Source organism: Meles meles, chromosome 5, assembly GCF_922984935.1.
Source record: "Meles meles chromosome 5, mMelMel3.1 paternal haplotype, whole genome shotgun sequence".
NCBI lineage: Eukaryota > Metazoa > Chordata > Mammalia > Carnivora > Mustelidae > Meles > Meles meles.
In genome coordinates, this window is record NC_060070.1 from 79,604,408 (window position 1) to 79,748,586 (window position 144,179).

The 144,179-nt window shown below is 36.1% G+C and overlaps 2 protein-coding genes and 1 pseudogene across 3 annotated transcripts; 1 reads left to right on the plus strand and 2 right to left on the minus strand.

The window, feature by feature from the left end:
* Nucleotides 1-26,050: 26,050 nt before the first annotated feature.
* LOC123942825 lies at nt 26,051-26,253 on the minus strand (annotated as a pseudogene).
* A 28,546-nt stretch (nt 26,254-54,799) lies between these two features.
* SERINC1 (serine incorporator 1) lies at nt 54,800-93,712 on the plus strand. Its single transcript, XM_046005672.1, has 10 exons — nt 54,800-54,943; nt 73,637-73,798; nt 77,255-77,424; nt 85,095-85,174; nt 85,410-85,547; nt 87,250-87,419; nt 87,527-87,617; nt 89,759-89,903; nt 90,012-90,242; nt 92,113-93,712. Exons 1-10 carry the CDS (start codon nt 54,905-54,907, stop codon nt 92,246-92,248), a joined length of 1,362 nt encoding a protein of 453 aa, XP_045861628.1. The 5' UTR covers nt 54,800-54,904; the 3' UTR covers nt 92,249-93,712.
* A 4,894-nt stretch (nt 93,713-98,606) lies between these two features.
* HSF2 (heat shock transcription factor 2) lies at nt 98,607-131,754 on the minus strand. 2 transcript variants are annotated; one of them, XM_046006603.1, is made up of 13 exons: nt 131,568-131,754; nt 117,868-117,976; nt 117,607-117,734; nt 116,632-116,756; nt 114,585-114,660; nt 111,166-111,227; nt 110,168-110,255; nt 108,460-108,608; nt 107,831-108,070; nt 107,131-107,236; nt 102,854-102,907; nt 100,042-100,126; nt 98,607-99,616 (listed from the first exon to the last, which is right to left on the minus strand). In XM_046006603.1, exons 1-13 carry the CDS (start codon nt 131,658-131,660, stop codon nt 99,324-99,326), a joined length of 1,608 nt encoding a protein of 535 aa, XP_045862559.1. In that variant the 5' UTR covers nt 131,661-131,754; the 3' UTR covers nt 98,607-99,323. The 2 variants fall into 2 exon arrangements, with proteins under 2 accessions (XP_045862559.1, XP_045862560.1); XM_046006604.1 differs by lacking the exon at nt 102,854-102,907.
* Nucleotides 131,755-144,179: the final 12,425 nt, after the last annotated feature.

Sequence of the window (144,179 nt, forward strand, 5' to 3'; positions counted from 1 at the left end):
TCTGATTTCCCTTATTTCCCAAATTCCCCCCAAACAAGTGAATCAATCTCTCTTCTGGGTTCCCCACAGCATTTGGATCATAATTGTTAGAGTGCTCACCAAAAAGAGATTTTTTATTTTCTATCTATATATGCCTATTTCAGTGAATAGAACAAAGAAGGAGCATAATAAATATTTGCTCAACAAATGAATGGATGGTTTTTTTATCTTCTGGTTTGCCAAGATCCTCCACTGTAGAGCCCCATCTAGTCACCTGCAATTTGCTGTTGATTTTATTTTAAATCTTTAAAAGGAAAATTACTTTTCCAAAACAACTATGTAAGCAATTATCTGAAGTCATTAACAGAATGTTCCTTTGAATTAATTAATTAATTTCAGAGGTCATTTAGAAGTCTGGTATTCAATGTCTAATTTGTTGATATTTTTGGCGGTCTACCTTTGTGTGAATATCTGTATAAGAAAGAGAATTAACCAGTTAATTAAAAAGTTGATCTTTTTATAGTATAAGTTACATACTTATCTCACCCAGAATAGTGGACAGAGACCTTTATTAAAGTGTGTTTTCCAACACACTGTGTGACATTTGACAGATAATCCTACTGCTCAGTCATCTTTCCATTGTAAGATAAAGATAATTCTTGCCCATCACACAGATTTCTTGAAAATCACAGTTTATTGAGTTACGAACACTCGTCAAATGTTAGCATTATGAGTATTTTTTATACCTACTATACATATTGGTAGTTTTAGTGAGTACCAGTGATTTGTGTACTCTATGATATATTTAATATTATATCTCTACCAACCTTCACAATGTCTGAGCAAAATAGAAACCTAATTAACATATATTTAAATAACTGCCTTTCAAAGAAAATCACTGAGACAACAACTGGAAAATTCAGAAGTCTTTGCTTCATAGCTGGACTTAATACTTTTTTCTGTCACTGTTGGGGCTAATCTCTTACTTTCACCAGAAAGAAACAAGTAATTTGTAGTCATACCGGTCTAATGTAATAGTCCTTGTGTCTAGTTCAAATTCCAGCCCAGGTAAATCCCAACACAGTGGTATAGAGTTTTAAACTGGTAAATTTAAGGAATCTATGACATGCTATGTTCTGAATTTTTTTTTGAGAAGTACAGATTCTCAGTCATTCCTGCTGACCTATAAATGTAAATGTCTACCAGAATACTGAAATACACTGATAATTTGTTTTACCTAAATTAGAAGTGTTACTTTTCTCCACCTAAATGAGGAGTACCTGTGTCACTTTGCTCTAGTCTTGTGAGCTGTGAAGAGCACCAAGCTCAAGCTGGTCTGCCAGCTGCTTTGAAAATAGGGGGGCGCCTGTATGGCTCCGACAGTTAACCATCCGACTCTTGATTTGGGATCAGGTCATGGTCTCAGGATCGTGAGACTGATCTTGGCACTGGGACGGATTCTTCACTGGGTGGGCGTGGAAACTGCTTAGGATTTTCTTTCTCCCGCACCCTCCACCCCCTCCTACCTCCCTCTAAAAAAACCCAACAAACAAACAAAAAAATGAAGTAGCAGGTTAGTACAGCTATAATTTTGGCAATGGCAGTGGAAATAGGGCTACACACCAAGGAAGAATCATCCTACTATGTACTATTTTTCTCACTCCTGAAATTTCACCTTGATTTTGCTTTACATTCATAGTTAATTCTCTTTGGAAGAAACTGTAAATTAGATTCCGTATAAATTCAACACATTGATTCATTTTGCATAGGTTTATTAAGTTTTTACTATGTGACAAAATGGCAATGTGCTAGGTCTGGTTACCGAAAGAAAGATAAAGGCTTCACTGTAAACTCAGGGGTTCATACTTGTGAACAGGTTGTGCCCTAAGGGAACAAGAGGTAAAAAAAAAAAAAAAAAATCTCGAGAGAGAGAGAGAGAGAGAGAGAGAGAGAGAGAGAGAGAGAAAAGATCAGGGAAGTCTTTCAGAAAAGGTGGCATTGAACAATCCTACGAGATGACCATGCTGCTGAGTTAAGGTATGTCTAAAGTAAGGGAACTGCACACACTTAAGACCCAGCAATATTAACCTGTTTTGTGAATTGTGAAACCTTGAGTAATTTAGTATTCTTGGAAGGAAAAGAAAAAAAGAAGACTGTTTAGAGATGGTGAGCAGAGTACAGGGCATTCAAGATAGCCAGAGGATATGTGTAGAGGTAGTCGGGGCAGATGGAAAAGGGCGCCATATACTGTGCTATTACCCTGGAGATGATAGACGGCCTCCTAGGAGCTTGAAATGCAGGCTCACAGTGACTGTAGCAATCAGGACTGAATCAGAGTAATTTGAGTGGGGATGGTTTAATATAAGGAATTACTAACTATAATACGGGTTACTAACTATAATACCCAGGGATTAGCTAGTAAGAAGTAAAAAGAGCTCTAGAGAATATAGAAATAGCAGCTATAAGAAGCAGCTACTACCTCTCAGGATGAGATAGAGCCCAAGGAAAAGCCCACGTCTCCTCACAAAGACTCCAATCCAGACCTTGCTGGAGAGGGCACGGAAGTGGCTCACTGAATGCAGGGAGGATGCTGTGATGCTGCACTGCTGGAACCTGCTGGAAATATAACCATTAGGGTGCTGGTGAAAACTATTCACAGGGAGATGACTCACTGGAGGGCTCTGCTATAAAACTGCCTGAAGGTGGAGATGCTGAGGAAGCCGCCAGCTGCTGGACTCTGCGGCCGGATGTGAATAGCAAAGCTGGCCATCGGAGAGGCTGCCTGGACTGGAAAAGTCCGGTGCTGCCAAAGCCACACGCGCTGCCCGAGCCAGACAAAAGAAAAGCACTGGAGCTAGAAAGGAGAGCCCCTTCCTCCTTAAATGTCTTTCCAGCACCCTCTAGTGACAAAGCTAAATGTTGTGCTACCTGCAAAGAAAATATTTCGTTGGCCCATCTCCATTTTCACGCCGCAGGTGAAAAGGGTGAATTTAGAGTGAGAGAAAGCAGTGGAGACAGCACAGAACCAACAAGATTTTGTATCAAGAATGCACAAAAGACTTGGCAACGGGTGCTACCTGTAGAACCGGCAGGGAAGGCAGAGGCTAAATGGAGTATTGGTGAACCACTGTTGAAGTATTCGGATCCACCAGATCTTTCCATCACCCTCTGCAGCAGGCTGAATGTCTTCCTTCAACCCAGCAGGAAGACCAGAGTTTTATTCTTTGAAGACAAACAGAAGGTCTTTGGGCTGGGACATGCCAGGCACAGTATGAAAATTAAGTGAAAAATTGAATACAGGCATATTGAATGCTGAATGCTGAATGTTGAGACTGCTGTGTTTTCCTTCCTGCCTTCCAGAAGCTGGCTCAATGTTGACAAGTTTTAGTTCACACCCTTAAAATGAGAAGAATGAAAAAATAAGTCTAGTAGGACATCTGAGGACGCTTCTATCATGAAGGATAGAGACAAAAACAATAATTGGAAAGAAGACCTTAAGAGGGAGAAGAAAACAAAAAAAAAAAAAAAAAGAAAGAAAGAAAGAGAGAAAAAAGAAAAGGAGAGAAAAGAAAAGAAATAAAAAGGGGGAGGGAGCTCAAATAGTCTCAGAGAAGTCAGAAACATTCCAAGACTTTCTTGCAATAAAAAGAACATTTAGTGGGATCCCTGGGTGGTTCAGTTGGTTAAGCATCAACCTTGGGCTCAGGTCATGATCCCAGGGTCCTGGGATCGAGTCCCACATTGGGCTTCTTGCTCATTGGGCTTCTTGCTCATTGGGCTTCTTGCTCATTGGGAAGCCTGCTTCTTCCCTCTGCCTGCTGATCCCCCTGCCTGTACTCTGTCTCTCTGTGACAAATAAAGAAATAAAATCTTTTAAAAAAAACAAAAAAACATTTGGGAAACAAAGAACATGATAAAAAGTAGGATGGCAGAGATGAAAAACCCAACAGTAGTGATGAAAGATTATGTCAAGGAAGTGATCCAGAAATTGGAGTACAAAGATAAAGCGATGGGAAATGACAGAAAGATGAGAAAATAAGAAGACTGTTCAGGAGGCAAAATATTTGCATCATGGATGTTTCAAAAAGGGAAATCAGGTAAACAGTAGCCAACAAATCACCAATAAAATAATTTTTAAAACTTTCTCAGTACTGAGAAACATGACTTCCCCAATTAAAAGGGTCCGCTAAGTGATAGGGAAAAACTAAGGCCCATAAGTGCAATTTCAGGATAACAAGATAAATTTCAAGAGAAAAAAAGAACTATAGTATGTCATGCAAAAATAAGGAATAATACTGATATCTAAAAGGGAGTGGAGAAGGACTTTCAAAGTTAAGAAGAAATAATTATTTCAGTATGGAAATTGATGCCTAGCCTTCTAGTGTTATGTTAAAATGAAGATATTTTCATGTATGCAAATTCTTAAAATTGTATTTACTGTGCCATGCAGCTTTTCTCAGGAAATACTAGAAGGTGTACTCCAATAAAACAAGGCAGTAAAAAATAAAAATGAAAAGAAGAGATCAAGAAAACAGGACACTTGGGGCACCTGGATGGTCAGTCGTTTAAGCCACTGTCTTCAGCTCAAGTCATGATCCTGGGGTCCTGGGACGGAGACCCCCATTGGGCTCCAATCCCACATCAGTCTCCCTGCTCACCGGGCACCTGCTTCTCCTTCTCTTCCCTGCTCGTGCTCTCTCTCTCTCTTGCTGTCTTTATCTTGCTCTCTCCAATAAACAAAAAGAGGACACTTAAATCAGAAGAAAAGCAAGGGAATTCTCAGCTTGGCAAGGAAGAGAAATTCCTGGCCAAGTGTTTTGCAGTATTCCTAAAAAGGATGGAGGTCTTCAAATGGCCGACTCCATAAAAAAAGTAATTGGAACCGATGAATTACCTAAGAATGATCTTGGGGAAATGGCACTAAAAAGTTATTGTGAAAAGTTAACAAAAGTTTAAATGAAATCAACCTAATGAAAAATCAAGGCTATTATTTTCAAGAAAAATAAAAGCATAAAAGGAGATGTAACTTCAGTAAATTCTTAAATGCTCAACTATAAATATTGATACAGTTATAATAATGTCAGCAATTAATTATATCTAAACAAAACTTTCAATGTAACTTTATTTTGAGAAGTAGGGAGGGAAAGCAGAGGAGATGTAAGGGTCTGGGAGGATTAATTGTTTTCTTCCCATCAATGTCTCCTAGCTGGACTAAGAATCAAATTGGCATAAGACGGATTAACAGGAGAAAATCAAGGTCAGTTTTGCATGTATGGGAAATCCACACAGACATAAAATTCCAAAGACAGTCAAGCAAAATGAGGTACATATGTCATCCTGAACTAAGGAGAATGGGGTAGAGGTCTGGGACTTCAAAGGTAAGGAATGCAATTCATAGGGCAATAAGAAGAAGAGTAGATGTTTGATAATTAGATTTTTTGTCCCACTGTACGGATAGGTCACTCAAATAAAATTTATCTCTGGTAATAACTTGTATTCTGGAAAAGGCTCCCAATTTAGATTCTCCCATTTGGGTAGGGGAGGAACAAAAGTTTCTCTTGAGCCCTCAGGGTCTTGATTGCCTTCAACTCAAAATAGTCCACAGGCCAAAGTGGTATATTTTGGGGTGGCCAGGCCTTGGCTCCTGCAGAATTTTGAGGGAGCTAAATCCTCAACGACCATATTAGGAATCCAATAGATAATATCTAAAATTGAATAATCTTAATATAAGAGTATAAGCATTTTATTCAGAAATACAGATATGTATGAAGAGGGAATCTCTAAAGGAGTAAAAAATGACTGCTTCTGGGGAATGAAATCCGAGAAGAGTTTGACAGAAAATTATAATATTTTGTTAAATATTTTTGACTTATAAACTGTGTGTATATATTATTTTTTCAAAAATTACATTAGCCTATAAAGGAAAAAAGAATATATTATTTAAGAATATTCTCATATTCATACTCACCAAACAAATGTGTCCTAAGAATTTATTGTGTTCCCAGCTCAATGTTCTGCACTGGTGATAAAATGGAATAAGAGAGAGTCCCTAATATCAAGGAGCTGACAAGTTTAGACAGGCTAGAAGGGTGGTGAGAGAAACATGAAACAAAGAAATTAGAGGACATTACCATCAGTGCTAATTGTCGGGTATGATTGGTAGCATGGAGAATTTAATTATCTAAGAGAAATACAAAAAATATTTCTTGGAAATATTTATTTTCCACTTAAAACAGATTACTATATCATCTCATTAATAATAATAACAGCCGCTTTTTTTTTCTTTTTTATGGTCTCATATGTACGAGATACTCATACTAAGTCTTTTACCTATACCTTTTGACCCACTCCTAATTATAATGGAGCAAATCTTATTAGCCTCATTTTACAGATGAGCTGAATCACAGTAACTTTAAGAATAGAAGAGATTCACATCTGTGCTGATGGCTAGCACATGATTCAGACTCAAAGGGAGGGAATGAACTAAATTATCTTCTTGGCTTACTTCAAGTACTATGATTTTACAGTGTATTTTTTTCTGTGGTTTAAAGTTGAGAAAGTGGAAAGTCACTGCTGTGAGTGACTTATCAGAAGCACACAATTGTATTGAAATGGACCTGTGTGCTAGAACATGGAGATGTCGTTGTCCTTTAAAACTCATTGTTAACTATTTAACTATATATATATCAATAGTTACCTAAGAAAGTATTTTTTTTCTCTCTAAGTAAATTCCTTAAAATTTCCATGTGAATGAATTCAAAGTGCAATCAAAATATGCTTAAGTGTTCTTTTGTAACTCCCAAAATGCTAATATTGTTAATTGTACTCTAATATATTCTGAATAATATAATTTAAACTCTAGCTACTTAACTCCATTTTTCTATCAATTTAATCTTTGTTCACTTGCCATATTTGTGTCTTTTTATAATGTAAAATAAAAGACGAAAACTGAATAATACATAAAGTGCTTCATTCTATTTTGTATTCATTCTACCATCCTATTATTGAAACATTTGAATAGTCTCCACGGATGACCCGTATAACTATCACAATACTGTATTCTAAATTGAAATGAAATAATAATGTTTGTGTCTTTTCCTCCTATTATTCTCTAGGTATACTTTCTATCTTGATGTCAGATGACCATTCTAAAAAGAGTAGGATGACATTTCATATTTGCTAAAAGATTTCTTTGTTTATGTTTCAGAAATGCTCGGAAATGTGAGCTCAGCTGTTGAAAGTCTATATATTGTTGAGCAAATTATAGAAGCTTTTAAAATCCTTCTCACAAAAGCCTCTTAAGAGGTTATTTTCATGTTTAAAATGCACTGTGGATTTCTTTTTTGGCCAGAAAATGAGTTGAGAGTTGTCTGTAAGCTACTGTAATTCCCAGCCATGTTTTCAATTAATCAGCATCATGACAAAACAGGTCTGTTGAAATTAAATTACCTTTGTTCTTCCTTTACCACACACTTCCAAATCTGGGAGGAAAGAGACCCAATAAACTACCAGCAACCAGGTTCCTATTCTCTGAAATATGAATGGTAAATAAAATGTTCTAAAGTTACACAGAGATTTTTTTCATGGATTTGGCTTCATTATTCACTGATCTAAAGCTGACCTGTATGAATTAAGTGGTAAATAAAAAATGATACCAGGCAGCTCTTATCATCCCTCCTGTCCCTTCCTCTGTGTGGTGCTTATTCTGAGCCCTTGTTGACACATGCAACTTTCTACCTCACATTGTGCAGTGTCTCGTCTCCCTACTACAATATAACATGTTAAGAAAGCCACCTTTTCTTATGAAACTTCTTATCCCCACTGTACCTACCTCCGGTTTTGTACATATTTAGCACTCAATACATTATTTTTATTAGTGCTTTTAAAAAATATGATTAAAGAGTATTTGAAGTATACACTAAAGCAAAAAAAGGAAAAAGAAAAAAGAAATCAAATGAACACAGTTTCTTCCTCTAAACATACAGAGATGTTTTAAAATATTCCTCCCCTTACTTTTTTCCTGTTTGTGGTCATTTTTATATAGTTATAAGCATGATATTTACTTAATTTACACATAAAGTTAGACAGTGAAGATGAACAGGCTCCATGTTATTTTAAAATCATAGAACAGTTCAATAGCTACATAATATTTCACCTAGGGGGTATTAAAACATATTAATTATTCCACATTCTTTTGCTGTAAGACATAAAGGTTGTTGCAAACTAAACTGAATCTCTAAACCCTCAGTGTTTCTGAAACACATCATTTTGAAGACAGAAGTCTGGCTAGTGATCTGGTGATAAGATCACATCTTAAACTGTAGGTTTTAGGATGACCTGTATCCAACTAAGGGATCCCTTTGTTAGCCACAGCTCTGAAGTATGACATACTGGGGTCATCAGACATTATTGGCAATTTTGTTCTCCTACTTTTCTACATTGGCCACTCAAAAAACTGACCTTCTCAAGAAGTGAAAATTGTTTGCAGCTTCTAGCAGCTGAGGACCTTGTTTCCAGTGGACACTAAGCTATCCCATATTTATGCTTCTAATTAGAATGCTTCCATTAGGGGTGCCTGAGTGGCTCAGTCAGTTAAGCATGTGCCTTTGGCTTGGGTCATGATCCTAGCATTTTGGAATCCAGTTCTGCATATGGCTCCCTGCTCAGTGAGAAGTCTGCTTCTCCCTCTCTCTTTCTGCCTCTCCCCACTACTCATGCTCTGTCTCTCTCTCTCTCTCTCTCTCTCTCTCAAATAAATAAAACCTTTAAAAAAAAAAAAAAAAGAATGCTTCTGTTAAAGAGAAATGAACCTTTAACCTGAGAAGACTCCTATTCCTGGGACTTCAACACACATTAACAAGACCTCTAAACTCTATTCATGGACCTCCCAGGACAATCTCTCTGGGCTTCACCTCCTACCCCACACTTAATCCCTATAACTACTCTGTTGTCCCAGATGCCAGTCTCTGCTCTATACTTATAGTCACCTCTGTTTGGTCCTTTTAAAGCTGGTGGTCCATTCAAATATATATTTAAATATAAAATAATATAAATTTATACATATGTATGTACAAATTTATATTATTTTATATTTAAGGAAAGAGTGGGAAACCTCTACAAAGTTCTACTGTGGACCCTCCCTTTTCTGGCGTATTCCATTTCTACAGCCAGGCCCAGGTCTCACAAGCCCCTTCCAGATTAGAGTTCTGCACCACCCTCTTGCTCAAGGGAAAAAAATCAGTATCTGATTTTTTGGAAGATTATTTTCACATTTTATATGTTTGTAGGTTTTACTTAATATGCTATGTTTAGACCTGAATATTTGGCCTGAATATTTTTAAGGTTTATAAAAATTTATTGATATATTTTCTTTAGAGCCAAGTTAAGAGCTTTTCTCAGAGTGATATCTCTAATGAGGGATAGAGCAAGGGCTTAAATGTACATGTGTTTTAATTCCCAAGCCTATGTGCTTAACTTCTTACATTTGCCTCTCCTATGACTACACAGTCCAACTATCCTGAAAAAAAAAAAAAAACAACAGGTAGCAGTTAAAAACAGAACTAATAAGAGTATAAAACAAGGAAGAAGACATCATCTTGCAAGGTTTGTGGACTTCTTAACCACACAACCTATGGTTGGCATACAGGCCATTACTGGATAAATGAAAAATAATAAGTAGTGTAAAATCCTGGGGTCAAAATTTGAGAGTTGTCATTTTAATAATTAACTACATAATGGACCCAACATGTTACACTTTATTAATAAAGAACTAATACAAAACAAAAGCAAATATTGGTTGAATGAGTTGTTATTATAGAAAAGGAACCCATAATTGGATGTTTTTTAGGGGAGAAAGAAAATAGAAATAGCCAGTGATTTACGAAGAATATCTAAACACCAAAATTTTAGATTGTGTACTTGTAACCAAATTGCTTAGAGAGTTAGTGTCTGATGAGTGAAACTCTCACCTAAAGTCCCTGAAAATAAAAATTAATTTACAAAGACCAAACAGGTTTCACAGACATAGATTAACTAAAAACAGATTTCCATGACAAGATTAAACAAAACAAAAATTCCAGGCCATGTATGAAGAAACAAAGAAAGAAACAAAAGGAGACAGAAACAAACTGAGGTCTGACTGAGCCTTTCAAATTTAGAGAGCAAAAGGAACTTATTTAAAGTATTCTACAAATTACACCTGAAGTGTAAGAGAAAAGTTGATCATTATGAATCCATTACAGAAACTATGAAAGTTATGGAGGAAGTCACATGTGTGCTGAAGGGAGAAGATACCATTAATCTGGAGAAAATATGAATGAACATGCATTGGTCCTCTTTTTTTTCTTTTTGGCCTTCTTTCTATTAATCCCACATATATAGAAATAATATCAGTATTTCTAGTTGCCAGCTACCTCTCTGAATCTTTCCCTTAATTAAAAAGTGGCTATCATAATATCAAGCAGAGTTGCTGTGGTGATTAGCAGTGATCTGTATAGAGAGATATTTTAAAAACCTGGAGATAGATTAGATTATCAACGAATATTATTGTTATTGTTATAATTAACAAAAAAATACTTAGATTCTTTGGAAAGAAACCAGATCACAGGCGAAATTCATATACAATTATTCTATTATCCATGAATATTGTTGATGTTGTTAACAGAAAAGAATCAGATCAGCTCATAAGTGAAATTCATATATATTGGGAGTTGGAAGAGTGAGAAGGTGAATGGGCAGAAGATTGTAAAATACAAGAAATGATAAGAATAAAAGGAGGATAGAGAAGATGGTAGATAGAAGAGATAAGAATTAGGAAGCCCAGTTTACTCAACTAAAGATACAGAGAAAGAAGTTAAGAAGTAAGCATTAGAAGGTTTGAGGGTCATACAATATGGCTGAGATAAGGTTTCAAGTTATACCAATTGAGAAACAGTAAGAGAAAGAGGTGGTAGATGTATGAGAAAGGAAGCAGGAGTCAGACATTATCTTAATATGATCAGGTAATGTTTTCCTGAGTTAGTTTTTGGCTGTAAATTGTTCTTGTTACTTGAGTAATCAAATTCAAAACAAGCTCCCCTTAAGATACAGTTGTTCTGGGGCGCCTGGGTGGCTCAGTGGGTTGGGCCGCTGCCTTCGGCTCAGGTCATGGTCTCGGGGTCCTGGGATCGGGCCCCGCATCGGGCTCTCTGCTCAGCAACGAGCCTGCTTCTCTCTCTCTCTCTCTCTGCCTGCCTGTCTACTTGTGATCTCTCTCTCTGTCAAATAAATAAATAAAATCTTTAAAAAAAAAAAAAAAAAAAGATACAGTTGTTCTTCCAAGAATTTTAAAACACAAGCATGAAAATTCTACAAATAAAACAGTACATGAAGTCTCTTATGCTCTGAAAGTTAAAATACATTGTAATGTAAAAGAATAAACTATTTTTGTTCCCTTAGTTATTTTATACCCACGATTTAGATCAGAAATCAGTCTTGATGGTAGAAATTTAAAAATTAAAGAAGAAATTCTACTTCTAACTATAATAGAGAAATTGATGCTGGACTTGCCCTCCCACAATAAACAAATAGAAAACATAGTAAAATATATAAAACAATGGTCTACAGACATTGGCCAACAAGCAGTACAAGACTATGATCCCTTTAAAGGAGACAATTGAGGTTAGCTTTACAACATCCTTGCTATCTCTGTAGAGGCCTTTTCTAGACTACATATTGGGAAGAAGGACCTGCACACAACATGATGATTTCCCTGGTTATGAAGACAGAGACTGGAATTTGGATTGACCGAGGCAGCTATGCTGAATAATAGAAATCTGACCAAAATTTTCTCTCTAAATTTCAAGTTGGCCAGAATATGTAGTCTCCATATAGCTAATCTTCCTTTAAAACCATAAGTATTATTCTATTCACTCTCCGTATATGAAAGGGAAAGAGAAAAAAAGTAGTAGATTCAGTGTAACCACTATCAAAATCTCAATGGATATTTTTGAAGAAATAGATTTATTCCAAAATTTAAATAGAATCTCAAAAAACCCTGAAGAGTCGAACAATTTTGAAAAAGAAGAACATAGGACTCATATCTCCTTATTTCAAAACTTACTACAAAGCTACAATAATCAAAACAATGTGGTATTACTATAAAGACATACAGATAGGCCACTGAAATAGAATAAAGAACTAAGAAGTAAGCCCTAGCATATATGGCCAAATTATCTTTGACAAGAATGTCAAGACTATTCACTGGGTTAGGGTCTTTTCAACAAATGGTGCTGAGAAAGCTGGATATCCACATGCCAAAAATGAAGTTGCACCCTTACCTTACTCCTTACTCCATATGCAAAAATTAAGTCAAAATTGATCAAAGACCTAGAAGTAAGGGGTGCCTGGCTGGTTCAGTTAGTAGAGCATGCAACTCTTGAAGAAACTGACCCATACATCAATAATTTCAATGTAATATAACAAGTGCCGTGATAACGTATGAGTAGAGTGCCAGGAAAGTAAACTAAAAAGGCACTTGGATCCGCCTGAAATTTAGGAAAGGTGTCTTGGAATTGATGCCTGACCTCAGTCACCATGGATGCATACGACATAGCTGGGAATATTAAATTGCTTTGGTAATAAATGGCATTGAACAGAGAATTTTTGAAAGGTAGGAAACTGCATGATAAATGTGGAAAATGCAAATAGTTCAGCACAAGGGTGGAGAGAGGAGATTAACATGTCATATCTGGCCTATGATGGACCTTAACAGCCTTGCTAGTGTGGTGCCTTGTGCATTGATCTAGGGCTGGTATAAGAAATGTTGTTCCTTCAGTTCCTCCAGTCTTTAGTTCTCAGTTTCAAATGGTTCTTCCCCAGAGACGCCCTGACAACCTCTGATTAAAGCAGAGCCTTACTCCCTCAATTTCTCTGATGAAATCTCCCTGAACATACTTGGGCAGTTAGTTCTTCTCACTGATAGGTGCTAAAAGACCTGCATATGCTACTCTAAAAGATTGTATTAAAAGAAGAGTATCTGTTTATTTTCTTTTATCTCCTTCTATATTGTGAACTCTTGAAGTAGGGCTGGTAACACAGGCCTGCAGGTCAAATCCAGCCCACTGCCTGTTTTCTACAGCCAACACACTAAGAATGGTTTTCATATTTTTTAATGGTTGGGAAAAAAACTCAAAAGAAGAATATTTCATGATATGCAGATTATATAAAATTCAAATTTCCATATCCATAAAGTTTTATTGGAATACAACCATGTTCTTTCATTTTTTTATGGCTGTTTTGTGCAACAGCAGAGTTGAGTAGTTGTGACAGGAACTGTGTAATCCTTTATAAAATAAAAGTAGTTATTTGAAAATCTTTTATTCCCTGCAAGTGACAACTGTTGATGCTTACTGACTTCAAAAAGGTCAGAAATCAAAAACTAAATATAAAAGACATTTTTTTGTATTTTATTAATTGGTTTTCAAAATAAGCTGTTATGCCTCAAATCCAGAGGTTTATCATGAAATGATAATTCTGTGAATGGAAAACAATTTAGCATTGTGTGTAGGATTGAATTTTTGATGATTTAGTTAACCTCCATTTAAAGTCCTTACTTTTTCTTCACAAAGAAGAATGTGAATTTATAAGAAACTGCATAAATACCAATTAAAAGATTAAAATACTTTACAGTTGGATTAGCTCTATAAGCATACCAGGAGAGAAAGAATTGCTTGAAAACTTTACCATTTACTCTTGCAAAGGCCTGAGTCACAGAAGCATAGAATAAATGTGATACAAAGCCTGAAGAAAACTACTCTTTAAAGCAGGATTTCTTATCTTGGTATCCATAGAAAGAAGGTTGGAAAGACCCAGAATCTGTCTTAAGTCCATGAAATATGATAAAAACTTACATTGCAGCTTTAAACATCTGTTATGTATGCCAGTTTTGTGAACCTGACTCTTCACTTTATCATTCTACTGAATTTTGTTAAAGGTAGCTTGTTTTTCCAAGTGTGTTTTAAATATTTTTATGAGCACCTTAAGGTTTTATGGAACTTTATCAGTGGGACTTCTTTGAGGCCCGAGTTTAAAGATTATACGTCCATAGAGGATTTGAGTTTGCTACTGAGGCCAAACCTGCATATAATCGCATATATAGTTTAGAATCATTTACATTAAAAATGGTAATGTGGGGAGGGAGACAAACCATAAGAGACTCTTAATCTCAGGAAACAAACTGAGGGTTGCTGGAGGGAGGGGGTAGGATGGATAGGGTAGCTGGGGGATGGACATTGGGGAGGGCATGTGCTATGGTGAGTGCTGTGAATTGTGTAGGACTGATGACTCATAGACCAGCACCCCTGAAGCAAATAATACATTATATGTTAATTTAAAAAATGGTAGTGCAATCTTATGGAAGTAAATGAAAATTTTCAGAGATAAGAGAGTAGACTTGCTGTTTGGACATTAACATTTGCATTCTTCCAATTTTCCTTAAAACACCAAGCCCTCTTGTTCTTTCATTTTCCATTTTTTTATGGAAACATAGAAATCAAGAAATATTTCTCTATTATAAGGAAAATAACAGTCCATGTGATAAGCAACAACCGAAGCTTAGACCCAGTGTGTTATGATTATTGAAGACAGTGGTTGATGGAAGAGATAAAGCATGCTTTGTCCAAATAGGCAGCCAGCACACAGCTCCAGCTAACTATCACCAGATGGAAGTACTAGCTTGGGTTGTCCAGACAGTCCAGTTTTCCAGGAAAAGCTGAAAACACATTTCATGTGTAATCCCCCAATTTTAAAATTGGATACATTTCCAAATATTTGAAAGGCCAAATTATTATGGTTATTATTATTATTATTTATATTAAGCGTTTTCTTTTAATTCCAGTATAGTTAACATACAGTGTTATATTAATTTCAGGTGAACAGTATAGTGATTCAATAATTCTACACATTACTCAGTGCTCATCATGAAAAGTGTACTCATTAATTCCTGCCACCTATTTCACCCATTCTGGTAACCATAAGTTTATTCTTTAGAGTTAAGAGTATGTTTCTTGGTTTCTCTCTCTCTCTCTCTTTTTCTTTGTTCATTTATTTTGTTTCTAAAATTCCACACATAGGGTAAATCGTATGGTATTTGTCTTTCTCTGACTGACTTATTTTGCTTAGCATTATATTCTCTCGCTCCATCCATGTTGTTACAAATGGCATTTGTACAATGGCATTTCATTTTTTATGGCTGAATAATATTTTATTGCATATATGCCACACTTTTTTTTTTTTTTAAAGATTTTATTTATTTATTTGACATAGAGAGATCACAAGTAGGCAGAGAGGCAGGCAGAGAGAGAGAGAGAGAGAGAAGCAGGCTCCCTGCCAAGCAGAGAGCCCGATGCGGGACTCGATCCCAGGACCCTGAGATCATGACCTGAGCCGAAGGCAGTGGCTTAACCCACTGAGCCACCCAGGCGCCCACGTTCTTTATCCTGCATCTATCATTGGACGCTTGGGCTACTTCTGCAATTTGGCTATTGTAAATAATGCTAGGAAAACAGAGGTACATATATAACATTTGAACTAGTGTTTTTGAATTTGGGGGGTAAATACCTAGTAGTGTGATTACTCAGTCGTAGAGTAGTTCCATTTTTTACTTTTCGAGGAACCTCCATATTACCTTCCACAGTAGCTGCACAGGTTTGCATTCCCACCAACAGTGCAAGAGGGTTGTTTTTTCTAAACATACTTGCCAACACCTGTTGTTTCTTGTGTTTCTGATTTTAGCCATTCTGACAGGTGGGAGGTGATGTTTCATTGTGGTTTTGATTTGAATTTCCCTGATGATGAGCGACCTTGAGCGTCTTATCAGGTGGTATTTCTTGGCCAGCTGTGTCTTCTTTGGAGAAATGTCTGTTCATATCTTCTGTCCTTTTTGATTGGATTATTTGTGTTTTTTTTTTTTTTTTTTTTTTTTTTTTTTTTTTAAAGATTTTATTTATTTATTTGACAGAGAGAGATCACAAGCAGGCAGAGAGGCAGGCAGAGAGAGAGAGGAGGAAGCAGGCTCCCCGCGGAGCAGAGAGCCCGATGCGGGGCTCGATCCCAGGACCCTGAGATCATGACCTGAGCCAAAGGCAGTGGCTTAATCCACTGAGCCACCCAGGCGCCCCGGATTATTTGTGTTTTGGGTGTTGAGTTGTATAAGTTCTTTATATATTTGGATACTAGCCCTTTATCAGATATGTCATTTACAAAAATCTTCTTACATTTAGTATATTGTCTTCTAGTTTTATTGTTTCCTTTGCTGGGCAGAAGCTTTTTATTATTATTAACTACCTATAGGCAAATTTGGCCTATGGAGTCACTAATTTCCAATCTCTGATAGAGAGTGACAAGAGGACAAAGAGAGAAACTTGAGAACAGAAAGGAATGAAAAAGAAAAAGAAAAAGAAAATTCCACTAAGAAGATAGGAGGACTGGGGAGTAACTTATCCCAGAGAAAAAGAAAATTTCAAGAAGACTCTAATCTGATCTGATTATTTCAAGGCATTGATGCTTTCCTATTTCTCAAAAATGCACAAAATAAAATGTATCTTATATTGCTTGAAGTAAAGATATAATCCTGAAGTGCTAGTTTGTTAGGATACCACTATAATTTTAAAGAGATTAAGATATGCCCTGAAAAGTGTCAGCAATGCAAATCTTTACACATTTCTAAACCAAGACATTTATTACCTTTATGTAAAATGTCCTTCAGTGGATAAAATATGTAATTATGTAATATCAAAACATGAGAGTTGTGAAAAATACTATATAACATGGCAAATATTTAGTTTTTAAAATTTTTTAAAAATTCAGTTTAATCAACATATACTATATTATTAGTTTCAGAGGTACAGTTTAGTGATTCATCAGTTGCAAACAACACCCAGTGCTCATTACTTCAAGTTCCCTCCTTAATACCCATCACCCAATTACCTCATCTCCTCACTCACCTCCCCTCCAGCCACCCTCAGTTTGCTTCCTATGGTTAAGAGTCTCTTATGATTTGCCTTCCTCTCTGTTTTCATATTACTTTCTTTATTCTTCTCTTTCCCTACGTTCATCTATAGTACAATCGTTGGAAGTGTGCCAAAGTCATTTTTCATGCTATGGGAAATAACTCTCTGTGCATCCATGTGTCTCTAACAAACATACTAAAATTAGACATAAAATGCATTCAGAGAAACTAACATCAACTCTTAAGGAATCTTAAATGAAGAGTAGCATTGTTTGTTTCAATTGCTGGACACTGATCACTTAATGGTTTGAAAACTATTTGTCATAGAAAATAAAACAGTGCTTCATTAGACTCAGATGTATTCCAAGTTGTCAAGGCCCATACTCCTTAAGACAAGGTGAACTTCATAGTTAAATGAATGATTTTTTCAAAAGGGAAATGCATTTAATAGATGGTAAAGATTTAAAAATAAGGAATTACCCATATTATTAAAGATTTTAAAGCCAGGATGCCCAAGACCAAAAGACTTGACATGCATTGACCTCAGAAAAGAAACTAATTATTCATTGCTGCAAAGTCTACTACAAAAGACAATAAATATAGGTCCAGCCCAGTGAATTAGGAATGAAAAAATGCTTTTAAATATATCCCTCATTGGCATCTTTCCAAAGAATATGAATAGTTAAAATAGGTATTTTAACCCTTAGAAAATAGTTGAATAGCTGCCATAAAAGTTATTGGAATTAACTCATTCTCATTAATGGAAACTATAATGTAGTTGGATGTTTGGCTAAACAGAAATCCTTTTGGATTTGTTTTGGTCTTTCCATATTTTTTTAAAGATTTATTTATTTATTTTAGAGAGAGAGAGCATAGGTAAGCAGGAGTGGGGTGTGCAGAGGGAAAGGGAGAAGCAGACTTCCTCCTGAGCAGAGAGCCCAGAGCAATCCCTTGATATCATGGCCTGAACAGAAACCAAGAGTCCGATGCTCAACTGCCTGAGCCACCCAGGAACCCCAGTCTTCCCATATTCTTTTCCTCTCATCTATACTTGTTTCATATTGCAGTCCCTGTTTTCTTTTTCTTTTTTTTTTTTTCTTAAAGATTTTATTTATTTATTTGACAGACAGAGATCACAGGTAGGCAGAGAGGCAGCCAGAGAGAGAGGAAGGGAAGCAGACTCCCCGCTGAGCAGAGAGCCAGATGCAGCGCTCAATCCCAGGACCCTGGGATCATGACCTGAGCCAAAAGCAGAGGCTTTAACCCACTGAGCCACCCAGGCGCCCCTGCAGTCCCTGTTTTCTTTGGAAAATTGTCCTTCCTCAAACCTGGTCTGGTAAGTGGGCTACTAAAAAAAATCACAGTGCCTCATCTTCATGACCTAAGATGTGGCTTTGTGACCAAGGCCTAACCAACCAGAGTTGTCCACTGCTCTATTATGGGAGTTAGGAGAGGAATAGGCACAACTATAGGTATTATTTAATCTGCCTTGTAACAGCCCCAAATAAACAAGTTCTCTCTTTCTTTTGGGGTACTTAACTGAACTGATAAATTCCTTTTGAAGGAAGCTTATGGTAGTAGAAGAGAATGAAGCTATAATCATAAAGGAAAAAAGATTAAGTGATGGAAAAGAGAATATCCTGAAGACTTTATTTAAATCCCTGGATCCAGTCGTCTTGAAGTACAAGATAAATTTCCTTATTTCCTTAAGCCAGTTTGAATTGGGTTTTAAGAAACAGAAACATTTATGTAAATTATTAACATCAAACACCAACTATCCATAATAATAGTAGCATTTGGATAAATTTACAAGTAATACATAAGCCTCTTATGAGGCATAATTTTTACTTCCTCTGTGACTTTTGAACTTCTACAAGAGTTGCTATACAAAAATTTCAGACCCACAACCCCTGCCTGATCCTTTTAAAGAAGATATGTAATTAGCTATGAAAAATTACTGAAAATTTCTTTAACAGAAAAGAAACCAGGATCTACATAATTCATGAACTGCAGAATTCATCTCCAAAAAGTCTGGAATTTGCTTTGTTTAGTACATAAAGAAAATATTTTTGGTACTTATTTCATAGCAAATAAATTTCCCTATATCTAAGAAAGTATAATATCTATTTATTTTATAAAAATTGTACATATCTAAGAGTCCATGCATGTGACAAGGGGTAAATTTTTAATTCTCTATAGCAACCAGAATAATTCTAGAGATAATCTCATATAGCATTTTTGTGTGTGAACTCCCAGCTACATAGTTTGAAACTAGCAATGTGCAAAAAGACTCAAAGTTATTTCTTGTGCTATATAAACTACTGCATACAAATATTTACAGAAAATTTACAGAAAAGAGCTAAGATAGAGAGGCAATCTCCTGTTTCCTTCCTCATTATTACAATTCTATTTCATTAACATTTATTGAACACCTAGTATGCCCTGGATAGTGAATATTAAAAATGAACAAGAGAGGCGCCTGAGTGGGCTCAGTTAGTTAATTGTCTGCCTTTGGCTCAGGTCATGATCCCAGGGTCCTGGGGCTGAGCCCCACGTCAGGCTCCCTGTTTGGGAGCTGGGGGGCCTGCTTCTCCCTCTTCCTCTGCAGCTCTCTCTGCTTGTGCTCTCTCTCTCTAATAAATAAAATCTTTCAAAATACTTACATACATACATAAATACGAACATGATATAACGTCTGCTGCCTAGAAATACAAAGCCTGTTGAGGAATTTTCTTCCATTATTCCTAATCTCATTGGGTGGGTTATTAAGGCAAGAGTTTTTTCTATCATGGACCAATCTGGGCACTGTCTCAATAAATACATCATAAAACTGATCTATTCATAGAAGCATAGTTGGAAGGATTAGTTTTGTGTTGTTTTATTTCTGTGGTGCAAAGCTAAGTCTCATTCTCTTAGTTGTATTGTTTCATCCCACTTACCCACTCTCATCAAAACCACCCTGACTAAAAGTGTTAAAAAAAACTTTAAAAACTGGGTGCAGGGTATAGATGAACTTTCTACATTATCTCTGCAACTTTTTGATGAATCTAAAACTATTCTAAAATTTTTTAAGTTTATTTTTAAAAAACTAAATGTGAAGATAATGAGCATTTTATGTAGGTATTTTCAATACATTTTGCCAACAATTATCAATCAATAGTCCAAGAATCACAGGACACTGAAAAACCATATGAAACGCTAACACTATTATCTTCTGTATTAACTATTTTCCTGAAATGAAAATAGAATTGAGGTTTATTTTAGAGGTAATTTTTTTTGACCATTCCTTTTCAATACATGTTTTTGAGCCAGAAGAACCAAAACACATTAAAGAAGCTTAGTGGAATTTAGGAATCCTCTGCCAATGTTTCCCAAAGGAAGCATCATCGAGATTTTGGTTGGGACAATTCTCTGTAGTACAACAATGTCCCATGAATTAAAGAATAATTAATATTTTGGCTCCCGCTCTGTAGCACTCTTTAGTTATTGTGACAATTAAAACAAATCCAAATATTTCCAAATGCCTTCTGGAAGGAAGTACCATCTGGCACCACTAGACTAATCTCTGTTTTTAGAAAGGGTAAAATAGAAATCCAGAGAAGTCATATAGGCTTGATTGAGGGTGACAAAATGAGTGAAGTTCAAAATGGCAGGCAGGCTTTTCTTAAACGATATTCCTAAGCTACATGAGTGTTTTTTAATGCTATAGCATTCCTTTCAAGTTTTCTGAATTTTTGATGTTTAGACTCAGTGTGAACTAAACCAAATTTTCAAACAAGAAAACTCAAGGCCTGTATGGAGTTGGATTTAGTAACTGATTTTGAATTACTAATAATTTTTTTTTATTTTGTTCTCTATTAACGCGAACATATGCTTCATGACTCTGAAGGACAACTTAAGAAAATAGTTAAAAATTAAAAGCAAGCAATAAAGCAAACAGTAAGGACAGGAAAGATCCTATTCCTTTCCAGCAGAGCCACAGTAGATAAATGACTGCAAGAACAGGATTAATGGGAATAACGTGCACCCTGGCTATGGATCCAAGAAAAGAATCCTATATGCCTAGAATAAAGAGAACAGACAGGAAGGTCAAAGTCAAGTCGGCAAATATTAGACTGGATAGACCACCTTTTATGTAGAGATAATTAAGGAAATTTAAGGCTGAAGGACAAGAGAAAGGAAACATAAACCTGAATCTCAGAAAAAGGACAAGCTGGCAAATTTTGTATTCTAATGATGGAGAAATACATTCTAGAAAAATTATTGGGGTTCTTAGTCTCATGTAAAATAACAAAGCAGAACTTCAGGCTAAATATTCCATTTATGAAACACCACCAATATCAAAGTTACAGGATAATGAACATTTACATGCTAGAAAGCATAGCATTGAAGTATACATAAAATCTAATAGAAATGTGAAGAAATTGAGAAAAATAACCCCACAGTTTTCCATGTAAGATTTTAATACATCTCATAATTTGACAGCGCAAAAGGATTTATTTTTTATTTTTAGAGATATTAATTAATTAATTAAAATTTATTTTAATTTTGGAGAGCCTAATTAATGAGGTTAGATATACAAATAGATAACTTATCATAGGAAATATATCCTTTTCAAGAATGCATGAAACAAAAAGTAATTAACTACTGAGACACAAATTTCAATTTTTCCGGAGTAGAAATGACAAAAGCCATATTCTCTGACTACAATGTAATAAAAAGATAATTTAATGATAATAACTTCAACCAAAAGGCTTATCTTTATGGAAAATGAAAAACATGTCCTAAAAAGTTGTTGGGTTAAAAGAAAACCAAAGCTACCAAAGCTTTTAAAATGTATAAGATATGTCAAAGCTTTAAGTAGACAAATGCATAACTTTTTATACATCAATTATTATTAATATAGAAAAATAAAAAGAACGAGCACTTCAAAATAAAACATAAAGTGTTAGAACAATGAAAATAATAAAAGTCAAACTAGAAACTGAAAGAAAAAGATAGTTTGATCTATAAAAGCAAAACCTTGATCTGTTAGGGGGTAAAATTATTTTGAAAAAATGTCTCTGAAATCCCTTATTCTAGACCAGGAATTAGTGGAAAAGAAATATAAATACATTTCTGGAAAAGTTACTGAGGCTGTCTTTAGTCTCATAGTATTTCTGGGTGCTCAATGGTAATTCTGATTTGGAGTCCAGAGGTGGTCCTAGGTCAGAGATCCCATAGAAAAAGCACACTTCCTGGCAAGCTCACAGCTTCCCTATGACCTGGATTCTATTTGCTTTTCCTCTTTCAGAGTTTTTGTCCCATGAGCATTACACATGAACAACTGGGGATTCTCCCAGTATGCTTATAACTGGTATTTCTTAAACCCAAGCACTACTTTCTGTGTTTAGCATAAGTAGAACACTATTTATTTGGGTCTCCAAGACCAAGCTAGAATCAGTGTCCTTCTCACTGAGTTCCTGAGCCTCCAGCTCACTGCTCTGGTGGCCCTCTGCTGCCCCCTATTGGTTTTAAGCAATACTCTATCAGGCACTGGATACAAATGGCTTAAAACCTCAGAATAACTTCTAACTTCAGAAATAACCTATGTAAACCAATACAGTTAGTAGGTCTTAGCTTTTAGCAGTGTAATAAAATGACGTTTTTTGTTAATCATAATCCTCACACATAAGTAAAGCAAATTTGCCTTCCGTAAAAGCACAATATTTATTTTTACCAACTAGATTCAGAAATTAACTTCAGCTCAAAGCTTTCTTGATTAACTTTAGTTTTCCAGATTAAAACCATCAAGATATACATATAATGAATTTTCCCAATAATTCAGTGATTCTTTACATTTCTGAGTTTTGAACAGATTTGAAATCAGATGAAAATTATATCCCAAAAGGCAGCTATCAGGTCACCATGATATAATTCCATGATTCATTTTCAAGAAAAGACTTTTTGCACCAGCTTGGGAAAGTGCTGTCCTGACCAAGGCCACCATACTTCTTCTAGGGGCCTACATCAATAACTGATTTATTTCAGGACATAAAGGCCCCACTCAACTCTAAAATGTCATTCTGACTCCAGAGGTTCCCCATGAAGTCAGTTGAGGCTACAGGCAGGCCTGCATCACAGCACAATTTCTCCCTCTGCCTATTCCTGTTTCCTCCTCATCCCTGCTGCAGGTATCAATCCCAAAAGTACTATTTAATAAATATCCTAATGCTAAACTTCATCTCAGAGTTTTCCTGGGGAACCTGCTATGTCAGAACTATATTCAAGCCTGCATAAAGCAGCATTTTCCCCTTCTCAGGGGAATTATTCAAAAGCTACAAGAAGTCTTTTCTCCCTTTCACTCTGTAAAAAATATTTATCTATTCCTTTCATCTCTTTTCTCTTGAGGCAGTCAAGGCCAGTGAAACCCATAGGGCCAAGGAGACTGTTGAGGCTGTGAAGCAGGAAGAGCAGAGGAGGTAATCAACTGAGTCAATAGTTTGATTACATATAGAAGGAATGAGCAAATAAGTAAATGATTTAAAAATAATGGAAAACCACATTTTTCACTATTAGAAAAAGGCATTATAAGTATGGAAAAGCCAAAAGCCCAAATCAGCCAAATTCAACAATATTGTATTGGAATTGGAATTATCACTGTGAATACATGGTATTGATTATATAGATGTAGATCTAGAAATAGATACAAATGCTTGTATGTAAGCATAGATGGATGATTGGATGGATAGATGGATAGATAGATGATAGATAATAGATAAACAGACAGATAGATGGATGGATGGATATTTCCTCTACCTGACGGGAAAGCTTAGAAGCCACTGCATACCAAAAGCAGCAAATAGAAGTAGTGGTCAGATTTTGGTTTCTAAATAGCATTTTCCACTATATAGAATGAGAAATCCTTGGGAAAATAAAATAATAACATGAACCTGGAGATCTTGTGCCAGAAAGTAAGAAAGAGCTGAAAAGAAAATGATAGGAAATCATTATTGTTTGAATAACAGGATATTTACATAATTTCAAAATATCTCCCTTCAAAATACTTCTAATTACAAAAAGAATAGAGAAACTTGGCAGATACCACTTAAAGAAGAGATAAAAGTTATCATCACCAATAATGGAACAAATTGATATCATATGCTTATTAACGTAGTACAATAAGAACACAGCTTTACTTCTATAATATTCCTCAAAATACATAAGCTGAATGTAATCATATGGAACATCAGATAAATCCAAAGATGAGAGGTATTCAACACTTTAACTGGACTGGCATGCTTCAAAAAATAACAAGGTGATGGGAAAAAAGGAAAACCTGAGGACTGGTTCCAGATAATAAACAGACAGGACAACTAAATGCAACATGTAATCCTTCATTGGATCCTGGACCAGATTTTTTAAAAATCTACTTATCTATCGAATTATCATAATTAGATAGGTAGATAGGTAGATATAGGTAGGTAAATAGATGGATAGATAGATAGATACTGCTGAAACATAGAAGATAAAACTAAAAAATGAACCAGTGAAAGGGAAATAAATTTAAAATTAATGAAGACAATATAGAAGATGAAGAGGGTGGGATCAAGCAACTATGATTGGAACCTTCAAAGAAAAAGCTAAAATAATGAAATAGAACAAATAGTTAATCACATAATTTGTAAAAATATTACAGTTGTTACTCTAGAATGAACACAATAATTACTTAATTGAGACTGAGTTTAGGGGGACTAAAATGACTGCAGGACTTTTCATTATCTGAAATTATCTGAAATATGACCCAAAATGATGAAACCAGATTCCAGGTTTCTTCCATTGCCACAGGAAGAAGTAGCATCATGACTTAGAAAAGATAGTGGTAGACAAAAATAAATTGCTTTATTTCTAAATTTATATTTATCTATCAGTTACATTTTTATCTGTGTCTATGAATATATTCTGTCTAGAAGAGAACCATAAACTGGCACTACAGGTTGCTGCTGGGGAAAGAAATTTGTTGGAGATCTGGAGTGGAAGAGAGGCTTAATTTTGGTGACCAACTTTGCTGCCACACAAAAAAGAGGAAAGGCAAGAAAGATCCAGCCTGCTCGAGCGCACTCATTTTTAATTCACGATAAGGAAGACATCAACGGATCCCAGTTAAGGATTCTATCTTCAGGCACATCTCAGTCTGCTGAGGATTTTTTTCACCACCCTCATGTCAGAAACCTGAACTTGATCTCCCATTTTAACACTGCCTTTGATGTTTCTGCTGTTAACTAGCCATCCTCTACTCTCTTCCCGCTTTGACTTGGAAGTCTGTTAACCCTCTTTTGTTTCTTAATTTGTTTCTTGTTTGCTATGTGAACTTCCCTTGGATCCTAATTTCTGTATTCCAGTTACATACTACTGATTTTATCCTGAATCTTAATCATTCCAGAGAATTTAATGTTGTTTTATTGCGGCTACTTCTGCCTTTTACCTGGATGATGATAATACTTTGACAAATTAGTTTGTTCTAATATTTTAACCCAAGCCCCTCAAATAAATACTTCATGGATGGCTATCTGTTCTATTTATAAAATAAGATTTTAATTTTCCTTTGGGAAATAAATTCAGTGTATGGATTCTTACTTAGAACCCTTATTTATATCCCATGTAATAGATTAATCCAGTTTTCCCACTTTGTCTCATTTTATTCTCAATGGAAATATAAGCCACCCAGTTACCATGTTCTGAAAAAGAGTATATTTGAACAGTGTTTCCCCAAGCATAACCCATGATATGTGATATGTTAATTGTTTTGTTTTGTCTCAGGAGACAGAAAGTCCCGCGGTTATATAAATTAAACACTGGCTTAGTAGGCTTATCACAGGATTTCTCAAAACCTGTAAAAGTAATATGTGCTGTGAATCTCTAACAGAGAAAACACTTATTTGAAAAAGATCTCTTTACTTTGGTCCCCTTTTACTTCAGAATTTTCCTTTCTTCTATTTTTCTTATAGAGTTGTGATGAGGATTAAAGCAGTCAGTACATGTAAATGCTCATAGAGTTGTGATGTAAATACTTGATGGGGATTAAATGAGTCAATACATGTAAATACTTATAACAGCATGCATATAGTACAAGTTTTGGATTATAACTGTTATTATTATTATTATTATTGATGGTGATGATGATGGTAAGAGTCATGTAGCAACTAGGCAATTATTTTTCCTATCCTGGAAATAAATGTGCCTTCAATTAGCAATAATCGCGCCTCGGATAAACCTCATTGGCTACGATACTGCCACTGCGCAAAGCTTATAAATGTGCCTTCAAATTGAACATGAAACCAATGAACTATCTTGGCAAATGGATAAACGGTCAACTAAAATACTCTTGTTGTGTGCTCGCTTCGGCAGCACATATACTAAAATACTCTTGTTGACTTCTACTTTATAAATGGAATATCATTCAAGAATGTCAGCTCTCTTAAATTGAAACTCATGTTTTAAAAGTAAATATATATTATAAAAATATCAGAGTCAATGGAAAAAAATGCTTCTGATAATTCAAACACTGCCTAGATAGATTATTAAAAAGAAAATAAATCTGGTAATAATTTAAAACCACAATTCATGTCAAAACTAAGATTTTTAAAGTGCATTTATTCTAGAGTACTCCATTACATTGCCTTGGGCAGGACTAAACCTTACTATTGCAGAGAAACGATATGCACAATCTCTTTTAAATCCCAAGCTATTTTGCACTCCATATATTTCTCCTCTACCCCAGGACATAATCAATAACCTTATAAAATAAGTCAGGATTCTTACTCTTAAACATTCTGACCCAAGTTGCAACTGTTTCAGTGTGTAGTTTTCAAGATAAAATTTAAACACCAATACAGAATAAAACTCCTATTTGGAACTGAAGTAATAATTTAAACATAAATACATACAGAATCAATAACCTATTTTTAGAAGAGATAGTCAGCTGTTCTGCTGCCTCAGACAAAACATTGGTTACATTTATATAAAAGTAACCATAGTTATTGGCTGGCATAAATAATGCCTACACAGATCTCTCAAGCATTACAAAGCCTGCTGTTTATGACGCCTACATTCTGGCTTTACATACAGAAGGAAGGTCAAGCTGTGAAAGTCAAAAGAATTCATGACATTGTTCCACTACTAGAGCCTACAGAAGAGGGTATTATTGAAGAAGCACTAAAGAGCTCTTAAAGAATCAAAAATGAATCCATTTGCAGCTAACTGTTGGCTGCAGGCATTTATGGAAGAGGGAGTAGATGCACTAGAAAAATCTTATTTTTACTTGTAAGTAAATACCAAATTAAAAGTTCTTTGGGAGTCTGGGGAATAACAAATGACAAATTTTAAAAAATGACAAATAAGGGGGTGCCTGGGTGGCTCAGTGGGTTAAAGCCTCTGCCTTTCACTCAGGTCATGATCCTAGGGTCCTGGGATCGAGCCCCGCATCGGGCTCTCTGCTTGGCAGGGAGCCTGCTTCCTCCTCCTCTCTCTCTCTGCCTGCCTCTCTCCCTACTTGTGATCTCTATCTGTCAAATAAATAAATAAAATCTTTTAAAAAAAATGACAAATAAGATGTGCCTGTAATGATGGAATTATTTGCAATCACACTACAGGTGAGGTGTTTTATTTTTTATTCACTTACAAAATACTCACATTCAAGCTGTATCCTTTCAGTTTAAGATTTTATTTATTTATTTATCAGAAAGAGAGAGGGAGCACAAGTAGGCAGAGTGGCAGGCAGAGGCAGAGAGAGAAGCAGGCTCCCTACTGAGCAAGGAGCCCAATGCAGAACTCGATCCCAGGATCCTGGGATCATGACCTGAGCCAAAGGCAGCAACCTAACTGACTGAGCCACCCAGGCGTCCCTATCCTTTCAGTTTAATTTGTTTTTCTATTTCTTTCCTCAATGACTGAAAATATTTCATGGGTTTTGTTGTTAAAAGCAATCATATTTTCTGTAAGACTTGCTTCCATCCCTGCATCTTTTAAATTCTAATTCTCCGTGTCAGGACTGATACCATCTGGAAAAGAGGATGAATTGAATGCTGTGAACCTTGAAATTAGCAGGATATTTCTAAAAACTAAGAGGAAAAGTTTTTAAATTCTTCAAGATTTCAAGTGTGGAGGCCAAGAAAAACAAGGCTGTACTCACCTTGAGTCTAGCCCTAACATCGCCCTCCCCTCCATAAAACTGAAGGAGGCTGAGGCTGAGGCGGAAGAAAATGGAAACAGTTAAACCTAAATATCACTAACAAGAACGCTTGATAAACTCCCAATTGTCGTCATGTTAGTGCCTCATCAGAGGGAGAAACAGCCTTGATTTGATAATAAAAATCCCAACAGTCTTTTTTACCCTGATAGCCCTTCTGAACATCCCCTTTGTCCTCACCTACTGCTGAGCCAGCAGTCATGGCCCAATTATCTACTGCCAAGTCCACTCCCACTCCCACTCTGCCTTTAAAAACTCTGACTGTAATCTGGTTCAGGGTCCAAGTCCCTACTCTGCTGTGTCAGGTATACTTGGGCCCAAGCTTAAGCTTGTCAAATAAACCCTTGTGTGATTGCATCAGTGTTGGCTCCTTGGTGGTCTTTCCAACACGAAAACTTGGGCCTAACACAAGGTCTTTCTTTCTTCCTTCCTTTTTTTTTTTTTTTTTGGCAAGGTATTCCTGAACTAAAATTCATAGCATATCATATTTCTGGCTTTCTAAATCTTACAATTTGTAGCAACTTTTATTTCTGGCTTTCTAAATTAAATTCTAACACAAGCCATCAATCAAGTTTTGTTTCTGGGATAGTCACTTATCTATGCACTCATGTACAAAAGAGGTGAAATGTTTTCGGTCCCCTTCATTAGACAAGGAAATTTGAGATATTTCATTATAATATACCCCCTTATTTCTGTAACCGAGGAAGAGCAAAATCGAAAACAAAATTTTGTTTTGTGAGATAGAGATCAGTTTAATATTGTTTTACACTAAAACCCTTTTATTTACTTGAATTTGGAGGCAAGGGATAAGAAATAGGAAGGAAACTCAAAGAGATTTTCTCAATAGAATCATAGATTGCTTTTCTCTGGATTTGCTAATGTTCTAAGATTTAGTAATTGTTCATTTAGGACTATAAACATACTTGCTTGTCTTCTTTCATAGAAAATAATAATCCGTCTGGGAAAAATAAATATGATTATCAGATTTTGATATCTTGGATTATTTTCAAGAAAATAATTTTGAAAAGTCTCAGAAATTTTTAGTCTCCTAAAGAAATACTTTCACAGCAGGATCAAAAACAGGTGAGGTATGCCTGGGTGACTCAGTCAGTGAAGCATCTGCCTTCAGCTCAGGTCATGACCCGGGGGTCCTGGGATCGAATCCTGCATCAGTCTTCCTGCTCAGCCAGGAGTGTCTTTCTCCCTCTGTCTGCCATTCCCCCTGCTTTGGTGTCTCTCTCTCTCTCTCTGATAAATAAATAAATAAAATCTCTAAAAAAAAAAAAAAAAGGTGAAAAGGGACCTTAAGTAACTACTCACTGTCATCCAAATCCTTCTTCACTTATTTCCTCCTGCTATGAAATTCACCCTTAAGCTCATTCATTTATAAATATTTACTGAATGTAGGCTATGTACAAAGACATGTCCAGTACCTTCAAAGCATATAAAATAATCTATGACCTTATGGAATTTACACTATATGGGGCATTCAAGGACGGATGATTCATGGAAAGAAAACCAAAGGGAACTATCAAATTCATTTCACACCAGCAAAATAACATTCATTTAAAAACACCTCCTATGTAAAAGGCATGTTCTCATTTTACAAATATAGTAAATTGTAGAGGTATCATGTGATTAAATTTTGAGTATAGTGTTTGAGGCATGATAAAGACCACATATTATTTAAATGTGGTAGCAGTAAGGGGACCTTAAGGAAACAAACCAGATTATTCATTAAAATTTTCATGTAAATACTTTGCAAATTTATTATTTATTTTTCAATAATATTAAAATATTTTATTAAAAGATTAGGTTATTTTCCACAGACAACAATTACAAAAAATTAAGGAAAATAAAAATTCATTAATCAAAAAATGACAAACTCTACAGTTATTGCTAAAATCAGAGTACCTGTCCTAGGCCGAATAATGGTCCCTCTGAAGAAGGGCACATCCTAATATCTAGAATCTGTGAATATGTCACCTTATAAACAAAGGGGACTTTGCAGGTATAATTAAGATAAAGATGGAGGTGGGAAATTAGCCTGGATTATCCAGCTGGGCTCAATGTAATTGCAAGGGTCCTTATAAAATAAAGAGGTAGGCAGAAAAATCAGAAAGAGATATGACAACATGAGCAGAGGTCAAAGTGATAAGCAGCTATAGGCCAAAGAATGTGAGTAGCCTCTAAAGCTAGAAAAAGCAAGGAAATGGATTCTCCCCAGAACTTCCAGAAGAATGCACCTTGATTTTAGCTCAAAGAGACCCATTTTGGACTTTTGACCCACAAAACCAGAAGATAATAAATTTATGTTGCTTTAGGCCACTGGTTTGTGCTAATCTGCTATAGCAGCAATAGAAAAATAATTATAGCACCTTTAGAGCATTTGCTATGTGTAACTACACACTTAATGTATTTAATCATCCTAAGAGCTCTATAAAGTAGATACTGGAGTGACATCACCAAGGTGGTGTCACACGTCAATTTCCTCAAAAGAATAATAACTATTCAAAAACAAGATACCACTTTGACAATCCTAGAACAGGAAAATGAGACTCAAGCACCCCTTACACCATAGAGACCAAGACAGACCGCATTACAAGGGTCAGGGAAGCAGTTACATGTTAACCACACTGCCCATATGCCAGGCCAGTGCAGCACCACACGAAAATGAAAACGTCTCTTTTGAGCCTCCAGTTCTTCCCGTGGGAAAAGAGAATGCACAGGGGATAACCAGCTTTCCCCCAACATTGTGGGTTGCTTTGTGGGAGCTTGTACTCTGATCTTGCCCCAGGAGGATTGCAGGGTAATTTGCAGGACTCAATCACTGGGAATTTGACTGACAGAGCAGGGAGGATGGGCCTGTAACAACCAGCATAGAGATGTTGGCAGACTGAGTTCATACCTGCAGTGTACGAGTACTAATCCAAAAAGTAGTTTTGCTCATCTATAGAACCAAGTTGGTATACACTCGGATCAGGGAACTCAGTACAGTGCATATATGACTGGTTTGGATCATCAAACAAGAAATTTTCCTGGCCCTAGAGCCTAGTTTGCCCACACTTAGGCAAAAAGCTGAGTGACACACCACCCACTGTGGAAAGGGTCTTCTGGGCCATATCTGGCCAAAAGGACTGGGGGAACAGCTGAATGTTGTGTTAAAGAGTGGCTCTTGAGCAGAGAGGTGGACGGATAGAGCTAACTGTCCCCAATCAAAGCCAAAAATGAGCATAAAGGATCCCCCTGCTACACACAGAGGGATTAATTCATTTCCAAGGCTGAGATTGGACTCATGGCTCTTCCCAAAAAGACAGTCTATTTGGAAAACTGAGATTTTCCTGGAGTGGCCCCTCTCCTTCCTGTCCAGGCAAGAGAGCTGAGACATATTCCCTCCCACTGTGACTCTTGGCCACATCTGAATAGAATGGCTGGTGAGAACACCTAGAAACTGTGTGGCCCCCTGATGCTTGAGCTGACAGAAATGCAGCCAGAGCCAACTGTTTTCAGAGCAGAGAGTGGGCCTGTTTGGCCAGGGAACTTGGGGCACAGGTCAGCTTGAGCTAAGACAACAAAGAGCTTTACCAGCTTTAAAGCTCTTTCTCCCACTGCACCTAAGCAGAGAAACTAATTCATAGCTCCATTCATTACTGACTATGGTCTTCAGTCTGCCTAAGAAACCCAACCAGAACATTCAGGAAGCTGTGTGGGCCATTCAACAGCTCTGCTTACAGTAGCACTTAAACAGATAGCATAGCATGTGTTCTTCTCCATCTGCAGAGGAAAACCATTGGCCTCAATCTGACCAGAGTATTCAGTAAACAATCTTGTTTGATTTGGGTCCCCAAACAAAGAGCTGTGCAGGCCCAGGACCTATCTTGCTGCCCTGCAAGGGCAGAGAAATGAATCCACAGCCCCATCCACTATTGAATATAATACTCATTCCCAACCATCTGGAAAGCCTAGAGAATTCAGGCAACTTTAGAGCTCATTCTGCAGCCTCACTTTAGAACCAAGCCAGCAGTACTATCCAATTGTTCTCAGCTGGTAGCACACTGGTCCCATCCCTGACCAGATCTCAAACAGTTACCTCACCCTACAATAGCCCATAATAGCATATCTCACTGCCCAGAGACATTACCAGTCCACACTCCCAGAAATCCAAATGAGCTGACTTGTGAAGAACTGTCTCTGCCAAAGCAACCTGGTAAAACCTAGAAGGGGAACCCAATTAATCAAATGCACAGATAGCAATATAAAGAATCAAGGATCACAAAAAACTCAAGAACAAAAACAAAATAGGTAAACCACCAAAGGAAATAAACGTAGCTCTAATAACTGATCTTAAGTAGAGATGTATGAGCAGTCAGACAAAAAAATTCCAAAAAAATCCTCTTAAAGAAGTTTAGTGAACTATAAGAACACACAGACAACTAAATGAAATTGGGAAAACAATGAATGAACCAAACAAGAAGTTCAACATAAGCAATAAAAAAAAAAAAGAAAGAGGAAAAAAAACTAGAAATCCTAGTGTTGAAAAATAAAATGATTGAACTGAAGAATTCAGTAGAGTTTCAAAAGCAACTTGATCATGCATAAGAATAAATCAGTGACCTGGAATTAGGACATTAGAAATTATCCAGTCAGAAGAACAAAAGGAAAAAAGGATGAAAAGAAGTAAAGAATATCTATGAGACATATAGGACATAATGAAAAGAAACAATATTCACATTACGAGAATTCTAAAAGGGAAAGAGAAAGAGAAAAGCACAGAAAATATATTTAAAGAAATGATGGCTATAAACTGAGGATAGAAATAAATATTGTTATCCAAAAGGCCCAAAGGACTCCAAATAGGTATAACCTAAATAGGTTGCATTAATACACATTATAATTAAATTCTCAAAAGTCAATGACAAGAAAGAATTTTAAAAGCAGCAAGAGAAAAAGAGAAGTTACATATAAGGGAACTCCCACAAGACTATAAGTGGATTTCTCAAAAGAAACATTCCAGACTAGTACAGAATAGGATGACATTTTCAATATATTGAAGGGGGGAGGGGAAAGCAAGAATACTGCACCTGGGGTGCCTGTGGGCTCAGTGGGTTAAGCCTCTGACTTCGGCTCAGGTCATGGTCTCAGGGTCCTGGGATCAACTCCCGCATCAGGCTCTCTGCTCAGTGGGAGCCTGCTTCCCCCTCTACCTCTGCCTGCCTCCCTGCCTACTTGTGATCGCTCTCTCTGTCAAATAAATAAATTAAAAAGAAAGAAAGAAAGAAAGAATACTGCACCTTGCAAAGCTTTCTTTCAGAAATGAAGGAGGGATAAAATCTTTCCAGACAAACAAAAACTGAGGGAGTTCACTAGATCTGCATTACAAGAAATCTAAAGGGAATTCTTTGAGTGGAAGTAAAAAGATACTAATTAACATCATAAAAATATAAAAAGATAACCTTAAGCTCCCTGGTAATCTTAAATATATAGTCAAAATAGATTCTGTAATTTGGTAGTGGTGGCACATAATACACTTACAATTCTAGTTTAAAAAATAAACATAATAGGGGTGCATGGGTGGCTCAGTCGCTTAAGCATCTGGCTTTTGATTTTGGCTAAGATCATGATCTTAGGATTGTGATATTGAGCACATCAGGTTCTGCACTGAGCACTGCTTAAGATTTTCTCTCTCCCTTTCCCTCTGTCTCTCCCACCAGTTGAACTTGTTCTCTCTAAATAAACAAACTAACAAACCAACATAGTCAAGATAACCATTATTTATACAATATAAAAACATGTAAATTGTAACATCAAATAGCCCAAAATATGAGGGGGAGAAAAAACAAAAGTATAAAGTTTAGGGATTGTTTTGAAGTTTTTATTAGGTTAAAATAGAGTAGCATAATATTAATATGTTTTATGTTAGCCCCATAGTAACCACAAGGGATTAACCCTGTACCAATGACACAAAATAACATGATAAAGAAGTTAAACCTACCGATATCAAAAGACATCAAAACATGAAAAAAGCAGAATAAAAAACAAGAAACAATGAATCTATAAGACAACCAGAAAACAACAAAATAGCCATAGTAAGTCCTTATCTACCAATAATCACTTTAATATAAATACATGAAATTTTCTAATCAAAAGAGATATAGAATGGCTGAATGAATTAAAAAACAAACAAACAAACAAACAAACAAACCCAAGATCCAGCAATATGCTGTGTATAGGAGATACACTTTAGCTTTAAAAGCACACTGAGGGGCACCTGGGTGGCTCAGTGGGCTAAGCCTCTGCCTTTGGCTCAGGTCATAGTCTCAGGGTCCTGGGATTGAGCCCCGCATCAGGCTCTCTGTTCAGCAGGTAGCCGCTTCCCCATCTCTCCCTCTCTGCCTGCCTCTCTGCCTGCTCGTGATCTCTCTCTCTGTCAAATAAATAAATAAAAATCTTAAAAAGGAAAAAAAAAAGCACACGTATTAAAAGTTGGGGATAGAAAGTCATTCCAAGCAAATGGTAACAACAACAAAAGAGGGTTAGCTATACTTATATCAGACAAATAGACTTTAAACTAAAATATGGTATAAAGAGACAAAGAAGGTCATTATGTTATGATAAAGGGGTCAATAATAAGATATAACAATTATAAAAATGTATGTTCCCAGGATTGAAGTACCTAAATATGTAAAACAAAACTAACAGATCTAAAAGGAAAAATGAATGGTAATACAATAATAGTTGAGGATTTCAATACCCAACTCTCAACAGTAGATAGGTTGTCCAGACAGAGAATTAATAAGGAAATAGAAGATCAGAACAACACTATAGACCAAATGGAGCTAACAGACATACAGAACATTCTAGCCAACAACAACAGAATACATATTTTTTTCAAGAGCACATGGAACATTTTCTAGGAAAGACCATATGTTAGGCCACAAAACAGTCAAATTCAAAGAAGACCGAAATCATACCAAGTAGCCTATCTGACAACAATGGCAAGAAACTAGAAATTAACAGCAAGAGAAAAACCAGAAAATTCATGAATATAGAAATTATGAATAACTAATGGATCAAAGAAGAAATTAAAGGGGTTATAAAAAAAGTTTGAGACAAACAAAAATGGAAAACTAACATTTCAGAACTTATAGGATGCAGCAAAAGCAGTTCTAGGAGGGAAGTTCAAAGAAATAAGTGCCTACAACAGACGTAAAAAAGATTGTAAATAAGGCACTTAACTCTATGCTTTAAGGAACTAGAAAAAGAACAACCTGAGTCCCAAGTTAGCAGAAGAAAGGGTGGCTCGGTGGGTTGGGCCGCTGCCTTCGGCTCGGGTCATGATCTCGGGGTCCTGGGATCGAGTCCCGCATTGGGCTCTCTGCTCGGTGGCGGGCCTCCTTCCCTCTCTCTCTCTCTGCCTGCCTCTCTGTCTACTTGTGATCTCTCTCTGTCAAATAAATAAATAAAGTCTTAAAAAAAAAGAAAGAATGAAAATAAATTAAATGAAGAAAAGAAAAACAGAAAAAATTAACCAAACTAAGGGTTCTTTCTTTAAAGAGATAAATAAAATTGACAAACCCTTAGCTAGACTAACTGAGGGGGAAAAAAAGAAGGGACCTAAATCTGTAAATCTTTGAATGAAAAAGAAGACATTAAAACTGATACCACAGAAATACAAAGGATCATTAGAGGCTACCATGAACAACTATATACCAATAAACTAGAAGTCTAAAAGAAATGGAGGGGTGCCTGGGTGGCTCAGTCAGTTAAGCATCTGACTCTCGATTTCTATTTAGGTCATGATCTCGGGTCAGGAGACTGAGCCCCAGCGTTGGCTCCATGCTGGGTGAGGAATCTGCTTAAGATTCATTCCCTCTCTCTCTACCTCTGCCCTACCCCCACTCTCTCACCTCTCTCTAAAAAAGAAGGGTGGATGGATGGATGGAAGAAAGGAAGGAAGGAAGGAAGTCTAGCTTCCTTCCTTTAGTTCCTTCAATTTCTTGCATTAAAAGAAAAGAGAAGAGAAAAAATAAAAGAATTGAAAAAATGCTTAGAAACACATATCACTTACCAAGACTGAATCAGGAAGAAATTGAAAATCTGAATAGACCAACTGTACCATTTAACAAGAAATTAACACCAATCTTTTTCAAACTCTCCAAAACAACTGAAGAGAAGGGAATACTCTCAACTCATTTTATGAGGCCAGCATTATAACGATTCTAAAAGCAGAAAAGGATACTACTAGAAAATTATAGGCCAAGATACCTGATATAGATTCAAAAATTCTCAAAAAAAAATGATAGCAAATGGAATACAGTAGCACACTGAAAAGATCATTCACCATGATCAGGTGAGATTTATCTCTGGGACACAAGGATGGTTCACCATATACAAATCTATCAATGTGATATATCAGTGTGATAGAAAGAAAGAATTGATAGAAAAGAATTATATAATTATTTGACAAAATTTATAGAAAGAATTGATAGAAAGAAAAGAATCATATAATTATTTGACAAAATTTAACATCCATTCATGATTTAAAAAAAAAAAAGAAAGAACTCTTCACAAATTAGGAATAGAAGGAACATATCTCAATAGTGGCTATATATGACAAGCCCATATCTAAACTCATACTCAATAGTGAAAGGTTGAAACTTTTCTTCTAAGATCAGAAATAAGACAAGGGTGACCAATCTCACCACTCCTCTCAATATAATATTAGAAGTCCTAGCTAGAACAATCAGGCATGAAAAAGAAAATGTATCAGAATTGAAAAGAAGAAGTAAAATTACCTCTATTTGCAGATGACATGATTTTATATATGGAAAACCTGAAAACTCAACCAAAAACCTGTTAGAGCTAATCAATGAATTCAGTAATGTTACAAGATACAAAATTAGCATACAAAATTCAGTAGAAGTTCTAAACTCTGACAACAAATTTTATGAAAAAGAAGTTAAGAAACGAATCCCACTTACATCAAAAATAATAAAATACTTAAAAATAAATTTACCCAAGGAAGTAAAAGATACCACTCTGAAAACTACAAGGGACATTAATGCAAGAAATTGAAGAAGACACAAATAAATGGAAAGCTATCCCATGTTCATGGGTTGGAAGCATTAATATTGTTAAAATGTCAATTCTACCAAAAGCCATCTATAGATTCAATGTAGTAACTATTAAGATTCCAATGGCATTTAGAATTATAATTTACTGAATTAGAAAAGAACACCCTTAAAATGTCTATGGAACCACAAAAGATCCTGAATAGCCAAAGAAATCCTGAGAAAGAACAAAACAAGGCATCACACTTCCTGATTTCAAGCTATCCTATAAATCTATAGCAATTAGAACAGTACAGTTACATTGTAAAAACAGACAAATATACCAGTGGAACAGAACTGAGAACTCAGAAATAAAACCCAAGCATATGCGGTCAACTAATATTTGACAAGGAAGCCAAGAATATTCAATGGAGAAAAGACAGTCTCCTCAATAAACTGTGCCAGGATAACTGAATATTCCATGTAAAACAATGAAACTAGATCTCATCTTCACCACTCACAAAAATTAACTTTAAGTGGATTAAAGACTTAAATGTAAAACCTAAAACCATGAAGCTACTAGAAGAAAACATAGGAATAAAGCTTCTTGACATAGGTCTTGGTAATAATATTTTGGATATGACATTCAAAACACAAGCAACAAAGCAAAAAAATTAACTACATCAAACTAAAAAGCTTTATACACCAAAATAATACCATCAACAAAGTGTAAAGGCAGCCTATAGAATGGGAAAAAAATATTTGCAAACCATATATTCAAAATATATGAACAACTCATTTAACTCAGTAACAAAGAAACAAACAAAAAACAACAAAAAATAATCCAGTTAAAACATGGGCAAAGGACCTGAACAAACATTTATCCAAATAAGATATATGAAAGGCCAACAGACACATTAAAAATTATCAATACCACTAATCATAAGGAAAATGCAAACTAAAACCACAATGTGATATTACCTCATGCCTAGCAAATGGCCATCATCAAAAGGATAAGGGGTAACAAATGCTGGTGTGGAGGTGAAGAAATGGGAATCCTTGTCCAATGTTGCTGGGATTGAAAATTGGTACAGCCACTATGTAAATAGCATGGAGGATCCTCAAAAAATTTTAAAAAACGGGGATGCCTGGGTGGCTCAGTTGGTTAAGCATCTGCCTTCGGCTCAGGTCATGATCCCAGGGTCTTGGGATCAAGTTCCACATCAGGGAGCCCAATTCTCCCTCTGCCTGCTGCTCCTTCTGCTTGTACTCTCTCTCTCTCTTGCTCTGTCAAATAAATAAATAATGTCTTTAAAAAAAGAATTTAAAAAACAGAACTATGATCCAGCAATTCTACTGGGAATTCTATTCTTCTGGGAATATAGCCAAAGGAAATGAAAACAAACTCAAAAGATATCTATATGCCCATGTTGGTTGCAGCATTATTTACAATCACCAAGACATGGGAACAAACCAAGTGTCTACTGGTGGTGAATGGATAAAGAAGTTATGGTGTGTATAGACACACACACACACACACACACACACAGTGGCATATTACTGGGCCATAAAAAATGAGAAAACCCTACCATTTGCAACAACATGTATGGACCTTGAAGGCATTATGCTAAGAGACATAAATCAGGCAGAGAAAAGAGAAATACTATACATTCTTACTTACATGAAACCTAAACAAAACAAAGCAAAAAACCCATGGCCCCAAACTCATATGAATTTGTATGAGATCAGACTTGCAGTTACCAGGGACAAAGGGTTGGGATGAAGAACTGGAAGAAGTTGGTCAAAATGTACAGACTTCCAGTTATAAAATAAATCAGTCCTAGGGATGTAATGTACAACATGATGACTGTAGCTAACACCATGGTATAATATACAGGAAAGTTGTTAAGAGAGTAAGTCCTAAGAGTTCTCATCACAAAGAGAATTTTTTCTTTCTTTTGCTTCTTTCTTTTCTTTATATTGTACCTATATGAGATGATGAGTGTGAGCTGAATCTATTAAGGTAATCTTTTCACAATACATGTAAAACAAACCAACACGCTGTAGGCCTTAAACTTGTATAGTGATGTATGTCAATTATTTCTCAATAAAACTAGAAAAAAAGTAAATAGTATAATTATCCCAGTTTCACAGATGAGAGAACTAAGACAAACTGTTTAAGGAATTTGCCAAAGATGCTGAACTCTTAATCATCACTAGATTTCCTTCTGACTAAGCAAGATGATACATACACATGGATACCAAAGTACTAGCAATTGTACTATTGAAGAGTTCTACCAAAGCGTTCATAGTTTCCTTAAATTTTATTTTATACTTTGATGAGAATTTTCTAAGTTTACAATATAACAGATTTGAATGATTACTTGAATTTCATGATAAATGTAGTGACATTTGTTTATTCTTGATGACTGTATACCATTTCCAACATTTTCCATTTGTTTTGCTTCTGGAAATTTGGTGAGCTATCTGCCACTGTTTCTGTCCCACTCTCAGAACTGTACCAAGACTACCAACCCACACCATACATAAAAGATATTTGAACAACTTGAGGATAAGCAGTTTATTTAACCAACGCTGCTTGAGGGATAGTAGAGCTGTGATTGTTTAAAAATAACAAGAAATTGTTGAAGCAGTTTAATAAAGGTATCAATTTTATGTCCCAGTTTAAGTTTTAGCTCATTTCTTCATTGCAAACTTTTTCTAGAAATGAGAGAAAAATATTCTTAGCATATATAGGTATTCCTGTTTAGATACCAGGTATATTTAATCAAACATAATATAAAACACCCACAGATATACCTTCTATTAAGCCATATGCAAGTCGAGAAAGTACCTGTCAATATATTAGAAATTGCCATTTATAAGTACTTATCAGACAACATAATTTTGATTATTCCTAACAATAAGTATGTATATAACTTATTATATCTTTTTTTGATTGAACAATAAAATGTGCTCCTTCATATTTACTCTTTATAGTAAATAGTCTACATAGTACTACCTTCTCTTCAAAACAAAAAAGAAAAAAATATTATATGATGCTCTTTTTCATGGGTCTGTCTTTATTTCCAAAAGGTTTATAGAGTAATTAAAAAACCAAGTTCAATGCAGTTTTGCTCATGCAAAACTGAGAAAGACATATGTTAGTTTTATACTGCTAAATGTCAGAGATATATTTCTCAAGGAGTTAAAAGTGAATACTATACCCTTAAACTTGACATTAAGATATCTGGTGTTAATATATAAGAAAGCAACTGATTTCTGTACATTGATTTTGTATCCTGCCACATTACTGAATTGGTGTATGAGTTCTAGTAGTTTAGGGGTGGAGTCATTTGGGTTTTCCAGATAAAGTATCATGTCATCTGTGAAGAGAGAGAGTTTGACTTCTTCTTTGCCAATCTGAATACCTTTTATTTCTTTTTGTCTGATTGCTGTTGCTAGGACTTCTAGTACTATGTTGAACAACTATGGTGACAGTGGACATCCTCGTCGTGCTCCTGATCTCAAAGGGAAGGCTGTCAGCTTTTCCCCATTGAGGAATATACTCACTGTGGGCTTTTCATAGATAGATTTTATGAAGTTGAGGAATGTTCTCTCTATCCCTATACTTTGCATAGTTTTAATCAGGAATGAATGCTGTATCTTGTCAAATGCTTTTTCTGCATCAGTTGAGAGGACCATGTGGTTCTTCTCTATTCTCTTATTGATTTGTTCTATCACATTGATTGGTTGGTGAATGTTGAACCACGCTTGCATCCCATGGATTAACCCCACCTAGTCATAGTGGATAATCTTTTTAATGTATTGTTGGATCCTATTAGCTAGGATCTTGTTGAGAATCTTGGCATCTGTATTCATCAGGGATATTGGTCTGAAATTCTCCTTTTTGGTTGGGTCTTTGCTTGGTTTGGGGATCAGGGTAATGCTGGCTTCATAAAAAGAATCTGGAAGTTTTCCTTATGTTTCTGTCTTTTGAAACAGCTTTAGGAGAATAGGTATTATTTCTTCTTTGAATGTTTGATAGAATTCTCCAGGGAATCTGTCAGGTCCTGGGCTCTTGTTTTCTGGGAGGCGTTTGATCACTACTTCAATCTCATGACTAGATACTGGTCTCATCAGGTTGTCAATTTCTTCCTGATTCAGTTGTGGAAGTTTATAGGTTTCCAGGAATGTATCCATTTCATCTAGGTTGCTTAACTTATTGGTATATAACTGCTGATAATAATTTCTGATGATTATTTCTATTTCCTTGGTGTTAGTCATCATCTCTCCCTTTTCATTCATAATTTTATTAATTTGGGTACTCTCTCTTCTTTTGGATTAGTTTGGCCAATGGTTTATTGATCTTACTGATTCTTTCAAAAAAAAAGCTTCTAGTTTTGTTGATGTGTTCTAATTTATCCCTAGTTTCTATCTCATTGATCTCTGCTCTAATCTTGATTATTTTCCTTCTTGTGTGGGGGGTTGGCTTCATTTGTGTTGATTCTCCAATTCTTTAAGGTGTGTATTCTGGATTTTTCAATTTTTTTGAAGGAGGCTTGGATGGCTATGTATTTCCCTCTTGGGACCACCTTTGCCATATCCCATAGGTTTTGGACTGAAGTGTCTTCATTCTCATTGGTTTCCATGAATTGTTTAAGTTCTTCTTTGATTTCCTGGTTAATCCAAACAGTCTTAAGCAGGGTGGTATTTAGCTTCCAAGTGTTTGAATTCCTTCCAAACTTTTTCTTGTGATTGAGTTCCAGTTTCAAAGCATTGCAGTCTGAGAATATGCGGGAAGTAATCTCAATCTTTTGGTATCAGTTTAGCCCTGATTTGTGACCCAGTATGTGGTCTATTCTGGAGAAAGTTCCACGTGCACTCGAGAAGAATGAGTATTCTGTTGCTTTAGGGTGGAATGTTCTGTATATATCTATGAGGTCCATCTGGTCCAATGTGTCATTCAGTGCTCTTGTTTCTTTACTGATTTTCTGCTTGGATGATTGGTCTGTTACTGAGAGTGGCGTGTTAAGATCCCCTACTACTAATGTATTCATAGCAGTATGACTCTTTATCTTGATTAACAGTTGTCTTATGTAATTGGCTGCTCCCATATTGGGGGCATAAATATTTACAATTGTCAGATCTTCTTGGTGGATAGAACCTTTAAGAATGATGTAGTGTCCTACTTAATCTCTGACTACTAATAATGAAAAAATAGAATTGGAAATTAGATAACTGATTCCATTTACTATAGCACCAAGAACCATAAGGTACCTAGGAATAAACCTAACCAAAGAGGTAAAGGAAGAACTACAGAACACTCATGAAAGAAATTGAAGAAGACACAAAAAGATGGAAGAGCACTCCATGCTCATGGATCAGAATAAACACTGTCCAAATGTCTATACTGCCTAGTGCCATCTATACTTTCAATGTCATCCCAATCAAAATTCCACCAGCATTGTTCAAAGAGCTAGAACAAACAATCCTAAAATTTGCATGGAACCAGAAGAGACCACGAATTGCTAAGGAAATGTTGAAAAAGAAAACCAAAACTGGGGGTATCACATTGCCTGATTTCAAGCTTTACTACAAAGCTGTGATCACCCAAGACAGCGTGGTACTGGCACAAAAACAGACACATAGACCAGTGGAACAGAGTAGAGAGCCCAGATATGGACCCTCAACTCTATGGTCAAATAACCTTTGACAAAGCAGGAAAAAATATACAGAGGAAAAAAGATAGTCTCTTCAATAAATGGTGCTGGGAAAATTGGACAGCTATGTGTAGAAGAATGAAACTTGACAATTCTCTTATACCATGCATAAAGATAAACTTGAAATGGATACAAGACCTCAGTGTGAGACAGGAATCTATCAAAATCCTAGAGGAGAACATAGACAGTAACCTCTTCGACATCGGCCACAGCAATTTCTTTCAAGATATGTCTCCAAAGGCAAAGGGAACAAAAGTGAAAATGAACTTTTGGGACTTCATCAAGATTAAAATCTTCTGCACAGCAAAGGAAACAGTCAGCAAAACAAGGAGGCAACCCATGGAATGGGAGAAGATAATTGTAAATGACACTGCAGACAAAGGGCTGATATCCAAGATTGATAAAGAACTCCTTAAACTCAACACACACAAAACAGATAATCACGTCAAAAAATGGGCAGAAGACATGAACAGACACTTCTCCAAAGAAGACATACAATTGGCTAACAGACACATGAAAAAAATGCTCATCATCATTAGCCATCAGGGAGATTCAAATCTAAACCACATTGAGATACCACCTTACACCAGTTAGAATGTCCAACATCAACAAGACAGTAAACAGCAAGTGTTGGAGAGGATGTGGAGAAAGGGGGAACCCTTTTACACTGTTGGTGGGAATGCAAATTGATGCAGCCACTTTGGAAAACATTGTGGAGATTCCTTAAGAAATAAAAAATAGAGCTACCCTATGACCCTGCAATTGCACTACTGAGTATTTACCCCAAAGATACAGATGTAGTGAAAAGAGGGGCCATCTGTACCCCAGTGTTCATAGCAGCAATGGCCACAGTCGCCAAACTGTGGAAAGAACCAAGATAACCTTCAACAGACAAATGGATAAGGAAGATATGGCTCAGATATACAACGGAGTATTATGCCTCCATCAGAAAGGATGAATACCCAACTTTTGTATCAACATTGATGGGACTGGAAGAAATTATATTGTGTGAAATACATCAAGCAGAGAGAGTCAATTATCATATGGTTTCACTTACTTGTGGAGCATAAGGAATAAAACAAAAGACATGGGAGATGGAGAAGAGGAGTGAGTTGGGGGAGATTGGAGGAGGAGACGAACCATGAGAAACTGTGGACTCTGAGAAACAAACTGAGGTTTTTGGAGGGGGATGGTGGGGTGGGGTGTCTGGTGGTGGGTATTATGGAGGGCATGTATTGTATGGAGCACTGGGTGTGGTGCATAAACAATGAATTATGGAACACTGAAAAAAATAAAATTAAATTAAAACTATATATATATGATGTTAGATTACATGAAAGTAATACTTTTTATATTACTAAAAGGTTAACTTTTCCAGTTATATATTACAAAAAGAATAATACCATGTTTCTCTTACACTGCAGAATGAGAATTATCAGCTACAATCCAATTGCAATAATTATTACAGATAAGGATACAAAAAACAGAAATAGCACTACTTGCTGACAGATTGTAGGTGGATTGTGGGTTACCAGAAGCAATAAAAATTACATTTCCAGTTGAATAGCAAACTTGCTATGGAAATCTCTGAAAAATGAGTAGGTTCACTCACTGTAATCTTTTTTTAAATTTTTTTTTAATTTATTTTTTTCAGCATAACAGTATTCATTGTTTTTACACAACACCCAGTGCTCCATGCAATACGTGCCCTCCCTATTACCCACCACCTGTTCCCCCAACCTCCCACCCCCGACCCTTGAAAACCCTCAGGTTGTTTTTCAGAGTCCACAGTCTCTTATGGTTTGCCTCCCCTTCCAATTTTTTTTTTATAAACATATAATGTATTTTTATCCCCACACTCACTGTAATCTTAATCACGCAAACCAATGTTGCCGCAGCTGAATTGCTAATTTTTTTAGTTATATCTACACATGTTATTATTTATAAATGTTTTAAAATCTAAATTCTAAATGAATGCATTCTTTTATGCTCAGGAATGTTATGTTACTGGTCACATATTTTGAGATTTGTCTCTCTAAATAATGTATTTATTCATCCAACTAGCTTGATTGTTTATCACAGGCCTAACATTTTTTTTACCTGAGGATACAAAAATGCCTAAGACAGTCACTATTCTCAGGAATCCTAGTATGGTTGGGGGATGAAAGCACAACGAATAACAACAAGAGATGCCAGTAACAATATAATAAATGTAGGCATGCAAAACTGCTCAGGCCTCATAGAGAGTAGATAAATCATCATATTTAATGTTTGAGATTAGCCAAAGAAAAGAGAAGCTGTCAGGAGATTTCTTGCAGGAGCTGCAACTGAGTATTAGCTGATGAATTGGTATCAGATATATAAAAGCATTTATGAGAAATGGTGCTGGTAGAAATACATACAGAAGAAAAGACAGGAAGATTAAAAAGTTCATGGCATGCTGGGTAAACTCCACGCAATGTGGAGTGACTTAAGCATAAAATAAAATGCAAGTCACAAGCGTAGATTTCCAGTTTCAAGGTGGAAGTGGAAGTTGTCATTTTGCTTATTCTATTTCTGGAAGTCATCCAAATTGAATGAGGAGAAAGAAAAACAAAAATATGATCTCATTTTCAAAGTAAAATCAAGGGACAGCTAAATTCCAAGTGAAATTGAAGAAAAGGGTGACAAAAATTACTGGAGAAGAGATGGGGATACATTCAAGAGGAAGCAAAGAGGGGATGCCTTGGCTATAGATCCCTGAAAGAATCAGCAAAATCCACTTCTCAATGGAAAAGGGCACACTTTGATGTGAAAGACTAAATTCTTTATTTGCAATCATGAAAATCAATTGTAGACAATGGTTATAATGTTTCTCTGGGCCTAGTTTGGGTATGAAAAGCAGAGGCAGGGTTATCTGAGGATCATGAAAATAAGCTCATATATGTAGATAGGAAGCTGTTGTAGTGAAAGAAGAAAAAAACAGAAGAAAAATAAAAGAGAAACTTTTGCGGGGTGGTAGGGGATAGAAACAATCTGCACTGGCTAAGGAGAAATAAAATATAAATAAGACCCCTCATACTCTGCCCCACAAAGAAAAACCCCAGGTCAAAAGAAAATTTCAGATAGGGTGGAACATGGTGCTGGCCATTTCTCCATATGAATTTCCTTTAATTACTAAGTCCAGGACCAAATTCACCATTTAAGATGAGAAATTAAAATATTATAAGCATATAATCATATAAAAATATTATCAGGAATGATGAGAAAAGGAAGAAGAAAAACAAACAGCAGGTGATGCTCATAAACCAGAGAAACCATAATCTTAAAGAAGCAAACTGACTTCTATGAAGCAATAGATCAAAGCAAAGACTAAAAGAACTCAGTGAAGAAATGAGGAAATAACAGGAAGAGAGAAATGTTAATAGCAGAGGTGAGGCACTAAGTGGTAGAAGGTGAACAACATAAAACAAATAAAGAGTTTAAAATGGTTAGGGAGAAGAGTTTGTATGGGAGGCAGGTAAGAGAGCCAACATTAAATAGTTGGTTCTTATAGAAGAAAAATAAAATAATGGAAATAAGCAAATAATTTACAATTATAATTCAGGATAACTTTCTTGGAAAAAGAAATCTGAATTTTCCTTTAAATGGTCTCCCCATACTCCAAAGAAACTGACTTGGAATGTTCAATACCAAGATATATCCTAATGAAGTTACTGGACTTGGAATTAATAAAATAATACTTTGGAGATGAAGGTTAAAAAAATTAGGTTGCATATAAGAGGAAAAATATCAGACTGAGCTCAGGCTTCTCCTCAGAAACATTTAATTTAAATAAAAAAGACAATTGATATACACCTACAAAAAAACCCTTACAAAAGGAGAAGGTAATCCAGTAATTTTATTTCTAGGCAAACTACGATACAAATACAAAGGCAAAAACAATCTAAAACAAGGAAGAACTCAAGGAATCTTGTTTTCATCAGTTCTTTCTTGGAGAATCCACAGAGAAGAACTTCACTAACCAAAAGATAACTTAAGAAACTAAAGCAAAATACTGCAAGTGAACACTGACTATATTTTACTATAGAACAAATATTAAAATAAACATAGAGCTGATGAGGTCAGAAGAGAATATGAATGTTATAGGCCCTCGTGCCTTAGAAATAGCAAAATAACAAAAACTGAGGCAAGAGGATGAGGGAAGAAGTGTAAGAATGCTGATTGCTTCAGTTAAAACAGCAAATGATATCATTTAAAGCAAATCAAAAGAAAGTAGGAATAGTCATATAAACATCAGAGAAAGTGAATATTAAGGTATGACACAGCAGAATGAAGGAGGATTCAGTGTAATAAAAAGTTATAATTGAACAAGTTAATATAACCATAAACTTGAACATATCAAAGAAACAACTAACCACAAAGTAAATACTATGAGAAATTACAAGAAAAAAGTGATTTAAAAACTTAATTACAGTGGGAGATTCAGCAGACCCCACTTACAACTGGATTTATCTAGCAAATAAAAAATAAAGACAAAGGAAGTAAATAATAGATATAATAACCCTAATTTAATAGATTTGTGGATCTTTAAATTCCTTTAACAGACAATGTACTTTTTTCCTTTTTATGTCAGTGTAATGTTTAGAAAAACTAATCAGATGCTTGGTCACACACTGAAAAACTAAACTAATAACATAAGCCAATAACATTAGAACAGTTGTAAGCCAGTAATATTTAGAAAAGTCTTTTCTTTTCTAAATTGAGAAATTTTGGAAATTGAGAAATATCATTACTGCTGAAAACATTCATATCAAAAAGGGAATTTTAAAGGAAATCATAACTTTTATATAATGCAATGAAAGGGAGAACTTTTCATACTATAAGGAATGGAAAATATTATTCAGGGGAAAAATCTATTGCTTTAAATGTCTTCACTATTAAAATAGAATTATGAGTAATAAAAGACATATGTATTAATACTGAGAAATGTAAAATATTTGTAGAAAGGATAAATAATTGAAAAATGAAGAAATGGAGAGGAGATTGGAAACAATTTAAATAAAAAATTAAACAAAGCAGATGAGCTACATGGCACCTTCAACTTTATTCTTTAGACCAGGAATAAAAATGCACATGACTTCAGAGTAATATATATGCTTGAAGAAAATGCAACACCTGAGACATTGTGAAGCCCACCGAGCAGGGGAAATTAAATATCTTTACCTCACCTGAAGATATTTAATTATTTTTTTCTAATAATTTTGCAATTGTTTAAGTATTAGATCCATCCCCAAACCATTGTCTCCACTGTTCTTGACTACAGAGTAGATCTGCCAGGTCTAACTGTTCAGGACAGGTACCATACAGGGGTTCCTCATTTAAGTAAGCATGATTTATAGCATGCAAATTTTTATTACTAGGAACACATTTAATTGTAGTATAAATATTACTGACTCTAGTGATGAGTAATTTGTACAATTATTTTCCACTATATTCTAATGAAGTATCTTATCTATGAACTTTGTTAAAACTAATTTCAAATTGATGAAAATAAATGTCTGTCTTAACAGGGTTGATACATACTATGCTACTTCAATTTATGCAAGAGAAATATGCCAATAAATGAACATCCTTGGTGTGACTGCTCTGAAAATATTACATTATATTTAGCACTAGTTCCAAATACTTTTACAGCTTTCAGAATTTTTATATTCTCTCTATATTTTTATTTGCGCAAATATATAAATATATTTATGCAATATTATTTGTCAGTGGAGACTTCTCAAAATTAAAACTTAGTAACAACTAGTTGAGATGTACAATGTCACAGAAAAGACTTTCGGATCTAGCAATCATTTCTATAGAAAATGAGATTGAAGCAAACGAGATTTGGCTTTCAAAAGAGTTTTATTTCCAGAACCCCTAGGTAGCTCTGCTGGTTAAGTATCTACATTTGGCTCAGGTCATGATCCGAGAGTCCTGGGATTGAGTCCCACACTGAACTCCCTGATCAGAGGGGAGCCTGCTTCTCCCTCTGCCTGCCACTCTCCCTGCTTCTGCTCTCTCTCTCACTCTCTCAAATAAATAAAATCTATTTTTTAAAAAGAATTTTATTTCCTAGAAAAGAAGATGGGTAGTTATTTTATAGAAAATTAGTATTCTGGGGCACCTAGGTGGCTCAGTCAGTTAAGCACCCAACTCTTGATTTGAGTTCAGGTCATGATCTCAGGGTCCTAGGATCAAGCCCTGCATTGGGCTCATGCTCAGCACAATCTGCGTGAGATTCTCTTTCTCCCTCCCTCCCCGCTGCTCTCTCTAAATAATAAATAAATATATAAATAAATATTTTTTAAAAAAGAAATTTAGTATCCTACTGATTGAAGTTCTTAATTATTGTGAATAAAAATTTACATTTTCTATTTACTTATGAAAATGGTATTTTAATTCTAATTTTTATTATTGAGAAGTTATATACTGAATTTTAAAAAGTTTGCTTGAGAATGAAGCAACTTCTAAACTTGAGGTGGCTTGGTAACCAAACTTCAGTTTTGTTCAGGTTTGATCCAAGACTATGTTCTTCAGGGCTCTATGTGGGAATGCTGATAAGTAAATCTATCATGGTATATCCACTCCTTTTCTCAAGAATTGTTTAAAGCAGATACATATAACACAGTTCTGATCTTGAGAATGAAGAAGAATCTGATGTCAGGTGTTTAGGGCTTCTGGAAAATACTTTCCCTCCTTGAGGAAAAGAGATGTTTGGTAAGGTGTAAGGAGGGTACAGAGAATTTCTCTCTCTTTCTTTCAAAATTATCAGGCTTAAGTGCATAATTTAACCAATCCTAGAACTGTTCTGCCTCCAGGATAGATTCTAAATGGCTCCATTCTCACCTCCTCCTGAAATGGGGTATTTAGTAAGATTTTAAAAAGAAAAAAACATTCTCTTAACAAAACAATGTATGGGAGTTGTACTTTGATAAATTGTGTGAAAATTTAAAAACAGCAACAACAAAAAAAACCTCGTTTAGATGAAGTCAGGAGGCCAGCAGGGGGAGCTCTTACATCTAACACCAGTTAACCAATTGCACATCCAACAGAAGAAAGGGACCTTCCAAGTCCCTACCACAGAAAGGAAGATTTCTTCTTGGCCTGGCAACAGCTTAGTCAATGAAAAGCCGCTATACTTCAAGCTCCCAATTTACTCCAATTGACTTTAGCCTTAAAATTGTCCCTCCCAGCTACCCCTTTCCTCTACAGAACACTCAGGTTTCCCATACCTCCTCATGATTTTGCTGCAGCTTGCTTGTCCTGGATGGCAGTTCTCTGCTATTTCTGAATAAACCCTTCTTTGGCTGACAAAATAACTGGCAGTTTTATTTTCAAGATTAACAGTTAATACAAATTAAGGAAAAGGCCTGTTTTGTCTTGTTGTTATTTACTTAGCAAGACCTGAAGCCCTTACCGTATTCTACCTTCAGTTTTATTGTGGAGAAAATTAGATGGAAACATTTGACTGAGAGCCAGACACAGGGTTTCAAACATTAAGAAACTATGGGGGTGGGGGTAGATATTAAAGAAAAAGAAAACAGAAGAAAAGTCCCTGTTATCTAGGAGTAGCTAATATTTATTGAGTACTTACCAAAGCCTAACACCCTTCTGTGCACTTTGCTTGTTTCACTTAATCCACACAGCAACATTGTGAAGAAGGTACTGTTACTCTTCCATCTTACAGTTGACGAATCTGAAGCAAAAAAATGAAATTTGCCCAAGATTACACAGTTAATTTGAGGTGGAGGTAGCATTTAAGCATAGGCATCCTTACTCCAGATTTAAGCATGTCTCTAAACACTTCCTCAACTGACATTTAACCCAAGGTTGTGTCTATATGGAGATTCAATGGGAAAAGTCCATCTTCTGGACTCTGTTTGCACGAGAGAGCTCCTTTTATAAGCATAATTCTCATGTATTACTATATTAGCCAACTCTTTTGTTTTTCTCTCTTACTGAAGACTAACATTTGGTATTGCTGAACTGTGGTGCAGTGTCTAAACATGCCTGAATCAAAGTATTAGCCTAAATTATAAGAACTTAACATTTACCCTTCCTACAGTCTCTCAGATTTGATTTTTTTTTTTAAATATTTTATTTATTTGACAGAGAGAAATCACAACTAGGCAGAGAGGCAGGCAGAGAGAGGAGGAAGCAGGCTCCCCGCGGAGCAGAGAGCCCGATGTGGGGCTCGATCCCAGGACCCTGAGATCACGACCCGAGCCGAAGGCAGAGGCCTTAACCCACTGGCAAAAATAAATTAGATGAAACCAATTCAATGTCTGAAGTAAATTAGCAGGCTCAAAACCACTTTACTCTGAAATATCTAAATGATTTATACAAAGAAAATTATGTTTATTTGTTTAGTTTGTACTGGGTCATTTGGATAATTACTTCATTCCCCCCCACACTTAGATACGCATTGTACAATGTGGGATCTATCAAACTCTTGTAATGTGATTGGTCTGAATTGAGATGTGCTATAAATGTATAATATAAACTAGATTTAGAAAACTTAACAAGAGGCATTCCTGGGTGGCTCAGTCTGTTAAGCGGCTGCCTTCCGCTCAGGTCATGATCCCAGGACCCTGGGATCCAGTACTGCATTGGGCTCCCTGCTCAGGGGGAATCTGTTTCCTCTCCCTCTGCCCCTGCCCCTACCCCTGCTCTGCTCTCTTGTTCACTCTCTCTCAAATAAATAAAATCTTAAAAAAAAAAAAAAAAAAGGAAAACATGAAAAATAATGTAAAATATCTCATTAGTAATTTTTATATTAATGTCATGTTGAAATTATATTGGGTTAAGTTAGATGTATCATTAAAATATTATTAAAATTAGTTTAATCTGTTCTTTTTTCTTTTTAATGTGGCTACTAGAAAATTTTAAATTATAAAAGTGGCTTACATTACATTTCTACTGGAAAGTGATGATTTAAACATTGCCCTAATAATGTATTTAGTAAGAATTCAAAAATCTGCTAAATGCATAAATAGAAATAGTTGGCTCCTTTCTTCAGCCTAATAACATTTTTTGGTGAATGAATGCTTGATTTTAATAGTTCTTCAATATATGATAACATTAAATTTTATCAACTCCTACGTGAGGACAATAAATCCTTAACATATTTTAGCTAATTGCCCTTGAGAAGTAAAATGTTTTAGAAATGCCATTAGCATTTCTTCAAGTAGTCGTTCTAAATGATTATAAAATAGTATTTAAACACTAGAAACATTTGAATTCTCTATCCATTCATTATTTACATTGTGAATATTTGCCTTTTTCCTTAAATTTATATATGTTCTGCCTGAAATAAATATTATACTTTTGTACTCATCTACTTCATTGGTATAGACATATCTGGGTGTCATGGGAATTACTGGCTTACATGGGGCTGGGGGAGGGAAAAAAACCTGTGTGGAAAGAAAATTGTTCATAGGCTATCTTAATATTAAGGTAATAAATTAGGAGGGAGTTTTACCTTTATTATGTCTTGATTTTTATTTTTTATTTATTTATTTTTTTTTAAGATTTCTTATTTATTTATTTGACAGAGAGAGATCACAAGTAGGCAGAGAGGCAGGCAGAGAGAGTGAGAGGGAAGCAGGCTCCCCGCCGAGCAGAGAGCCCGATGCGGGACTCGATGCCAGGACCCTGAGATCATGACCTGAGCCGAAGGCAGCAGCTTAAACCACTGAGCCACCCAGGCGCCCATGTCTTGATTTTTAATTAAAAAATCAAAATATGTTTTCACTGACAAAAGCATGTATTTAATCAGGATAGGGCCTCTTGCAATTCTAAGTTTATACTGACCCCTATAGGTTATTTTGTCCTAATCTACTCCTAACTTGTTCTTATTGAACATATGCTAAAATATTTAAACATGTTTACATTTAGAATTTAATTATTTAGGATTAAAGTCATAACATAATTTTCATAGATCCTTTCTCTCCTTGTATTGTACAATATAAAATATGCATAAATTTTATTCATCCTTTAAGACAATTTATTTTGGGGGAAACTAGCTTGTATTTACTGTCTACAATAGGCCTACACTGTGTTATAATTTATAAGACCACGTGATATTATTTAATCCCAAGGTTGATATATTACTAACAAAGATTCTGAGATTCTGAGAAGTTAAGTACCTTACTAACACTATTTTCACAATGTATATTGAAAGCAGAATTTAAAATTCAGAAGAACTTGAAAGGAGGGGTGTGTAAATGACATAAGTTAAAAACTGAGTCAATGGCTTCTCCCCACTTGATAATTTTTCCAGTGTTAAGTTTTTGGGATTCATATTAAGGACTCCTGTAACTCTACAACATTTCTCTTTGGATATCTACCTCAATCCTCTATCTTTTTAAAAATGACTTATGTAGAGTCATTTTAAAAGGGAGCCAGAACAGTCATCTCAGGGGAACTGGTTTTCACATCCTGTTTCTTGAACCTTGAACTCAACCAAACGGTCAACATTCAAGAAGTCAACAAGCAGGAGAATATCCCCTTTGAAAAGACTAATAAAAGTGAACTTTTGCCTAGTGATCACTTCACCTGACCAATCAATGAGTGCAAATTCAGCCTTACTTGTCAGCACCAATGAACTCTTCTTTAAAACTATTTACCCAATCTTCCTCCTTTTTTCCTTCATGAAAATCCTGTCAACCTCCTGAAATCTGGACACTGTTTGGGATTCTACATAAATCTGTGTACCCTGAATTGCAATTCTTTGATTCCAGTTAAATGCTTTGCTTCTTGCACTGGCTTCTTGTTTTCAGGCTGACACCTTCAACTCTAAGGGCAATTTAAGTTACTTTAAATTTTGCATCTCATTACTCTTGGTTTTTAAGCTTGCATTTTCACGTGCTGAGGGGTAGCATTTCTGAGACTCCAAGTTCAACATGCCCAAACTAAACCCATTGTCTTTTACCGAATTCCATTCCTTCCTTTTTGCTGCTTATTTAATGGTCACAGTTCTAGATCCTAGGTGTTACTTCACCTTCACCCATCTAATTTTTGTAATCTTCATAAAACTGTCATTATTAATGACAAAGACTATTTCTATTTTATTTCTGTGCACCAAACTGTTCTCCCAGAATATCTTTTTATATCACTATAAAAAGAATTAGAACTTTGTGTACATTCACTGGAGATGATCATTTACCACTTAATTTGCAAAGATTCCAAATGTCCCCTGAACAGTTCATAATGTTCAGTAAAATCAATGCCATATTTAAGTCTTTATAATCAGTATGTCTTTTCACCTAATTAAAATTTTTGAACGGGCAAACTTCCTGTAACATCTTAATTGGACGAGAAATTAAAATGCGTATCAACAACAAAAAAGTGATACAAAGAACTGTTAGTACCCAAACGAATGGAAAAACCCCAATAGAACTTGTCCTAGGCAGTGGCCTGCAGGAATATCTGAGAATGTAAGTGGGACAAAAAGACGTAAAGGCGTAAAAACGAGAAGTAAGTGGACGAACTGATGAGCACCGAGAAGGCAATCCTTCAAAAGCAGTTAGAGGACAAAATCACCAACCACCACCTCAGCCTCTACTGAACCCAAATTCAAATAAACATTAAGCAATCGTGAGTTTTTCTCACATCTTTTCCTTAATGTGGCAAACTACGGTCACTGCATTAGCCGAAAACTTCCGCCCGCGGAGTTAAGAGAATTCTGCTCCGAAAGCAGCCCCAAATTCCAGGAATGCGCACGCGCAATCTCATCATGACGCCCTCCTCCACCCCACCCAACGCAGGCCTTAAAGGAAGTGACGCAGAGCTGATGGGCGGGGTAGGCTATGCGCCGGAAGTGGCTCGCAAATAGTAAATAAGGCCCGAAAGGGTGAAGAGGTACTGTCTCCATCTTGTTGCTTGCCGATGCTCTTGCGACGTTGCGGAGATGGGGAACGTCTTGGGACTGTGCTCCATGGCGAGCTGGGTAAGGAGGTTTTTAGTGACCTTCATGGTGCTAAGTGTAAGAGGCGCAGGCGACAGGAACCCGAGCCGGGCTGGATGGGTTGCATCGGTAACGTGGTACCCCACCCAACAGGGAGTGCCTTCCGTCCCCATTTTCTCCCTGTATCCCGTGGTCACGCCAATTCAGCTTTAGGGCCCTGAGTCTTGCATAGAGCTGTCAGCAGTGGCCGTGAGGAGCAGTGAGATGGAAAGTTAAACCCCGATGGGAGAAGCAAAGACAAGACAGCTGTAGTTTCCCACCCCCAATTGCCTTTCGTGAGTAGCTTTCATGAAAGCTATTCCCCATTCTTCAAGGTCCCTATTTGCTCTTTTTCCTGTGTCTGCGTAGGCCGTCTGTACGTAGGTTTTAGGCCCATTCCGTGGAGTATCCTGTCTTTTCTCGTCCTGTTCCCAGCGACCTCAGACTGCAGCACTGTCATCCCTGGAGGCATATCGGCCTCTTTGTTCTGTCGGGCGGACTCTGCAGTTAAACGCCCGCTATTTGGGACAGCCTCGTGGTAATATTTACTAATACTGTTTAGTCTTGGCTCTGTGGCTGGGTCCTCGACCTTCATGCTAGGAAGAAATTACTGTATTTCTCAAGTAATAAATGTATGTATCTGTAAAAGCTGGTCAGTTCAGTGGTGTTACAAATCTTATATCTTGATGTAAAGCATACTTCTGTAATCTGAAATTTCATGTTTAATTCGGTGTAGGTTGCATTTTAATTAGATAGTATCGTTAGAGTGATACCATTTTTCATTATAGTGGTACAGTTTCTTTATTCAGGTGGTGCAAATAAACTTCAGTTTAAGATAATCATTCCACCCCCCAACAGACAACGTATTAACATTGCAGTTACTAAAGTTATTTGTAATTTTGGGCGAGGTATTTGGGTTAAAATCATGTTTCTTTAATCCATGATTTCTAAATTCCACTTCTAACGCTTGTAGGATTTCCCAAATGATTCTCATTATATACACGAGTCAGAATTTTTATTTTACATAAATCACTTTTTTTTTTCATAAAGTTCTGATATTGCTTGAACTGTAAGTGTTAAATTTTAATAAAATAATACCTGGAGGTTAATTCAACTGAGATCATTCTCTTGATTATATTTCTTCTTGTAGTTGGGCATGGAAACCAGGTATTTTTAATCTCAGTAATAAACTGGAATATCTACTTGAGTCTGTTCAAAACAAAAGAGGCATAGCGTAATAAATGTATTACAGAATAATAAACTTTAAAACATTACTTTTGTTTTTGGGAAGTAAGAAGAATGTGTGATTTGTAAAGTCAGATTTTGGCCATTTATCAAGTAGGCATGTTCTTTGTGTATAGTAAAGACTTAAAAGGAGGAATTCGTTTTTCCAGTTTTGTTCTCCTCTCCAGAACCATGGTGAACACCTTTTTTTTCCTTCAAAAACAATTATGGTTGGGGGAAGGGGTGTAAAGGAGTTATTCATATATATTTTTTATGTTTATGTGTTTTAAATCAGAAAATCACTTTAGTGAACAACATGGAAAATTATATTCCTATTAAAATTTTTACAACTAGTTCTTCACCTTTATTGACTAGAAAACTGATAAAATTGACACTACATTTTAGTCACTGTTAATAAGTCACTATCTCTGGCAGGTAGGCTGGGTGGCAGAGGTTGATCTTAAGTGTGCTAGATTATGGTGGCCAGCCTAGGAATTGACTCTGTAGTATGTAATTTTATGTAGTATGTGATATTTCCTCCTTTCATTCTTGGTGCTTTTGTCTCTATTCATGAACCGTTCAATTTAATGTAGTTTGTTAGCAACTGGAGGGGATTTTGTCTTGCATTAAGTCCGATTTTTCAACAGTCTTAATAGTCAATATGCTTATTTAAAGGTTTTGATAAATCCAAAACTTATTCAAATTTTCAAAAGTATTCAAGTCATTAAATTAGAACAGTTAAACTGTATCTAAACAAGGCTTACTTTTTTACTCAGAATTTTTGAGACTTAATCTATTTTTGTAAGGATTTTTTTTTCTGATTTATAGAACAGCTGTAGAAAATTTCTGAGCTATGAAAAAAGCACATAAAAGAAAAAATACATATAATACTGTTGTGTATTGATTGGAGCTTTAATTTTTATTTTGAGCTTCTTTGCTAAGTGACCTAGAATTAGATTGATCATAAATCTTGGTTCATGTGGCTGTCTTTTGGATCAGTGATTACATTAACCACTTAAATATCTGGATCTCTCACCTAATCCTGGAACTACATTACCAGCAATTTATGCCTACTTCAGTGCTTTTCTCCACCCCAATATCAACAATGATACTAAGGACTAGAATTGATTTTTTTGAATGATTGGACTTTATTATTTTTTTTTGCCTAAGATACTTAGTATGCTTAAGAAGAAAGAGCTAGTGATTACTGCCTACCTATTTTGTGTCAGCTTTTGCTAGATTTTTATTTTTTAGTACAATGACTTGTTTTTGCAGAAATGATTCATAGTCACTGAACAGTCAAGCATAGCAGAGTACACCAAAAAAAAAAAAAAAAAAAAAATGCCACTACCAATAATACTCCTCTCTCAGTGTATATGTACATGTATGGATCGTAGCATGCTACACATGTATTTTTAAACAAAGCATTAAATCTAGTTTTTCTGGAATTTAATGAAAGAAAAATAAAAAAGCTGTTGAATGTTAAACATTTCTTCATGAGGAGAGTTTTCTAAAAAGATTCATCTAAGGACATGCTTCTGTAGCAGTGGTTCTCAACTGGGCACAGTTTTGCCCCCAAGGGACATTTGGCAATGTCTGCAGGGATCTTTTGCTGTCTAATTTGGGGTAAGAGGTGCTAATATCATCTAGCAAGTTAAGGCCAGAGATACTACTAAACATTTTACACTGCACAGTATGGCTCCCAGCAGCAGAGAATTTTTTGACCCAAGATATCAGTAGTGCCACTGAATTATCAGTTTGATTTATTCAGTATGCCACAGAATTTATAATTCTGCTTTATCTTCTTCAGCTGGCCAGAGCAAAAAAATGGAATGAAATCTGAGTCTTAACTGCTTTTAAAAAAGCATTTAATGAATTCTATTTTTATCTCTGCCTTTGCCTCTGTTATGGAGGCTACCTGGTGCCACCAGTTCCTGATGTGTTTGGGAATTCTCTACAAATTTTATTGCTTAACTTATTCCTTCAGTGGCTTATAATACAACTTCCTAGGCCTTAAAAGGTCAAGAAGAACAGGAGGATAAAACCAGAAGTCTTTGACCTTTTAAGTTTATTCTTAAAAAGCCCTTTGTTTTTGTTTTTATCTTACTGGGAGCATGGCTAAAATTCACATATTTAGTCTGCCATCTTTAAGCAGAATCTCTTTGTATATTATTTTTTATATGTGACCATTATGTTTTATAACCATAATAATCCTGGTTGTTTAGTTTTAGAACTAAACAAGTCATTTTTGAAGTGGTTCCTCGACCCTGTAGCATCAGCACACTGGAGACTTACTGGAAACACTAAGGCCCAGCATTCTGTTTTAATAAGCCCTCCACGTGATTCTGATACCTGCTACATATTGAGAACTACTGCGGTACACATAAGTGGTGTCAAACCTCAAAGCACTTTTAAACATGGCTTCTCCTAGTTTTGTTTTGTTTTTTAATTTAATGTTCTCTCCTAATTGACTAAATTTTATATGTTAGATTTTTGAAGAATTCATGAATGCTGAAATCTTTAAATTCTTCTGTATATAAAAATGTCTCATATTTCTGAGAGACATTAATAGTATACCCATTTCCTTCAGAATTTAATAGTGTTTTCTATGAATCCTGTTTTGTCTTAAAACACTGTGATGTCCACTCCCTCCCAACACATCTCACATGTTCTGTTGACTTGTTTACTCTGCCTGGATATCTGAAGAGTTTTTACTTCTCTTTGAAATTAACTAAGTATGTCTGGCTTTAAATCTTTTATCACTTTTTTTGTCTAGAAAATAGTTTTCTCTGGAACAAACTGGGTTAAGCGTCTGCCTTTGGCTCAGGCTGTGTTCCGCATATTGTGTCGGGCTCCTTGCTTGACAGGGAGTCTGCTTCTCCCTCTGCCTTTCCCTGGCTTGTGCTCTTTCTTGCTTTCTCTCTCTCTCAAATAAATAAAATCTTTAAAAAACAAAAAAGAAAGAAAATAGTATTCTTTTGAAAATACAGGTTCACTTCTTCATCTAAGGAAATTTTTCTTGGATTCTATCTTTGAATCTACTTTTTGTTTGTTTGTTTTAAAGATTTTATTTATTTGACAGAGCACAGGTAGGCAGAGAGGTGGGGGGGGGTGGGGGCGTGGGAGGACGAAGCAGGCTCCCTGCTGAGCAGAGAGCCTGATGCAGGGCTTGATCCCAGGACCCTGAGACCATGACCTGAACCGAAGGCATATAAATCTCATCCCCATTTTTGGCAACACCTGTTTTTTTCTCTCTCCAGAGTTCGTTCTTTCCAGAAAGGCATATAAATAGGATCATACATGATGTGGCCTTTTGAGTTGGACTTTTTTTTTTACTGAGTATAATTCATTGAGATTTATTCATGTTTTGTGTATTAGTGGTTTGTTCCTTTTTATTTTTGTGTAGTATTCCATTGCTTGGTTGTACCACAACTTACTATCCATGTATCAAGTGAAGGGAAATTCTCTTTTGCTCAGGTGAAATATCTAGCAGTGGAATTGCTGAGCAGTATGACAAGCATACATTTCACTTACAAGAAACTACCAAGCTGGTTTCCAAGATAGCAGTACCAATTTTTAATCCCAGCAGAGTTGTTAGTACTTGGTATTATGAGTTTATTTGAGTTTAGCCTTTCTAATGTGTGTGTGGTGGTATCTCATTAATGCTTTCAGTGTACATTTCTTTACTAACTGATGATATTGAGCACTTTTTCATGCACTTACCTGCCATCCATATATTTTCTTCCTTAAAATGTTCAAATAATTTACCCAGTTTTTATTCGGATTGGTTGTTTACTTAATTAAGTTTTAAAAATGCCTTATTTAGTCTCAGTACAAATCATTTATCAGCTACCTGATTCCCATATATTTTTTTCAAGTCTATGGCTTGTCTTAATTCTCTTCAAGGTGTCTTTCAAAGACCAGAAGTTCTTAATTTTGATAGAACCTAGTTTATCAATTTTCTTTATTCTGAGGGTCTTGCTTTTCATATTGTATCTAAGAAGTCTTCAGTTAATTTTGATACATGGTTTGATTGTGGCTTAAGGGTTTTTTTGAGATTTTATTTATTTTATTAGATAGCAAGTATGTGGCAGAGGGAGAAGCTGAGCAGGGAGCTTGACATGGGGCTCAATTTTAGGACCCTGGGATCATGACCTGAGCCAGAGGTAGACGCTTAACCTACTTAGCCACCTAGGCAACCCTTACGGTTCTTCTTTTAGATAGATACAATAAACCATTATTTCATTACTGTTTATTAAAGGGATTGTCCTTATATTGATTTGCTTTGGCACTTTAATCAAAAATCCTTTTATTTATGTAAGTCTATTCTGAACTTTATTATGTTCCATTTATTTGTGCCTATACTGTTGCCTAAACCCACCCTATTTTGATTAGTGGTGGTTTTTTAAAGTTAATCTTGAAAGATAGGTATTGTGTTTCTTCCAATATTGTTTTTTCAAAATTCTTTGGGCTATCTGGTTCCCTTACCTTTCCACATAAATTTTTAAAGCAACTGATTTATTTCTACCAGCCTCCTTCTGGGATTGTGATTGGAATTTGGTTGACTATAGGCAAATTTGGAAAGAATTGACATCTTAAAATATTGAGTTTTCAATTCATGAGCCCAGTGTTTCTTGCCATTTATTTAAGTCTTTGATTTGTTTCATCATTGTTTTTTAATATTTATCATTTGGGATCTAGTATATATAGCATTAGATTTATACTTTAGTATTTCTTTTTGTTTAATTTCAGTTTTCAGTTGTTTTCTGTTGGTATCCCGGATTATGATGAATGTGTGTATAATGACCTTGTATCTTGGGACCTTGTTAAACAACCTTGTACTTCTAGTAGCATTTTTAAGTTTTGGGGGATTTCCATGTAAACAGTTATTTGTGAATGGAAGAGTTTTAGTTTTCCCTTTCCTGTGTATATTCCTTTTCTTTTAATTGTTTTCTTATATGGACTAGAACCTCTAGTGTGAAGTTAAATATCTGTGATGAGAGCAGATATCCTTGCTTCGTTTTGACTCTTAGGGGAGATAGACTTTCACCATGATGGCAGCTATAGATTTCTTGTAAATACACTTTATCAAGTTGAGGATATGGTGTTTTCTTTGCAGAAAGTTTTGTTCTGTCTATCATGCATGGCTATTGAATTTTGTCAAGTGATTTTCCTGCATCAGTTGAGATGACCATAAATGGTTTTCCTTATTATGTGAATATGATGAATTGCATTGGTTGATTTTTAAAAAAATTCAGTCAACCTTAATTTTTCTCACAAACCCTACCTGGTTACAATGTAGTATCCTTTCCTTATTATTTTATTTATTTATTTATTTATTAAATTTTATTCGCCAGAGAGAGAGAGAGTGAGAGAGCAAACACACAAGCAGGGGGAGCTGCAGGCAGGGGGAGAAGCAGGCTCTTGCTGAGCAAGGACCCCTGTGGGGGGCTCCATCCCCAGGACCCTAGGACAATGACCTGAGCCAGAAGCAGATGCTTAACCAACTGAGTCATCCAGGCATCCCATATAGCTTTTATTTTTAAAGGTCTTTTTTTTTTCTTAGGGGTACCTGGGTGGCTCAGTTTCGTGTCTGACTCTTAATTCCTGTTCTGGTCATGATCTCAGTGTCGTAAGATTAAACCCCGTGTAGGTCTCTGCAGTGAGCATGGAGTCTGCTTAAGATTCTCTCTCTCCCTCTCCCCCGTCCCTCTCCCCACCCACTTGTACACTCATGCTGTCCTTCTCACTTTAAAAAAAAGGCAGGGGGTGGTTCTTTAGAGTAGTCTTAGGTTCATAGAATAATTGAGAGAAAGATAACAAAGATTTCCCCTATATCCCTGAACCTACATCCCCCACCAGAGTGATACATTTATTAAAATTAATAAACCTATAGTGACACATAATCACCCAAAGTCTGTAGTTACAGTATGGTTCCCTTTTGGTGTTGGACACTCTGGGAGTTTAGGCAAATGTATAATGACATGTAGCCACCATTATAGTAGTATACAGAATATTTTTACTCCCCTTAAAATCCTCTATGCCTTGTCTATTCATTCCTATACCTACTCCAGTCACTGATCTTACTGTCTCCACAGTTTTGCCTTTTCCAGAATTTCATACAGTCGAAGTCATACAAGTTGTAGTCTTTTCCACGTTGCCTTCTTTTAGTTAGTAATACCCATCTAAGGTTTCTTAACGTCTTTTTATGGCTTGAGAACTCCTTTGTTTTCAGCACTGAATATTGTACAATTTTTTAGATATACCACAGTTTATTTCTTCATTCACCTACTAAAGGACATTTTGATTGCTTCCAACTTTGGGCAGTTAGGAATAAAGCTACTATAAACATCCATTTGCAGGCTTTTGTATGTACATGAGTTTTAATATGTATTTCCCGTATGCATATGAAATATGTGGAACGTCCTCTCATATGCTTGTTTGCCATCTGTATAATTTGCTGAGCTGTCCGATGACCCTTTTTCTTTCCTTTTTTTTTTTTTTTTTTTATTAACATGTAATAATGTATTATTTGTTTCAGGGGTACAGGTCTGTGAATCATCTGTCTTACACCTATTCATAGCACAGAGCATCCCCAATATCTATAACCCAGCCACCCTATCTGCCTGCCTCCCCACCACCAACCCCAGCAGCCCTCAGTTTGTTTCCTGAGATTAAGAGTCTTTTTTTTTTTTTTTAAGATTTTATTTATTTATTTGACAGAGAGAGAGATCACAAGTAGGCAGAGAGGCAGGCAGAGAGAGAGGAGGAAGCAGGCTCCCTGCAGAGCAGAGAGCCCGATGCGGGACTCGATCCCAGGACCCTGAGATCATGACCTGAGCCGAAGGCAGCGGCTTAATCCACTGAGCCACCCAGGCGCCCCCGATTAAGAGTCTCTTATGGTTTGTCTCCTTCCCCAGTCCCATCTTGTTTCATTTTTCCCTCCTTTCCCCCACAACCCCCTGCCCTGCCTCTAAAATTCCTCATATAAGAGAGATCATTTGACAATTCTTTTTCTCTGATTGACTTATTTTGCTTAGCCTAATACCCTCTGTTCCATCCACATCGTTGCAAATGGCAAGATTTTGTGGTTTTTTTGTTGGGCTACATAATATTCCATTGTATACCACACACACACACACACACACACACACACACCACTTTTTCTTTATCCATTCATCTGTTGATGGACATCTAGGTTCTTTCCATAGTTTGGCTATTGTGGACATTGCTGCTATAAATATTCAGGTGCACATACTCCTTGGGATCACTATATTTGTATCTTTAGGATAAATACCCAGTAGTGTGATTGCTGGGTCATAGGGTACTTCTGTTTTCAACTTTTTGAGGAACCTCCATGCTGTTTTCCAGAGTAGCTGCCCCAGTTTGCATTCCCACCAACAGTGTAGGAGGGTTCCCCTTTCAGCACATCCTCTCCAACATCTGTTGTTCCCTGACTTGTTCATTTTAGCCATCCTGACTGGTGTGAGGTAGTATCTCATTGTGGTTTTGATTTGTATTTCCCTGGTGCCAAGTGATGTTGAGCAGTTTTACCTGTGTCTGATTGCCATTTGGATGTCTTTGCAGAAATGTCTGTTCACGTCTCTTGCCCATTTCTTAATTGGATTATTTGTTCTTTGGGTATTGAGTTTGATTAGTTCTTTATAGATTTTGGTTACCAGCCCTTTATCTGATAAATCATTTGCGAATATCTTCTCCCATTCTCTCAGCGGTCTTTTCGTTTTGTTGACTGGTTTCTTTGCTGTGGAAAAGCTTTTGATCTTGATGAAGTCCCAATAGTTCATTTTTGCCCGCACTTCCCTTGCCTTTAGCAGTGTTTCTAGGAAGAAGTTGCTGTGGCTGAAACTGAAGAGGTAGCTGCCTGTATTCTCCTCAAGGGTTTTGATGAATTCCTGTCTCACATTGAGGTCTTTCATCTATTTTGAGTCTATTTTTGTGTGTGGTGTAAGGAAATGGTCTAGTTTCATTCTTCTGCATGTGGCTATTCAATTTTCCCAACACCATTTGTTGAAGAAACTGTCTTTTTTCCATTGGACATTCTTTCTTACTTTGTTGAAGATTAGTTGACCATAGAGTTGAGGGTCTAGTTCTGGGCTCTCTGTTCTGTTCCGTTGGTCTATGTGTCTGTTTTTGGGCCGGTACTATACTGTCTTGATGATTACAACTTTGTAAAAGAGCTTGAAGTTTGGACTTGTGGTGCCACCAACTTTGACTTTCCTTTTCAACATTTCTCTGGCTATTTAGGGTCCATATATATTTTAGGATTATTTGATTTGTTCCATTTCTTTGAGAAAATTGATGGTATTTTGATAGGGATTGCATTAAATGTGTAGATTGCTTTAGGTAGCATAGACAGTTTCACAATATTTGTTCTTCTGATCCATGAGCATGGAACATTTTTCCATTTCTTTGTGTCTTCCTCAGTTTTTTTCATGAATACTTCATAGTTTTCTGAGTACAGATTCTTTGCCTCTTTGGTAGGTTTATCCTAGATATCTTACGGTTTTGGGTACAGTTGTAAATGGGAGCGACTCCTTAATTTCTCTTTCTTCTGTCATGCTGTTGGGGTATAGAAATAAAACTGATTTCTTTGCATTGATTTTATATCTTGACACATTACTGAATTCTTGGATGAGTTCTAGCAGTTTTTGGAGTGGATTCTTTTGGGTTTTCCACATAAAGTATATCATCTGCAAAGAGTGAGTGTTTGACTCCTTTTTTGCCGATTTGGATGCCTTTAATTTCTTTCTTTTGTCTGATTGCTGAGGCTAGGACTTCTTGTACTGTGTTGAATAGCAGTGGTGATAGTGGACATACCTGATGTGTTCCTGACCTTAGGGGAAAAGCTCAGTTTTTCCCCATAAAGAATGATATTTGCTGTGGGTTTTTCAGAGATGGCTTTGATGATATTGAGGTATGTACTCTCTATGCTTACATTTTGAAGAGTTTTGATCTAGGAAGGATGCTATATATTGTCACATGCTTTTTCGGCATCTATTGAGAGTATCATATAGTTCTTGTTCCTTCTTTTATTAATATATTGTATCATGTTGATTGATTTATGGGTGCTGAACCAGATTTGCAGCCCAGGAATAAAGCCCACTTGGTTGTGGTGAATAATCCTTTTAATGTACTCATGGAGCCTGTTGGCTAGTATTTTGGTGAGAATTTTCGCATCTGTGTTCTTCAAGGATATTGGTCTGTAATTCTCCCTTTTGATGGGGTCTTTGGTTTTGGGATCAAGGTAATGCTGGCCTCAAAATGAGTTTGGAAGTTTCCTTCCATTTCTATTTTTTGGAAGTTTCAAGAGAATAGGTATTCTTTAAATGTTTGGTGGAATTCCCCTGGGAAGCCGTCTGGCCCTGGGCTCTTGTTAGGAGAGATGGCAACTTCAATCTCCTCACTAGTTATGGGTCTGTGCAGGATTTCTGTTTCTTCTTGGTTGTTTTAGTAGTTTATATGTCTCTAGAAATGCATCCATTTCTTCCAGATTGTCAAATTTGCTGGCGTATAGTTGCTCATAATATGTTCTTATAATTGTTTGTATTTCTTTGGTATTGGTTGTGATCTCTCCTCTCTCATTCATGATTTTATTAATTTGGGTCCTTTTCTCTTTTCTTTTTGATAAGTCTGGCCAGGGGTTTATCAGTCTAATTAATTCTTCAAGGAGCTAGGTCCGAGTTTCGTTGATTTGTTCTACTGTTCTTTTGGTTTCTGTTTCATTGATTTCTGTTCTTTATTTTTTCTCTTCTGCTGGGTTTAGGCTCCCCCTCCTTCTGTTCTTTTCAGCTCCTTTAGGTGTAGGGTTAGGTAGTGTACTTGAGACTGTTCTTGTTTCTTGAGAAAGGCTTGTATTGCTATACTTTCCTCTTTTTTTTTTTTAAATTTTATTTGACAGATCACAAGTAGGCAGAGAGGCAGGCAGAGAGAAAGGAAGAAGCAGGCTCCCCGCTGAGCAGAGAGCCTGATGCGGGGCTCAATGCCAGGACCCTGGAATCATGACCTGAGCCAAAGGCAGAGGCTTAACCCACTGAGCCACCCAGGCGCCCCTATATACTTTCCTCTTAAGACCACCTTTGCTGTGTCCCAAAGATTCTGAACAGTTATGTTTTCATTTTCATTTGTTTCCCTGAACTTTTTAAATTTTTCTTTAATTTCCTGGTTAACCCATTCATTCTTTAGTAGGATGCTCTTTAGCCTCCATGTATTTGAGTTCTTTCCAACTTTCCTCTTTTGATTGAGTTCTAGCTTCAGAGCATTGTGGTCTGAAAATATGCAGGGATGAGCCAATCTTTTGGTACCGGTTGAGACCTGATTTGTGATCCAGGATGTGGTCTGTTCTGGAGAATGTTCCATGTGCGCTAGAGAAGAATGCATATTCTCTTGTTTTGGGATGGAATGTTCTAAATATATGTGTGAGGTCCATCTGGTCCAGTGTATCATTTAAAATCTTTATTTCCTTGTTGATCTTTTGCTTAAATGCTCTGTCCATTTCAGTAAGGGGGATGTTAAAGTCCTGTACTATTATTGTAGTATTGTCAATGTGTTTCTTTGATTTTGTTATTAATTGGCTTATGTAGTTGCCTGCTCCCATGTTAGGGGCATAGATATTTAAAATTGTTATTTCTTCTTGTTGGACAGACCTTTAAGTATGATAAAGTATCCTTCCTCATCCCTTATTAATAGCCTTTGGCTTAAAATCTAATTATCTGATATAAAAATTGTCACCCCAGCTTTCTTTTGATGTTCATTAGCATGGTAAATTGTTTTCCACCTCCTCACTTTAAATCTGGAGGTGTCTTTGGGTCTAAAATGAATTTCTTATATTGATGGGCCTTGTTTTTTTATCTATTCTTACACCCTGTGTCTTTTGATCGGCATTTATTCTATTCACATTTAGGGTAACTATTGAAAGAGATGAATGAAAAATGAATGAATGAAGATTTGAATTGAGTGCCATTCTTTTGCTTGTAAGGTGACTGTTACTATATATTGTCTTTGTTCCTTTCTTGTCTCTCTTAAGGCTCTCTCTTTGAGGACTCCTCTCAGTATTTCCTGTAGGGCTGGTTTGGTGTTTTCAAATTCTTTTAATTTTTGTTTGTCCTGGAAGCATTTTATCTCTTTCGATTTTCAGTGACAGCCTAACTGGATATAGTATTCGTGGCTGCATATTTTCAGGCTCAGCTGGTTCCTTGATTATCGTCATTCTGAACTCTAGTTCTGATACATTACAGATGTCTGTATTGATTAGGTCCTTAGCCATCGGTACTGCCTTTTGTTCTTTTCTTGTGGTGAGTTTTTCTGCCTTGTCATTTTATCCAGATAAGAATAGATGAATGAGAGAACAAAATAACAAAAGAATAGCAACAACCTCAGAAAAATATACACTAACAAATCAGAAGAGACCTGAAACCAGGGGGAGAAAAAAAGGGGAGGGGGAAGGGGAGGGGAATATACATATACACACACACACACATACATATACATACACATACACATACATTAATTAGATTGGTGAAGAGAACAGAGCCACACACTTGATTTTGGGTGTATTTTGGTCTGTTAGAAGAGACTACCTTCCAAAATTTTAAAAAAAGAAAACATACATATATATATATATGTATGTGTATGTGTGTATATGTGTATATATATGTATATGTGTGTATATATGTGTGTGTATATATATATACACACACACAAAAAAATAAGGGTAAACATGATGAAGGGAAGGAAAATGACTGTAAAGATGAAATTTAAAAAGATTCTAAACAAGGAATTGATAAGAAGTTGGTTGGGGAAAATAAAAAGGAAAAAAATGTGATCAGGCTGGAGATCAGGACATAGCTATGCACCAGATTTAGGGTATATTTTGATTGGAAGAAATTGTATCCCAAAATTTTAAAGAAAAATGTATATGTATACAAAAAAATAAGGTTAAATACAGTGAAGAGATAAGATATGAGTATAACAATGAAAAATAAAGATTTTTAAAAAGATATTGGTAAGATAAAATAGTTAAAAAGCCTTAAAAAAGTAAAGAGGAAAATTTTAAAAAATAGAATATGAAAAAGAATTTTAAAAACTTAACTTTGAAAGACTAAAGGATCATGGGAGAGAAGCTATGAACTCTGTGTGTTGCTTTTGCTAGCTCTGGAGTTCTGCAGTTCTCATTGATCATTGAACTTGGTCTTGGCTGGATGTTTTTGCTGATCTTCTGGGGGAAGGGCCTGTTGCAGGGATTCTCAAATATCTTTGCCCGAGGCGAAATTGCACCGCCCTTGCCAGGGACCAGCTAAGTAATGTGCTCAGGTTAGCTTTTGGTAGCTTTTGTTCCCTGAACACTTTCTGTACGGCTCTGGAGGAGGAGAATGAAAATGGCAAACTCCCAATCTGTGGCCCTGGAGGAGGCAAGAGCTCGGGGCCCCACTCCTCAGTGCACCTCTAGTGAAAAGCAGTCAATCACTCCCGTCTCCCTGGTCTCCGGCTGTGCTCTGTGCGCTCCTGGCCTGTGACCGAGCATTTCTGTCTCTGGTGCGAAGCCCCATTTGGAGTCTCTAAACCCAGCAGATTCCTGCAGCACTACTGTGCTGCTTCTCCTGGAGGAGGAAGGAGAGTGTCTCCCCAGATCTGCCTCTTGTGTGGTCTCTGCTCAAAGAGTAGTGGCCCGACTGTGCCTCAGATCACAGTTTAAAATAACCCTGAGCTGAGAACCCCCTTCTTGGCTCCCATCTCTGCAGCCAGCTTCCCTGCTCCAATACCTGGGAGCTCTCCCACACTCAGGCACCCTTGGTCTTTCTGTGACCCCATGGTTCCTGAGACCACCCTGTCCCCATGAGGGTTCCACCCCACCCCACCCCCCAGGTAGCCTGTGGAGCAACATCCCTCAGTGGAGCAGTCTTCTAAAAGTTCTGATAATGTGCTCCGCTGCTCCACTGCTTGCCGGGAGCCGGCCCTTCCCACTATGTTCTATCTTCCTGTCACTTCAGATTCACTTCTCCACAAGTCCTACCTTCCAGAAAGTGGTTGATTTTCTGTTCCTAGAATTGCTGGTCTCTTCTAGCTCCTGTTGAGCTTGTAGGTGTTCAGAATGGTTTGATAACATCTAGCTGAACTCCTTGGACCTGATGATACTTCTGTCTCCTGCTTCTCCATCTTGCTCCCTCCTCTGTTTGATTTTTTTTTTAAGGTAGAAGCTCAGATTGTTCCATTGAAATTTTCATTTTTGTCTAATGTAGTTATTTAGTACTGTGAGTTTCACAGATGTAGTGTGTTATTTTCATTTGTTGTAATTTCTTTCTGGTATTTTTTTCCCCTGTGGGTTAAATAGAAGTGTGTTACTTAGTTTCCATATATTTTTTCTATTACTGATTTCTAACTTAATTCCATTGTTGGTCAAGAATACATGGTGGTGGTTTGATTTGAGACATTTTGCGTATTTATTGAAATTTGTTTTATGGCCAAAAATGTTGTCTGTTTTGGTGCATTCTGGAAAACAATTTGTGCCCTGCTTTGGTTAGATTGAGTATTCCCTAAATGTCAGGTACAATTAATTGATAATGTACAAATTTTCTTCATCGTTACTGATTTTTGTTTGGCTACTTAATGACTATGAATGTGAATTTGTTATTTTTTTCAGTTTTATATTTCCCTAGTGAATTTTGAAGTTCTCTTATTAAATGTAAAAACATGTAGGATTAGTGGTCTCCCCCATGAATATACATATCCATGTATGTCTCCTTTTCACTATTAAGTGTCCCTCCTGAACCTTGGTAGCATTCTTTGCTCTGAAATCAATTTAGTTTTGTACTACTATAGCATGGTACTTATTTTTTTTTAACTTTTAACCTATATGCGTTTTTATATTTAAGTAAGATTCTTATAGAAGAGAGAGAATTAGATCTCAAGATTTTATCTAACATAGTCTCTGCCTTTTTGTTGGGAGTGTTTACGCCATTTACATTTAGTGTGATTATGTTTGGGCTTAAATCAACCATCTATTTTCTGTTTGTGTATTCATTTTCTGTAGGTTTTTTTTTTTTTTTTTTTTTTTTGCCTTTTAGCCATTTTTAGTATTCTGTTTTATTTCCATCACTTTACGAGCATACTTCTTTGTCTTGAGTTTCCCAGAAGTCACTCTAGGGTGTATATTATTCATTTTTAACTTTCTACAATCTGCTTTATTTCCAGTCTCGCCACTTAAAATTTAAGAATCATGCAGTAGTATAAAGTTGAATGTCTTGAATGTCTCCTCTTACATGATATTTGCAGTCATCATATATTTTTCTTCCACCTTTGTTGTAACTGCCCACAATACATTGCTCTTATTTTTGCTTTAAAAGGATAATTATCAGGAGGACATGTATTTTGATGAGCACTGGGTTTTTTGTTTTTTTTTTTAAAGATTTTATTTATTTAATTGACAGAGAGATCACAAGCAGGCAGAGAGGCAGGCAGAGAGAGAGGAGGAAGCAGGCTCCCTGCGGAGCAGAGAGCCCGATGCGGGGCTCGATCCCAGGACCCTGAGATCATGACCTGAGCCGAAGGCAGCGGCTTAATCCACTGAGCCACCCAGGTGCCCCTGAGCACTGGGTTTTAAACTCAACTAATGAATCATTGAACACTACATCAGAAACTAAGGATGTGTACTGTAAGTGGCTAACTGAACATAATAAAAAAAAAGGATAATTATCCTTTAAAGGATTTCCTTGTATTTTGCCATTTGCATTGTTCTTCATTCCTTTTGTATAGATTTGCTGTCTGGTCTAATCTTCCTTTTGCTTCAAGGATTTCCTTGAATACATTTCTGGTATTTCAGGTCTGCTAGTTTTGGATTCTTTTGTCCTTTGTCTGAAAGTGGTTTTATTTTACATTAATTTTTGAAAGACTTTCTCTGAGCCTAAAATTTATTGTTTGTGGTTTTTTTTTAATGTGCTAGCAATTTTTTAATTAAAATTGACATTTTTCTTTGTTTTTCTATATATAATAAGCCTTAATTTTTTCTGCCTGCTTTTTAAATATATCTCTATTTAAGGTTGTTTTTAAGCCGTTTGTGATATGAGTTGGTGTGGTTTCCCTCATGTTTATTTTGCTAGAATTCCATTGAGCTTGGATCTGGGAATTTATAATCTTGATTAAATTTGGGAATATTTGACAATTATTTCCTCAGTAGCACTCTTCTGGTCATCTCCTCTTCTGAGAGCTCCAGTTGCACTTACATTAGGCAGCTTGAAGTTGTCAACGTTGGTCTTTGCATTTTTGTCCTAGCATTTTTGTCTCATTTGTTTTTGCTGTGTTTTGGGGTTCACTGATCTTTTTTTGTAGTATGTTAGTATTTTTGGTTTAGTTATTTTATTTTTCATTTCTACAGGTTCTGTATAGATCTTTTATATTATCTTCCATGGCTCTCCTTAACATATTGATGAGTTTTTTTAAATCTCCTTCATATTCCTTGAGAGTATGAAGTACAGTTAAAATAGTACTTTTATGCCATTGTCTATAATTCAGTCATCTGTGTTTAATCAGGTTAATTTTGATTGATTTTTCTTATTAAGGGTTGTATTTTCCTACTTTCTTGCATAACTGTCAAATTTTTATTAGCTGTCAGACATTGTAAATTTTACTTTCATGGATGTTGGATGTACTTGTATTTTAAAAAGAAAATATTTGGGGGCTTTGTTCTTGGGCATAGGTGAGTTACTTAAAGAAAATTTGATGTTTTTGATGTTTCCTTTATGCTTTGTTAAGTGAGACTGGACTAGCCTTTAATCTTATGCCTTACTTTTATTCTCAGTAATAGCCTGTAACTCATTGCCTCCTGGATTACAAGGTTTTTCCACTGTGGCTAGTGGGAATACCATGTCTTCCCCTCCTTAGGTATTTTATTCAGATGGTTGCAGTGATCAGTGCTTTGCTGAAGATTCAAGTTGAAGCCTCTGCAGATTTCCAGAGCTCACTTTGTAGCTTTCTTTTTCTCCAGGATTCTGCCCTATAAACTCTAGCTGCCTTTACTTTTCTCAATGACCAACTGTTCCAGCTCCTAGTTGTCTCCTTAATTCAGGTGGACTGCTGGCCTCTGCTTAGACTCTCCTCCCTGTTCTGGAAGCTTTCTCCAAGCAGAAAGATGGATCAGTTCATTCATGGAGTTCACATTGTTTCCTCTCTCAGAAATTACTGTCATGCATTGCCTATTGTTAATTGTCTGAAAAACCATTTTTTTGTTTAATTTTTTCCATTGATTAAGGCAGTAGGGTATGTCTGGTCACTATTAACTCCATCTTGACCTAAGTTTATAGTAATTATCTCAAACTTTTTTCTGTTTGTAATTTTATTTTCAGCCGTGTCTGTTTTGTTCCGTGATAATATTCTTTAAGTTTGGCTTTCTCTTTTCATTATCTTATTTTATTCTTTTACCATTTCATTTTTGAACTCTTCTACATTTGCTTTTTGTTATTTTTCTGTAGTTCAGGTGAAACGCTTGTACAGAATTTCCTTTTATTAAGTTTTGTTTTGTTTCAGGCAGGATTCTTCAAATGTCTTTCCCTCACCCTTTTTTCCACTTCCCTGAGGGTTGTGCTTATTTATTTATTTCTTTTGCTAGCGTATGTATACAGAGTTGCCATGACTTTTATTTCTTTCTTACTTAAGCTTACTATAAACAGCTTTGTCTCTGCATTATATTGGTTGCTACAGTGTGTATGACTGCTGCCATATTCCCTTCCCTTGGTTTCTGAGACTTTCCCCCCAGAGCTGCAGCTCTAAGGTTGGAATATCCTACTCTGTCCAACTTTCTGAAGTCTGACAGTATGGGGAGCTCAGCCAGGGTTATGGTGAGTCCTTGTGAGAACACTTGAACGCTTAACCTTTCTGAAGTATTGGCAGATTCACTAATCAGTGTTCATCTCTCCTGGTGAGGGAATTACCCGGTTTCCCTGGTATATTCTAGTAGTTTACTGTGGAGTTCCAGGGGAGAAAGTTAGCTAGCCTTAGTTTTCACTGTTTTCATTACTACCATCAAAGAATTGGAAAAGATAAGGATACCAATTCCTTTTTTTTTTGTCTTCTGGGGTATTTGAGAATTCTCAGAATTTTGTGAATTCACCAGTATGATACCTGGGTGCTAGAAGACAGGAGCCAGAGATGGGCTTGTTATTATCCCAGGATTTTTTTGTTTGTTTTTGCTGAACTCTTTACTGCTGTTGGTTTTTTTTTTTCCTTCGTTGTTTTAGTTGATTTGATTTATTTTAATTGATTTAGAGGTCAAACATTTTTATTTTTAACTTTGGTCCATCTTTACACAGAAAGTTTGTGGATAAATATATGTGAACTGAATACATTTTGTTCCTTGGTAATTACTTTAACATCAGTCTTTTTTTTTTTTTTTTTTGAGTAGATGAAACAAATCTTCAGTGTATCATTTTAAAACATACTAATTTTTAATACTCTTTGCCCCAGATACCATGTTTATGTGGCAGTGCCCCATGTTTGCTGTGTCGATGCTGTCCTAGTGGAAACAACTCTACTGTAACTAGATTGATCTATGCACTTTTCCTTCTTGTTGGAGTGTGTGTAGCTTGTGTAATGCTGATACCAGGAATGGAAGAACAACTGAATAAGGTTAGTTTTTTGTTTGTTTTTTTTAATTGATTAACTGAACCTGTAATGAATATGCTTAAAAGCAGTTGTTGGGTTTTGGAAATTGTAATGTATAAAGTAAGATAACTTATAATTCCAGTTTTAGTAATCCTAATAATATTTTAGGAAAGAAAGACAATGTAAGACTAATATAAGCTTAACTTCTGTGATGGTGGTACAGAAAATGTGCTGTGGTGATAAGGAGAAATAAGTAATTCTAACCAGTTAAATGTCAGAACTCAGTGGGTCTCATGGAAAAAGCAACATTCTAAGAATGAGAACTTTTTTTTAAATATTTTATTTATTTGACAGAGAGAAATCACAAGTAGGCAGAGAGGCAGGCAGAGAGAGAAGAGGAAGCAGGCTCCCCGTGGAGCAGAGTGCCCAATGTGGGGCTCGACCCCAGGACCCTGAGATCATGACCTGAGCCGAAGGCAGAGGCTTTAATCCACTGAGCCACCCAGGCGCCCCCAAGAATGAGAACTTTTATATATAGAGATTGAAAAATAGGAAGCAAAATGAGGATAAAGAGCTTGTTGAGCAGAATATGTATGCTTTAGGAAGACTGGTCTAATAATTAGAAGTCAAGTAGTTAAATGTGGAGGCTGTTTTAGTCATGTAATCAAGAATTGTATAGAGGGCCCAGCAGTAGCTTTTCGGAATGTAAAATTAACTGAATCTGGATTTGAAAACTGGCAATGATAGAGTCATACATAATACCCAGATTCTGATTCTGGACAACTAGCAGGAAACTGTTATTGTTAACTGTGGGGGGTGGGGGTGGATGGGGTGATGTGTTTTAAAGATTTTATTTATTTATTTGACAGAGAGAGATCACAAGTAGGCAGAGAGGCAAGCAGAGAGAGTGAGAGGGAAGCCGGCTCCCTGCCGAGCAGAGAGCCCGACGCGGGACTCGATCCCAGGACCCTGAGATCATGACCTGAGCCGAAGGCAGTGGCTTAAACCACTGAGCCACCCAGGCGCCCCAAGTGATGTGTTTTATTTAAAAAAAATTTTTTTTTCAGGGAGTCAGGTTATAAAAGGAAATGAGGAAAATACTCATTTAGTTTATAAAACATTGACTTAGGAATACTGCACTACATATGTGTTCGAGAAAGTGTGTGTGTGTATCTAACAGGAAGTAGAAAACACGGTATGTAACAAAAAAAGAAATCTTAGCTGGAGGTGTTTTGGGAATGGAGATGAAAGTTGAAACCATGGCAGCATATGCTGAAGAAGACCATTCAAAGTGAGCAGACTGTAACCTTTACAAAAGTTGTTATTGAAAGGGATTGGTAGAGAAAAGGGAGCCTTAAAAGGAAAATGAAAAGGGATGAAACAAGTGATTGCCCTGTTGTGCAGACCTTAAGAAGAAAGTATTTGACAACCAATGTATCATTAGTGTTTTGAGAAAGTGATTTCTTTAGAGTGCTGGGATCAGAAGTGGAAGGAGACCCAAATGGCTGTGGGGATATCTAGTAGTTATAAACTGCTGATTTGAGGAGTTTTGTAACAAAGATAATGGTCTCAGAGGGCAGCTGAGTTAAGGAAAGATTTTTTAGGATGAGATTTAATCATTTATATTTTGATGTGAGCTTTAATCTGTATGAGGGAGAGAGGGAGGAGGTGATCAAGAGAAGTTACAGAAGTTGGCTTTCCACCAAGACAAGATGAAATGTAACAGAAAATTTGAGGTTGAGAAGGATAGTATAGCAGTTGACCTCCATTTTAAAGCACAGTATCTGCTTGATGTTGGCTTTAGGGTAAGGAAAGATGGTGAAAGTTTGGAAAATGAGATTATTATGATTTTAAAAGAACTAGCATTGTACATAGTAAATGTGGATGACCAGCTAATGTTACTCAAGTCCTTGGCTATAAGCAAAAGACATATGGTTTTGTTGTGGATCCAGTTGACCATGGTTTTAAATAGTTTAGATAGTAAATGTTAATTCTCATCACCAAATGTTTTTGCTTCTCTGCTTTCTGAAGGTCATCAGTGGTTTGCATTTCCTAGAGTGCCATGGCTTTAATACTTATTCATCAGTGAGTTGTGAGTTGAAGAAATACATATCAGTTTCTACTTCCTGATACAAGATTTCCTTTTTTAAATTTGTCACAACATGTACATCATTTGAAAGGTGGCTTCTCCAACAGCCTGGACTCCTGGAGTGACTATCAGAACCAGTTATGTACATGCACAAGAGCAGGAATTATATATATATATATTTTTTTAAATTTATTTATTTATTTATTTATTTGACAGAGAGAGAGATCACAAGTAGGCAGAGAGGCAGGCAGAGAGAGAGGAGGAAGCAGGCTCCCCGCGGAGCAGAGAGCCCGATGCGGGGCTCGATCCCAGGACCCTGAGATCATGACCTGAGCCAAAGGCAGTGGCTTAATCCACTGAGCCACCCAGGCGCCCCAGGAATTATATATTTCTGTTTTAAGCCACTGATACTTGGGGATTGTTACTGAACTAGCTTAACCTGACTAACCTTAACCTGACTAATTAATGATGGGAATTTGCCAGCTGGTGTCCTGCTACCACACAAGGGAGTGGGGTAATTAAGGATGTCTAGTTGTGTACATGTTGCAAGTGAGTATGGGTAAGTATATACTGCCCTAGGGTTTAAACTGGGTTGGAAAGGTGAGATTTAAGTGAGACCAGGAAAGGCTTTATAGACTGTGTAGGAACTAGCAAAAGGAAGTAGTGCCTCTCCATTAGCTTAAATACAATTATAAGTTCTTGGTTTTAAAGGGACAAATTAACAGTCATATTTGGCATATCCATTTGCTTTAACATTTTCTAGAGGAAATTTGTAGGAGTAGTGTATGTGGTTCTGAGGATTGCTCCCATTTATTTCATTTAAGGTCCTTTTGTTTTTGTGTGTGTGTTTTGAGTCCAGTGTGACTTTCAGTAATGGCCATCCAGTCTTTTCAGATTTCTAAGTTAAAAATAAAACAGCGGCAGCTATTTTTTAATCCAGATCAGTTCATTATCAAAAATAACACCTGTAGAATAAGAGACCAGAACTCAAAATGTATTTAGGTCACATTGGCTTCAAGAAGCCATCGTTGTTTTCCTTGGTATTTAGAAGCTGACTTACTTTATAATTCCTTGAGCTTTTATTGATTGTATTTCTCTCTTATACAGATAATTGAGATATCACAGGAGAATGCAAGTTAGGACATTTAGACTAAGTCTGCAAGTCAGAATAAACATCCAGTTTTGGGTCAGTTTATAGTTTATCATGGGCTCAAGTAAAGTGAAAAGAAAGTTAAATATCTAGTTGATGAAAATGTTTCAGACTTACCTTGCTTACATATTCAGCAGAAACTAAAGCATATTTCTGTTTTCTAAACCTGAAACTATTTGATTACCTAGAACTTGTTTTTATTTGAAAAAATTCGACATCATAAACTCTTTGTTTTTTCTAGATTCCTGGATTTTGTGAAAATGAAAAAGGCATTGTTCCTTGTAATATTTTGGTTGGCTATAAAGCTGTGTACCGTCTGTGCTTTGGCTTGGCTATGTTCTATCTTCTCCTGTCTCTGCTAATGATCAAAGTGAAGAGTAGCAGTGATCCGAGAGCTGCAGTGCATAATGGGTATGTCTTTGAATAATACAAAAGTCTAGGTAGTGTTTTCTCAGTTATTTTAGTTTGTCTAAAGAAACTATAAAATAAGTTATGCAATTTTCAGATTTTGTTATTCATGAATGACCAGGTAAAAATATCTTTTTGTCTCTACTGAGAATATCAGATTTTAGAAATATAAATATTAAATAGTAGCCTTGGGTTATTTATTGGTATAATCTCTGATGCATGATGTTTTATAGTTCATGATAAAAAGAGGACCTACTGGGGCACCTGGGTGCGGCAGTCAGTGAGCACCCGACTCTGGGTTTTGGCTCAGGTCATGATCTAAGAGTCATGATATTTAGCCCCACCTCTGGCTCCACACTCAGTGTGGAGTCTACTGGCAATTCTCTCTCCCTCTCCCTCTGTCCATCCTGCTTGTGCATTCTCTCCCTCTAAATAAATTTTAAAAGGTGGCAGGGGTCTACCATATCTGTTACTAATAACAGGGAACTCATTCTTCTTTCTCCTCGTACTTCTTGGTAGATCAGTGTTATTACTACATGAAACTGAACTTGGTTACTTAGACCTACAGTGCGACCAAAATGAAAAATTAACATTTAAAACGATATTAAAATCAGCAGGGTGATTTTCTAAATGGTTGGTTGTACTAGACAATCTAGAAAAAAACCTTAGGGTCCCTTTTACTAATTTCCCTTAATGAAGTGCATCACTTCCGGTACTTAATTTGAATGTTTTGAATTTTATCTGTTCTTTTCTCCCCATAAATTAAAAAAAATTTTTTTTGAATATTTGCTATTGCTTATTTGTTACTAAGACAGGAAGAATGAGCAAGTGAGAAATACAAATATTAGTGAAAAATATATTGTGACAGGTTGATTTTGTTTATTTTGTTCTTGTAGTCACTGATAATTTGTTTATTTGGACTTTTACAACTATATTTATTAAATGTGTTTTTAAACATTTCTCAAAGTGCATCACAGAATGGCTATGACAGCTATTCGCTAACACTCTAGTCAAAGTAGCATGCTTGTAGCTTTTAGCACACTTAACCATTTTCCTTACATGTATTTTCTTTTTAACTGAGATATAACATATAACATTATAGATTTAGCATCTACAAAATGTTGATTTCATACATTTGTATATTGCAGTGTTATTACCATTGTAGGGTTAGCCAACACCTTAGTCATGTCACATAGTTATTACTTATTTCTTGTGGTAAGAACAGTTAGCAGCTTTGAAGTCTGTAATACAGTTTTGCTGCTTATAGTCACTGTGCTGTGCATTAGATCTCCAGGATTTATGTACTGGTTGCAAGTTTGTTCCCCTTAATGACCTGTCCCAGTTCTGCCCCCACATACCCCATACTCTGGTAACCATTCTATTCTCAATTTGAACAAGCTTGACTTTTCTAGATTCCACCTATGATTGATATCATATGGTATTTGTTTTTCTTCAGCTTAGCACAATGCCTACAGTAACATATGTCCTTGCAAATGGGAGGGTTTACTTCTTCCTCTTGGCTGTATAACATTCCACTGTGTATCTGTCTATACCACAGTTTCTTTCTTCATTCATTGACAGACACTTGGGTTGTTTTCCTATCTTGCCTAATGTGAATAATGCTGACGTAAACATGGGAGAGCAGGTATCTTTCTGGTATCCTGTTTGTATTTCCTTTGGGTATATAACTAGAAGTGAAATTGCTAGATCATATGGTAGTTTTTATTAATTTTTTTTTAGGAACCTTTATACTGTTTTTCATCGTGGCTGACCTAGTTTACATTCCCACCAGCAGTTCACAAGGGTTTCCTTTTCACTACATCCTTGTCAACACTTGTTACTTCTTGTCTTCTTAATCATAGCCATTTCATTTTAACAAGTGTGAGATGATATTTCATAATGGCTTTGATTTACAATTCCCAGATGATTAGTGATACTATACCTTTTGGCCATTTGTAGGTCTTTGGAAAAATAGCTGAGTTCCTCTGCCCATCTTTTAATGGATTTTCTGTTTCTTGATTTAGTCTTGATAGGCTGTATGTTTTTAAGACTTTATCCCTATCTTCTGGTTATGCAATTTGTTAACATAAAATTCTTGAAGCAGTTTCTTATGAATGTATTTCCATAGTATCAGTTGTAATGTCTCCTCTTCTGTTTTTGATTTTGAGTACTCTTTTTCTTAGTCTAGCTAAAGGTTTATCAGTTTTATCTTTTTGAAAATCAGCTCTAGTTTCATTCATCTTTTCTATTTTTTTCTGTTCTGTATCACATTTATTTCCACTCTGATCTTTGTTATTTCCCTGCTTCTGCTAACTTTGGCCTCGCTTTTTCTAGTCCTTGAGGTATATAGTTAAGGTTATTAGAGATCTGTTTTCTTTATATATGCATTTGTCACTATATACTTCCTCTCAGAACTTTTTTTAAATGCACATTTTTAATTTTCTTTATTTTTACTAATTACTTAAGTAAATTAAGTAGTTTACTTAAATTACGTAAATGAAGTAAATCACTTAATTTACTAATTATTTTTATTTTATTGACCTGTTTACCTGTTTACTTAAATTATGTAAATTAAGTAAATTACTTAATTTACTAATTATTTTTATTGACCTGTAATGTGTATTATTTGCCCCAGGGTACAGGTATGTGAATTTTCCGGTTTACACATACACATTTCACAGCACTCACCATATCCCATACCCTCCCCAATGTCCATAACCCAGCCACCCTCTCCATAACCCCCCTCCCCCCAGCAACCCTCAGTTTGTTTTAGGAGATTAAGAGTCTGTTATGGTTTGTCTCCCTCTCTATCCCATCTGTTTCATTTTTTCCTTCCCTACCCCCCACACCCCCACCCTGCCTCTCAAATTCCTCATATCAGAGAGATCATATAATAATTGTCTTTCTCAGATTGACTTACTTCGCTCAGCATAATACCCTTTAGTTCTATCCACATCGTTGCAAATGGCAAGATTTCATTTCTTTTGATGGCTGCATAGTATTCTGTTATATATATATCTTCTTTATATATATGTATATATTCTATATATTAAGATATGTATATATACACATCTTCTTTATCCATTCATCTGTTGATGGACATCTAGGTTCTTTCCATAGTTCGGCTATTGTGGACACTGCTGCTATAAACATTTGGGTGCACGTGCCCCTTCGGATCACATTTGCATCTTTAGGGTAAATATCCAATGGTGTGATTGGTGGGTCATAGGATAGCTCTATTTTCAACTCTTTGAGGAACCTCCATGCTATCTTCCAGAGTGGCTGCACCAGCTTGCATTCCCACCAACAGTGTAGGAGGGTTCCCCTTTTTCTGCATCCTCTCCAGTATCTATCGTTACCTGACTTGTCAATTTTAGCCATTCTGACTGGTGTGAAGTGGTTATCTCATTGTGGTTTTGATTAGTATTTTCCTGGTGCCGAGTGATATTGAGCACGCTTTCATGTGTCTGTTGGCCATCTGGATGCCTTCTTTGCAGAAATGTCTGTTCATGTCCTCTGCCCCTTTCTTGATTGTATTATTTGTTCTTTGGGTGTTGAGTTTGAAAAGTTCTTTATAGGTTTTGGATATTAGCCCTTTATCTGATAAGTCATTTGCGAGTATCTTCACCCATTCAGAACTGCTTTTGCAGTGTCCTGTATGTTTTATTATGTTGTTTCTATTTTCATTTGTTTAGAGATAATTTCTCTTTTGATTTCTTCTTTGATCTCTTGATTTTGCAGGAGTGTGTTTAGTTTCCACGTGCTTGGAAATTTTCCAGGTTTCCTTTCTAGTTTCATTCTGTTGTCATTGGGAAAAAAGAACTTGGTATGATTTCAGTCTTCTTAAATTTAAAAAGACTTTCTGGGGTCCTGTCATGTGATCTGTTCATACTGGAGAATGCTCCATATGCACTTGAGAAGCATGTGTATTCTGTTGCTGTTGGATGGATTGTTCTTTAAATGTGTTCAGTCCATTTGGCCTAACATATCGTTCAAATCCAGCATTTCCTTGTTGATTTTCTGTCAGGATTTACCCATTGCTGAAAGTGTGGGGTATTGAGGTCTCCTACTGTTATTGTTACCCATTTCTCCCTTAAAATCTGTTAGTATTTGCTTAATATACTCAAGTGTTCTAATGTTGGATATATATATATATTTATGATTGTATCTTGATGGAGAATTGAGTTGGCCCCTTTACTATTATATAACAGCCGCCTTTGTCTCGTTACCTTTTTTTTTTTTTAAGACTTTATTTATTTGTCAGAGCACAAGCAGGCAGAGCAGGTAGAGGGAGAAGCAGGCTCCTGGCTGAGCAGGGAGCCCACCCGATGTGGGGCTTAATCCCAGGAATACCTGAGCCAAAGGCAGATGCTTAACTGACTGAGCCACCGAGGCATCCTTCCTGTTACCTTTTTTGTCTTAAAGTTTTCTTGTTTGATATAGGTGTGCTAACCCCACTTCCTTTTGCTTTCCAATTGCATGGAATATCCTTTACTATCCCTTCACTTTGAGCCTGGGAGACTTCTTAAATCTGAAGTGAGTCTTCTATGCAGCGTATAGTTGGGTCTTTGTTTTTTATCCCTCTAACCACACCATGCCTTTTGATTGGTAAATTTAGTCATATACACATTTGGGGTAATAATTATTGATATGTAAGGCCTTAGTAATGTTACCTTATTCACTGCTTTTTGTTTGTTTTGTATTTCCGTTTCTTTTTCCTCCATTTCTGCCTGCTTTTGTAAATTGGTGTTCTTTGGTTCTTGTTTCCCTTTATTTTTTGTGAACCTACTGTAGGTTTTTGCTTTGTGGTTACTATGGGGCTTACCTAAAACATCTTTTAGATAAAACGGGCCATTTTAAGCTGTTAGCATAGCAACTTAACTCCAGTTGTATACAAAAGCTCTATCCAGTTAATCCTCTCCTTTTAGAGTTTTGATGTCATAATTTAACAATTTTTATATTATGTAGTAACATAGTGTAGTTTTTTAATAGTTCTTACTAGCCTTTATAAATATTAACATACCATATTGTAGAATTAGTTTCCTGAATCTTACTGTTTATCTTCACCAGTCTGTTATATATATTCATATGCTTTCATATCACTAATTAGCATTTTTTCATTTAAGCTTGGACTGTCACCAATTTTTTTTTTTTTTTCCAAGATAGGTCTTTAGTGGTGAACTTAGCTTTTATTTATCTGGGAAAGTATTTCTCTTTCATATCTGAAGGATGACTGGAAGAAGGAATATTCTTGGCTGGCAGTTTTTTCTTTCAAAACTTAGAATATGTCATTTCCCTCCCTCCTGGCCTGTAGAATTTCTGCTGAGAAATCTGCTGCTAGCTTAGTGGGAGATCATTTGTAGATTAAGATCCTTTTTTCTCTGGCTGCTTTTAGGATTCTTTTTCTTCCATCTTTTGACAGTTTGTGTTTTAGAGAGGGTCTTTTGCATTGAGATAATAGCAGTAATAAATTTATTAGATTTGTGAATTCAGGTGTATAATACTTCCCAAGCTTGGGAAATTCTCCATTACTTCTTTAAATAAATTTTGCCTCCTTCTTTCTTTCCTCTCCTCTGGAACACTAATTATTCTAATATTTAGATACTATAGATCAAATGGCTTGCTTCACTCTTTTTTATTCTTTTTTCCTCTGTTCACTCTTATGGGGGGTATTTCAAAATTTGTGTTCTCTGGGTCACTGATTCTGTTGGACATTTGATGTACCCTGCTGCAAGTGCTCTCTTGTATTTTTCATTTCTTTCATCATATTCTTTGGCTCCAGATGTTGGTTCTTTTTTTATGGTTTCTGGCTTTGCTAAAGTTCTCGTTTGGTTCATGCATTTTTTTTTCCTGATTTTGTCTTTTTGTGTTTTCTGGTAGCTCATTGAGTTTCCTTAAAGCAGCTATTATTCTTTATTCACTAGATTGCAAGATTCTGTGCCTTTGAGCTCAGTTTTTGGATTATTATCTTTTGTTGATGGGAGTGTTTTCTTGTTCCCTGTAGTTTTGTGTTGTTGCTTGAGGTAGCAGATAACTCAAGTCTCTACTGGTTGCCTTCAGATGGGGTGTACTCTTGATCCTGTTACATATCTGGGGTTCTCTGTAACCTTGTATTTATACACTGGCTGCACACTTCTTGCTCCCTTTTGTGGAAGAAGTCTTAAGCTTTTATGACTTCCCGAGTTTTTAAAACTCAACCTTACTGGCTACTGGAAGTCTTTTTTGTTTGTTTGTTTTCCAGAAGGTGGCACTACGGCTGAAGTTTGTGGTTTCTCCCTTCCCTACAGATCGTGTTGTTTTTCTCAGAGCACTCTCATTGCTGGATTGGGTCTTTCTAACACACTTGGGAGCACACACAGAGAGCTGGCTGCAGAGTGGGAGGTGTGAGTTTAGTACTCCAGGTGTTTGGAGTCCCACACAGCCAGCAGAAATATCCTTGGCTGAGGATCTCCCAGATACTTATGAACATATGTCCTGCTTAAATCCTGAATGTAATCGGCAGAAACTGTATTCCTTTAATGCTTTTTGATGTTCTTTGCTGCTCCTTTCCCCATTTCCTGTTCCTCCTTAGTCATGGAGGGCCTGCCTCCATAATCTGGGTGCTTCTGGAGAGAAATGGGTTTCTTTAGAATTGTCCTACAGAGTTGGGGTAGCTGTCCCTCACAGCTCTTGTTTTGCCCCCTGGGAGAGGTTGCTGCCAGGTAGTGTCCATACTCTCTTGCCATGGTGTAGGGGCGGTGCTAACAAAGTTCCTCTTCGCCTCTCTGTTGCACTGAAACTCATCTCCCCGACACACACACAGGCCATGCTGGAATCTTCCCTCAGGAGAGCTAGACTTTTATAAATTGTCTCTCATTCATGGGCATTTGCGTACATCGGCAGTCTAGGTTTTCCCCAACTGGGAAAAGGTGGGAGGGGTTAGGGATGTTTATTAGTTCCAGAGTCTGCCTGTTACGAAATACACAGGTGCAAATGTTTCTTTATCTCACACCCTGCTGCCCAGAAACCCTTCTGTTAATGGTTGGAAGCCTAATTAGTTGTTAACAGAGGAACCAAAAAATGGGAACTTTGCCATTAAGATGCTGATGTCCTAAAAGCTGGTGTTTTTTGTTTTTTGTTTTTTGTTTTTTTTAATCAGTTTTGGATGGAGCATTTATCATGTGTTTGTAAAACCTATTCATTTGTACAGTGCACCTTACACTTTAACGTATCATACTTATTTTAAATTTCTTATTTGTGTAAAATTAACATACAGTGTTAACATTAGTTTCAGGTATACAATATAATAATTCAGCAGTTCTATGTATTTCTCCGCATTCATCAGGATAAGTGAACTCTTAATCCCTTTATCTCTATCACCCACCTCCCCTCTGGCATCCACTCCTTTGTTCTCTATATATAAAGTCTGGGGTTTTTTGGTCTTTTTTTCTTTGTTCATTTGTTTTCTTCCTTAAATTTCACTTAGTATTATACCTATTCATTATTTAAAATAAACCTGTGAATATAGAACTGATATTCTCATTTTCTCATAGTGAATTAATTATAAATCTTTCCTTCTTAAAACGGTCTAAACAGTCACATAAACTTTTTTCAGATGCTCTTAAAAGATTTCATATATGAAACTATTTATTGAGTGAATCTGTATTAGTAAACTATATTTCTATTTCTTTCAGATTTTGGTTCTTTAAATTTGCTGCAGCAATTGCGATTATTATTGGGGCTTTCTTCATTCCAGAAGGAACTTTTACAACTGGTAATAAATCTTTCCATAATTGTGTGATGTTTATATTTTATGAAGAAACTGACAAACTGTTTCTTGGAACTGTAACACTGCTTGTTTTGTTTTGTTTTTTTTTCTTTTTCTTTTTTCTTCCTGTTGGCAAAATCAAGGCATTTGTGTAAAATATTTCCTTTTGTGTATTGTGATTACGAAGGTGAAATAATAAAAAGTGAACCAGCCACTGATTTGTATTTTTTCTTTCTTTCAGTGTGGTTTTATGTAGGCATGGCAGGTGCCTTTTGCTTCATCCTCATACAGCTAGTCTTACTTATTGATTTTGCCCATTCATGGAATGAATCATGGGTTGAAAAAATGGAAGAAGGGAACTCAAGATGTTGGTATGCAGGTAAGCTTTTTTCTCAGAGCATCTTCAAGATAGGTGAACTTTCAAGGTGAGAGCATATATGTAGACTATAGGGAAATCAAGATTTTTATGATGTTTTTGTGAAGCGGTGTTTACTTCAAAAGTTTGTGAGTGGCATCTTATCACATTGTGTCAACAACTTTACTTGTTGAAATAGTTTTTAGGTAATCAATTAGAACATACCTAAGCTCCAGAAAATAATCCAGAGTACCTTGAATGGCTAAAATAGGTGTTGCAAAGGCTGTGTTCTATGGCTGACAGTATGTACTTTTTATAGCCTTATTTCCTATTTTACAGCAGGTTAAAAATATTAAAGGGACTAGGACTGCTAGAAATAAACAGTGGCATAATTCATAAACATCAGCATGCAGAAAAAATATAAAAAGCAACTCTAGAACATTTCTTTTTATATAAGTGGAAAGATGCCTTTTTGTGTCAGTAACACGTAATGGGGTTCTTAAAGTACTATGACTGTTTTATTTGTAATGATGAGCTTGAGTCCAGTGGTTATACTGCAGAACAGGGATGAGAATTCATTTGCTTGCCCCAGATGATGAAAAGGAGGGAAGAGACTCAGTTTAAAGTGCGTAGGCATTCCTTGTGCAAACAGAACTGTGACGACCATATTTTATTTAAGGTGCATAGCTGCCACTCAGTTTCATACAGTAGTTGCCTTGTGGAAATGTGGGCTCAGTATTGCTTGAATTTTTTCTGATTTCTTTCAAAAGAAGACATAAATACAAATTTTAATGTGAAAAGATAAGAGTTTCCACTAAATATTTTAAATCAGATTGAAAACTATATTCATTCTTATCTGCTAGCCTGATACTTCTCTCACAACCAGTTTGTTTTATTTGATCTCAGGGGTTAAAATAAAGAGAGTTTAGTATCCAAAGAAATAAGCTTCAGTCATTGGGAAAATTCACTTTTATAGAACACATTATTCTTTAATGCAAATCTAATGCAAGAGTTTGTTTTCCTCCCTGCTGTATCCCCAGTGCTTAGAACTTTGTAGGCATTCAGTAAATATTTGTTGGGTGGATCCCGGCAGGCACATCTGCATAAATACCTGTATATTAAGGACCCATTAGCACAAAAACACACTGTGTCTTTTAATTTACATAGAAGAAACTTGGGTTGTCTTATTAAATAATAATGACTTACTGTTACATAATAATTTTTTTTTTTAAGGTAATTAGTTAAGGGGTGCCTGAGTGGCTCATTCGGTTACGCATTGGACTTGATCTCATCTCAGGTCTTGATCTCAGGGTTGTGAGTTCAAGTCCTGCATTGGGATCCACATTAGGCATGGAGACTACTTAAAAATATTTTTTAAAAAATAATTAGTTAATACAGGAAAGCATTGTTTTGTGGGCTTAGCATTACGTAATTTTTTAATTTTTCTGTATTTTGAAAATTAAGGCCACTGTGTGTGAATGTGTTTGTAATGGAGTTATTACTGTTAATGAAATTTTTAATGTTACCTTACTGTGCTTGAAAATACTATAGTGAGCTATGTGTGAGGACTATAAAATCACTGATAAAGTTCAGAAATATTCTCTGCATTGCAGACAGTGTTAGTTGCTTAAAATACGTTTTGAATGATTGTTTTTAAAATGAGCCCTATGTCTAATTCCTAATATTCGTGATACATTCTAATTGTCCCATTATATTTCTTTCACAGCATTGTTATCAGCTACAGCTCTGAATTATCTGCTGTCTTTAGTTGCTATCGTCCTATTCTTTGTTTATTATACTCATCCAGCCAGTTGTTCAGAAAATAAAGCATTCATCAGTGTCAACATGCTCCTCTGCCTTGGTGCTTCTGTAATGTCTATACTGCCAAAAATCCAAGTATGATCTTTATATCATTAGTTTTTATGAAGCTTCCATTTTTCTAAGTTTCCCCTAAATCTTGAATGATGCCAGAATATTTATTTGTCTTTAATTTTTCTTTGTAGGAATCACAACCAAGATCTGGTTTGTTACAGTCTTCAGTAATCACAGTCTACACAATGTATTTGACATGGTCTGCTATGACCAATGAACCGGGTATGTTTTGTTTGCTTGGGTTTCTTTCTTTCTTTCTTTTTTTTTTTTTTTTAAAGATTGTATATATTTATTTGCCAGAGATCACAGGTAGGCAGAGAGGCAGACGGGGGTGGGGGGTGGGGGTGGGTGGGGCAGTAGGCCCCCTGCTGAGCAGAGAACCTGATGGGGGCTTGATCCCAGGACCCTGGGATCACGACCTGAGCCGAAGGCAGAGGCTTTAACCCACTGAGCCACCCAGGCGCCCCAAGAGAAGTGCCTTTTTTTTTTTTTTTTTTTTTTTAAAGATTATATTTATTTATTTGACAGAGAGGGGGAGAGAGTGTGAGTAGGCAGAGCAGCAGGCAGAGGGAGAGGGAGAAACAGGCTCTCCACTGAGCAGGGAGCCCGATGTGGGGCTTGATCCCAGGAACATGGGATCATGACCTGAGCCAAACAGCCGCTTAACCGACTCTGCCACCCAGGCGCCCCTTACTTCTTTTTAATGAATTCTACAACTTTTTTTTTTCATAGATGGTTTTGTGAAAGTAAGCTATTTAAAAAATAAGCCTCTGTGGCACCTAGGTGGCTTAGTGGGTTAAGCATCTGACTTTTGATTTTTGGCTCAGGTCCTTGATCTCATGGATTCTGATATCGATCTCTGAGTCACTCAGGGGGGAGTCTTTTTGAGAGTCTTTCTCTCCCTCAGACCCCCGCCACCCAGTGCTCTCTTGCTCTTACTTTCTCTCATTCTAAAATAAGTAAATAATCTTTTAAAAAGAAAAATAAGCCTCTAGAGGAAAACAGTATGGAAATAATAGCATTTTCATATTTGATGTACTGCTATGTATTTTTTTCACTTTGCTTCTTTCACTAACAAATTATAATCATATGAAAATTATAACAAATATACCTAATTTGTACAGTCATATTTATGGTGGTGTGTATGTGTGTGTGTGTATATATATATCTATATAGTGGGTATGTGTGTGTGTATATATATATGTATGTATATATTAGAAAAGCTATTGAAATGCTCCTTGATTCATTGCTAAGCAGTAGTTTTGTTTGTTTTTTAACTACTTAAGATACTGTTTTTGTCTGTGAGTACCTTGCAAGTGGGCTTTCTAATGAATCTCTTTATAGGCCAGTTATAATTGCATTCCATGAGATTAAAAAGCCAATATAAATCATTTGGGATGAAACAGATGAGCAAGAAATTAGTTACTGATTTTGAAAAGGAAGAAAATGGTGCCTTTTACTTAAAATTACAAAATGTTATCTGAATCTGATTTCAAGTTTATAAATTCAGTAGATGCTTTATCAGTAGTGGGAGGAAGGCTGTTTTTAGTATTACAGAAAAGATTATTTTTGTTCAGGTGTTAAGTAGTTAGAAAAATTTTTTTATTAATTTGCTTTAGAGCTTATTCTTATCTGAATGGCTCTAAGATAAGAATCAATTTTGTCTTGTTTATTTTTCCCCCTAATTAAGGATTGTTTTCATCATAAGATAGTAGTTGATATATCGGAGTTTGTGGAAGAGAGAAACATTTTGGATACTTTAGTGAATACAAACTTTACTTTTTCTTATAAAAGTTAACAGTATGGATTAGGTCATTATGACTTATTTGGACATTTCCACAAAGCACTTGTTAAAATTCTAATTAACTGGTAATTTTATGTGTAAGCTCCCTTGCCTATGTAGCAATGTACTTTGACAAGTTTATAAATATCATAAAGGCACTGTTGTTCTCTCACAATATCTATATTAGGAAAAGCCACTGTATTTTCATTTAGAACACCTGAGGTTTATTCCTAACTGTACTAGGGTTTTATTATACTTATGAGAGCTCATCTGAATTTCACCTTTTTCTTGATCAGTTTAGAGCTTAATATCATCTGTGTTCTGGACACTTCTGGACATTTTTCTGGGCACTTGATAAAGATAGCACTGTAATATTTAAAAGGTTTCATTATCAATAAATACAAGTTTTTCAGATTACTTTTTTCTTGTATTTGTGCCTTTTTCCAGGAAAATTTTTTGAATATGCAAGGGCATAAAGAGGTTGAAAAAAAAAAAGAAAAACACTTGTAACTAGGTCTCCCAAAATAAATTACTTCTTATACTGTTTGGCATTTTAATTTGACCTTAATTTACATTACAGAAACAAACTGCAACCCAAGTCTACTAAGCATAATTGGGTACAATACAACAAACACTATCCCAAAGGAGGGGCAGTCTGTCCAGTGGTGGCATGCTCAAGGAATTATAGGACTGATCCTCTTTTTATTATGTGTGTTTTATTCAAGGTAAGAAAAACTGTATAGTATTTTTTTTTTTAACAAATCTAGCCATTCATTTAAAAATCAGTTTTTTAAATACCCTTTTTCCTTCTTTCTTAACTGTCTTTTATGTAGCATCCGTACTTCAAACAACAGTCAGGTTAATAAATTGACTCTAACAAGTGATGAATCAACATTAATAGAAGATGGTGGAGCCAGAAGTGATGGATCACTGGAGGATGGAGATGATGTTCACCGAGCTGTAGATAATGAAAGGGATGGTGTTACTTACAGTTATTCCTTTTTTCACTTCATGCTTTTCTTGGCTTCACTTTATATCATGATGACCCTTACCAACTGGTACAGGTAATTATATTTCATGAAAACTTTGCATGTGGAAATGATGATGTTTTTCATCATTCCATTGTATGTAAAACATATGGTATGAAGTACTTTTTTTTTTTTAATGCTTTAAAATTTTTTTTTAAAATTTATTTATTTTTTCAGCGTAATAGTATTCATTGTTTTTGTACAACACCCAGTGCTCCATGCAATATGTGCCTTTCCTATTACCCACCACCTGGTTCCCCAAGGTTGGGAGAGGGGGAGGGGGTTATGGACATTGGGGAGGTTATGTGCTATTGTGAGGTATGAAGTACTTTTTATCCTCCAGTGTATTTCAAAATTTACATCTAAATGAATGAGATCAGTATAAGAAATGCAGACTTTACTTCCTTGCTTTGGCATTAACATTGAAATACTTCCAAATCTTGAAGAGATTAAAATCAGAACCTTCATGAAATTACACATTTTTTACAGAAATTACCATGTTAATATTAGATTATTCTTCATTTTAAGAGCAGACTTAACTGACATTTACTATTGAAAAATAAGTATTTTTTTAAAAATTCCTACACTGCAGCATATTAAGTGATAAGAATCCATGTAGTGTTCAGTAATTCACAGCTTTGGCTGTCAGATAACATTAAACGTTAAGACTTTAGATTGGGGGTGGAGGTGCCTGGATAGCTCAGCGGGTTGAACTCTATGCCTTAGGCTCAGGTCATGATCCCAGAGTCCTGGGATCAAGCCCCACTTCGGGCTCTCTGCTCAGAGGGGAGCCTGCTTTCCCCTCCCTCTCTCTGCTGCCTCTCTGCCTACTTGTGATCTCTGTCTGTCAAATAAATAAATCTTAAAAAAAAAAAAAAATACTTTAGATTGGGGCACCCTGCTGGCTGTTAGAGCAGCATGTGACTCTTGATCTCTGGGTTATGAGTTCAAGCCCCATAATGGGTGTAAAGATTACTTAGAAATAAAATCTTAAAAAAAAAAAGCAAGCTTTAGATGAAAAATATTTTTGATATTTTTTTTTTGTATAAAAACCAGCTAAATTGGGAATGTATTTCCTTCTGAATCTCTTAAATCTGAAAAGGCTGAAAGCGAGAGTGATTCCAATATACACTTGGAATAGATTACACTTTTTATACAGGATAGGATTGATAAACAATTTTTTTTTTTTTTAATTTGTATTTATCAGGGAGAGAGCACAAGCCAGGGGGAACAGCAGGCAGAGGGAAAAGCAGGCTTGGCTTCCCTCTGAGCAAGGAGCCCGATGTGGGACTCGATCCCAGAACTCTGGGATCATGACCAGAGCAGTAGGCAGATGCTTAACTGACTGAGCCACCCAGGCGACCCTACAATTGATAAATCTTTTATAACAATTATTTTACTTAACCAGGCATCACAGTCCATTTCCCTGCTATCTATGACTGCTAAGGCAGAAGTATAGGATCCCCCCTACTTTGTTACAGTTTGCATTATGCTACTTCATTTTTATTAAAGGCTTACGCTAGTACCTGCTTTTGCTGACTGAAAGAAACATGAAATTTTGCTTTTTTGCTTTTAAGTAAAAGGCCATTTACTTTACTCATACAGGTTTTTTGTAAAAGCAAAGTGGCCTAACAAACGTACAGAAAGTGGGGACCTGTATATAAAGAACCCGAGTATTAGTAAAAGAGCTACTTCAGAAGGCCAATGTCCTTTACTCCTTTAAAGGAAATTCTTAATTTTTACCTTCCCATTAGCTGCTAAAGTAGTATGACAAGCAGGGCAACAGATTAGCTCAGGAATTGTGTATCTGTTACCACAAACTGTATACGAAGAACACCTTAAGTAAAGGTAAGTAGCATGATGGCGGAATCTAACCCTTTCCCTTTCATTTTTCCTTAAATTTTAGGTATGAGCCTTCTCGTGAGATGAAGAGTCAGTGGACAGCGGTATGGGTGAAAATCTCTTCTAGTTGGATTGGCATTGTGTTGTATGTTTGGACACTAGTGGCACCACTTGTTCTTACTAATCGTGATTTTGATTGAACAGGACTTCTGGCATGAAAGTCCCACTTTGATCATTGCTTGTTTGAGATTAACAGTATTCCCAACTTTTGTAAAGTTGTGTATGTGTGTGCTTCCCATGTAACTTCTCCAGTGTTCTGGCATGAACTAGATTTTATTGCTTGTCATTTTATCATTGTATTTTTGCCATGCACATTGATACGTGTGTTAGAATGAATTACAAAGGGAGAGATTTAGGAGTCTGGTGGTGAAAAGTGGACATTGTTAGGTTTATCCTTAGTTCTGTGCCTGTGAAATTAAGAGTAAAACCAAAACTGCTTCTTGACAGTTTGATTTTTAAATTGTGCTAGTCCCTAAGCTGTTTTAGAAAGTTTAGAAATGTATGGCTGCCTTTTGAAATATTTGATGCCTTGCTCTACAAGAGACTGCAAAGAACGTGGCTGTTGTAAAATTGTATAAACAAGTGACTCAAATGCCAGTTGTCTGAAAAATCTTTTCAGGTTTTTCCCTTGATGTGAAGATAAGGAACTTACACAGGTAGGGAGTGTTTGATGGACAACAGTGTAACTTATGATGGAGATTAAGAGACAGAGGCTTCATAGAAAGATTGGGGTTGGTGGGTTACTAATTTGAATACCCAGTTAGGTTGTAATCTTCCCTGGGTAGGAATGGCCTTTCATACCAACATATCAACTTTGTTTTAGTCATTATAGCATACGCAAAAATATAGGTTCAGTGGAGATGTTAGGAACTCTGAAGGATTTAGACAAAGCTTTTGAAAAAGATAATCGTGGGTTAGAAGGTGTACTTTGAAAGTTCATTAAAATCGAAGGTAGTAAGCTTTCGACAGGACGCTACTGTAGTATAGACTAAGCCTCAGGAGATAATTAGATAAAATCTAGTCCAAGCCTTCATTTTAGAAATGAAGAAAACTGAAGCTCAGATAACTGATCAGTGACCAGGCTAGGAAATCCCGGGTTTCCCAAAAACAGCTGGCATTCCTTTGGCATTGAAAAACAACTTCTATTCAAAATACATGCATAACAGATTACACACCTCGTTAGTGGTGGTTAATTCGTTATGTGATTTGCTGGTGTCCAGCTTGCCTTCTACCCCTAAACCAAGGCCAGGAGAATGATGGAATGCTATCGAATATAAACTGCTTATAGTATACTAGACAATAGGTTCAGAAGATGTTTAAAACGCTTTTGTATTTGCTGCCATTTAATTGAAACATATAGTTTATTAGTCTTTCAACCTGAAAATCAAGCAGTGTGACAGTTAACTTAGAAACTTAGTTACTTGTATATGTTACTAGTGTCTTAATCTTAAAATCTACATTTGCTTCTTTTAAGGTATTTATTAATGTAAATGAAAGATAACAATTCAACTTAATTCCCCAACTTTATTCTGTGTGTTGATATTGTGTTCCATCATTTTGAATGGCTGTGTTCTATCTCTAAATAAATGAATTCAGAGAAAGTATGTGGCGTACTAATTCTTTAGCAACTCAAATTTAGGTCACTATAATACTCAGACCTACTTTTTCTCTTCTGTATAAAGGAACCTGAAACAGGGTTTACTGTCTATTTGCTGAAAACCTGAATTACTTTAAAGGTGGTAGTTACACCCTTTTGGTCTTCTATAAGTAACCCATGAAACTGGATCTCAGGTAATTAAAGTCATGTTCTCCTAAAGAACCTTTAGTAGATGGGCCAGTTTAGTTTGGAGAGTATTTTTAACCTGGGTCCGATGGGCATTTTTTCCTAAGTTGCAAATGGATGCTTTCTGACACAAGAGGATATAAAAAAGTTCCATAACAACAACAAATAGAAATGAAGTACTCTATTCCGTATATATTACTAAGGCTTGGTGTATTTTATTTAGTAATTCATTTAAAATGGCATGATTTTTCCAATATTATAGGCAAGATAGTATCTATAAAGTCTTGGGCATTTTACTCAGAAAAATCGTAATGTTCACACAAAACCTATACAAGAATGTTCATTGCTTTATTTGCAGTAGTCCAAACTGGAAACAACCCAAAAGTCCTTCAACTGTGTTTAAATGAAATGTTTGAACACACAGTCATACATCTATACCATGAACTACTAAACAATAAAAGAGGAATGAACTCTTGGTACACAAAACAACTTGACTGGATCTCTAAGGAATTATGCTACTGTATTAAAAAGCCAATCCCAAAAGGTTACACAGAGTGTCATTTCATTTATAATACTCTTTCAATGATTGAAAATAAAGATCAGTGTTTCTTTGGAACCAGTAATTAGAAGAATCCTTGAGGGTAGGTTAAATGATTAGTTCTACAAGAAACTGCCATCTTCTGAAGTGTTCACACCATTGATAAATGAACCGTTTAGTTTCTTTGCATCCTTGCCCACATTTGCTGTCACTAATTTTGGCCATCTGATGAAATATTGTGTTATCTCATTGTAGTTTTAATTTGCCTTTCCCAAATTGCTAATGCTGTTGAGTATCTCTCATGTGCTTATTTGCCATCTATAGGTCCTCAGTAAAATGTCTATTCATGCCTTTTGGCAATTTTGTAATTGGACGGTTTATTGTTATAATTTGTTGAGTTTTGAGTTAATATATTCTAGATACACATCCTGTATCAGTAGTTTACAAATATTTTCTCCTAGTCTGTATCTTTGTCCTTTCATCTGAACAGGTTCTTTTGCAGAGCAAATGTGCTTAGTTTTGATTAGCTTCAATTTATCAATTTTTAAAAGACCTAACATGTTTTTCAACTTGTCACTACTTGGCCAGCCCAACACACTTTTAGTACTGCCGTGTAACAGCTCTGAAAGCATCCCCATTTACTGGCAGATTCTCCATTCTTACACCCTTGATTTTCTATGTTCTAAGATGTAAGATAAAGAGAGCTTTTTGTTCCTTTTGTTCTTTTTGTATGTGTATTAGGGTTCTCCAGAGTAAAAAATAGTAAGATACTTTGATAAATGGTGAAAACAGCACTTCACCCCTTTCTACCCCAAATCCATTAAACTCCTATAATCATGGGAAAAACAGTAAACCCAAATGAAGGTCACTCCACAAAATACCATGCCAATACTCCTTGTAACTGTAAAGGTCTGATTTATTTGTATTGTAGTTAGTCTGTTTGATACCAACTCCATAAAATTTTCTGATTTGCTTTATGGCCTAATATGCAACCAATTCTCAAAAAATATTTCATGTGTGATTGAAATGAACACTTAGGCTCTAATTCTTTTTTTTTTTTTTTAAGATTTTATTTATTTATTTGACACAGATCACAAGTAGGCAGAGAGGCAGGCAGAGAGAGAGAGAGAAAGGAGGAAGCAGGTTCTCCCCTGAGCAGAGAGCCGGACGCGGGGATGGATCCCAGGACCCTGGGACCATGACCTGAGCCAAAGGGAAAAGCTTTTACCCACTGAGCCACCCAGGTGCCCCAGGCTCTAATTTTTTTTTTTTTTTAAGATTATTTATTTATTTATTTGACAGACAGAGATCACAAGCAGGCAAAGAGACAGGTAGAGAGAGAGGCAGAGAGAGAGAAGGGAGGAAGCAGGCTCCCTGCTGAGCAGAGAGCCTGATGCGGGGCTCGATCCCAGGACCCTGCGATCATGACCTGAGCTGAAGGCAGAGGCTTTAACCCACTGAGCCACCCAGGTGCCCCTCAGGCTCTAATTCTTAAATGTAACATTCTATATATGTTCATCACAACAAATATCATTCCATCATCTTCCCAGTCTGCAGACTATTGTCAATTTAAGCCTCATCACTTGAGTATACCATCCCTATGAAAAACAAGGTGACACTCTGAAAGAACATTTAGCTCTGTTCTACATGATTCCTGATGCCGATACTTAACAACCACCCCCCCCTTAAATGAAATAAAGTTATAAAGGGGATGAAGATGGGGGGCACTCTTGAAATTAATGGTCTTCATACTGTGGTACTTGTTTTCCAGACAGTACAGAGACTTCCTCTGGTAAGCAAGAGTATTACAGATCAGTGTCCAGATCTTCAATTTCCTTATTACTCCTTCCTGAACTTGGATCTGCCTGAAAAGATGCCTTAAGAACATCAGGGCATCGTCCCTCTTTAACAATTACTTTACACATTTAACGAAGATGTATCTTAGGCAGTCTAAATCTTACTAAGGCACTGGGTAAAATCTCAAACACCCAATAAAGACAAAATTTTAAATACTGGTGAGAAAGAATGACACCAGAGGCAGAATCCTTTTAAAATTCAGGTAGTTGGGGCGCCTGGGTGACTCAGTGGATTAAGCCGCTGCCTTCGGCTCAGGTCATGATCTGAGGGTCCTGGGATCGAGCCCCGCATCGGGCTCTCTGCTCCGCGGGGAGCCTGCTTCCTCCTCTCTCTCTGCCTGCCTCTATGCCTGCTTGTGATCTCTCTCTCTGTCAAATAAATAAATAAAATCTTAAAAAAAAAAAAAATTCAGGTAGTTTTTTTGCTTTCAATGAAATTGAAAGATGATCTAATTAAGTCACCAGTGGGTAATTCATTAAAAAATACAATGGTTCTAGTATATAGTTATGAAGGAGTTCAAAGGACTGATAGTGCTATACCAAATTCCTTCCATCATATACTTTTTTGTATTATAAAGTTTTTAAGAGTTGTACACTCTTACACTGATAATCTTCACCTTCAGATACAAAAAAATTGGGAAGTACTCCTTCCCCCCAATCAAGACCTGTTCACTCCACTAAAAATATTTCTCACACAACTTTACTGTTTCATGTTTGCCAAAATTTGAGTATTAGTGAACACTGAGATCAGCCCCCCGCTCCCCCAAAAAATCCAAAGGCAGAACATAATAGTTTGTTCTCCACTCACCTGAAGTCTAGAATAGGTGTCCAAGATTGTCGGGTGGCTCTCTTCTAAGCAGTGATTCAGGAAGCCAAATTTCTTCCTCCTTGAATGTATACTCAGAAGCCATATACTCCTCTGCATCAGGCTAGTGGAGGGGTAAAAGAGCAAGGAGGATTGCAGAGGGGAGGTTTTCACAAACCAGACTTGGAAGTTCTGTACATCACTTCTGATTTATTTATCAGAATTCAGTTACACAGCCACCCTGTTTATGAAGTAGAAATAATCTAACTCCATGACAGAGAAAATGTTTGGATAATTATACTGTTTTGATGAACTGTATATAACTGGACACAAATTTCTTTATAATGCTTAGAATCTTAAGGTTATAGGAAACAATTTCAAATTTAGTTGCAGAGAAGTATGACAGTATCTTCAATGTAGGACTTTCACATATAATAAAAGTAGGATAAAATTCTTTGGGAGAAGTGGAATGGATGATGTGGTTATCAAATCAGTATGGTATTTAGATTCCTTTAGATACATTTTAAAAAGCACATAACTTTTTAAACTGTAGGTTACATTTTTAAGTGGTAGTATTATCAATACCCTGAATTCCTTCCAACTAAAGGTGAAAATTTTTAATTTCAACTCAAAAAAAGTACTAGAACATATTTTTCAAGATTTTTAGAATATTTCTAAAGCTCCAAAATGTCCCCAAGGAAGAAACTTAATTATATTCCACACTGAAGAAGAGAAGGGACTTTTAAGTTCTTTTAAGTTCTCTCAGGCTCTAAATTCTTGTTCTCTCTTTAACAACCTCTAGGACAGTGACCTCTACAGCTTATGTAGAAACTAACTTCTGGGGACTTGAATTAGTTCACCAGGATGCCATTGTCAGAGCCAAATATTTAAAGATCTGCTAAGGAAGGGTTTCCTATCTCTCTGTGCTAGGCTTTATTTTGAATTTTTACATCATAGTAATAGAAATTCCAGGATATTGACAGAATATGGCCACGAGGAGGGCCATATTTGTAATTCCTCATTAAATAGCCCTATAAAATGTTCAGATATAAACTGCTCTGCTTCCACACTCTGCCTGAAGGTAGAATTCAACTTGATAAAAGTGGTGCCTGCCTTGTATTAAGCTCTATAAGCCTCCTGAGCAACTGTTCCAATAAAGTGTTACCGTTCCATCCCTAGGGACAAAAATGACAGGCCTTTGGGTGGCATCCAGTGATAACGTTCTTACCTCGTCTGGGACAATGAGAGGCATACTTCTCTTAGTTCTTTATTAGAAATATAGGAAGCAAGCCAGTATAATTTTTAACACAGAAGAACTTTAAAACACATTAAGTTTAGAGACCTTATAATCCTTCCCTGTTGTAATACACAGTCTAACTTGAGATGAGGCACAAAGATCTTGGTGTGAATCAATAATGGACAACAGACAGTTTACAATTTAAATCTACTTCCTATAAAAAGGAAAAAATTTTACATGTGGGTGTCACCTCTAAAGAAGACACGTAACAGACATTAGTACGCAACATTCATTATATTTATTTTACTAAATAGTATGGTTCAAAAAAACACAAACAAATCAGAAAACTTTTACTTAAAACTAGTCCAACGAGATGGATGGGGTTGATGCCATCCCATCCCCCTTCTTTTTATATATATGGAGCTGGAGCCATTTCTGACAGCAAGCACTCATATTTACTTTGCCTTTCCTTTGAACATGAATGAACTTCTCTGAACAAGAGAGACAAATGAAGTTTTACAAGATACAGGCACTTTATGTTCCCAGTTTTAAAAATAAGCCAAATGAAAAATATTTAATAAAAGTAACTGGAACAGACAAAGGTTTAAGAGTTCTACCATTAGTTCTAGTGACTTACACTCAATGCAAACAGACAGCATCAAACAAGTAAAACAAACAAAAGTTTAACTGGGGTTAATGGGCATATATGTAAAAAAAGAAATCCAAGTTACTACAACTGGAGAAAAATGGCCATTTGAATCCAACTTAAAGATATGCCAACAATGTGCATTAAATCTTGTGTACCTATGTAGCTGAGTAACATCTGAAAGCTTTGCCAGAGTGTGTAAGTGAGAAAAGCAAAAGGTGCTTTTGATTCCACAGTATCTGATTAAACAAAACAAAGCAATTTACAAAAAAAAGTACCAAATGATACTTTAAAATAAATAGTTCATCATTTTGATGAATATATACATGTAGAGTCCACTTCCTGGGGATTTAGCTATCTAAAAGTGGCATATCACTATCCAGAGGTGCAGGAGCAAGTTCACATAAATAAAACAGTGTGGCTTCACTAGCTTCGGCTTCAGTCAATGGCTCCAGGCGAACAAGCTTACTCTGGGTTGGCTCTGGATCTAGGCTGCTATCCAGAAGCTCATCAACTTCTATGGGTTTATCTACTGAGGACATAACTTCTGATGATGCTGTACTCCCCTGTTCAACAGTAGAAGCAGGGTTCCCATCGAGGAATGCAAGAAGTGGAAAGGCAGTGTACTGGATAAGCTGCTTATCTATAATAAAGATTAGAAAAATGCTCTTTTATCACCAGCTTATACAGAGTTCAAGCTGAAGGTGGAAAAAATAGAAACAGCTGTGCATATATGCAATCACTACCCTTATATACCCAAACAAGAAATATAATACTTTGTGTCAGTAAATTTTAAAATGTACTAGTCAGAAAAGTCTTTCATTCAACAATTAAGAGTTCTTTCAGTTCTACAGTTAAATTAAAAAAAAAATGACTTAAAGAACTAGCACCTCACCAATTTAATTTTTTATAAGCTAAAACCTTGATACATTATGCATAGAACTGAGAACAGTACATTCTGTGTTCAACTGCTAAGTATGGCAAAGACTTTCCTTGGCTCACATTAGTTTCTATGTATGAGTCTTAATTTTAAAAATCTGTAAAAACTAATACTACATTTATACCTACCTGTTTTGGGTTTAGATTTTCTTCCCTCTTCTGAAACTGGCTGAACTACATTGTTCTTGGTAGTTTCTAATCCTTTATTCTCAGACTAAAAGAGAAAAAACAATATAAAAAATACTTGTTTCACATTTTATATATTCCTAAAAATAGCAAAAAAATTTTAAAAAGCTGGTACGGTATGTGAATATTGGTGTATTATCTGAAATATAGGGGAAAAGGGAACACCAGGAAAGAAGAACTAGAGAGAGAAAGAGATCTGAATAGGTAAGACTGGTTAAGATCGGTTAAGAAAATTATTGCTGTCATCAAGTGGATGAAACAAAGAACCTGAACTAGGATGACAGTTAAGTATGAAAAGAGGGGGCATTTCTAAAGAACAGAAAGAATTTGTCAGAGGTAAAAGATGGGAACAAATCAGAGATAGCTGGTTTCAAACTAAGAGATAATTCTTTAGGACAATTCAACTCAAACAATTTTGATTAAAAATATGTATTACTCATTTCACTCACAAACAGAATATTTAGCATAAGTGAACATATTTAGAGTAGCTCAGGATGACATGGTGATATCCTTAAAACTATTATTTCTGTATTTGGAAGCCTCAAAGTTGAGGTGAAGTTTCTTCATTCTCCTTCTGAGAGTCTTTCAGTTCTTTTCTGTCACTTAAATTGCTTCTTTCAACCACTGTCTTCTCTCCTCACATCTGATTGTAAAGGGGATTAAAACCTTTAATGTTTTTTAGTTCTTCGGTGCTCTTTTCAACGATGTTCAAACTGGGGGGCTGAGGTTCACAATTTTCCCTAAATAGCTGTTAAGTCCCAGACACCTGCATGCTCACTAAGTATATACGGTGTAGAAAACATACTAATTCCTAAAATTGCCAATAATCATTATAAAATGATGCAGTACAAGTTTCCAGATTCAGAAATAATGACCTCAAGACATTAATAAATTAAAACTTCCCAAAATGTACATAAAAATGTTTCTGATTTAGCAATCGCGATAAACATTAAGGCAAGAACACCATCATTTTTTACTTTTTAAAATAGGTAGTTTTCAAGGATGCCAGTTATTCTAAAACATATGAGAACCTGGATGACAAAGGGAATTTATCTCCCATGCAAATTCTTATTTGTTAGTAATGGTCACTTAGATGGCTCTACTGAAGCATATAAGTATCCTGATATATTAGAAAAAGAGTGTTGCGATCTATGTTAATATAATACTTGTCATGAGCAAGGGAATGACAGCTGATGTGCCAATTATTTGAAAACATTAATCTAGATTTTAAAACTAATGAAAAGTCATTCTCTAATTTCTCTATAGCACTTTAGAACAATATGCAATTTGCTATTTAACTGCTATTCCTGAGAACTGTAATTAAGCTACTGGTTTTGCGATAAAGAGGATAATCCAAGAATAAAGAATGACTCAATGTATAGCAATAAACAGTTCAGCACATTGACTAAATGAATGCATGATATGGGTTCATTCACCTTAAGACCTAACATTTAATAATACCATATTTACTGAAACCCAGGGTGTTGAGGTAAACCACAGAAACTTAAAATATAAATCCAGGCAAACTGTGGTCCACACGTCAAATTCAGCATGTTGCCTGTTTTTGTAAATAAAGTTTTATGGAAGCACAGCCACACTCGTCTATGGCTGCTGTCGCACTACAATTAGTGTTAGGTAGTTGTGACAGAGAACATATTGCTTACAAAACAAAGTATCTACCAACTGGCCTTTTTATAAAAAGTATGCTAATCCCTGATAAAAATTATCCAAATATTCAATGTATAATCAACTTTTTAGTTCAAAAACTCACAAATTCTTTCAACTCTAAGTTACACAGCCTGTAACTGAGTATGTACAAGATCTGATCATGACATTAGAAAAATTCTACCCTCTCACTCTAATCACTTATATCTAAGTGTTCATTTTTAGACAACAAAGAACAAAAAAATAAGTAAAACTTTAAGTTCACTAATCTAGAAGCTGTACAAGTATCAGAGGACTTGATTTATACCTTTGCATTCGATAAAAAAATGGGACTGAACAATTTGGTATAAATGCAAGACAAATGGAGTATAAACCTAATCTATTTAAAAAACATTTTAAAATATGCCTATTGTATAAGCAATATACAAAGTAACAGAATGACTCTAATCATTTGCTCTTAACTGCAAATTGTCCTTATTACTCATTAAAAACCAGTTCTAAAGAATTTCAACATTGCTAATCCCAAATGGACTAACAAAATAACAAAACCATTACTTTAAAAAACAAAAAAAAAAAACCGGTCCAAAATCCATACTTCATTGTTTCAACCTGCTGTACCTACAATTAGTAAAAAATTAGTTCAAATCCCTGAGCTTTTACTGCACGCTACTAAATTGAAAGGACTATTTAAAAATATGGGTACCAGTGGATTTTCAATAAAAATGCTGAGACACTGTTTATAGAAAGAATAAGAATGTAAACTGAAGCACATAAAACATGAAAAAATATTTTAATAATTTGTTTCAGAGATATACCTGAACATGACAAGTTTAAGTCAGTTGATTTCCCAGCACTTTGAGGGCTCATTTCATACTGTTAATCACACAGGTACCTATAGAATTGGGCAATGACTCACCCCATAACCAAAAACTTTTTTTTTCAGCTAGAATTTTACTGTCTTGATCACACATATAAGGTAAGAATACAAAATGTTTTTTGTAACTGGGAGTGATACTGCTCTCTACTTACTAGGGCTTTTTTTTCAGATTCTTAAAGCTATGGGTCCTGAGCAACATGAATTAAAACTTACTTTTGTATTATTGATGTAATCTGTGGGATTCATCTGCACAGAACTAGTGAAAAGCTGAAAGACCAAACAAGAAAGATGATAAGTTTAAAAAATATTAAAAAAGAATTAACTGCGTGTTCAAAATTTTTATACAGCCATGTTGGGTAAAGAGATGTAGGTCCTGCACTAGGAAGTTTTCATACAGTAAAACAGTTTGAAAGAGAAAAGCAGGAAAGCAGAAAGAAAAACATACAAAAGCAGAGCAAGCTAGCCCATGCATCAGATGTTTTAAGAATTTCTCCATAAAACAGTGGGGCAAATCACTTAAGACAAATAGTGGTTTGCCCAACTTCTCATTTCCTTATTATTTTCTCTCTAAATGCCTTTGGTTTTAAGTGGCATCCAGGGCTGAGTTCCTTGCCTTGACTGTAAGCCTTCACTGACTACCTGCTAATTATGTGAGAAATTTATAGAACCTGCTCTATGATGATGGCTCCTAAATTACACCTCAAACGAAGCCCTCTGACCAAATGGCATACCTCCTTGCTGGTTCTTTTCACCTCACCTAGCAACAGAAGACGTAAATACTAAGACCACTGCTTACTTCCTGCCTCTCATTCCAGCCAGTTTACAGACATAACTTTTAAGTCATAAACCAGTTGTTCATTCCACAAGGATTTACTGGGCATCTAAAAAAATAACTGACATCATGAAGAATACAAGATGAAGACACTATTCCTGCTCTCTAGGAGCTTACAATCTAAAAGACAAGAACAACATCAAATAGCAACATACAATCAGATACAATTCACTATTATAATACTAAAGGATGGTGGAGATTAAAAGTACTGAGAGGAGAAAACCATGCATGTCTGTGTGTGTATACGTACACACACATGCACACAGGCACGCGCAAGATGAAACAAAGTCTTGAAGCTATCCAACACATATTAGTCTCTGAAGAATGGTTAGGACTTCTAAAGGAGAGTGGAGAAAAGAATAAATCATAACATTAACAATAATAAAGAAGAAGGAATGTCTGGGGGTGGGGGTAGGTAAGTTCTAGCAGTAGATAAGATGACCAGTCCAAATAACATAAAAGTTCTGAGCTGAATAGTAGGTTGTATGTAGGTGTAAAGTTCAAGAAGTAAAGCAAGGCCTGTCAGAGCATAAGGCCACATTCTGTCAGCAGTAAGAGCCTTGGAAAAGGCCTGAGCAAGGAAATATAGTGATTAAAGCATTTTAAGAGAATGAACACACCAAATGGTTCACAGGACAGAACGAAATGCAGATAGATCCCTCCTCCACAGTCTCTAGACATTGATTCCTCTCCTTAAAGTTCCATTTTCAAAAAGAAAAAAAAAAGTTCCACTTTCATGATAGCCCTAAAAATATCCCCGGTTCTTCCTTTTCCTTGGTTAACTTTCCTTTCTTTCATACTACCTACTGATCCATGTAAAGGAAGAGAATCAGATCCTTAAGAGTAGATAGCTTACATGACCACTAATCTCTGCCAAGTTCAGCTTGTCAATGCCTCTGAGACCTGACCAGATTTTGTCCCTACTGAAAGTGGCATCTGTAGAGTATAAGCTCCTCACTCTTTCTTTGCCCCACTCAATGCCACCCACTAAATCAGGGACACTTTCATGTATTCCCAGCAGATGCAGAGTGTGAAGCAGAAAAAAACAGATCATATCTGAGGAGCTGACACAGTTGGCTGAATCCTACAGCCAAGCCTCTCCTGCTGACTCTACACAGTCACCAAGAACTGAACTCTGCATAGAACCCATGAACTCAGCGTACCTATTCATGTCCTTACCATCTTTGCCATCTCAGAGAACAAGGCAACCAATGGGTTGCCTTACACTCAGCATAATTCAAGGATGAAATAATGAAGGTCTTAGATGAGAGAGGCATCAGAAAGTAGGGATTATCTGTGAGTGCTATTTTTGAAAATACACAGGACCTGAACAATGAGATAAAGATAAGGAAACCAAAACGACTCAGTGATTACTATTCTGGGTGAGTAAAGAGAAGTCTGATATCACTACAGAAAATAAGAAAGCTGAGAAGCATAGCTCATTTAGAGAAGAAAGAAAAGTTCGGCATAAACACAAATAATCTAAGGCAAGATCTTAACTGATGATGGCATCAGAATTCAAGCAAAGTTCACTTCAAAAAAATATTAAGAGCTAAAGATATAAATTTGAGAGTAATCCTATAAGCCAAAATCCCTTCACAAAGGAAGGATAGAAAAAGAGGAGACTTAGAACAAATAAAAAGATAAAATAATGGGTACCTTGGGGAACACGCACAGGTAGAAAACAATAAGAAAAAGAAAAGCTCTTAGAGTAAACAAAGAATAGTTAGGAAGACAGATAAAAAAACGAAGTCCAGTGACTTTAAAATCAACAGAAGTCTCACTGTCAAAAATAACCAGTATTAATAGTAATAGCACTAATTATAATGCCCAAAAGAGCCCTTCAAGTTAGGCATCAGCCACAATTAACAAATGGGGAAACTGGGCAAGAGAGGTGAACTTTTCCAAGGTTAAATAGTTAGCCAGTAAATGACATGAGCTAAATGAAACCCAAATCTGTCTGATTCGAAACACACCTACAAGCCCAATGGCATGATTTAAAAAAAAAACAAAAAACAAAATCTGGAGCCTACTCAGTATGGATAAACCAAGGCAGCACAGGCTTCAAGTGAATAAGCAAGATAATACAGGGTTTCAAAAGAAATATAGAGTAAAAAAGAAGTAACAAAGCCACTCTTTTCTAAAATTTTGTAGTTAAATTAGAGAGGCAAAATGGTAAATGAGCAGAGCCACACATCAAAATGTTTAAGAGGGAGATCTGTACCCACTGAAGCAGGATGGGAAAGATCAAGGACAGAGACAGAAAAACAGAGAGGCACAGGGCAGGTGTACAAATAAGCTTTAAAGAGAAAGTAAGCACTTCCTCTAAGAAAAAAGAAGATGAGATTCCCCAACTTATGAGAGAACCAGGGCATTGTGATTATCCTCTGTGAGAACAGGGAAGAGTTGGTGAGATGAGGTCTTGAAGACAGACAAGTATGATACACATTCCAAGGTTAAATAACCTAGAAGACTGCAAGGCTTTGTAGAAGGTCAGAATTACTGAATTTTATTTCCTTCTTATGACCTAAAGGACAAATATTCTAAAAGGTCCCTGTATTCAGGATGGGGACAAAGACTGACAGAATCAAGAAGGGCTGCCAAATTATTATTAACAGATTAAAGTAGGTCATTAACATGAATGTTGAATTCCCTTAAGATGATAACATAGCCAGTATGGAAAGCATGGAAAGGAAATCCTCAAAGAAAGTGAAATTCATCCTGTGACATAATGATGATTTAGAAAGAACAAATCATGGATATTGACAAAGACTAAGAAGCAGATTGGTAAGGTGGCAAATTAATAAGACTGAAGAGTAAGAAAGGACTAATTCCCTCTAGCCTGAGAAGTTCTTAAAAGGACAAGACTACAGAATATTTTGATGTGACAGACTGCATTTTAAGCCAGAAATGAAAAAAAAAAAAAAAAAAAAAAAAGGAGCAACAAACCTTTTCAGGATACAGAAACATATTTACAACAGAAAATGGATATCAGGGAGAGACCAATATTCATCTAGATGGGACCATTCATCTGGATGGGACCAAGCCATAAGGGAGAGGGGAGTGGTAGGAGCAAGAGGGAAGACAGCAAGAAAGGTAGTTAGTGCCAGAAATAGTAGATAAGGATTCACAGTCCAGACAACATTGAAATGATACTCTCATGTAGGTGGTGGTGGGGACTGGAACAAGATAACCTTAGGACTCAGGACATAAAAATTTTAAAAATATAGCAAACATATTAAAATATAATTCATGTGAGTGGAAAACATTAATACCCAAAGTATTAAAAAGTGTCTCCATGCAGTTTCCTGCCTAAGTAACTCTCTTACTAAATTTCCACCCATTTCTATTCAGTGACAATCTATTCTAGAGCAGAACAAATACAGCAACAAGTCCAAAGAAGTAGAAGTACTGTTGAACAGAATTGATATGTTGTTACAGGGAGGATTAACTGAGCTGCTATTCAGAAATGGGTAGTGATCACCCTCATTCACTGTCCTGAACCCATCTGCTCATTGTTTCTGATAAACAGAATCTTTCATTTAAAGAAAAGAAAATGCAAAAACAGTGAGAATACAAAAAAAGGTGTACTGATTTATAAACAATATACGTGAATACACAAACTGCCAGTACAGCTAAGATTATTCAAAGTACCTACATCAACCAGGAGATCAGGATCTATGCTAAACTGTCTTCCTGACAGCATGGCTTGGAAGTCCTCTAAGCTGCAATCAATGCTGTCAAGATAATCCAACAGCTCAACCCTAAGGAAAAAAGATTTAAAAAAAATACCAAATATTAGGTTTCCTTGTTTTTACATTTAAAATCACATTATAAAATTCTTAACCTTAAGACATCCTATTCAGTACTTGAGATTCCTGAAAATGTGGTTAACTGAGAACTCACAGCCTTTACACAAAACTTTAGTATTTACAGAAAAGATTCTGCAACAATAGTCTAAATCTTTTTTCCTCTACACTATAAATTATAAAATGTTTATTACTTATTAATGCTAATTTCTGGTTTTCTTACGCTATTATAAAGTCCCTTAATGGAAACTGTGTTATTCCACAGTCCTAATAAAAACATAAATATGCATACACACACAATTTATGAACATTCAAAACAAGTATCTCATTAAAGAAATCTGAGAAATTGACAAGAAAATCTCAAGACTCTCTCGGCATGATTAAATACTTCTCAAAAAAACATATGCAGAACTCAGCCCTGACCAAAAACAAAGAAAGACAGATTACATGGATTCATAATCTGAAAGGAAGATCATTTGAAGAGAATAGAACATGTGAAGTAAACAAAGAAAGCAAATAAATTCAGATAACATCTATATGAGTACTCACTTTCCCAGAAGATTGATGTTATCATTTAAAATGGAATCCATCATGGTCACAGGATCTTCTGTGGTCAGACTAGATGAGCCATTTAGTTGGACAGCACTAGACATGAGAGGACTGGTGCCGTCACTGCCCGAACTTAGGGATTCTCTGGCTGGTTCATTCTGATCTCCACTCTGAATGACAGGTGCATACTCATCTTCATTGTCATCCTCAACAATGACAATATCAGGGTATTGGCTACAGCTAGATCAGCAATATGAGAAAGAACCAATTATATTTTCAAATGCATTCAATAAATTCATTCTGTCCACTCATTCTCCTTGGAAACTTTCTCCCCAAAGTTGGGGAGAAGCTTAATAACAAATATTGATTCATCATATGATGCGAGATGACAAAGGATCAATTAAAGATGTTTAACTCCAAAATTTAAAAAAAATCTGAATTCTCATTCTTTTTGTTGGAAGTCTTTTTGCTGAGGGGAGAACATCTGGTTAAATAATTTGGCTTTTTCAGTTTAATAATCCAAATATGAGTTTGACAGTAGTTTATCAGAGTAAAGTTGTTTTGAATTAAGCTCTTTGATAACAAAAGTAACCAATATTTTCACAAATTTTACTTTGTAATTTCCTTACTTGGAAGGATCAGATATAACGTCCTCATTAGTTTCTGGAATAACTGGGATATTTTCTTCATCTGCATTATCATCAGTTACATCATAAATAATGATGTCATCTGAAATCCGCTCCCTTGCCTTTAAACCTTCAGTCCTACTGTGTGGAACCTAAAAAAAAAAATCAGGGAGAAAGTAACAAAATTGTAATTATATTGACTACCGAACAATACATCATTTAAAAAGTGCTAACTTGGCACCCATTATTTACTAAATATTAAGGAAACTATTTAGCTATGTTCTCTGCCCTAATGGGACTTACACACTAATCGTATTTGTACCAATTTGCAAAGGTAGGAAGTGTGTTACTTCATTCTATTTAACTACTTCTTTTACTGTAAGGAATCATGAAGGTGGCATGCCTCAGAATGAGTCTATGGAAAGATCTTCACATTTTAAAGTATTCTTTATATCCAAACGGTTTAAAAAAAAAAAAAACTCTTAAAACTTCACCAGGAATTTCAAGCACAACTAGATGGCCACTGTACTGATGAGGATTATTTTATCTCAAGCTACTCTATTTGACATATGCCTCATTCTTTCTTCTTAAAATGCTTTAATAGGAAAAAATTTTTCAACTATTCCACAGTTAAATGTCAGCCTGAATTTTTAGCAATATTTTTTCTTATTCAGCTACAGATCTATTCAGATCATAGGTACCTGAAAAAAGACCATTCAATTCTCTAAAGCAAATTAAGCTCATTATTATAATGAATAAATCTATAAATCTCAAGAGTAGATAAATCTGAGGCAAAAGATGCAAAAGACTTAAAAATAAATAAATCCAGTTAAATTAAGAAATCTTCATCCATTTACACTGAGTCTTCAATCCTAAAAACACAACAGTTACGTATGCTTACTTTGAAACAGTGGTAAGAAGACCTGATGTTAACTCTGATTTGCTCAAGAAAAAAAATCTTGGTACTTTAGTAACAAATCTGAAGCAGTATTTAGAATTCTAAAATGTGAATGTAACAATGACAATCATCTATTAAAAGAAGTCTATACTCTGGACTGGACTGACTTGCCAATGGGTTTAAGTCTGACAAATGATCCAGACAGCCTATGACAAAAATAAAGGTAAACAAAAATGTTCTGCAAGTGCTAAAAAATCTAGTCTACGTAATTTATAATAAAAGCCTAAAAACCTAAAATAACCAATAGATAAATGCATAATTACATCATCATAATATTCAACTGCTATCAAGTAGTATTAGAGATGAACTAAATCTGTTTAATAAATCTCAAAAGCAAAACGAAATGAAAAAAGTCAAAATGTAAAACGATATGTGCAAAATAATATCATCTATATGAAGTTTAAATACATACAAAGTAATACCAAATATTGTTCATGAATTCACGCATATAAAAGGACCATGGGGATAATAAATACTAATTCAAGATTTATCTAGGAGACTGAAGAGGAGGCAAAAAACAAACCTGGGAACAGGTTTGTTTCCATATCATCATACAATAAATTGTATTTATAATGCTTTATACCTTAAAATAATCTAAACAAATAATAAAAAATGTCATGATCTGATAAAGCTGGAGGATGAGTACTTAAGATTATTATTCACTGAACTTTGCAAATGTGAGTGCATGAAATACTGTTGTAATAAAATCTTGCTTCAGATAACAAATATAAAACAATTTAAACAAAAAATTACTTTATGATGGTGATTATCAGCTGGTTCTTTGACTATATGCTGAAACAGATTCTTCTTTTGGGCTCCATTAGTGTTTAGAAGTAGAGGTCTGAAAATCAGCATATATACATTAAATTCAGTGAAGCAAACATACACGAAATTTAAACTGCTTCTAATATTTTACCCTCACATGAACATAAACACTTTAATAATAAAAGATTTCAGGTGGTGATACAAAATAAGCTCTTAAAAATGGTCATATCTTAGGAAGAGAAACTAGGGGATGACTATGTCCAGAACTTTGATTCCGCCATTCTTTTGTACTATTTTTGTTAAATACAATAAATAAATTACTCTCTCTAAACATACTTCATTGCTGACCAAACCATATCACTCTTTATGAACTACAGTTACATAGTACAAAGTAAGTAGATGATATCATAAGAATTAGTTTGTGGAAGCAGAGTTAAGGCCATAGCATAAAGTGTAACCATAACCAAGCTTTGCTAAAATTTTAGTCTTACAAGGTAAGTTTTTTCTCCTTCCAACTATTCTTTTGTCCACTATCCTTCTTAAGCTTCAGTTATGACAATGGCAGTTACTAAATTTTTTGGTATCACAAGCCAGTCAATATACAGGTTTCAAATTCCTTACCAGTGAGATCAAGTAGAAAATTTTTTATTTTTTTCAATAGACAACCTTTTAAGAGTTTCCCTCACTAAAGCCTACTAATGATACATTAAACTGCTAATGTGAATAAGAATGGATTTCTTATTAACTATGTATGTGTCTGTAAAGTGACCATTTAGGCTATCCTTGTCTCTGAAAAACATTAGCAGGCTGACCGCAGAAAGAAGTAACACTATTCATGAAATGCTGAGAGTATAATTTAACAAGGACTGTTCATCTGGGACAATAGACATATATACTCAGGAAATGTAGGCCATTTATGTTTAAACACTAAAATGTTTAGTTTTTCATGAATAGGTCAAACGAAGTGCTTTACAGCAAAAACTTACCTTTTACGTTTTAAACTCACAAGTTGGTTATTCTGAACCAACGTAACAATAAACTGGACAATCTAAAAAGAAAATATAAATAAAAAATTTTCCATCATAGACTCAATTCCTAAGTACATATTATAAGTCTTAGAAAATTAAATCAAATACTACCTATTTGCTATTCTAAGTCACATAATTTCTCACATTTTAACATATTTGAAATCTCAGGTGCATCCTACAATTATATCTAAAGAAGTATCAGTTTCCAGGCAGAAGAATAACCTATTCTAAAGTTGCAGATACCTAGGATACCAAGATGCCTCAGACATTCATCCATCCATCCATCCATCCATCCATCCATCCATCCATCCACCTACCCACCCATTTATCTACCTAATACTCAGCCCAGTTATTTGTTTTGATGCTAAGAACCATGCATGCCCGGATACAGATCCTGAGTTTTTACTTAAAATTTTTTCAAGAAGATTATGCTGGGGGGAAAAAAAGGGACAAGCAACATTTTTCTTAAACTAGGCAATACAATTTGAGGCAAAAGAGACTGCTAGCTTTCAGAAAAGCATAAAATTTTTAAGGTAGAAAAAGCTTATTGGCTTATTCTAGAAAAATTATGGCTTAATAAAAAATATTGTCATAGGATGCGCCTGGGTGGCTCAGTTGGTTAAGCATCTGCCTTCAGCTCAGGTCTGGACCCCAGGGTCCTGGAGTGGAGTCCCACATCAAGCTCCTTGCTCAGCAGGGAGCCTGCTTTTCCCTCTACCTGCCACTTCCCCTGCTTGTGCTATCTCTCCCTCCCTCTCTCTGACAAATAAAATGTTTAAAAAATATATAGTGTCATGAAGTATTTAATTATATATAAATAAATAGAGATAAACCCCAAAATACAGTTAGCTAGAGGTTATCCAAAAATAAATTCACAATATTGAAGTTGGAATACATATAGTTTTTTCAAATAAACAATGAGCACATTTTGGTTTGGATGGTTTTGCTCTTAAACATCCAAGATTCCCATACTGCCAATGAGGAGAAGCTAGTTTAATCTTCAGAGCTAGATTAAATTTAAAAGGAAAAAACTACTAAGCAGATCAAGACATGCAAACAATCTTTCATATGTTATGGCAGTGTTTCTTAAAGTATGGTCCATGGACCTGCAATATTAGCCCAAGAACCTATTAGACACACACATTCTCGACCCCACTCCAGAAACTGCTGAACCTGCAATTCTGAGGACAGGGTCCAGCAATGTATGTTTAGCAAGTACTCCAGGTGATACTGATGTGAATGTGAGAATCACTGGCTTAAGGTATGAAATTTGTTATCTTCCTAAAGAAAAAGGTGAGGATCATGTGAACTATGAAAAGCAGTATATCACTGAGAGGCTATAAATAAAGGCCAAAAGTGACTGAAGGACCATTTAGACTCTCTGCATAAAAGTTAAACAGCATTACAGTCTTAAAAAGGAAATTAGCCACTAAATTGTTTATTCAAAAGAAAATGTTGACTGATGGCTGATGAAAAGAAAATTTAAGCCTAAAAGTATCTCTGAAATAATTTGGCTTCAATTACTTTTGTTAATTTCTAAGTATTATAGAAAAATTCTAAAAACATTAGTGGTTGAATTTATAAGAATATGAAGAATTGGCTAAATTTCTCCTGACATTTGTTTTACATATTAGTTCTCTTATGACAATTCTGCATCATGCTGTACAAAGCTTGCTCCCTGAAGGACAAGAAAAGGCATCTAACATTTATAGCACCTGACTTCTACACCTGACAAGTTCTTTAACAGGTACTATTATACTACCCTGTAACAAGTACTTGTACCAGGTAACTCTATTCCATCTAATCCAAGGCCAAGGAGTATATAGCAGATGTATGAAGCAATTCCAGGAACAGAGAGAAGATTATCAGCTATCACTATGCATTATGAGAACACCCTAGCTCCACAAAACCACATATATTCAAATTCAAATTTGACAGAATGTTAGATTTCATGAAAAACTGAAATGTTATGTAAGTATTTTGCCAACTTTTTCTGCTCTGAGGAAAAATAAATAGTATTATAAGCCAGTATTTAACTATAAAACATTGTTTTCTGGAAAAGATCAAAAGATTTTTTTAAAAATAAAGTACAGGTTGAATACTGTACACCTATCGTTTTAAATGAGGTATTCCTAACAGGGCTGCAGGTTGGAATCAGTTCTGGAAGTTCTGAAAATATATGCACTTGCACTAAACACTTAGAAGCGAATTCTATATTTAACCTTCACCTGCATACATACTGATTTGGAAAAAAACAAAAACAAACGAAAAAAAAAACTCTGGTATTCTGACTACAGGCCAAAGGCTGCAACCATTCATCTCTGTTCTAAGCTTGCTCCACTAGACCCAGATCTTTCCCGTCACTCATAACCCTATTTTTAGCTAAAGGCATCTCAGCACAAACCAGCTGAAGTACTCCCACCCTTCCTCCCCCCACAAAAACCTGTTGCTTAAATTTAAGAGTCTAGTTTACTCATGAGCAAAAAATAGCTACCTTAATTACTTTTATGTTTCAAGTCTTATTAACATATGAAAGCTGATATGAAAAGACTAAATCACAAGGACACAATGCAATTGAGAGACTGTCAGTTCCCCCAGTTATTTTCAGCTCAGATACTAAAATCCAGAATTTATTTTACAACAGATTACTTTAACTGCTTTTCCACAGAGACTAATAATGGCATACAATGATGACTAATTTTTTAGAACTCGTAATTTGGTCAACTGATTTGAAAATTGTATTCATCTGTCTTCAAAGACCATATCTATCCCCTTTGAAGTAAAATAACAGTAAAAACAATAACAACAAACCCACACAGTAAGGCTGTCATTCATACTAAAACATGTAAAGAAACCAGTAGTATATTATGTTCCTAAAAATGAAGTATCTTTAAAGCTGTTCTATCAGGCCAAAGGTCACTTACTAAAAACTAGTGAGACTTAATCTGAGAGTACGGAATAACCATATTTAGCTAATGAGAAATGTTTCTTATTAAAAAGAAAATATAACAGTTGACATAATTTGTTTGATTTCATAGTTTCACTACTGTATGTGAACCCAATATATAAGAACTAAGACCAAGGGTGCTTGGGAGGCTCAGTGGGTTAGGCCTCGGCCTTCGGCTCAGGTCATGAGCTCAAGGTCTTGGGATCTAGCCCCGCATCTCGCTCTCTGCTCAGTGGGAAGCCTGCTTCCTCTTCCCCTTCTGCCTGTCTCTCTGCCTACTTGTGATCTCTGTCAAATACATAAAATCTTCAAAAAAAAAAAAAGAACTAAGACCAATCACTAACCTATTCAATAGAGACTTTTTTCGGGTCATAAACAGTACTGTAATTAAACAAAGAAAGATTTATGGCCATGGAGGAGAAAAGCTTACCTTTCGAATAACTTGTTGCTGTTGCGCATGTTTTGCTCGTAATTCTGACACCTCCTTCCAAAGGGACTCATTCTCACTATGTTATCATTTATTAAAAAATAAAACAAAATTTAGTCAGAAAGCCAGATCTCAGTATCTTTAATTAAAAAACAAAACAAAACAGTGAACTTTGCTATATATCTTCATGAAACTGGAAAAACTTTGGTTTAATTATATAAAGTGGCAACTATCTTGCTAAACTCCAGAATCATCCCTTCATAACTATAGTACTTTCTACTCATGGCAATATAAACACAAAAATTTAAGACTCGGGCCTATATCCACATAGTAGCAGGGAATTTACTTCCCTTACAATGTGGTTCATTACTTCTTGTTTCAAAACAAAGTAACCTTTCAATTATGGCTACCAAGTGAATTGAGGACTTGTGCTTGGAAAAGAATCTTAAAGGAAGTGACATTTACCCAGCACTACTTATGCTCTAGGGATTATGCTAAGCATTTTATGTGTACTTCTTGTTTAAACTTCTATAAAGTCAGCCAAGAAAGGAATTATTAACTTCATTTTATAGAGGAGGACAATGAGACCCAAGAATTACAAGGACTTGCCTAAGATCACAGGAATTATTCGTAGTTAAGTGTTGAGGTCAATCTAAAAGTCAATCAGGCCCTAAAACTGTCTATCTTAAGATCCGTTTCAAACATATGAAAACACCAAAAAAAAATTTTTCAAAGCATGTCTAAATATATGACAAACCAGTAACTTCCCTGGTAGTAACAGTTTCTTTTCCTTCACGAACTTTTATTGAAATTGCAATTACTAAATGTTAGCAACAACAACACTGAGAAGGCATGAAAGATAATCCACCTATTAAATACTTTAATTTTTGCTCTCATCAATTTCCACAATATCCATCTTCCTCAAGCTAAACTCTTACAAAAGGAAGTTCTGTATCTTACATATAGAAAATATTAAAAATAAAACTTTAATACACTTAACTGAAAAACTAGGGTATTTCCTCTGACTCAGATGTTTAAAGACACTATCATCTGCCTACTAAACATAAGTAGAATGGTTACCTCTAAAACTTAAAGGATGAATCTGGGATCACATTCCTTAAGGGCCAAACCTGAGATTCAAGGAATTGGGTCAAAGGGCATCTCAGGAGACACAAGAGAGGTACAATAAACTGGCATAAGAGATTGAATAAAATATTCAAAATTGGACAGCTTAAAATTAAGCCTTATTCAAAAAGGGAATGAAGTTCATGGTTACTCTTTTAATGAAGACACTTAAGACAGCTAAACTAAAGACACCTAAACTTTCAAGACTGCTCTCCCACATTTGAAATGGGAGACACAATACATAAAATAACTATTCTCAAGACCTCGGCCCCTATTAGGGTAAGAGAAAATGCCAACTACTTACTAAGATGAAGTACACATCTACTCTATATACAAGTTGTTACTGTGGCAAGTAATGGTGCGAAGAATTGCAATAAAACAAAAGCATGTTTCTGTAGATAAAAGTTGTGAATAATACTTCACCATGTCTAGGTAAGATAAATACCAAGTAGGGCAATTTTCTTGCATCCTTTTCCCCTATTTTTTGTGTCCTATTTTTTCTTAAGATAGGCCAACATAGAAAAATTTTATGAAACCACCATAAAGAAGATATAAGTCACATATGCAGTGTTTTTTACAGCTTCTGTGCCCTCATGTGTGTGAACATCATATGAAAGCTAACCTAAGTAGAACTCTATCTCTCTCTTACATTGATTTAAAGATCTACTGTTTCATCAGTGAGGCTCGTGCATCAAATTGTTTTAATTGCCCAGATTTATAAATTCTTTTGACTACTGTCAAGAAAATACAATATGGAGGTAACAAGGGCTACAAATCAAAACTAAAGGGAAACAATACTTCAGAACAATGACTTTTTATCCTGGCTTCAACAATGTGAACTAAGTACTTAGAGCACTAACTTCCAATCCCCAACATACACACACCAACCTCTATATTAAGATTATATTTGGAAATAATATTTTACCTTTTTAACTCAGAAAGCCTGGACTCAATAGTTTCTTGTTTTATTTGAACCTTCTGAGCACTACTTATAATTTTTGTTAAATCTTCCTGACGAATCTTATTTTCTTCTGGTTTTGAAGAAGAAACCTTTTGAAAGCAAATTTAGGGAAATAAAATATTAAACAGCATGTTTGTAATTCAAAGTTTCCCTATTGTAAGTGTGTTTTGTAGCCCATTTAGGAACTTAGACTTAGTTCCAAAAAGCCCAAAACAGGATTCTATAAAAAGAATAAACTTCATAGCTCAAAGACAGAGGGTGAGAAAAAAATTAATCTTTTTTTTTTTTTAATGTGGAAAGAAGTTTCCACGAGCAGGAAAAATTTTGGCACTTTTTTCCATTCCCTTTCACCAAACTCACTGTAATTTCCCCAAGCCTCTTTATTATCACATTCCACATTTAATAAATTTATGCAGTAACAGTTGCACACTAGGCCATATTCTTTCATGGTCCATTACTCTTTTATCCCCCTCTTCTGTGGATTTAGTAAAAATATTTTATTTCAGCAAAAGACACCACTCATTTAAAAATGTATTATTAAGTGCTTACTATATGCAAGGGACTTGTTCTCAGCATTGGATATTCAGCAGTGAACTACAGAAAAAGCCCTCCAGGGAGTCGACATTCTAACAGCTTACATTTTTTAAACTAAATTAGAAGGAGTGAGCCATCCCAATACGGATAATTCCTCACCCTCAGTCAGAATATAAACATTTTCCTTCCCTCTAGAACATATTTGAAGACAGAGCTTTCAGAACAGCTAACCGCAGAGAAAAAATATAAAACTGAATGAAATAATTAAAGCTTATTAGTCTGAGCCATTCCAACAAGGAATACCTGTGTATTTCTGTATAGTCTTAATTTCAACAGGTGAAATATTGTGCTGGCCAAGTATGCTATATGGTATTGCTCAAATAAATCACATTAAAAATAGCTCACCTTCCTTTTAATGTTCTCCAACAAGTCATCCTGGCCTTGTTTGAAGTAAGGATGCTGAAATTCAACAGGACCATCTCGTTCCTGCTTTACAATTCCAGAATCAATATGGACAACCTTACGGAAACCATCTGAAAAAGATTAAAAATTTAGATGACTACACTAGAAGTAAAAAATTTCCCTTTCCTTTATCAACCTAATGGGAAAAAATGGTTTAATCAGTTGCTGATGACATACTCCAAATAAACTACTGCCCGTACTCACACATATTCAGTTGCCTCACAAAGCTTGCCATATTATTATGCTTGAAATATTTGGGAAGAATTTCTTTTGCAAATCTTTGTTCATCCAAAACCAGAAAACTCTGGCCATTCTGAAAAAGAAAGAAAAAGTTAATTTGCTGAAGTCCTCCTAAGTGATACAATATGAACCCCAAAACTGGGCAGTCCTTTCGTGATACTATTAACAGCAACAAGAAACAAGCTATAATTAACTGCCAAACTATAATTAAGCTTTTTGATGTCAACCTCAAAAGTTTAGGAGTATGTCTAAAACCAAAACTGCATCATGCACTAAGGTGAAATATTAGAATTTCCATTAAATCAGAAGAAAAGAAATACTGTAAGTATGCAACATAACGATTTAACACTGTTTTAAAGCCAATGCAATTAGACAAAAACAGACAAAATTATAAGAGAAAGTCGTATTTTATCATTAACTGCAACAGACCTATCTTTGCACAATCAACTGAAAACTATTTTAAAAATTCAGTAAACTATCAGATTAATAATTAATATTTAAAGTTCATTTGTCTTCTTCCATACAAAAAACTAATTTGAAACTTACTATAATACAGTATCAAAACAGCATGTTACTGGCATAAACACAGAGAGACAGACCAGTGAAACAGGAAAAAGAACCACCAAATACACCCTTACATATAAGGTCCAAAAATTTTTGACCAGAGTACTAATACCATTCTAAGGAGAAAAAAGAACTTTCAACAAACAGTGCTGGGAAAGCTGGATACTCACGTGCAAAAGAACAAAATTTATCTTACACCATATACAAAAATTAACTCAAAATGGATCAAAGACCTAAACGTAAATGCTAGAACTATAAAAATAGTAGAAGAGGGGGCACCTGGGTGGTTCAGTTGGTTAAGTCTGCCTTTGGATGAGGTCATGATCTCAGGGTCCTGGGATCCAGTCCAGATCCAGATCAGGCTCCCTGCTCAGTGGCGAGTCTGCTTTTTTCTCTCTCTCTACACCCCTCCCCACCCCCTGCTCATGTTCTCTCTCCCTCCCAAATAAATAAATGAAATCCTTGGGGGGAAAAAAAAAGAAAGAAAAGAAAACTTAAGGGGGAAAGCTTCAAGACACTGGATTTGGTAATGATTTCTTGGTTACATGATTTTTTTTTTTTTTTAATTTATTTGACAGAGAGAAATCAAAACTAGGCAGAGAGGCAGGCAGAGAGAGAGGAGGAAGCAGGCTCCCTGCGGAGCAGAGAGCCAGATGTGGGGCTTGATCCCAGGACCCTGGGATCATGACCTGAGCTGAAGGCAGAGGCTTTAACCCACTGAGCCACCCAGGTGCCCCGGTTACATGATTTCTTGATTAACATCAAAAGCACATGCAACAAAAGCAAAAACAGACCAATGAAGCTACCTCAAATGTAAAAACTTTTATGCAAAGAACACTACCAATAGAGTGAAAAGGAAACCCACAGAATCAAATAAAATATATGCAAATTGTTTCTCTGACAAGGGGTTAATATCCATAATAAAGAACTTCTACAACTCCAACAACAAAAAAGAAACAACCCAGTAAGAGATAGGCAAAGGACGTAAGCAAATATTTTTCCAAAGAACATGTACAAATGGCTAATAAAATGTAAGCAAAGATGCCTAACATCACTAATCATTAGGGACATGAAAACCAAAACCACAATCACCACTTCATACCCATTAGGATGGCAATTATTTTTAAAAAATACCAAATAAACTGAAAATAAGTGTTGGAGGAGATGGAGAAATTAGAACTCTTCTCACTGTTGGTGGAAATATAAAAAATAGTACAGCTGCTATGGAAAACAGTATGGTAGTTTCTCCAAAAACTGAACACAGAATTACTATATAATCCTGCAATTCTACATCTGTGTATAGTCACAGAGAACTGGGCAGGTACTCAGAAAGGTTATCTGTATACCCGCATTCGTAACAGCAATAGTCAAAAAACGGAAGCAACCCAAATGTCCACTGACAGATGAACAGATAAACAAAATTTGGAAAATACACACAATGAGTACTCAGCCTTAAAAAGGAAGGACATTCTCTAAACTAGCCGCAAAAGGACAAATGCTGTATTATTCTACTTATACGAGGTATCTGGAATAGTCTTATTCACAGAGACAGAAAGAATGGTTATTAGGGGCTAGGAAAAAGGAAGACTTGGAAACTATTATCTAATGAATATGAGGTTTCAGTATGTAAAGTTGAAAACCATTCTGGAGATGGTAGCAATGGCTGCTTAATAATGTGTATCTACCCAATGCCACTGAACCATATAGTTAAAACTGGGTAAAATAGTTAATTTTATGTTAGGTGTATTTTACAGTAACAATTTAAAACTAAAGTAGAATAAAAGATTCCAATAATAGAAAAATTTTACATAGCTAAAGATAAATATACAGAATACTTATGAGAATATTAAACTATAGTTTTCTCTATACAATACTGTATAGCTGTCAATTCCAATTAACCAATACATTCACAATAAATTCTCAAACAAAAAAATTTTTTGAGAGGACATGAAGAGATGCTAACACAACCAAATATTAGGTACTAGAGTTCACTTGTAAAATAATTATGTAACAACAGGCAAGAAAACACAAAAAAACAATGAAAAGAGGGATGTTAACCCTATCCTATAAAAGTGACAGAATTTTAGTGTCTATAAGCCTTTGGTACTAAAGAATAGATAGTAAAAAATAAATAAATGGACAGATTAGAGAGAACAGAAGCCACAATAAATCTACTTGAGAATTCAACAGGTAATAAATACAGGTAACATTCAAATTGGGGAAACATCAGGAGAAAAAAATTCGTTCATGAACTCTCCATCTGGAAACCAAAAAAGCAAAAGCTCAATGCTAACTCACTGCTCAATCACTCTTTATAACCATGCTCTTGGAAGTTATGATGCAAACCTAGAAGTCATAATATAAGAATTTATATTTTATTCATGGAAACTCCTAGCTGCCTACCCTATTTCCAAATTCTTCTACTTTATTTTTGCTATTTTAAAACTAAAATTGTATATTTTTAAGCTGTACAACATGATTTAATATATTTACATACACAAAGGACAACCACAGTCAAGCTAATTAACATACCTTCTCCATCAAGCTAAAAAGCTTCTGCTGAGCAAAGAAAACAAAATAAAAAGAAAACCTAACAGAATAAGAATTTGCAAGCAATATATCTGATTAGGGGTTAATAATCCAAATATGTAAGGAATACACACAACTCAAAAGCCAAAAAAAAGACACAAATTAAAAAAGCAAACAAAGAGACATTTTTCCAAAGATACAGAAATGGCCAAGAGGTGTATGAAAAGGCGTTCAGTATCACTCATCATCAGGGAAATGCAAATCAAAGCCACAACAAGGTACTATCACCTCATATCTGTTAGGATGGCAATTATTAAAAAAATTAAAAATAACAAGTGTTGGTGAGGATGTGGTGAAAAGGGAACTTTCATATACTGTTTGTGGTAATGTAAATCAGTATAGCTATTATGGAAAACAGCTTGAAGTTTCCTCAAAAAAACAAAAAAATAGAACTATCACATGATCCAGCCACTCCTTTCTTGGGTATACACTCGAAGGAAATGAAATCAGTATCTCACAGAGTTATCTGTGCTCCCATGTTCATTGCAGCATTATTCACAATAGCCAAGATATGAAAGCAACCTAAGTGTCCCTCAATGGAAGAAAGGCTAAAGAAACTGTAATACACACACACACAATGGAACATCATTTAGCCTTAAAAACAAAGAAATTCATTTGCAAAAACTTTCTAACAGAACTACATACAATTCTGTTTGATGCTGGTTTCTCAGTCCCCCTAACAAACAGAGGCAGCCGAATGCACACCTGGCAATTAAGATATAAATAGAATGGACTGAGTAGGGCTTCCAGAAAAGCTTCTAAAAGGGGAAAGATCCAAAGTGTCAAACCCCTATATCCCATATCCCTGCTTGGAACATGAAGATAATAACTAAAGCTTCAACAACCACTGAGGTGGAGAAACTCAGTATGGCTGAAAAGACCAGAATGTATCTTCAGGCTTAAAAAGAAAATATATCTCTATTCTGTTTAAACCATTGTTCGAATTTTTTTTTTTTAAGATTTTATTTATTTATTTGACAGAGCAAAGAGAGAATAAGCAGGGGGAGTTGGCAGGCAGAGGGAGAAGCAGACTCCCTGCTGAGCAGGGAGCCCTGATGCCATGTGTGGCTTGATCCCAGGGTCCCCGGATCGTAACCTGAAAGGAAGGCAGATGATTAACCAACTGACCCACCTGGGTCCCCCTATTGTTTGGAATTCTATTATTTGTGTCTGAAACTAAAACTAGGTCATAATAGAGTTATTATGAAAATTCAATTAAGTCAATGAACATAAACATGTTTTAAATATTTATGACAGGTAACTGCATAATTAAAAATTTCTAACAAACCAGTAAGATGAAAACCCCAATGTAAAATTTAGAAGGGGCCCAATCTCATTATAATTGAATGTACAGGGAAAAAAATAAATAAAATAATGATTTTCACTTATTAGACTGGCAAAATTTTAAAAGTTTGATGGTAATCAGAGTTGGTTATTAAGCAATACTCTTTAGGGGCGCCTGGGTGGCTCAGTGGATTAAGCTGCTGCCTTCGGCTCAGGTCATGATCTCAGGGTCCTGGGATCGAGCCCCACATCGAGCTCTCTGCTCCGCAGGGAGCCTGCTTCCTCCTCTCTCTCTCTGCCTGCCTCTCTGCCTACTTGTGATCTCTCTCTCCGTCAAATAAATAAATAAAATTCTTAAAAAAAAAAAAAGCAATAACTCTTTAAAATGCATGTTTTTTCCTATCTTAAAAAACTTCCTTTTACCTTACTTCCCTCTCAATCTACCCACCCCATTTGTCTTTTCCTTCACTGCAAAATTTAACAAACAATATTTCAAAGCCCCCTTCCCAAATGTAGTACCATCTACATATTCTTGCTAAAAATTGGTTTTGTTCTCCCTTACTCTACTCAGACCGTTTTTCTCGAAAATCTCAAATTCAATGCCTTCTTTTCAGTCCTGATTTTCCCACACCTCTCTGTGGCATTTCATTTGTCACTACTGACAATCCCCTCCTGAAATACTCTACTCTTGGCTCTGAAACTATATACTATTGGGTCTCCTATCTCATATTTTCTTTCAGTTGTATTCACCTATTAAGAGGTAGTGTTTTTCAGTTTTCTATCCTTCATCATGATACCTTATACACTCTCTCCTTAGGCAATCTCACCCACTCCAGTATATCTAACTACTGACTTTATTAAGTATGATAATTTATTAACTATAATCATATCTATTATCTCTGCCCGACCATCTCAAATTTCTCACTTAAATTTTTGATCTGTTAACATTTTTACATAATGTTCTTTAATTCACTATGTTCTCAACCTATTATCTATTTCAAATCCATCTTCCTACTCACCAAAGTCAACTTCTTTTCTGCAGCCTCCCTCCTGGCATGCCCCCTCCCCTCTATGATATCAACAGGAAAAAGATAAATTAAAAAATTCTTAATTTGGGGGCACCTGGGTGGCTCCGTGGGTTAAAGCCTGTGACTTTGGCTTGGGTCATGATCCCAGGGTCCTGGGATCGAGCCCTGCATTGGGCTCTCTGCTCAGCAGAGAGCCTGCTTCCCTTCTTCTCTGTCTGCCTGCCTCTCTGCCTACTTGTGATCTCTGTCTGTTAAATAAATAATAAAATCTTTTAAAAAAATTCTTAATTTTAATGGCTAATAACTTAAAGTTATTATTAAAGTTAAATATGAAAAGTTAAATATGAAAAACATTCCCTTTAAAAATAAGAAAAAGGGATCTATGATCACTACTTCTATTTGACACCCTGAGGTCTTAGCCACTGCAAAAAAAAGATCGAAACTTTTTTTTAAGGTATAAAGTTCTGAAAGAACAAAACTATCATTCACAAATGTATGGATGTACACTTCAAGACCCCAAATCAATAAAATGATTGGCTCACCAATTTATTATCAACATACAAATGTTATTCGTATTTTTAACTACTAGCAATACCTAGAAATGTAATCTTAACTAACGAACACCACTTACAACATCTTAAGATATCTAGGAAGAAAAACAAACATGTTCAAGACCTAATTACCAAAAATATTAGACTTTATTAAACAAAATTAACTTAAAAATATGCCTTGTTTGTAGGCATATTCAATATCATAAAGACATCCATTTTCCCTAATCTGATTTATAGTTTCAATGCAATCCCAATTAAAATCCCAGTAAGTTTTTTTAATGGAACTTGATTTTAAAACATACAGAAGAGCAAAGACCAACAACAGTCAAGGTATTCCTGAAGGATAAGCTGCCCTCCCAAAAGTAACACACTATAAAGCTACAGTAATTAAGACACGTGATAAGAGCAAAAAACAAACAAACAAAAACAAAAACCTGTTCAGTGGGATGGAATCGAGAACCTAGAAGTAAAAATCACAGTATCTACCTATAATTTTGCTATTAAGTCAGAGGGAGCAATACACATCACCATGGAAAGGAGGAAACATTCAATGAAAGAGTTAGGACAACTGAAAATTTATATGGAAAACAATGAAAATGGATTCCTCACACCACACACAAAAATCAATTCCAGATGAATTAAATGTTTACACATAAAATGCAAACTATTAAACTTCCAGGAAAAAAAAAAGAAGAGAAATAGAAAAGTATTTTTCTCTCCCTGGAAAAGAGGTTAGAAAAAACATCCTGAAGAAACAAAAAGCATGAACAAAAAAGATGAATATATTCTACTAAATTAAAAACCTGTACTCATCAAAAGGAAAAGATAAGCTTCAAACTGGGAGAAGACACATGCAATACACAGACTCACAGAATGAACATACAGAATACACAAGGAATTCCTACAAATATTAAAAGACAAGCCACCCAATAGAAAAATGGTGAAATACTTCACAGAATAGGAAACACATATGGCCAATAAATATGAAAAGGTATTTGAACACATTACTAATCGGAAATATAAAATAACACCTCATTGAGATAATACTTTACATCTACTAGATTGGTAAAAAATTAAGAAGAATGATAATACCAAGTTCTGAAGATGTGGGTTAATGGAAAATCTCATGCTTGGCTAACAGGAATATAAGATTATTCAATCTCTTTGGAAAATAATTTGAACTATCTTCAGGCTGAACAGTTCATACCCTGTTTTCCAGCAATTCCAATCTTAATGTAAGTATATACACCTTAAATTCCTGCTTCTATACACCAGGAGAAGTATATAAGAATATATATAACAGCAGTTGACACAGTTGATCACCTTCTAGTTTTAGAAGCATTTTTTTCCATTAACTTCTATGACCTCACTCCCGTTTTTTCTCCTGTTGCACTGTTTGTTCTCACTCTCCTTTGCAAGGTTTTCTTATTCTCATTTGCCCTCTAAAAATCAGAATGACATGTCTTTCAGCTTCTTCTATCTTCATTTGTCTCCCCAGATGATCTCATCCAGTCCCATGGCTTTACCACTCATAAGCTCCAAACTCCACCCTGAATGCCAGTGTCTTATATCCAAACATCCTGTTCAACATTTCCACTTGGATGTCTTGGGAGTGTAGAAGTCATTCAGGCTGTTCAAAAAAATTCCTGTTCTCCTTCCTATCAACGAACTTCCTCACCTCCTCTGAAATTAGGCTTGGTCATCTGACCAAGTGTGGTCGATGAAATCTAAGCTAAACGAAACAATTTTCAAGTAACACTAGTGTCCACTGTAATCTCAAAGTTAATATGGCCAAACGATATCCACCTGCATTTCTCTGAATACTCCCCCATCTGAGCAAATGGGGTCATTATTTGTCTTGTTGTTCAGGCCAAATCTGAGTCATTCTTAATTCTTCTCTGTCTTTCCTGCAACTCCAGACAATTTATTAGTAGGTTCTGCTTTACCTTTGAAGTAAATATCAAATCCAGTAACTTCTCACCATCTCCATTGCAAATATGGTAGTCTCAGCCACACTATTTTCACTAACATAGTGGAAAGCTGTGATAATCTACAAACTAGTTCCCTAGATTTCCAGTGTCCTTACCATAGCCCTAAGGCCCTATACCACCTGCTCCTGCCTACTCTGACCTCAATCTTACATTTTCCAGATACTCTAACCACATGGGCCTTCTCCAATTACATGAACATGCCACGTTCAAGACTTTACATTTGCCATTCCTCTTGGTCTGGCCCATATTTTCAAACTGTTCAGATCTCTGCTCAAACATCTCCCCAGAGAAGCTTTCCTCATCAGTCTACCTAAAATGCCCACAAACCCCATTTATGTTAGGTGCTAGGTTATCAATTTATTTCTCCAAATTCATTCCTCAGTGTCTGCTTTGCAAATATAGAGGTAGGTCCCTTAAATATCTTTTTCTAGATGGCATGGTGATAAGCTTTGTCAACAGAAGACACTAGAGATATACTATAAAAGAAGGGGGTTCTCCTTCCTATTTCCTGGTTCTTTAACAATGGCAGGTTCCTACAGTGCAAGCAGGTTCTTCAGCACCTAGCTCTTGCAGTACAGAAGGTCAGCACCACAAGGCCAACATTCTCTCTCCCTCTGGAGGTTTCAAATCAGAGTATATCTGGAAAGACAGGTCCCCATGAACAGCTGTTAAGGGTGCTTTAGAACAAGGGCTGATACATACCTTTTCTTAAGGCATTAGATAGTAAATATTTTGGGTTTGTAGATCATAACGTCATAATACTGCCATTGTAGCAGCAAAGCAGTTATAAACAATATGTAAATAGATTGTGCATGGTTATGTTCCAATTAAACTTTACTTACAAAACAGATGACTGGCCCATGGACCATGGTTTGCCAACCCCTGCTTTAGAAGGTATATCTTGGGGGCACCTGGGTGGCTCAGTGGGTTGAAGCCTCTGCCTTCAGCTCAGGTCATGTTCCCAGGGTCCCAGGATAGAGCCCTGCATCAGGCTCTCTGCTCAGCGGGGAGTCTGTTTCCCCCTCTCTCTGTCTCTGCCTACCTCTCTGCCTACTTGTGATCTCTCTCTCTCTCTGTCAAATAAATAAAATCTTAAAAGAATTAAAAAAAAGAAAAAAAAGGTGTATCTTGAAGGATGAACTTCCAGTAAGTTCCACCAGTGAGGCACCAGTGCCTTCTTTGCCATTAAGTGAGGTGTGGTCATACTGTTTTATTACTGCCAACCCTATACTCTTTAGAGTTTTTACTCGAATCCCTCTGATACCGTAATTCTACAAACTTTCCCTCTTTATATTTAAAAACAGTTTTCTTTTTTAATACTATGTGACACTGGTCTCCTAATTGCACCCTGATCTCTCTCTTTACCCTGCTTTATTTCCTTTATGGTATTTACCACTAACTGAATTAGATTATCTGTGTTTATGGTTTTTTTGTTTGTTTGCTTACATTTTAATATCAGTGTCCTCCATTAGAATATAAGCTCTATGAAGCCACTTTGCTCACTACTGAATGAATCCCTAGTACCTAGGACACTATCTGGTCACAACATATTCACGATAAATATTTTTAAGTGATCAAATAAATGAATTTTTGGTGGCGTGGACCAAAATATCTTCTTAGAAGTTCAACTCTTGGATTATATCAAATGATGACTGCCCCTTGCTTGTATCTGCATGTGCTCTCCCTCTCATACAACCCTCACTCACCCATATTCTGTGTCTCTGCTTATGGTATTCCTTCAGTCTCCACTCTAAAATTAGAAGATAACCTCTGAGTGCAAAAATTCCACCTTACCACCATTTAAAATTGTGAGGCTCAAACAATACAATACAGAATTCTCCCAACACATTCCGCAAGGGGCAGAAAGCCATTACTGAGTGAGGCAGGCAGGAGAGATGGGTAGCTTCTTTTTAGGTTTTACCCATAAAGGTTGGCAAGCTTCCAAATAATAACAATTGTTACTGCTTGAACTGGTAGTCAGTTAAAAACATCCAAAATATTCTTACTAATCATCTTTCAGTCCCATTACTTTAAAACATTCTTCAGAATATTAATTTATAACTTTTTTAAAAACAATCCATAACTTATAAATGTTCACCAACCATTCCTTCTGAGTCTCTCATTCTCTCTTATGTATACAAATAAAAAATACTCATCAATCTTTCAACTTTTCTGCAGACATATTTAAGGTGGATTTTACTCCCATTCTGCCACATCATGGTTTTGTTTTTACTTGAGAATAGTGTAATAATTAAATGGCTGCTGGGAAGTTCAAAATGATACCCAAATATCAAGTTCTGGATGCTCAAATTCATCCAAAATAGCTGGAAAGCACCAGTCCAATGCTGGTTTTGCTCCATTTCCTTCCTAGTTCCTGACTTGTCTTGCTGATTTGAGAGGGATGGAGAAATAACACATGTCAGAGGGCATAAAAAGGTGGGCCAGATAGGTATGTCTTTTTTTTTTTTTTTTTTTTTTTAAGTAGGCTCCAGGCCCATCATGGAGTCCAACGTGCAGCTTACAACCTTAAGATGAAGACCTGAACTGAGATCAAGAGTTGGATACTTAACCAACAGAGCCACCCAGGCACCAAGGGTATGAGGTCTTTAGTGGAAATTATTTCTTGGTCTTCTCAAACAATCTGAAGAACAGAGACAAAGGTAATAACACTAAAAAACAATGACTTCCAGTTCCTTCCTGCCTTTTTAACTACTTCACTTCAAAATACACTAACAAATTTCAGTAACAGTAAAGGCTGTTCCTCACTATCAATGGCAAGAGCTTCCAATTTCCACAACCTCTTGTCCCTGAATATCAAGTTTCTGCAGTTGCTTCCAAGTTAAACTGGTGCCTTCTGTTTAGGACTTGTATACACTTAAAACAGCTTTAGGTTGTCCAACAGCACTATCTCTGTCCCTGATTCTGGCAACAGACAGCCTACCAGAGCCAAAATACCTATATAGAAGTTTGAAGTTATAGGAAATGTAAAAACAAAAAAGAAAGAAAAAAAAACTTTTTAGGGGAAAATATGGGAAAAATTAAAATACATACAAATGTTTTAAAGACACTCTGGATCTAAAGGCATTTCTGTTGTTTGAATCAATAACATATTTAGTATAATTTTGATTGCCTGGAATATTACATTTTTATAATTCATCATGAGAATGGGGGTATTTCACTTTTCATTTTTGTCATACTACAAGTTTCAAGGAAAACTAGTTATATGAGTAAGTCTTCAGGAATACTAAGCCAAACTTTTCAAACTGCAGTTGGTTTTTCTCCCCCCTCACCTTACACTCCAGCTAAAGGAGTAAATTATTTTTCACAAGTGAAGAAAAAAAAAATTGCATATAAGATTGCCTGGTTTCCAAAACATCTGCTGCTTCTAAAAGGTCTTAATATGATTTTCACTCAGATAGTATAAATGTTAAATTACCTCAACAGAAATTCAGCAAAACATGTTTGAAGGAAACCAGAAACAACCATAAATAGCAACTTCTAAAAGATGAGCATAACTTATTTCATTTTTTTTCCATTTAACATCATTGTTTATTTAGTTTTACCTTTCATTTCATTGTTAACACTGCTTTTGGAAAAATCTGTGGGAAAATAAGAGACAGACTTCCTAAGCAACCAAACTAAGCCCTAGACAACCTTAATCCAGAACTGTTCACTGACTTGCAAAAGGATAACATTTTGATATAACACTAAATATTGTACCAACCTGCATTAAGTGAAGTGCTGTTGATGGAAGACTAATCTGGGAGGTCAAAAATCTATGTTAGGTCCCACCTCCAATAACGGCTAGCTTTGTAATTATGGATAAGAAATCTAATCTAAGCCTCAAATCTTCATCTATACAATGATGAGGCTAAAGTAGATTACCCCTAAGAGTCTTTTCAGGCATAATTCTATCTTTATCATTCTTACCATTTCCATTACACAGTCTAAGGATTTCACTGATACATCACAAACACAGTCTCTGCCCTCACTGAATTTATACTTCAATTGTCCCATTATATATTAGAAAATGAGTAAAACATAAGCTTAGACTTAATAATGGGATAAATAAGAGTTATTTTTAAATGGCCATACAAGCCAAAAAGGTATGATAAAATCAGCCTGGGGGGAGGAGAGACTCTCAGTCCAGTCTCTAATATGAATACAGGCTGAGTAACAGCAGACTGTGCTGATCCATCCCTGTCAACTTTTAATCCTTCTGACCGATGAAAAGCATGACACATCTGTTTATTTTTAAGTGTATGCTGGCGGCCGGCTTTATTATTTTCACCTTTCTTTGTACGACTGTATAGGATTCATCGAATGCTTAATACACACCATCCAGCTGATGATACTGACCTTCAAGAAAATTAAGTCCTAGAAGGGGCATAAAAAAATGAACAAATGACAGTAATATGAGAAAGAATACAGTGTTACAGTGGTCAAAAACTTCATGTACTCAATACAGTGCTCCCTCTTAAGACAAAAGTAAGTAAAACTAAGAGCTTCTACAATTCAGGAAAGGAATCGAAAACGGAAAAAGACAGAAGGCAACATTTACTCAGCACTTAACAGGTGCCAGACACTGTGAGGGTAGTTTTCACTTACTATTCTCCAGCCCTATAAACAAGAAAATATCCCAAACAGGTGATCACCTAAAATAAGAAAAATCCACCCCACTTTACAAAATTATTCCAAAAGCCTGAGAGTGCATTTGAACGCAAATGCATTGTTTTTGTAATAATCATTCTGCTTAGAATCTTAGTATTTGGAACTTGTAGAGTCTTGGATCACCCAGGCAACCCATTCATCTTAAGGACGAAGAAACTTAGGCCAGACAAGATAAGGAGCTTGACTAAGGTCATCCCTGTTTAGTGGCAGAGTTGCGATCAATCAACAATCAAAGCATCATACACCACTCTCCCAGCAACTGTTCAGTGAAATTTAGTGATTCATTTTAGCTTCTAAATTACTGAACACCTATGTATAAAAGCACTTTTATTAAAATAATCATAAAAATCCGTTTCTACAAACGGTTCAAAATTTGCAAAGAATGATGTACCATTCTCCACATAAAATCTCGAAACCTACTGATAACCAGTAGCCTGCGTTTACTGCGTTTGAACATTTTCCTATATCCCTGATTGCTCTCAAAAAGATTCAGGTGCAAAGCGAAGTGTATTTTTTAGTGAGAACCAGGTCGCTGAGGTAAAGATTTCTCAAATAAATCCTTGCGCCCATGGCTCTCCGTGTCCGCAGCGATTCGTAGCCCGCGAGCCCGGAGGGAGGACGGAGAATGAGTGTGCAATAACGTGGTTCCCGCGCCCTCGGCTCGTTGGCTGCCTTCGTGCTGCCGAGCCGGTTCCGAACGCGGAGGGGTCCGGACCGTTACGGGGCCTCCCGGGCCGCTGCGCCCGCCGCGGGCTGCCCCTCCCCCACCGCGGCCTGAGCCAGCAGCGCTGGCCCGGACCCCCGCGGCTCCCCGCGCGAACAATACAAGGGTCCCTAGCGAGACTGAACGCCGGGGCCCGCGCTACCCCGCCACCCCGCGCCTCGCAGAAGGCATCGAGTCGCAGGCCGCGACAGACAACCCCACAGGAGGGAGAGAGGAGGCGGTTAGTCAGGGGGTTCGGAGGCCGCCGTGCCCTCACCCGTACCTGGCTCCAGGTGATGAACTCGTTGGTGTGGGTTTCCTCCACAAGCGTCCACAGCTTGCTGAGGAAAGCCGGCACGTTCGAACTCTGCTTCATTGTTAACGAGACGCAGGGATTCCAAATTCTACACCCGAACACGGCGGCAGCAGCAGCGGCGGTGGTAGTGGCGACGGCGGCGGCGGCAGCTGCTGCTCCGGGAGAACGCCCACAACGCAGGCGCAGCAGCTCTCGGGCCCCGCCCCCCAAGCCTCGCCAGGCGCGCAGCGAGGCGGGGTGGACGGGCGGCCGCACATGACGGACAAGTCTCGGCTTTTGGCCCGTGCGCACTGGTCTCGCGCTGGTCCCGTTTCCGACCAATCCCAGATGTGGATCGCACAACAAAGAAAAGCGATAGGATGCTGCCGACAAGAGGGGGTGGGAACAAAGGGGGCGCTGCCTTCTCATTTGCTTTTTATACAGGAGCCGTCACTGTAGCGGACCTTAGGCTTAGTGGACTGTGTTTGGTTGCTTCACGTGTAAAGGGCTTTGGGTTTCCGAGCTGTGGCTGAGAGGCTACAGAAACTCCTCAGGGGTATTTCAGACATCAGTTTGGCGGGCAAGTGTGGATTGCACCAGTCAGGAGGAAGTATAATAATTTACATGGGGGGTTAGGGGGAGGGGAGGGAAGAAGCTTTCAAACGTGACGTGCTAGGCCTCAACTTGAAACTCTTAAAAATAGTAAACCTTGCCCTTAAATTTTCGTTAGGAGAAAATGGTTACATTAAAATACGTTTATCAAAAAGAGGAATTTAAATATTAACTCACTCTTAATAAGTATGTACTACAGTGAACCAGGAATGTTAGCGCGTTATATAATAGGCACGTTAACACGCTGTTTTTAATTCAACAGACACTGAATAACAACTGTAAGCCTTGAATAAAAAGAAAAAGTTTCACTTGCACTCTTGTAATAAATTAAAATAATTGTTCCTGCACATACTTAACAAGTATATTCTTATTTCCCAGAGATTGTCTGATATGGGGGGGGTGGACAAGGAGTCAGTATATCTGCATTTAAATTAAATCACACTGGTTATGTGTAATTTAGAGTAATCCCTTATTCTGTCAGTGCCAGACTTAGCTATCTCCCCATTGGAAATACAACTATCCCTCTTTTTACCCATGTAAGATAACATTAATGGGTGTGGCAATGTGAAATATCATAAAAAAATTACACTTTATTTTTTGCAAAAGTCATCATGTGAATACAAGAATTTACAAAGAAATTAGAGATAACGTTTTATACTAAGTCACCACAGGATTGGTTTATTTCCTGGGTTCATGTAAAATAATACATTAAAAAAATTAAATACAGGCAATTTCCAGTGAACAAATGTTTATTGAATAGTGACTTCCTGTTCAGCCCTCGTCTGCTTGCTGAAGCAAAATTAGGTATATGGCAAGATATATCCAATATATCTGGATTAAAGAACTAATATTTGTGAGCACTTATATATGCCCAGGGCTTTATTCTCTCTCCTAATTCTCACAACAACCCAATAAATCTGATCTTCTTGTCATTTTTTACAGTGAAGATTCTGAGGCCCCAAAGTAAATTAATTTACCTGTACTGCAGCTAGTAAATCAGAGAGGGAATTTACCCCCAGGGTTTATTAAGCTCAAAACCCTGTGCTCTGGGTCACCTGGGTGGCTCAGTGGGTTAAAGCCTCTGCCTTCGGCTCAGGTCATGATCCCAGGGTCCTGGGATCGAGCCCGGCATAGGGCTCTCTGCTCAGCAGGGAGCCTGCTTCCTCCCTCTCTCTCTGTCTGCCTCTCTGCCTACTTGTGATCTCTGTCCATCAAATAAATAAAATCTTTAAAAAAAAAAACAAAACCCTGTGCTCTTTCCATTGCATGATGATGGCACCACCTCAGTGCTTAAGATGTTCATATTCTAACTTGAGAAACAAGATAAACACAATAATCAGCAATTATTAATTTCTTAGAAAAAGCTAAATTGATGACATTAAAAATACTAGGAAAGTTTAGAAAGGGTTAAGTAAATTAAGGTAGTAAGGGAAGACATCATGGAGGATAGTGACCTTAAGTTGGGTCTTGAAGTACAGTTGCATTGGGATAGCTGAAAGGAAGACAACAATGAGCAAAAATGGGAGGCTAATGAGCATGATCTGTCTATGAAGAGTGACAATTCAGAAGGTAAGATTGATAGTATCTGAGGGGAAAATATGGCCTACTTTCAAGGCATTGTATTATTTGCATCTGAAAAAAATGTGTATATATACAAACAGAAACTGCTTTTTGGGCATTGGACCTTTGTAGTTGTAATCTTGTGGGTTTGTAGGGCCCTGTACTTCAAATGTTTCGTTTAATGCTCTTCTGTCACTGTCCTGAAATTCTTCATTTTTTAACAAGGCACCCTGCATTTTAATTCTGTGTTGAGCACTACAATTTCTGTAGCTTCTCTGCTTTTAATATATTGCATGTTACAGACCAATGGTTCTCAAACTTAAATATGCATCCAAGTCATTTGGAGGGAGGATATTTTATTTACAACAAATAACAAGTATCATATAGATAATACTTATCCACTCATGAGGCCAGCTAATGGGATAAGTTAATAACCAGGACACCTGGTGATGTGACTAGAAAATAGATGGTGTATCTAAAATCACATGGCTTTTGGGGCGCCTGGGTGGCTCAGTGGGTTAAGCCGCTGCCTTCGGCTCAGGTCATGATCTCAGGGTCCTGGGATCGAGTCCCGCATCGGGCTCTCTGCTCAGCAGCGAGCCTGCTTCCCTCTCTCTCTCTCTCTGCCTGCCTCTCTGTCTATTTGTGATCTCTGTCAAATAAATAAATAAAATCTTAAAAAAAAAAAAAAAAAAAAATTTTAAAATCACATGGCTTTTGAATTGAAAACACGTTTGTTTGTTTTTTTTAAGATTTTGTTCATTTATTTGAGAGAGAGCATGCACAAGCAGAAGAGAGGAGGAGAGGGAGAAGCAGACTCCCCACTGAGCAGGGAGCCTGAGCAGTACTTGATCCCAGGACCCTGGGATTATGACCTGAGCTAAAGGCAGATGCTTAATGACTGAGCCACCCAGAAGCCCAGAACTGAAACCATGTTCTTCCGTACTCTGGAACATATTGGGGTTTTTTTTTCCTTTATACCAGTGTGCCTCAAACTTTAACCTATGTCAGAGTTGCCTGGAGGGCGTCTGAAAAAGCAGATTGCTGCTTTTCCTCCCACTCCACTCAGTAGGTCTGGGGTTCAGTCTAAGAATATGTATTTCTGACAAGTACCCAGATGGTACAGATACTGCTGACCCTGAGAACCACTATACTAGAAAGAAAAATTAGTAAACTGACCTTCCTTTACAAACGTATACAGATTTGTTATTCACCATTCACCTTTTAACAAAATCCAGATGTTCCAGAAATAATTTAAACTACTGTGTTTTCTTTTTCATGAACTTAATCCTTAATATTTATTGTAATTAAAACTTAGAGTACTAACTACAGACATTTTGAGGGGAAGAAAAAATTATTATTGACCCATTTGTACCTGTATCATGCTCAGTTATAAAACTGAGAAGGGAGGAAAACCAAATCAAGCTAATTCACAATTATTTGCTGCTTACAAATCCCATTAATATAGGAAGAAACAGATTTGACTCAGTGTCCACAATTTTGAAATTTTTACAATATTAGAGGATAATAATGTCACTTAAAGTGAATTGCCTCCTATTTACTCAAAATTTTAAAAGTTAAAATATTTCCATGGTTCATTTCCAGCCTGGGCGTAAGATTTAGAAAACATAACACAATAAAAAAAAAAAGATTAAAAAAAAAAAAAGAAAATACGAGTGACCTAGGATTTTACTTAGGAAACGGAAAAGCAATATTGTGAAACACTTTGACGTTTCAAAGTCTCTAATTCAGACTGTACAAATTCTATCTGATCAATTATGCAAAATTAGTTGGAATCAGCAGTCCAAGCAGAACACAAGCTTTTAAAGATTGTTGTCAAGAATAGCCTGATTGAAACCAAAGGTGAACTGCATAGAGGTTTTCATCTATATCCTAGCTGGACAAACTGTTGAGTTTCTTTAATTTTGGAATGACCCAGGGTCCTTAGACAAATCACTGGACACCTCCAAGTCCTAGATGCTTATACATAAAATGTGAGTGAAAATACCTGTTATACACAGAGTGGTTTTGAGGATCAAATAAATTACTTCTTCCTTCAGCCCACCTCATAATCTTGAGATATTTTTCTGAAGCACAAATCTGAAAAGCTCACTTCCTGACTTAAAACCAGTCAGTAGCTTCCCATAAATTTCAAAATAAATTCACACCCTTAAGACGGCATAAAGGACATTTTGTGCTCTGATGCCACCTATCATTGGCTACACTCTTCACCTTACTCCTACCCTTAGCCACAACTAACTGCTTGATACCCTATTGGTCATGTCCTTTCATACTTCTACATATCTCCACAAGCTGTTGTCTTGGTGTGGAGAACCCTTCTTCTACCCCATTATACCTCACATTTCTCCTTACCCTTCAAGGTCAAGTACAATTCCATACAGAAGTCATCTCTTTTCATGAAACTTCCCTGGAGACCTTTATTATAGTACTTATATATTTACATGCATTTTTCACAGACTATGTCCCATTTATATTTATTTTCATCTGCAATGGCTATCACAGTGTCTTGTAAATGTTCAGCTCTCAATAAATATTTGTTGAATTAATCAATGAATACCTGGACAGATGACTATTAAGACCATTTAGTCTTCAGTAGTTCCCTAATTTGAGATTAGTTGCCCCTCTTCTATGCTTCCATAGTACATGGAACTTCGCCCTCAAGGTTATACCCCACAGCATTGCTCATTTACTTCTGAGCAGCCCTCATTGGTCTGGAAAACTCGGCTTACAAATGTTCACTGTTGTATCCTTAGCAGCAAACATACTGCTAATAATATAAGAACGGCTCAATAAATATTCGTTGAGTGAATAATTCTGATTTTTGAAACCCTTTGGATAGAATGTACTCTACTTAATAGTAAGGAAACTCCTTGTAACTTATTAGGTCTCAGCCTGTATAACTTTTTAGTTGTAAGAGAAGAAAATGAAGAGAAGGAAAACCTAAGGATAGCTCAGCTGAGAGACATGCGATTGAGGAACTATTAGTGGAGCAAATATCAGAATCCTGAAAATGCCAGTCATTAATAGAATTACATTAATAGAATGGTAGAGTCCCAGGCTTGAGGTCATTTGTCTTTGAAACAACCAACACTTTGGTAACAGTGGCAAAATGATTAAAGACCATTTAGTAACCTTTTAAATAAGTGGCAAATGAAAAAAAAAATTGTGAAAGTTAATTTCTTAAAGTTTTTAATTAGCTCAAAGAAGAAACTTCTTTTTTCGAAGGCTACAACGTGAACGTAGAGACCCTGGCTGAATAAGCCTTTTAAGTAGAACATGCATTAGTGCCATTTGTCCTGGACTGGGGGTAGGACTGCTCTACATGAAACTTCCACTGTATTGCCATATTTGCTAACATCTGACCCATCACCCAACAAAGGTGATAAGTCCCGGTTTGCACAGGACTTTCCACTTCAGTACTGAAAGTCCTATACCTCAGGTACTCCCTCAGCCCCAGGGAAACCAGGATGTTTGGTCACACTAACTCTAGCTGCTTCCAGTTATTGACGTTGGAGAGGAAGCAGGGACTCATCAAGCTAAGCCAAATAACTCACATAGCAGCCAGTGCAGATGAGAGATCTAAAATTTAAATGCAGTTCTTACTTAGCCTTTCTGGAAGCAGGGTGGAGGTACTCTTTCACAGGTATCCCAATAGCTAGGTGATGAATAGAAGAACTCCATGTATTCTGCAAATCAATATCCCAATGGAGGCCCAGACCCACGAAGAGGGACATTGACATGAAAGGAAACTTAAGGCCAGAAAACTTAAAAAGACCAGAAGCAATAGAAAAATGTAGTAGATTAGCAACATGGTCTGTGATGAAGAAGCCTTCCATTATTTCTAAGAATAGCATCATGCTAGGGCTCTAGTTTCCATTCCCCTGGGACAGGTCTTTTTCCAAGTAGAAGTAGTGGCTAAAATAGGTGTTTGAATTTCATCTTTCTAGACAATGGGGTTTCAATGATGGTTGCATTCAAATCATTTGATGGTGGAGATCTGAGCCTCTTCAACAATTAAATGAGCTGGGTTACATGGCTTGAGTACAGAAATCTACCCATACCTTGAAAACAAGACTAAATTGGAGAAATTGGCTTCAGTTAGAAGGTAACCACTGTCATGTATGTGTGTCATGATCTGAGAGGTGTATAGGGGGAGGTGGCAATGACTGGAACACATCTAACCTCTTTAAAGTTGAGCCCTGTACTATTAGCAGCATCCAGGGACCAGCTGGAAAGGGAGAAGTCCTTTCTAGTGTTTTGTGCTCGCAGTGTGGTTAGAATAGATAGAACTGAATGACTTCTGACTTTCCAGAGAAAAATCTGGCCTTGTTTGAATCAAGGACTTGCAAGAACACATGAAAGAACTGTTTATTAATGGCAGGATTCTTATTTATAAAGATCTTATGAGGATTACTACATTTGCTATAATTTACTTTAAAATACTGGTCTATAGTGTGATAATTCATTGTAATCTAACCCTGGGGTAGTTAGTTAACATTCAAAATACCCTAATTAGGAATGCATACTCCAAGGGTGGTTAGTTAGCACTTGAAAAACCAATCAAAGTCCTACTCCCTGAAGGCTTTGTCTTAATTTTATTTTATTTTTCTCATCAACACCACACACTTTGTTAATTAGGCTAATGGATGTGGACATGATTTTTCCTTGGTGAACTGAATTCAGGATATGTGTATTGGCTAGGCTTTCTCTACTGTTGACTAACCTAGGCTTCAGGGTATCTTGAGCCAGAGCCTATGCCCTTCTGTAGGTACCCTAATCTTTGATTCTCATAGGTCCTGTCCTGTATCTGAATACAAGGCTTTCCCGGTCAGTCCCAGAGACTTGGGTAGCCTGGGTCAAGGTAAAAATGGAGGCCCACACACATATTTTAGAACACTTAAAGATCACATATCAAGTTAACAATTAACTGTTAAATAAAATACGTTCTTTCTTTCTACCTTGATGTCTTCATAATAATAAATTTGAAAGATACGTATAAAGCTATAGTTATATAACACACTAAGTTGGTAAATATCCAAAAAGACCAAATTTAGTTATCATTGTCTGGCATTCTGTTGGTTGGGAAGTGATGTCTTAGATGACGCATAAAATAAATACATATGTAATTCATAAATTATCATATATTTATTCTATAAAATTGTGTTTTCTTGCCTTTATTTCAGTGAAATCATTAGGTTGCTATCAAGACTTTCACATGATCAGTATTCTATTGACAGTAATGATCAAAGTATTAAAAATGTAATCATTTTCAGTGAACAATTATATTTAAAATCCAAATTTGAATATATTTCATAAAATATTATTTAAAATAAGTTGCCAAAAATAACAAATTAAAGTTACATCAATATGCTTAAGTTATAAATTATTAAGAATTATGTAATAGCATTTAAAATTAAATAAAAATTAAAATTAATACATTTTAAATTTTAAATGGTTCCACCTTTTGGCTATTGTAACACACCAGTGAACATTGCAGCAAATACATAATTTTATACATTTTGCTTTTCTTGCTTGACAAGGCATGCTGGAAATTCTTTCAAGTCAACTGACATAGCTATAATTTACTTCTTTTAATGACTCCATGGTATTGTATGGTGTGTGTGAAACACAATATATTCAGCCATTTTGCTACTTACTGATGGGCATCCTCTTTGTTTCAAGGTCTTCATTTATTTATTTATTTATTTATTTCTGAAAGATGCTGCCAAAAAAAAAAAAAAAATCATTAGACGTGTCTTTAAATACCCATGCTTTTATTTTCCAGATGAGTGAAATCAGATTTTCTTGTAAAATTTGCATGGTAAATCTACACTTTCTATTATTGTACTGGTATATAAAAAGAAAGTCCTGCTGATTAAAAAGCCCCATGTTTGACCTAACAGAATGCTATTGTGTATGGATCCAGCACTATGACGCTTCCTAGCAACCAGAAATATTAACATCATGCTTCTATGGCAATAGAAAATGTTTAAGCTTGATAGAGACGGATCTAATATTTGGTGCTACCAGGAGTTTTGACTATTAGGTGGAAATTAAAGGAGTAACTTTATTCTTTGCTATTTTCACAATAAATTGATGCAAAGCCAGAAAACTATACATTTTATTACACATGACTTTGCAGGCACTGGTGACTGAAGATATGCTGCTTCTGGGCCAGTTTAGTTCTAGTTTACTTTGCAGTGGATTAAACTCATCATTGTCCGCAATGATCTACTGTAGTCTTTGTCAGCTATGCGGAAAGGGTAAAGGAAAGGAACTAGTGTTATGAAGATATTTACTGAAACGGAGACCTAGAGAGGTTTGATCACATTTTCATACATTCACAATAGGTATGATACATATTCAGCTGTTTGATTTGGAACTTTGTTTACTTTAAAGCTATGTCCTTCCTCAATTTTACTTAGGATTTACCCTTCGAGGACCCTAAAGGAATTCCAACCAAACGCAGTACCCCGAGTCTCCTAGCTGGTGTTCCTGGAGTGAGTGCTTGGCTTTCCCTGTCAATAATGACGGTCTTCCCTTCTGACTGTACTCTTCTGGACCCTATGACAGGGATTCAGTCATAGTTTCCTGATTTGCACTCCAATTCCGATGCTAGATCTAGGGCCCAGCCTGGAATGCCCACCCTCTAGGCTAGGCTGCTGCTCTCTTAGTCCTCAGTCAAAGTAAGACTCTATGATACTAAGTGAAGAAAGTTCAATCAAGTTCTGCATTTCTCATGATGACTGCTTTGATACTTTTTAAAAACATAAATATCTGCAGTAAACAAAACAAGCACAAACAAAAACATGATTGGTTCTCCTGCTTTGCCTAGTGCTTATTTACATCATTGGGTGCTCTGGTTCCGAGTCTTGCTTCAACCAGATAGCTCCTTTAGATCTTGATGCTAGGGGTTATGGTTTGGATTGTGTCCTCCTACCCTCTCCCACCTCAGGCCACACAATTGATATGTTGAAATCTTAACTCCCAATACTTCAGAATGTCACCGTTTGGAGATTGGACCCTGGAAAAGGTAATTTATAAAGTCACATGGATGGTTCCTAATCCAGTATGACAGGTGTCCTTATAATAAGGGATTAGGGGGCACCTGGGTGGCTCAGTGGGTTAAGCCTCTGCCTTCGGCTCAGGTCATGATCTCAGGGTCCTGGGATCGAGCCCCACATCGGCTCTCTGCTCAACAGGGAGCCTGCTTCCCTCTCTCTCTCTACTTGCCTCTCTATCTACTTGTGATCTCTCTCTATATATCAAATAAATAAAATCTTAAAAAAAAACAACAAGGGATTAGGACACAGACAACACACAGATGAAGGAGCAAGCATTTGAGGACACAGTGAGTGAGAAGTGGCCAGGTGCAACTCAAGGAGAGAGGTCTTAGAAGAAACCAAACCTCAAAACCTCGCTCTTATACTTCTAGCCTCCAGAACAATGAGAAAATAAATTTCTGTTGTTTAAGATACTCAGCCTGTGATATCTTCTTATGGCAGCCTTAGCAAACTAATATCTAGGTGAGCATTGCGGCAGTCCAACTATTCCTTGGCTTCCCTTTTCTGGGCATCCGTGCAGGCCTAAATAGGGAAGCAATTCACCACACCCATTGAATACTGTGATAGGATCTGCTGGCCAGCCCTTCCCATCTGGGCCGCAGCCAGGTTCCCTCTCCTACTCTGATTTTACCTATTACCTCCTCCTCCCTTGCACACTGGCATTGTTGGAAGTCCTGCAACTGAGACTGCTAATGTGCTCTCTGCCTGAGGTTCGTGACCTTCAGGTGCACCGAAAACTCAGGTCATTCAAAAAATCCAACCATTCTGCTTATTAAAGCAATGCTAATCCAAATATTTACTAACCTAGTTGATTTATGACTGGATACACTGATAAATATATTTTAAAGGCTATTAGTATTTTTATTTTAATATCAAAACTTTATGATGATATAAGAAGGCATTATTCTAAGCCTAGGTGAAAAGATAATTATTTCTCTCTGTTAGAATTATAGTTTAGTCCATGATATTTATCATGAACTAGAAAAGGTTTAAGGAATATACAATTTTTAATATCTAAGAAGAAAAAAAATTAACCATCAGTATTTTAAAAGTAGTCAAATCATTTTCCCCCTTTGCTAGCCTACTTTAAGTTTTTATATGGCTTTATGCTATTTATTTTAAACTGCAAATATACATCAAAACATGTCACTACTCTGATCAAAATTCTGCAGTCTTTCTATTTTCCTTTAAGCAAAAGCCAACAAGTTCAGGGCACCTGTGTGGCTTAATTGGTTAAGCATCTGACACTTGATTTTGGTTTAGGTCATGACCTTAGGGACCTGGGATCCAGCAGGGAGCCTGCTTATCTCCCTCTCCCTCTGCCCTTCCCCCTGCTCTCTCTCTCTCTTTCTCTCAAATAAATAAACAAATATTAAAAAAAAAAAAAAAAGCCAACAAGTTCATCTCTTTCTACCCTCACTTCTTCCCAGATGTACTGGACTCCTTAACTCTTCAAACACATCATGAACACATTGCCTTAGGGTCTTTGTACAAACAGCTTCTTTGCCTGGAATGCATTTTCCTCAGTATCTCAGAGCTAACTCCCTGCTCTCAAGTGTTTGCTCAACTGCCATCTTTTCTATGAGGACCATCCTGACCAGCCTTTTAAAAATTGCAACAATTTCTTACCACCACTCTTTCATGCATCCCTAATCCCTTTTATTAGGGCAAGGATCTTTTTTTTCCTATCTTCCTTATTTGCAAGGGCAAGGATCTTTGCTTTCTCACTGATGTATCTTAAGATCCTAGAGGAATGCCTGGCACATTATAGATACTCAATAAATATTTTTTGAAAAATGAAAAATGAATGCATGAGAAGAGCAAATTTTCCATAACACTCTAGCAACTAAGTTAATAACTGGAGCTGGCTAAAGGACTTGACCCAAAGGCAAACTCTATTTAATAATGCATTAATCCTACTCCAAGTTATTAAAGAAATGGCTTACTCATGGGATCAGGAAAAAATATAAGCTGATCCTTAAAAACATGAAAGATGAAAGTATTTGTCTCATCGTTGAAGAATTCAATATTAATATGTTTTGAGATTTTGCAATAAACTTGTATGATTCAAACCTTTTAAATCAATTAAGTTTCGGAGCATTTGGGTGGTTCAGTCAGTTAAGTGTCTGCCTTCAGCTCAGGTCAGCATTCCGGGATCCTGGGATGGAGTCCTGCATCGGGCTCCCTGCTTGCTGAGCCTGCTTCTCCCTCTCCCTCTGGCTGCTGCTCCCCTGCTGTACTCTCTCTCTGTCAAATAAATAAAATCTTTAAAAAAAAAAAGTAAAAAAGAAATCAATTAAATTTCAACATGTGATAGTTCTTGTTAGCTTTCCTTAGATAACTCTAGAAATACGCATTTTGATTTTTTATTCTCACTTATTTTTATCTCCATAATTTTTTGCCTATTAATATACCTGTTTTGCCAAAAAATAATCTTTTTTTCCCCTCCAATTATCTTAGTAGAGCACATATAGTTCACTCTTGAACAATGTGGGGGTTGGGGCACTGACCCTCCCACCCCCCGTGCAGTCAAAAATCTATATATAGATTACTACTAGGCTACTGTTGACTGAAAGCCTTACCAATAATGAAAACAGTACATTAATACATATTTTGTATGTTATATGTATTATATACTGTATTCTTGCAATAAAGTAAGCTAGAGAAAAGAAAACATTATTAAAAAATCAAAGGGAGAGAAAATATATGTACAGCACTATACTGTATTGAAAAAAATTTGCTTGTAAGTGGGTCTGTGTAGTTCAAATCCGCGTTAAGGGTCAACAATACTTGGAGTTTTTAGACACAGATTTGGACCCTAGCTCTGTCGTTATTATTGACAGTGTGACCATGGATTTCTTTGAGCCTCATTTACAAGATCTCATAAGAGATCTTGTTGTGAGAATTTAGTTAACTAATGAACTCATTGTGGGTAAATTGCTATGTAATAGTAAATGTCCAAGAATTGTCCCCTGATACTGTCAATAACCCCCAAAAAGTAAAATACTATTTGTTTTTTTTTCTGAGCAGTTTTTAGATATCGTCCAAACATATTTATAATTTTCAATTTTCACTAACAAATGAGCAGTCTTATATTTCATACTAGTTACTTATTAACATGTAAGATATAGAATGCATTGATTAGTTTAGATAATGTTTCTTTGAGTCTTATTAGGTGTCCTCAATCATATTAGTTCCACAAATCAAACAAGTATACCATACTTTGTGGTACCTGCCAAAGGAACTTATGATCACACAAAATGAAAATACACAGAGTAATTACAGAGTAATTAAATATTAACTAGGTAACGCGAACAAGGAGAACAATGAAATAAAAGATCAG

Bases quoted from the DNA above. Each gene is read 5' to 3' on its own strand.
- SERINC1 (XM_046005672.1), top strand. From the start codon at position 54,905: ATGGGGAACGTCTTGGGACTGTGCTCCATGGCGAGCTGG. The intron at 85,548-87,249 runs GTAAGCTTTTTT...TTTCTTTCACAG, and splicing joins CTCAAGATGTTGGTATGCAG to CATTGTTATCAGCTACAGCT. The intron at 87,618-89,758 runs GTATGTTTTGTT...TTTACATTACAG, and splicing joins TGCTATGACCAATGAACCGG to AAACAAACTGCAACCCAAGT.
- HSF2 (XM_046006603.1), bottom strand. From the start codon at position 131,660: ATGAAGCAGAGTTCGAACGTGCCGGCTTTCCTCAGCAAGCTGTGGACG. The intron at 117,735-117,867 runs GTGAGTACGGGC...AATCTTTTTCAG, and splicing joins TGTGAGGCAACTGAATATGT to ATGGTTTCCGTAAGGTTGTC. The intron at 108,071-108,459 runs GTAAGGAAATTA...TTGCTGATCTAG, and splicing joins GTTATATCTGATCCTTCCAA to CTGTAGCCAATACCCTGATA.